This window comes from Hippopotamus amphibius, chromosome 17, assembly GCF_030028045.1.
Source record: "Hippopotamus amphibius kiboko isolate mHipAmp2 chromosome 17, mHipAmp2.hap2, whole genome shotgun sequence".
Taxonomy (NCBI): domain Eukaryota; kingdom Metazoa; phylum Chordata; class Mammalia; order Artiodactyla; family Hippopotamidae; genus Hippopotamus; species Hippopotamus amphibius.
In genome coordinates, this window is record NC_080202.1 from 40,239,702 (window position 1) to 40,383,880 (window position 144,179).

General features: G+C 39.6%; 11 protein-coding genes across 14 annotated transcripts; 1 reads left to right on the forward strand and 10 right to left on the reverse strand.

The window, feature by feature from the left end:
* Window positions 1–2,338: 2,338 nt before the first annotated feature.
* On the reverse strand, window positions 2,339–3,106 carry LOC130840222 (keratin-associated protein 2-3-like). The gene has a single exon (XM_057715523.1). It carries the CDS (start codon window positions 3,058–3,060, stop codon window positions 2,671–2,673), a length of 390 nt encoding a protein of 129 aa, XP_057571506.1. The 5' UTR covers window positions 3,061–3,106; the 3' UTR covers window positions 2,339–2,670.
* Window positions 3,107–8,230: 5,124 nt separating this feature from the next.
* Window positions 8,231–8,620, reverse strand: LOC130840223 (keratin-associated protein 2-3-like). The gene has a single exon (XM_057715524.1). The coding sequence runs from the start codon at window positions 8,618–8,620 to the stop codon at window positions 8,231–8,233; it is 390 nt and encodes a 129-aa protein (XP_057571507.1).
* A 9,459-nt stretch (window positions 8,621–18,079) lies between these two features.
* On the reverse strand, window positions 18,080–26,217 carry LOC130839577 (keratin-associated protein 4-12-like). The gene is made up of 3 exons (XM_057713819.1): window positions 26,001–26,217; window positions 25,833–25,907; window positions 18,080–18,531 (listed from the first exon to the last, which is right to left on the reverse strand). Exons 1-3 carry the CDS (start codon window positions 26,215–26,217, stop codon window positions 18,080–18,082), a joined length of 744 nt encoding a protein of 247 aa, XP_057569802.1.
* A 5,649-nt stretch (window positions 26,218–31,866) lies between these two features.
* On the reverse strand, window positions 31,867–32,349 carry LOC130840342 (keratin-associated protein 4-7-like). Its single transcript, XM_057715767.1, has one exon. The coding sequence runs from the start codon at window positions 32,347–32,349 to the stop codon at window positions 31,867–31,869; it is 483 nt and encodes a 160-aa protein (XP_057571750.1).
* An 11,651-nt stretch (window positions 32,350–44,000) lies between these two features.
* LOC130840341 (keratin-associated protein 4-7-like) lies at window positions 44,001–44,483 on the reverse strand. The gene has a single exon (XM_057715765.1). The coding sequence runs from the start codon at window positions 44,481–44,483 to the stop codon at window positions 44,001–44,003; it is 483 nt and encodes a 160-aa protein (XP_057571748.1).
* A 5,526-nt stretch (window positions 44,484–50,009) lies between these two features.
* On the reverse strand, window positions 50,010–50,492 carry LOC130840114 (keratin-associated protein 4-7-like). Its single transcript, XM_057715231.1, has one exon. It carries the CDS (start codon window positions 50,490–50,492, stop codon window positions 50,010–50,012), a length of 483 nt encoding a protein of 160 aa, XP_057571214.1.
* Window positions 50,493–56,018: 5,526 nt separating this feature from the next.
* LOC130840113 (keratin-associated protein 4-7-like) lies at window positions 56,019–62,360 on the reverse strand. Of its 2 annotated transcripts, XM_057715228.1 has the most exons (2): window positions 62,153–62,360; window positions 56,019–56,449 (listed from the first exon to the last, which is right to left on the reverse strand). In XM_057715228.1, exons 1-2 carry the CDS (start codon window positions 62,358–62,360, stop codon window positions 56,019–56,021), a joined length of 639 nt encoding a protein of 212 aa, XP_057571211.1. The 2 variants fall into 2 exon arrangements, with proteins under 2 accessions (XP_057571211.1, XP_057571212.1); XM_057715229.1 differs by lacking the exon at window positions 62,153–62,360 and having other exon boundaries at window positions 56,019–56,501.
* Window positions 62,361–72,736: 10,376 nt separating this feature from the next.
* Window positions 72,737–82,998, reverse strand: LOC130839578 (keratin-associated protein 4-8-like). Its single transcript, XM_057713820.1, has 2 exons — window positions 82,857–82,998; window positions 72,737–73,353 (listed from the first exon to the last, which is right to left on the reverse strand). The coding sequence occupies exons 1-2, from the start codon at window positions 82,996–82,998 to the stop codon at window positions 72,737–72,739; spliced, it is 759 nt and encodes a 252-aa protein (XP_057569803.1).
* Window positions 82,999–85,542: 2,544 nt separating this feature from the next.
* On the reverse strand, window positions 85,543–86,457 carry LOC130840527 (keratin-associated protein 9-7-like). Of its 2 annotated transcripts, XM_057716132.1 has the most exons (3): window positions 86,411–86,457; window positions 86,183–86,353; window positions 85,543–85,807 (listed from the first exon to the last, which is right to left on the reverse strand). In XM_057716132.1, the coding sequence occupies exons 1-3, from the start codon at window positions 86,455–86,457 to the stop codon at window positions 85,543–85,545; spliced, it is 483 nt and encodes a 160-aa protein (XP_057572115.1). The 2 variants fall into 2 exon arrangements, with proteins under 2 accessions (XP_057572115.1, XP_057572114.1); XM_057716131.1 differs by having other exon boundaries at window positions 85,543–86,457.
* A 3,616-nt stretch (window positions 86,458–90,073) lies between these two features.
* Window positions 90,074–90,988, forward strand: LOC130840519 (keratin-associated protein 9-7-like). 2 transcript variants are annotated; one of them, XM_057716120.1, is made up of 3 exons: window positions 90,074–90,120; window positions 90,178–90,348; window positions 90,724–90,988. In XM_057716120.1, the coding sequence occupies exons 1-3, from the start codon at window positions 90,074–90,076 to the stop codon at window positions 90,986–90,988; spliced, it is 483 nt and encodes a 160-aa protein (XP_057572103.1). The 2 variants fall into 2 exon arrangements, with proteins under 2 accessions (XP_057572103.1, XP_057572102.1); XM_057716119.1 differs by having other exon boundaries at window positions 90,074–90,988.
* Window positions 90,989–137,193: 46,205 nt separating this feature from the next.
* On the reverse strand, window positions 137,194–137,574 carry LOC130839580 (keratin-associated protein 9-8-like). The gene has a single exon (XM_057713821.1). It carries the CDS (start codon window positions 137,572–137,574, stop codon window positions 137,194–137,196), a length of 381 nt encoding a protein of 126 aa, XP_057569804.1.
* Window positions 137,575–144,179: the final 6,605 nt, after the last annotated feature.

Below are 144,179 nucleotides of genomic sequence, written 5' to 3' on the forward strand. Positions count from 1 at the left end.
ATACCAAAAAAGCAAATAACCCCATCCACAAATGGGCAGAAGACCTAAATAGACATTTCTGCAAACAAGACATGCAGATGGCTAACAAACACATGAAAAGATGCTCAACAATACTAATCATTAGAGAAATGCAAGTCAAAGTCACAATGAGGTATCACCTCACACTGGTCAGAATGGCCATCATCAAAACATCTAAAACCAAGAAATGCTGGAGAGGGTGTGGAGAAAAGGGAACCCTCTTGCACTGTTGGTGGGAATGTAAGCTGATACAGTCACTCTTGAAAACAGTTTGGAGGTTCCTTACAAAACTAAAAATAGAACTACCGTATGACCCAGCAATCCCACTTCTTGGCATATACCCTGAGAAAACCATAATCCAAAAAGAAACATGTACCACAATGTTCATCGCAGAGCCATTTGCAGTGGCTGGGACATGGAAGCAGCCTAGATGCCCATTGACAGATGAATGGATAGAGAAGATGTGGCACATACATACAATGGAATATTACTCAGCTACTAAAAGGAATGAAATTGAGTTGTTTGTAGTGAGGTGGATGGACCTAGAGTCTGTCATACAGAACGAAGTAAGCCAGAAAGAGAAAAACAAATACCGTATGCTAACTCATATATATGGAATCTAAAAAAATGGTACTGATGAACCCAGTGACAGGACAAGAATAAAGATGCAGATGTAGAGAATGCACTTGAGGACATAGGGTAGGGGATGAAGGGGAAACTGGGACGAAGTGAGAGAATAACATTGACATATATACACTACCAAATGTAAAATAGGTAGCTAGTGGGAAGCTGCTGCATAGCACAGGGAGATCAACTTGATAATGGGTGATGACTTAGAGGGGTGGAATAGGGAGGGTGGGAGGGAGCTGCAGGAGGGAGGGGATATGGGGATATATGTATAAATACAGCTGATTCACTTTGGTGTACTGCAAAAGCTGGTACAAAAGTGTGAAGCAATTATATTCCAATAAAGAGCTTAAAAAAAAAGAAAAAAAAAAGAAAATGAGCACACATTCATCTAGTATCTAGATTCAATAGTCAACATATTGCAATATATTTTCATTGATTTATGTTACTATTTTTATTTTTTATTGTGTTAAAATACACATAACATAAAATTTACCAACTTAAAGTTCACAATTTAGTAGTGTTAAGCTGAAGAACTTTGTTGTCTTGCAAATCTGAAACTCTATTCTCTAAAAACAAGAACTCTCTTCTTCTGCCTCTCCCCAGCTCCTGGTAACCACTATTCTATTTTATGTCTCTATGAATTTCAGTACTTGAGATAAGTCATTGGAACGAAATTTGTCTTTTTGTGACAGGCTTTTTTCACTTAGCCTAATGTTCTCAAGTTTCATCCATGTTGTAGAATGTGGCAGGATTTCCTTCCTTTCTAAGACTGTATAATATTCCATTGTTTGTATATAACATACTCTGATTATCCATTCATCCACTTGGGTTGCTCCCACCTCCTGGTTATTATAAGTTGTGCTACTACGAATAAAGATGTAGAAATAAAAAATAAAAAAATAAAAAATAATAAATAAAAATAAAAGCAATTCCCTTCTAATTTATTTTGATTCAATAAATGGAAATCAACTACCAACTATATTCTAAACATTGAGCTTAGTACTGGGAACCAGACAAATAAGCTGTGGCCCCTTCGTTGGAGGCAGAGAAATAGATAATCTCAATATAATGCTTTATGGGAAGGAATTAAGTATAGGATGCTATTTGCACATGTTAGGGGCACCTAACCTAGACTGTGTGTGTATGCGTGTGTGTGTGCGCATGCGCTCATATGCATGTGTGGTCACGCATGTGCATGTGTGTTTGTGTGGTAGAGAGCTTAGGACATGACGATTGGAAAGGACTGAGCTGAATCTTGGAAATGATGCAGAGTTAGGTAGGTGGAGAGTGTGGAGGGAAGGGGTAAATGAAAGGATATTCCATATTAAATGAATAACTTGACAAAAGCAAAAACATGTAACTTTGTGGCTTCTGCCAGTTACTGTGAGAAGTTCAGCGTTGCTTAAAGTGAAACTTAGTGAGGGGGTGTTGAGACATGAACCCGGAGATGTGGGCAAAGGACAGGCCACGGAGGACCTGGTGTGCTCAGATTTCCTACCCACATGAGCAGTCTGAGGACTAGCTTCACCGTCCTGTACCACCTTCCAAGACTCATACCAGGATTCCTAGCACCTCTATCTTTTCCTCTCCTGTCTCCCTCTTCCTCTCCATCTCTCTTCCTTTTCATTGTCTGCTCATCTGTGTACACTAATAAACACACACTCACGAATGAATCAGGTAGCAGGGGAGCTTACAGGAAAAATTAGTTTATTGAAAAACAAGTGGGCAGCACATTCCGAAAGATGTGGGGAGGATTTGAGCAGCCTCTGGAATTCAGGATGGGTTTGCAACAACCACTCTTTTAAAGATGGGTTTACCATCCATGGTGACTTCTGCTGATGGAGACACCTGGAAATTTGACTGAGAATGGTGATGGACATCTGCTTATGTATCCAAATGGAAAGATGTAAAAATGACAATTGTCACCTTATGTAAAATGTCTATATTTCTTTCAGCTTGATTAAAATGCAGAGTAGTAGGCTCCAGTGTGTTGCTTTGCGGGAATGGCGGAGGGGGGAGGTCTCAGCAGCAAGAGGAGGTCCTGCAGGTGCTGCGGCAGGGGGCGGGCTGGCAGCAGCGGGGGCGGCAGCATGGGGACGGCACAGAGATGGGCTGGCAGCAGGTGGTGGCCCAGCAGCGGGGGCGGCGGACCACGGCCTGGCAGGACGTGGGGCAGCAGGTGATGGGGCGGCAGCAGCCGTCCTGCAGGCTGCACGGGTCGCAGCAGACTGGGCGGCGGCAGGGCTCACAGATGGAGCGCGTGCAGCGGGGCACACAGGTCACAGGGCGGCACACGGTGGTCTGGCAGGACACTGGGCGGCAGCCGCAGGGGTCGCGGTAGCAGCAGGGCTGGTAGCAGCCTCCGCCACAGCCCAGGGAGGAGGAGACGGAGCCACAGCAGGAGCCGGTCATGGTGGTGTCTGGGGCTGAGTGGGGTTGAGCTGGTGAGAGGAGTTGAGTGTTCTCAGGTGTGAATGTCTTCCTCCTGCTCTGGGCCCTTTATATACCCTGGCCAGGAGCTGATGAATCCCACCACATGCAGTCATTTCCTTGGTTTTGTTTATTCTTTGTGAAATGGCCCTGGCAAGTTAGTAAGTTCTCTAGACATTTTTTCAGATGATCAGGTACTAAGAAAAGACTGTTTTCCTTATTTAATGAAGACATTATATTTTGCTATTTATGGCTCAGATATGAACATAATGACCCTAACTTCAAAGTTTCCAATTATCTTTATAATTCAGTGATGCTCTTGCCAGTTGATGTTTTGATAACACAAAGTAGTTGTCATGTTCTTAGGGTTACTTACTAATAGTGGAAGTGAATTCCTGAGTTGTGAGTGTTCTTTTCCACTGCCAAGCTTCCTGGGCAAAACAAGTTCAGAAAAATACTATAGAGATATTTTAAAAGTCATGGTTGGTCAGTAAAAGAAGAATTTTCCATTTACTTTTTGGAGCTATAGGAATGCGTCTTAGTAGAACTCTTTCACAGTAGGTTTTATTTTTCCAATTTTTTTCGTGCTAAAATACACATAGCATAAAATTTACTCTTAACCATTTTTGTGTGTACAGTTTAGTGGTATTAAGTACATTCATATTGTTGTGTAACCATCAGCACCATGCATCTCCAGAATTCTTCACATTGCATAACTGAAATTCTGTATCCATTAGACAATAACTCCCCATGACCCCCTCTCCCCAGCCCCTGGAAACCACCATTGTAACTTAACCCCTTTTTCCTCACATCCCAAATATTGGCTCCAACTCAACAAGGTGTAGGACCTTAGGCAAATCAATTATCTGGTATCTTATGTAAAATGTGGAGTATAAACCCAGCCTCTGCTAAGCACCATTCTATTCTCTGTTATTATGAGGTTGGCTTTTTTATTTTTTATTTTGTCTTAGATGCATGCTCATTAATTTCTGTAGTTGTATCTCTCCAAACCATGGTGAATTTTATTATTTTTTTACTGTTTATAATCTTTGTGGTAGTCAGAATCATTGAGTTCTAACCACATTCTAAGCATTATGCTAAAAGAAATAAATGTATTAATTTATTCTTCATAAAAATCCTATGAGACTAGAAAACCAACTTATGGTTACCAAAGGGGATAGCGGAGGAGGGGGACAAATTAGGAGTTTGGGATTACACACTACTGTACATAAAATAGGTAAACAACAAGGACCTACTGTATAGCACAGGGAACTATACTCAATATCTTGTAATAACCTATAAGGGAAAAGAATCTGAAAAAAATATATATGCGTGTATAACTGATCACTTTGCTGTACACTTGAAACTAACACAACACTGCAAATTAACTATACGTCAATAAAAAGAAATCCTAAGAGGTAGGTATTTTTATATCCCTCATTTTACACATAAGACCAGATAATTGACTTGCTTAAGGTCACTGCCAGTGTTGGAGCCAATACTTATTCCAAAAACATCTTTGGGAACATTGTAAGCCCAAGGAGTTGAAGAATGAAATTGTGGAATCACATTCCTTGTCAATAAGGAATGTCTGTTTTATTTAGGAATTTTAATGATAATTTTTTAAGCTCTTTATTGGAGTATAGTTGCTTTACATTGTTGTGCCAGTTTTTGCTGTACAGCAAAGTGAATCAGCTGCATTTACACATGTATCCCCATATCCCCTCCCTCCCGTGACTCCTTCCCCTCCTCCCTATCCCACCCCACTAAGTCATCACCAATCATCAAGGTGATCTCCCTGTGCTATGTAGCAGCTATTTTACATTTGGTAGTGTGTATATGTCAATGCTACTCTCTTACTTCATCCCAGCTTCCCCTTCATCCCCCACCCCATCAACTGATGAATGGATAAAGAAGATGTGGCACATATATACAATGGAATATTACTCAGCCATAAAAAGGAATGAAATTGTAGTGAGGTGGTTGGAACTAGAGTCTGTCATACAGAGTGAAGTAAGCCAGAAAGAGAAAAACAAATAACGTATGCTAATTCATATATATGGGATCTACAAAAATGGTACTGATAAACCCAGTGACAGGGCAAGAATAAAGATGCAGATGTAGAATTATTTTTAAAAATAGTTGTTGTGTATGAAATGGCTAATTTTTAGAGTCATCTGAAAGGACTCTCTGTCTTAACTGGTATCCTCAGGAATCTGAGGAATTATTTCCTGCAGAGCCTTCTCAAAATTCCAAAACACACCCTAAGGAAAAACTATCAAAGTTGGACATAACTGAGTGGTCCCGAGGTACCATGAACAGAACCACCACCTAGATGAAGGTTGCAGTCTGCCAGCACAATGAACCCCCCAGGTAGTGGTCCCAGCTAAAGGTGGTCTCAAGCCTGCCTTGCCTTTACCCCACTATCTCTTGTTCCAGTGTCTCCCCATGTGCTAGGCTTACGCCCACTTACAGAACCAATTGTGATTTTCAATTGTTTTAAATTGTGTGGGTCTGCAGAAAAATTATGTCACTTGGCCATTTTGTATCCGCTGCCTCTGGATTTGCTTGCTTCTGCCCTTTGCTTTACAATCACGTCTGTTCTAGATCTCTGGTTGAAGGCTGCAGTTTAAGCCTTCTTATTGAGTGTTCTACTCACGCAGTCCCTTGCAGGCTTATCCAGACCTGCACCAGCCACTGTGACTGACCAGGGAGTGGAGCTACTGTGCAACAAACACGATCCAATAATAATAATGAGCTTAGGATCAAACAAAACATTCTGCATCTGAGAAAACACTATAAGATGAGCAAGTCTCTAGAAGGCTAACGAGGAAAATTCTGAGAGAAGGAAACAAATGTAAAGAGAGAATTTTAAAAAATAATTTAAAATTCCTTAAAATTAAAAAAAAAAACAGTGATCGAGAATATGTAGAAAGAAGTTGGACTTGTGAACTATCCGTCAGTAAACTGTCAAACCCTTAATTAAGAGAAAATTCCATTGTGCACATACTGACAATGTAAAAGTTTTAAAAATAATGAGCTAGTTGTTGAGAAAACTTTACCGTATTTCAAGAAAAATACATTTCTTCATGAGGTGCCTTACTGTTTTCCTCTAGGAAGGCACATGTCCAGCGTGAGGAGAGAACTGGGGTAGAATGAAGTCTTCCTCTCTTCCAACCCCTTAGAACATATTCAATCATTTAATAAGTAATTTCTGATTATATACTATGTGCCAGAATATAGAGCAGGTCAATGGGAACTCAGTACTGAACAAAGTCAGTCAAGACCTGGGTCTTCACAAAGCTTTCCTTGCCTGATTCCTGAAGCTGGGCAGGTAGATGAGACCAGGAACATAAGCAGCACATTCCAAGACTCTTCGAGATCAGATGTTGGGAAGTCAATACATATTTCTCAGGATAACAGTAGTGGTTAGTTTCCTGACTAGCCTAAAAGTATTTAACAGCAACAAAAACATATCCAATGTGGATTAATGTTTATCACTATTTCAACTACATTGGCATGATTTTGATGGTAAAATTGTTTGGAGTTCTAAATTGAAATGGTTCCAGCCAAGCTACATGTCTTCCTCCTTGGCCGGAGAGAGTCTGGAAAAGATGGGATAGTGGTTTTCCCAGCACAGGAATTTCAGTAGTTAGGGATTGCAGGTACCAATTGACATTAATCATTGCACAATTTTCTAAGTCAGGAAACAAATGGGGTTCTAATTTAGGGTGCCTTCCCCTTATCATGGGTGTGAGGATGTTTTCATTAGTTAAGTTCATGATCAGAGAGACCTGCTATCATCTCTCCATTTCCTTAGCACCACCACAAAAAAAAAATCTGGCTTGAAATATGAAAGTGCTTCACATAAGAGATTCTGAATTATTTGAATTGCTATTGAAATTAGAGACCTTGTGACCGAATTGCTCCTAAAGCTACCATATGATCCAGTAATCCCACTCCTGGGCATATACCCAAAGAAAACCATAATCCCAAAAGAAACATGTACCATAATGTTTATTGCAGCACTCTTTACAATAGCCAGGACATGGAAGCAACCGAAATGCCCATCAGCAAATGAATGGATAAAGAAGATGTGGCATATATATACAATGGAATATTACTCAGCTATAAAAAGGGATGAGATGGAGCTATACGTCATGAGGTGGATAGACCTAGAGTCTGTCATACAGAGTGAAGTAAGCCAGAAAGAGAAAGACAAATATTGTATGCTAACTCACATATACGGAATCTAAAAATGGTACTGATGAACTCAGTGACAAGAACAAGGATGCAGGTGCAGAGAAGGGACTGGAGAACTCGAGGTTTGGGAGGGGGCGGGGGGGGTGAAGGGGAAGCTGAGAGGAAGTGAGAGAGTAGCACAGACATATATATACTACCAACTGTAAAATAGATAGCTTGTGGGAAGTTGTTGTATAACAAAGGCAGTTCAACTCGAGGATGGAAGATGCCTTAGAGGACTGGGACGGGGAGGGTGGGGGGGACTAGAGGGAGGGTGGGGGGGACTCGAGGGAGGGAGGGAATACAGGGATATGTGTATAAAAACAGATGATTGAACTTGGTGTACCCCCCCAAAATAATAAATAAATAAATAAAATTTAAAAAAAAATAAAAAAATAATAAAAAATAAAAAATAGGCCTTTGGAAAATTCTTCTTCCTTTGGTTATTCTGATTCTGCGTATCATAACTTAGGCTAAAAGTAAGCTTTTGAAGATTAATAAACAATAGACACATTTGCTTATGAGAAATAAAAATTTATTATTTTACCATGAAAAACCCCAGCATTAATGTAATATTATCTTGGGAAAATATCTCTTCTTGAAAGAGTAGGAAAGTGATGATGAGTCAGTGGGACAGAGCGCCATTCAAGAGAGATTTTGATCTTTGTTTACTCATTTTTTTTTTCAAGCCAGGAATTCAAATGATGAAAGCTGGTATTTTTCTAAAGATTGTCAAAGAGAGCCAGGATTAGCTGCATAATCACGTGGGGAAAGGCATAAACCATTACTGCTGAGTTAATTGTTGAAGGCAGGTAGGTTGCAAACGTGTTGTCTCTCATCCGATCCATGAGGGGTGGGACGAGCTTACACATGTTTCTGGACACCTGGGAAGATTTCCTTCATGGGCTGCTCAGCAGCACGGGTAGGTCCTGCAGGTGGTGCGGCAGGGGGCGGGCTGGCAGCAGCGGGGGCGGCAGCATGGGGACGGCACAGAGATGGGCTGGCAGCAGGTGGTGGCCCAGCAGCGGGGGCGGCGGACCACGGCCCGGCAGGACGTGGGGCAGCAGGTGATGGGGCGGCAGCAGCCGTCCTGCAGGCTGCACGGGTCGCAGCAGACTGGGCGGCGGCAGGGCTCCCAGATGGAGCGCGTGCAGCGGGGCACACAGGTCACAGGGCGGCACACGGTGGTCTGGCAGGACACGGGGCGGCAGCCGCAGGGGTCGCGGTAGCAGCAGGGCTGGTAGCAGCCTCCGCCACAGCCCAGGGAGGAGGAGATGGAGCCACAGCAGGAGCCGGTCATGGTGGAGTCTGGGGCTGAGTGGGGTTGAGCTGGTGAGAGGAGTTGAGTGTTCTCAGGTGTGAATGTCTTCCTCCTGCTCTGGGCCCTTTATATACCCTGGCCAGGTGCTGATGACCCCCAAGACACAGGGTCATCCCTAAATACCTGGCCAACTAAGTGAGGGTTTAGCGTTGACTAATAGTGGCTTTGGTGACTCTCCACCACAGGTATATCCATGCATACACACCACAAATATTTTCCGTTTTCTGGTATTGTTTATTTTCACCAAATCTAGACATAGGATTAAAGTCTAGTGAATTTTTCTTTGCAATATTCCTAACTCATTAAAAATGAATGTGTTTTCTAAATTATACTGGTATCTAATCACGCTGCCCTTTGGCGCTGAAGTTAGCATTTTATGTCTGGACTTCAAAGACTCGAAAAATTGCGACCCAAACCGTGACTGGGTACTTACAGCTGTGCCCATGAAGGTGACAGGCTAATCACAGCACTCCAATGCAGCCCAGCAGTGCTTCCCAGGTGTCTCATTCCATGACTCACTGAAAGGCAGGTTTGTGGTGTTCCGTATAAGGAGGGACCACGTGGCACCCGGGATCACTGTCATCTGGTTTAGTCACTGTTCCCCAGGAGGGTCTGGGTGGTCCTGTCCTGGTTGTTGGTGTCTCCCCATTCACTTGGAATGCCCTCCTCATCTTCCAAGCTAAATGCAGTTCTACCTTCATTGTAAAACCCTCACCAAGGATCCACTGCAATTTTTATCTTTGTAATTTATTTGGGATTAGTCGTTGCCTGTGTAGATTCTGGGAAGAGATGGCGGAGAATATATAGACCTATCTCCTCATTTTACAGGAAGGGTCACGTGGGTTCACCATGGTCACCCAGTGGGGTCCAGATCTCCTCATTCCTCAGTAAGCAATTTCTAGTATGAGTTTTCTGTTTATGATATTCACATTGGAGAGAGAATGTCTCAAGTATCTTTTCATTCCCCAGGTTTATTGAGATATAATTGACTATCTCAAGTAACATCACTAAAAGTGATACTGGGAGGGAATTAGGAGATGTCTTGCCCCAATGACAAATAACCTGAAAGGGCCTCTGGGCTTGCATGCTGGGTCAGATCTGTGTGCCAGCATAGAGGATCAATAGAGGTCGACCTATTGGAGTTGGGGTTGGGGCACTGCTTTTTCTCAGGTGTTGGTCTTAAAAGTACAGTCTGGTTTCCCTTGGTAACACATTGTGGCTCTGTGAGATATGCACCTGTCTAATTCCTTTTATTGCTTTTTATTTGAACCTTCACCCTACACCTTACCCTTTATGAGTTCCATAAATTTACTTCTTATGTATGAAGTAGCTCTACACTTTCTCCCTGAATTTGGGGAAAAAAAAATAAAAGAATCCTGTCCAGTCAGCCACGAAAAAAGAAAGGCTGAGACCTTGAAAACCACTCATTAAATGCTTTTAAAACAACATCTGTCCTAAAATAACCCCCTTGAGCTGTGAGGAGGAGGATTTTTGTTGTTGTCACGGGGGGTATTTGTTTTATTTTTGCTTCGATGTTACCATGGACAATATCATGAATATGAATTATATCAAGTTCATTCTCTATGTTCCTCACGCCAAGATTCCCTCTTGGCTCCTCTTATAATATTAGTTGATTTTTACTATAGAGACTAAAAAATTCTCTGAGATAATGTGGCTAGAATTACAATGCAATATTCTAGGCAAAGTCACTTTATAATTTGATATAAGGGTAATATTTTCTGCTTCATTTACAAATAGCCATTTGTTTATGACTAACATTCTGTGGACATATTTGGCCTCAACAGTCCCTTGAACTAATGTATCATAGTTTTACAAGAAATCATTTTCTTTTTTCTTAACTAGGCCCTTACTGGAATCTTATACCCATTTTCTTCTAAGAGTTTCTAATAGTTCCCTTTGGATATATTGGGGGGTTTTTTGGTTGTTGTTGTTTGTTTGTTTTGATGATGCTGTCAGCTCCCATTTTTCTTCTCAATATGTAAGAACTTTAAGTTACCATTTATTGAGTACTAGGTACAGTTCAGGGATAGTAATACCTGACTTATAAGATGGGTAACATAACATAACCTCATAACAATCAACTGAGTTAGGTATTATTATCTCTACTCTATAGATGAAGAAACGAAACTTAGAGAGTTTAATTAATTTGCCCAAAGTTACACAGCTGTTAAGTAACTGGAATAACACAGCTTTTAAGTGTCTGAATTCATCCCAAGCATGTCTGACTTTTAATCCTGTGTTTCAACAAATATGTTTACAAAACCCAGTGGGATTTTTCTTCACTTTAAGATGAATAAATTCACTTTTTGCTATCCATAAGAACTTAAAAAAAGATTTTCATGTATTTTTTAAATAAACTTTTGAGATAATTTTGCATGACCTTCAGTTTCAGCTTCATGCACAAAGTGGTCTGTGATGATCCAGCTCCTGGAGGCACTGTGTCTAGCAGGGACTAGTGGGGGTGAGCATGGACTGCTAAGAAGCATGTCTTAAAGTTTCAAAATAAAATTAGGGGTAGGGAATTAGGAGACACAAACTATTACATATAAAATAGATAAGCGACAAGGATTTATTGTACAGCACAGGGAACCATAACCACCACCCTGCAACAATCTGTGATGGAGTTGAATCCGTGGAAATACTGAACCACTACGCTGATTGCCCGAAACCAATACAATACTGCAAATCAACTATACTTCAATAAAAAACAAACAAAATAAAATTTCAAAATAGAGACTGCATCTCATATATCATAAATGTCTTAAAGCTTATTTTGCAGGGTTTTTTTTTTTCATGGATTAGACATCCACCCCATTAGAAAGTCAAGGTCCTCCTCAACTGTAAGGCTTGGTGTTGTTTATTTTCTTCAGAAAGAGGCACAGTCCAAACCTGTGCTCCTGAAAATGGCCTGGGGTCGAGGATGCTCTGTGGATTGTGTTTAGACTCTCCACAGTTAGGTGAGGAAAACGGGTCCTCACTAGTGGATGCTGAGGGAAATGAATGTCTGGTTTTGCTTCCACATTGAAATGTGCTTTTCCCACAACACACACTGCGTGTTTTCTACAATGTAAGACTGGGTTCTATGGTGCCAAGGATTAACTTAAGCTGGGGCTACTCATCCTTGCTACCTGTGCTGGGGTCATGGTTTATCTCCAGGGGGCCATCCTGCCCCTCTGTGTCTGTCCAGTCAGCATGACCCTCCTCACAGTCCACATTGGGGCTGTCGTACTGGGACTTCATGAGCAGGGACTTTCTCTTGTTGACCAGGTCCCCCAAAGCCTGATCCCCAGCTCTTCTCTTCTTGGCCATGGAGCAATTGTGTGCAGCACTGCTGGTCTTGAAAGGTCTCCTGGGGAAGTGAGGTATAGCTGTGACTCTCCCTGGGGATATGGACACTGGCAGTAAGGATCTCAGGGAGTGTTCAGACACATGAACTCTCCAAGAGGCAGACATCCCGCCTGGGCGACCAGCAACAAGCCATAAGAGCTTAATTATATGTATAAACCTAAAGATTATTATTAACCTAGTCCTCCAGAAAGTCTGTTGAAATAAAATCAACCCCAACACAAATACTTGAGCACTCCCCTATTTTTATTTCCTTTATGGAAAACTATCTGTTTAATCTTTTCATACCGATTGGTGTATTAAGCTACTTTCTTATTGCTGCCACAGTTGAATTAGTCAGCTATTGCTGTGTAGCAAGTAACCACAAACTCTTATATAACAACAAGTACTTATTTCTTGGCCACTTGGGTTTGGCTTTTTAAGGCTGGCCTTGGCTTCTGGCTAAAGGTTAGTTTTGGACTTTCTTCTGAATTAGACTTTGCAGATTTAGCAGATAAAAATACACATCCCTCAGTTAAATTTGAATTTCAAATAAACAACAAATAATATTTTAGTGTTAGTATATCTAAGTTTGCATGGGATATACTTACATAAAAATTGCTTGTTGCTTATCTGAAATTCCAATTTAATGAGGCATCCTACATTTTAGCTTGCAGCCCTACTTCTAACAGCATAAGCACAAGGGAGCAATTCCAGTCATGCAAACACATTCTAAGTCTTGGATTGGGTCATGTCCTCTAACATCCCATTGGCCAAAGAAAGTCACATGGTGAAGTCCAAATCATGGGGTGGGAAAGGGGGAGAGGAGACTTCTCCCAGAGGGGTAAGAGAGGCAGAGAGTAATTATTAGTGAAGAATGATCTAATCTACCAGAGTGGCAAATCAGTTATTTTAATAATCTTTGTTGTGAATCTTGGACAAAGACTTTTAGAAAGTCCAATTAGGTTATGTCCACTGGATTTTCCTTTATGTGAGTAACTTTTACTTTACTTCATTTTTTCTTCCTGATAAATCAAGAAATGTCATTGATTAAACAGGGACTGCCAGTTTTCCGTATAAAAAAAATCATGTTATCCATTTCCTATTAGTGTATATTTGATTAGGTGTTCAAAAGACAAAATATCTGGGAATTGCACTAATTTTATGAAAGTGGCTATTGATTTAATCAAATATTTCATTAGAAATTATATTTTTACTGTGTACTATAAGTACCAATTATTCCAATGACTAGCAGGTAAAATTTTCTCTTGGGAAATTAATTAAAGGACTTGAGCAACACAGACACTAAACTAATATGGAATCCCCCTCTGACTATATGTATATATATAATTCTGGATATAATTTTTAAAGTAATAAATTTCTGAGCTTAAAAGAAAGAAAGTAAAAACTCCCAGGTGCCAGAATGAAGCAGGAACTCAAGACCAAAATTTTCAATCTGTGAACTTGTGCTAAAGCTTCTTCAGGACCAATGACTTGGGGCTGGGATTTTAATCCCTTTACTGGGGCCAAAAGACATTACAAAAAAAGTCTGGAGGGATCTCTCATCTGAGAAAGCCAGAACTAGAAATTCTTAGTAAGAGAAGCCCAGAGAATCTTGTTCTTTGGGCACAGGCAGCAGCTGGGGCGGCAGCAACTAGAAATGCAGCATCTGGTGCGGCAGCAGGTGGGCTGGCAGTGTTGGGGCGGCAGCTGGTGGTCCTGCAACAGGTGGTCTGGCAGCCGCTGGGGTGGCAGCAGGTGGGCTGGCAGAGGTCTTGGCCACAGCTCTGGTCAGAGCAGTTGGAGCCACAACAGGAGCTGACCATGGTGTCAGAGGGTAGAGGTTCTGGGTGAGTTTCCAGGACAGTGAGGTTCTTGAGTTTGGAAGTCTACTTGGCCCATAGCCCGCTTTATACCCTGCTAAAGAGCTGCTATCATTATGTCATTGTTTCTTTGTTATTATTTATCCTCCTAGAAAAACTAATAATTTAATGGCATAATTGTGTGTTTCTAGTTAAGTACTCCAAAATATCACATTTCCTTTTCCTGCTGTGCTCCTGTGTTTCCAGTTGAAAGCCTTGTCACATTTCTTCCTTAGTGGGTGTCACCTTTGTTCTTGGTGGGTGCAATGTCTTACAAAGCAGTTGTCACATGACTTTGACATTTTGCTTTTGAATGTGACATTCTCTCCTATCACTGCCCCCTGAACATTACAGAGAATGGTTCTTACAATGCTCATGTATCTTTTGTTGTCAAGGGTGAGGGGAACATGTGCTGGTCAGGTGACCACTGGAAAGGAATTAGAAAGAAAGACCCATGTAGGGGGAGGGTGTCCCACCTGTAATGAGGGTGACTGTGATCCTGTGTGGGCATCTTGGATAGTCAGAGAAATAGTTGGACCGTAAGGCAGTTTCAAACTCTGTGTCCGATCTTATTCCACCACCTCAAGCTGAGGCACTTAGCAATACTCACTGCTTTTAAATAGTAAAAACACATTTTTTCTCTACATCTTCCAGGATAGGCATTAGGAGTGGGAAGTTTTGATTTATCTTTTAGTTGTCAAACTTGTACAATGGATATTTCATTACAGAACATTTGTTATATATAAACAATATTGGGACTTATTAAGCCTTCAATAATATGTATCCAAGACATTCTGTTGGGTACTAAGAGAATATAACAGATAACTCTTTTTTTTCCTATAGATACTTGAATAAGACACATGCATACGAAACAGTTTGGCAACAGTTAAAAGAATGACTGTTACGTTTAATTGAAGAACAAAAATCAAAATATATAGTATGTGGATAAGTTCCATACACCTTTAGTAAAAGGTGAGGAAATAATAACACATCATTTGTAAAGTATTCACTACAAATGATTCACTATGTACCAGGCATTATGCTGAATATCTTATATTTATTTTTAATCTTTAATGCAACATATAGTGTGTATTCTTATTACTCTTTTAAGCAATAGGCAAAAGAATCAGACAGAAAGTTAAGAGGAAAAAAAAAACAAACCTTGTGCAAGATTACACAGAAGGTAAGCTTGTCTTAATCTCAGGACAGCTGAGAAAGGGGTGAAGAATAAAACTTGCAAGCCTTTGCTGAAGCTGTTTCATCTTCCTGGAATGTTTCTTCTTTCTTGTCAGCTCTGCAAACTCCTTTTCTTCTATCAAAACCCAGCTTTCCCCTCAATACTTCCCCCTCAGTGATAAACTACCCCATTCATATATAATTCTTCCCTGCATTGTGCACCTAATTTAGCACACTCTGCTGTAGCACAGTTATTTTCTGTTATTCCCCCAGTTGCAATGGAGATACCCTGAAGGTATGAACTATGAAACTTAATTTTCTTAACAAGGTGTTCAGCATAAGGCTGGGACAGAACACAGTAGTGATAAATATTTGTTGAGTGAATGAAGGCTTTTTGATGACATAGAATCATGTAATGGTCCTTTAAAAATATATATCTTTTTTTTTAATTAATTTTTATTGGAGTATAGTTACTTTACAATGTTGTATTAATTTCTGCTGTATAGCAAAGTGAATCATGGTGACCTAAATGGGAAGGAAATCTAAAAACATGTATCTTTTGACTGATGGAGAAAAGAGGGAGAAACATTCCAAACAAATGGATAATGGTTACATTTGAGGAAAACCATATTTATTTATGTGGCAAGCAACATGTCACCTGATACAACACATTTGTGGAAGTTAAGATTTGATCTAGAGAATGAGACTTGTTTACAGGTAACCATGGATACAGATGCCATAGGAAGGAGATAAACAACAAATGGAAACACTGGTGCTGCTTCACCTCCAGACTTCCCAGTTTTGCTTTTGTTGCTGGGAGTAACCGCCATTACTGGTTTAATGTCAGTCAGCTAAAAATATTTGCTGAACATCTATTGTCTTTGAATTTCACCCAAAGCAGACTCCAAGACAAAGATGAGAGTGCAAATAGTTTACTTGGGAGGTGATCTCAGGAAGCACAAGTGAGGAAATGGGAAAATAAGTCAGGAGAGAAAGAAAACCCCCAAAGTTTGTGTTAATGATGGGGCCACCACTGTGGGTAACTGGGGAATGAACCTGGGGACATACCTGTGGCTGGGGGCAATTAACCGCCTGATTGTATGCCTAGAAAGCCCCACAGAATCAACTGAATATTAGTGTTAACAGTGCAGTTGGACATTAATGCAAACAGAAAATCAATAGATTTCTTACATACTTAGCGATATTCCTCCATAAAATGTAATGGGAAAAATATACTCACAATTCTCAACAATAAATATAAAAATATATAAATAAATCTGTCAAGCATACTTGCCCTGTATTGCAGGAACATATTAACATTTCCTGAAGGACAAAGACTAATATTTGAATAAATGTCAGAACAAAAAATGTGCAACTAAGGCCGGGTTTGTGAATATATATATAAGATGATATAAATGATTCAATAAGGATATATCCCCATTTGTAAACATAAGTCTTGAATGAGATTGGCAAAAGCTAATGAAGGGAAGCTCGCTTTTGATCACATTCTTTCGTGTTATCTAAATTTTTAAAAAGCATGTTTGTGTATAAGTGATATGAATATCCTTGGAAAAGAATAAATGTAATTTATATAAAATTCACAGTTCTCTCTACAGATTCAGTTACATATGTTTTCTGCTATTATGTTTATACTCCTATTTATCATGCACTGAAAGACTAAAACTACGTTTCAGTCAGTCCTTCCAGATCTCAAATTAACTATTGTGAATTGCAAATTGCTTTTGGGGACTGTTTGAGTTCCCCAGGAAGCAGACACAGAGATGGAGGTTAGCAAGCAGGAGGTTTATTGAGGAGTACTCTTGGGACTAACACTTGGGAAGGGAAGGGAAGGGAAGGGAAGGGAAGGGAAGGGAAGGGAAGGGAAGGGAAGGGAAGGGAAGGGAAGGGAAGGGAAGGGAAGGGAAGGGAAGGGAAGGGAAAGGAAGGGAAGGGAAGGGAAGGGAAGGGAAGGGAAGGGAAGGGAAGGGAAGGGAAGGGAGCAGGATTAGACAGTGGAAAGAATCAAGCTGCGATGGCGTCTCAGTGGAAGTCTTAGCATGGCACCAGAAAGGGGGCATGGCCTGGAGCAAAAAAAGTCACAGTCTCTAGCAATACCTAGGAACTCTCACTGGGTCTGTTTCACTCAGTTATATCACCTGCCTGGCCCTGAAGGAAGCCCATCTGTAAGGCAGAATAAAACCTCTACTGAAGCTCTGATCCTCAGAATAAAGCAGAAATACTCTCTATGTGGACAAAGGATTCACTGCATGTGACTCTAAGCAGAACATACGTGGGCTTTGCTAAACTGTCTATTGCTGCTTTTATAGGTGGAAAAAAACCCTGAAAGCTGGTGTTTTTAAAAATCGTGAATTGTGTTTCCAAAACTTCCCCCTGTTATTATATTCACAGATGCTCTATGACTCCAGTTTCACCCTTCCCCCTCTAAAGACTAGAAAATTAGCTACTTTGCCTACTTTCTAGACAAACCTAGGTATCAAAGTAATTGATAAAAACTAGCAATCAGTGTAATTTGACCTCTATTGAAAGTTGATTAATCTGTGCTGCTTAAAAGGTGTAGGCAAAATACAATTAGTTTGGATCCAAATATAAAAGCTTTTTAAAAAGAGAAAGAGTTGTAATCACATTCACTTTTCAGTGCCAGTAGAAAGAAGTTTATTTTGGTACATGGAAATAACAAGAAATAAGAAAATCTTTGCAAAAGAGTACACTGAAAGACTTCATTGGGCTTTCATGTCAGAGAGGTTAAAATCTGTTGCCCCACGAATGATGGAGACAAATTCCTTAAGCATGAAGAATGGGTGTCCTGAAGACAAAGGAAGGAATGTTGGGGGAATTTAATATACTGGGAGATTCTGAATGAATTCACTTAGAAGGGAGTGAGTTTGGACAGAAGTTAGAATGTCGGTCCAGTACGTCTGGGTTTGCTTATAAGATTCAAGAGATCAGTTCTCTTGAGCACTCCACATTTTTAAAAGGAAGGTCTGCATCTGCGGGGAGGGAGGCAATGAGGAAGCAGTGTGTCCAAAGCAGAGATTCAGCAGCAGGAGGAGGCAGAGCACACGGGGCAGGGGCAGGTGGAAATGACACAGGTGGGGCGATAGCAAGTGGTGTGGCAGGAGACCCGGCCACAGACTGGGCGCAGGCAGCAGCAGGGGTGGCAACAGCTGGGTCTACAGCAAGAGGAGTGACAGCAGCGGGGGCGGTACCAACTAGAAATGCAGCCTGTGGGCTGGGAGCACACAGACTGGCAGCACCGGGGACTGCAGCAGCTGGGGCGGCAGCAGGTGGTCCTCCAGCAGGTGGTCTGGCAGCAGCTGGGGTGGCAGCAGGTGGGCTGGCAGAAGTCTTGGCCACAGCTCTGGTCAGAGCAGACGGAGCCACAACAGGAGCTGACCATGGTGTCAGAGGGTACAGATTCCGGATGAGTTTCCAGGAGAGTGAGGTTCTTGGGTATGATCTCCCCTTGCCCTCTGTCACTTTTATACCCTGCTGAGGGCTACGTTGACCATGTGTAGGACTCTTTTAGGACTCTTCTTGTTGTTGTTTTTTATCTTAATAAGAAAATCACTTGGTTTGGGTAAATTAGATAATTGTGTTTACTTGGTAAATATTCCTATATATAGAAAAGCCACATTTCCTTTTCCTGTTGTATTATGAGTTATCTAATTTGGTTAAGGCCAAGTGAGTCACCTCCCATATTTCTTCCCTTATCTGATGTAACTTCTAAAGCAGACCCATTACAGGACACTGTTTCACTGTGTTTCACAAGTGTTCATTTATTTATGTATATAACTCCAGGATAATATATAAGTTAAGAGTGGATTTTATGAGGACTAAACCTCCTCTGCTGTCAAAAATGTTAAGAGTAAATCATATGAACTGCTGGTAGGAAAATAGGGTGAAAGACACATCTTAGAGCCAGGGTTGGGCTGGGGGAGGCAATCACTTGTGTACAATGAAGAATACTCTGATTCCTTTGGATTTCCTGGTTGGTCACTGAGGTGTAAAGGATCCCAAAGGAAGTTCCTATCTGTTTTCCTTATTGGATCTATTCAATTTGAAAGAGCTATAATGCAGTGATTCACTGCTTCTAAACAGTAAAAACATATTGGCATGATGGGTCTTTTTAAAAATTATTAAATTATTATCGACATGTTCTTAAGAGATAACATATTATAAGTATTTTTAATCTATATTTTGGTAGGTCAACATACCCAATGAAATGTATAATTGAAGTGTTATTGAAATATATTTTCTTATATTCTGAGGTACTGTCTCTCGGCAAGATATGTTTGTGATTTTTCCCTGAGATAAATGAGAGATTAAGGGGTTAAGGCTTAATTTCTGTCCATAAGCACTTGAATAAGACAAACAAGACACACACATAAGAGTTTGGCAACTATTCAGACCATTGTGTGATTATTAAACAAAATACCAATTATATATTTATATCCATACACTTATGAAATATAACTCTAATGGTTACTCTTTTTGAGTGCCTACTGTGTATTAGGAATTTTCTGAGTCTTCTCTAATTGTTATCTTGTTTATACTTCACAAGGACTCTATGAGGTAGACACAATTTTCTTAATTCTTTAGACATGAAGTAATTAAGGCTCAGATAGATTGAAGTCGCACAGTCAGCAGGGAAGGTGGTTCTCCTGTAGAATGTTCAAAGAAGGTATAGAGATTAATAATCCTATGTCATTTCTCATGCTGTTTCATTTGCGTAAATATGCTTTCTCCCTTGTCAACTTAGCAAACTCTTGCTTGTACTTAAATGTCCAGTCCAGACACCAAATCATCTCTAACATCTTTCTTGACATCTACCACATTCAGAATGAATCCTTCCCTCCCTTTTGTTTCAAAATATGCCTGTAATCTAAGGTATCACACTTGATCATAACTGGTTTGTATATCTATTTCCACTCCTTCTGTTTACCTCCATTAGGCCAGGCACTGTCATTTATCTTTGTGTGTGTGTGTGTTTCCTTTTTTTCTTTTTATTAATTTTTATTGAAGTATGTTTGCTTTACAATGTTGTTAGCCTCCACTGTACAACAAAGTGAATTAGCCATACTGACGAATGACACAATAACTGAAATGAAAAATACACAAGAAGGAATCTTATTCACCTTTATAGATATGGTGCCTAGCAATTGCCCTGAGTGAATGTTAGTTGAGTGAATGTGGGATTTATTGAAAACACAGGGCATTTACTTACCCCTTAACATACTGTAGATAATCTAGATGGATGGAGAAGAGAAGAAAGAGTATTCAGACAGTGGGGACGTGATTGAATAGGGATATAGTTTGGCTTTTGATGGAGCAAATGACTTGTCTGGATGGTAAGTATAGGAGAGTAGAGAAAAATAACACTTCACTGATAGAATGAAGAGAATTTAAGGATACTCTTGAATTTATACAAAGAAAGTGGATATAATATCATCATATAGTAGGGAGAAAGGTATGAATCAATATCTCAGCTTTGTAAATATTACTTGGCTGGGGGTGGGTGGAGTGACAGAAGTGGGAAGACAGATGGTGGTTGCAGTCTAGGGGTGAGAGGTGAATGCTTTCTAGGTTGATGACAGTGAGTGTGGTAAGGAAGATATTGATGCAATAGACGTTTCTAAGAGAGTTAATCAGGACCACTTACAAGATGGGCAATAGAGGTAATAGGAGGCCTCATCATTAGAGAGGACTCATAATTTAATATTTTTTTAATTGTATACACATATTTGGCAATTAAGTTATAATAGTGAAAAGATCATTTGTAATGAAAATAGTACATAAAAATCTCACCATAAACAAAGTAAAAAGACAAATGATTAAATGAAGATAAAACCACTTGCAATGTATAACAAAGGCAAAGGGTTAATGGCCTTAATATATAAAGCACTTTTAAAATTAGCTTCAGTTAGATAAAAGGCAAAAAGTGTGATGGAAAAGTAAAATGTAAATCTTCCTTCCACATATAAAGATGCCCAATCTCATGCATAATAATAGAAATGAAATTATATGGGATGTTATTTTTCATCTATGAGAATGTAAAAAAATTCAAAAATTGACAACATTCTCTGATAGTGAGACTATGTGGAAATAAGTTGCTCATAGTTTTCTTGTGAGGATTTGACAATAACTAGCAGAATTATTCTTTGACTCAGCTATCTTGAGTCTATAAATTATCCAAAGGTAGTTAGAAAAGAATATGAAAATATGCAAGATTATTAATAGCAGTGTTATTTATAAAAAGAAAACAAAGCAACAACAAACACGGATGTCCTTCAATACAGTACTGGTGAATAAACTATGCTGCATTCCCATAATGGAGTACTATTCAGCTGTAAAAAGTAATAAGGAGCACCTCTATATGCTGCTATGAAGTAATCTCTAGCATATATTGTTAAAAGATGATAAAGCAGATGGAGAAAAGGGTCTGTAGTGTTCTACAACAGTTCTAAAAAAAACAAGGAAACAAATGTAGAAAATATATTTGCTTACATTACATTACTTTTGAAAATAATGGAAAAATAGAGAAAGATGAGATGAGAAAACAAGAAAGAGGGACTTACACTTCCAGCCAAGATGGAGTAACAGGGACTGGATTTATACCCTTGCCTGAAACAATAAAAACAACAGAAAAAAAAGAAGCAATGTTTCTTAGGCCTTGGCTGTCAGGCAGGGTAGAACACTGGTGCCTTAGAGAGGGTAATACATGAGGTGATACCCTAGGATCGCCCCAGTTTTTTTCTTGAAGAGAGTTTCTGGGGTGCAGCTCTGGGAGGGAGAGTCAGGTAGAACCTGGTAATTAGTCTGACTTGAAGAGATGGAACTGGGATGAAGGAGGCCAAAACAGCTAGAATTTGCAGGACAGAGTACCAGAAAGGAGAGAGTTGCACAGAGAACCCTGGAGATCTTCAGAAAGTCCACCTGGAGTGTTTAGCTAACTACTGATCAGAGCCTGTGTGTGAAGAAACTACCCAAGGGCAGAGAACCGCCCCTCCCCCCCAAATAAAAGGCAGAGAGAACGATCCTTGGAGCTGACACAGGGCCAGAAATAGTCCATGTTTTCATGAGCCAGAGTGAAGAGCCTTATTATTCATGGTTAGAAAACTCTGAAGGGTATTGCCTCAGGAGTGGGACAAATTTTTCCCTGGAGTAAAGCTGCTCTGGTTCAACTTCACACAGCTTACAAGCAAGTCTTGAAAGGATCAAACTGTTAAGTAACTTAATTATATCTCAGAACAATCAATTAATTGGACTCCATCAAAATGAAAAAAAAAATTATTTCTTCAAAAGATACTGTTTAAGCAGTAAAAAGCCACACCTTTGGAGGAAATATGGAACATAATCTAGCAAATAATTTGTGTATAGAATATATAAAGAACTCAAACTCTTACCACTCAATAATAAGAACATGAACAATCCCCCCCTCCCAAATGGGCAAAAGATTTGAACGGTCACCAAAGAAAATATACAGATGGGAAATAAACCCATGAAAATATGTTCAACAGCATTAACCATTAGGAAAATGAAAATTAAAACTATAATGAGATAACATTGTACACCCTCTGGAATGTTTAATTAACAAGACTGAACTTACCAGGCGCTGGTAAGTGAAGCCATTAAATTTCTCATATAAGGAAGGAACATAATGGCACAATCACTTTGTAAAACAGTTTGACAGTTTCTTAAAGAGTTAAAGATACACCTACCATATGACCTAGCTTTTCCATTCCAAAGTACCCAAGAGAAATGAAAGCATATGTCCATACAAAGACTTGTTCACAAACATTCATGGTGACTTTATTTGTGATAGAAAAAAAATCTGAAAACAAGCCAGGTGTCCATCAAATGAGTGGACAAACAAATGTTGTGTGTCCATACAATGAAATACTTCTCAACAATAAAAAGAAATGAACTAGTGTTACACACGACAATATGAATCTCCATATAATTGCGATGAGTGAAAATCCAGGCAAGATAAAGTACATAGTGCAGAAATCCATTTATATTAAATTCTAGAAAATGCAAAGTCATGGTAACAGCAGAGCAGTAGTGGCCTGGGGGCAGGGGGAGGGAGGGAATTACAAAAGGGGGTGATGCATGTGCATTATCTTGATGGTGGTGTTGGTTTCGTGAGTATACACATATAAAACATCAAATTCTACATTTTAAGTATATGTAGTTTTTGAATGTCAATTGTATGTTAACAAAGCTGAAAAAATATAATGACAGTATTAGCCATAATTTTTTTAAAAACTTCACCATAGTGGGTGGAGGGAATAGGGTGGAGAAGACACAGATAGAAGCTAAATTTCTTTGAATATACCTTTTCCTGTAGCCTTGACTTTGAACCTATGTAAATATTGTACATAATCAGAAAAAATTAAAATTTTAAAAATTTCTCAAAAACATTAAAACAACAACAAAGGAAACTAGCTGTATATCTAGGCATAACTTCAGACACAGAAACAATGCCAATATTTTTTTTGAAAATTAAAAAACAATCAAGTTTGTTTCCAATAACCATATTGTTGTTAGTATTGGTGATATTATTCCAAGCTGGTGGGCAAACATTATGGAATAAGAAAATGAGTAATTAAATTGGTGTCACTGAGAACAGGTATTTTGGGCATTGGGAGAAATGGAATTTTTAAGTAAGATATATGAAGTTAAGTAAAACCCTGTAATTCTCAATAGAAACTCATGACATGTTTTATCCTTTATATTTATGTCTCCTAGTCGTAAACACTGAAAAATTGAAAGAAAATGATTTAGTAGTAATGAGCATTCTCACATTCCGGTTTGTGGTTTCAAATACTGTTTCCCTCTGAAAGAAATGAGGGGTCCTTGAAGAAATGATTGATTGGAAGTCTGGGGAAGGAAATACACAAATGAGTCTGCAATACTTTGTTATATCGAAAAGGAAGGACGTTTTCAAAGACCACCATATTCATTCACAAAAACCCAGAGACCTACTTGAAGTTGTTTGTGTGAGCATTACTAGGAATGTGAACTGGAATGGATTGATATACCATCAGGTATATTGAAATCCATGAGTTCGTACTGATGGGAATTAAAAAAAAAAAAAAAAACCTCTTTGGTCACTTTTGAAGGATGCACACTGATAAATAAAGAGAAAGAATCAAGCATTTATTTTGCCTTTCCGGCACATACTATTCCTTAGGATAACCAAACTTTGATGAGGGGAATTTTCTCCTTATGGAATTATTCTAGGTAATAAATGGCAGAGGAATAATAGAATTGCAATATGACATTTTTGCTGTGGCCAATGAAATAAGGCAATGACCATCCACAGCTGCTACCATCACAAAAAGAGAAACAACTGGATAATATGTGCTTCTTGATGGAAAAGAGCACTGCAATCTATGAAGCAGTCTGAGTCCTGCAGATCTTTGTGGGGTATAGTCTCTTATTAGCAGTTTCAGCCATCCTCTGGGTGAGTTGTGTTGTAACTTAACTCTAGTCATTGGTCTGCGACAAAGAGAGGTGGAAGAATATAGTGAGGGAGCTTGTGCTGTCTTTCAAGGCTGAAGCTTCTGTATCATCTTCAAGAATGGAGGTGATGAAATGTCAGCAGAAAAACGATCACCTCTGCAACCTCAGAGGTTTCAGGGAAATTTTGGGGACTCTGGATCTTCAAGTGCATCAATCCAGATGCCCCTATCCCATATCTCAGGGCTCCATTCTCCACCAGTTAGGGTCCTGATATTGGCATGGCAGAACTGCCAAGGCTGAGAAAAAGAACAGTCACCTCTGGGGCTCCGCTACTCTTAGGACTGAGTCCTAGCCTTGGTCCTCAGCTTGATCTACCATCTAGCTACAGGAGATGAGAGTTAGTTTCTATGTTGCCAATGAAACTTCTGGCTTTTACATCTGTCCTTTCTTTAATTTCTGACCTGTCAGCCGTAGCCTTTCATTACATTTAGTTACCAATTGTTTCCAGCTACAGACATCCAATTCCATTGTTCTTAAAATTACTATTAACTGCTTTCACAGGTAGACAATATGGAAAAGATGTCCCATAGAGCAGTAATAGTTTCCAGATTTTGCAAAAGGTGTTTCTCTGATTTTTATCCATGAGTTCCTGAGAATATCTATTTTGTCTAAGAACTAAGGAGAATAACAGTGAAACCTAAGCTGTGACTAGGTGGTTTAACATCTATTGTAAAATTGACAAACCCGTGTTATCTGTCCTACAAGTGTATGTAAAATACAATTATCCAGAATGCATAGAAAATCTTAAAAAAAAAAAAAAAGAGTACCATCACACTGAATTTTCCATATAGGAAAGCGGTAATTTATTTTGGCATAGAGTTACAATATAGGAAAATTGGGGAATAAAAATTATAACAGAGAATTTTCATTGGAACAATTGAGAGAGGAACTATAAAAATCCATAAGGTAGATATACTGAAATAAAACTTCAGCTGCTTGAACTTCATGACCTGATGTCCAAAAGGTAAGAAGGAGAATTGGTCAACACAAGAGTTGGTATGGTGCAAGCAAATGCACATTTGGATGAGGAGGAGAGGTCCAGACAGAGTAGAATTTGGATTGAGACCATAATGTGCTCACAGAGGTAGTGGGCCTATGATGGGCTCATTAAAATAATGAGACCCAACTCAGTTCAGCAACATCAACCCAAGCCCAGGTGCCATAATGGTCAGCACAGAAGGAGGGTCTACATACGTAAGGACAGAGTTAGATGAAGATGGTGGTCACAGGGCAGAGGGCTCAGAAGCAAGAGGAGGGACAACGCATGGGGCGGGGGCAGGTGGAGATGACACAGGTGGGGCGATAGCAAGTGGTGTGGCAGGAGACCCGGCCACAGACTGGGCGCAGGCAGCAGCTGGAGCCACAGGAGCGGGAGCCATAGCAAGAGGGGTGGCAGCAGCTGGAGCTGTTCCAGGAAGGGTGGTGGCAACTGGAGATGCAGCATCTGGGGTGGCAGCAAGTGGGCTGGCAGCACACAGACTGGCAGCCCTGAGGCCTGCAGCAGCTAGAGATGCAGCATCTGGAGCGGCAGCAGGTGGTCCTGCAGCAGGAGGTCTGGCAGCTGCTAGGGTGGCAGCCGGTCTCCTGGCAGAGGTCTTGGCCACAGCTCTGGTCAGAGCAGACAGAGCCACAACAGGAGCTGACCATGGTGCCAATGGAAGGAGTGGGATTCCACAGGTGAGTTTCCAAGAGGGAGGGTTCTTGAGTTTGGCTGTCTCCTTACTCCTGTGTGGCCTTTTATACTCTGCTGTGAGCTGATGTTACCGTGAGCAACACTCTTTCCTTGTTGTTTTTCCTACTGGAAAGTCAATTAATATTGCTAGGTTAATAATTGTGTTTGTCATGTTAATTATGCCAATATCTAAGAAAAGCATCATTTCCTTTTTCTATTGTGATGATTCAATGAATCTTGTCAAACCATGTGCAACCACTTTGGTGTTTCTTCCTCTGCCTAATGTGTTCTAAATGGGAATATCACGTGATATTCTATTACTGAGTTTTTTTTTTTTTTTTTTTTTTTTATTATTTTATTTTATTTTTTTGGGGGGTACACCAGGTTCAATCAACTGTTTTTATACATATATCCCCATATTCCCTCCCTTCCTATTACTGAGTTTTTATGTGTCACTTTTCTTCCTTTTTTGTGTATAACTGCATGCCAATACTTTGAGGATGGCCATCACCATGTCAAGTCTCTTTTTATATCAACGTGGAAAAAATGCATGCTACTGATATGTGGGAGGCTGATAGGGAAATAGGAGGAAGGACTCATCATTGGCATTTTGTATACAATGCAGGGAGACTGTGGTCTGGTGGGGGTGCTTTTTGACGTGCTTTTGTACAATGAGGGGAGACTAGGATGTGTTTCCTGGAGGACTGGAGAGTCAGGGGGTTACAAATGACTTCCAATCTCATTGTAATGACTACCCTAAGAGTTAGCTTTGCAATTCCCTTTTCAATGGTAAGAACCATCGAAAAAAAAGAGGAGCTTTTCCCCCCAAGGATTCTTCTCCACATGTAGTATGCTGAAGGCGAGTGGGTTTCATCTGCCTTGATAAGCCAACATATGCACTGGATTCTGCATTATATAGAAGGTTTCACTAAAAGCATGTTTGTCTTGTACTCTTTTAATACTTTGAATTCAAGTCATTCTGCTTAAAGAGGCTATGAATGGGCAAGCCTTGCTCTTTGTCCTAAGGGCAATGAAATACGGTATATCAAAAGGCAAGATTTTGGTGAATAGTCCAAGCACCAAAGGATTAGTTTTCTTTTCTTTTTTTTTAAAGAACTTTTATTGAGATACAGTTAACTAGCATACAATAAACTGCATATATTTAGAGTGTATAATTTGGTATTTTTTTTCTTATTAGTAATGTATATGAGCCAATCCCAATGTCCCAATTCACTCCCCCCCAACCCTCCCCACTTTCCCCACTTGGTGTCCATATGTTTGTTCTCTACATCTGTGTAAGGATTAGTTTTCAAAACAAGCATTATGTTTTTGAAAGAAGAATAAGTTGGCAGATTGGGATTGACCTATACACACTACTGTATATAGAATGGATAACTGATAAGAACCTACTGAACAGCACAGGGAATTCTACTCAATGCTCTGTGATGATCTATATGGGAATAGAATCTGAAAATGAGTGGATATATGTGTATGTATAACTGACTCATTTTTTTCAATGCAATCCCTATCAAATTACCAATGGCACTTTTCACAGAACTAGAACAGAAAATTTTACCACTTGTATGGAAATTCAAAAGACCCTGAATAGGCAAAGCAATCTTGACAAGGAAAGGCAGAGTTGGTGGAATCAAGCTCCCTGACTTCAAATTATACTACAAGGCTACAGTGACCAAGACAGTATGGTACTGGCACAGAAAACAGAAATATAGATCAATGGAACAGAATAGAGAGCCCATAGATAAACCCAAGCATATATGGCACCTTATCTTTGACAAAGGAGGCAAGACTATACAACGGGAAAAACACAGCCTCTTCAATAATATTTCTTTTTGACAATAGTCATGGATCCTTGGCCTTGACTTAAGCAGTTCAATGATTACTCTTAACTTGAATCTCAAAGTGTTATTCTTGCTTTAAAATTTTATATATCATATATGCTATTTCTCTGTTTCATAATAGTATATCATCTATTAAAAGGTCAGAATAGTGCCAAAAAAATAAATGAAGAAAGCATTACGTACTTTCAATTAAAAATGAAATAATATAGATGGCTACTGTTTGTGAATGCTTGCCATGCACCCAACATTCTGCTGAATGCTTTGAAATTATTATCTTATTTTTCTTCTCAAAGAACCCATGAGGTACTTACTATTGTCTAAGAGTTCCCATAGAAGTGAATTAAGGTTGTAAATCCTGTAAGTCTGTGAAATGTAAACAAAACTAATGCCACCACCTTTGTGCTGTTATATCTCCTTAGAACGTTCCTTCTCCCACATCAACTCAGCACTTTCTTATTTTCCCTTTAAGTTCTGGCTCAGAAGCCTCCTCTCCTCTTATGGTTTTCCTTGACATAATTTAAAAATGTAACTCATGTGTTCATCCATTATGCATGATATTACATTTGGACCACTCAAATCTCTCATATTCAACTTACCTAAATGTCCATCTTCAGCTGTGTGGTAAACACCTGAGGTAAACACTTGGACCATACATCATTATCAACATGCATGGAATGGAGCCCACCATCAGCGTTTTCTTTGTATTTCTGGGAATCACTTTTTAAACTTAAATTTTGTTGTGTAATTATGCACAGTATTTAGAGTTCCAAAATAAATTCTACTGTCAAGCTTATCTAAGGAAGTCATGCTTCTATTCCTAGTCCTTCAATGCATTCCCTTACTTCTCCAATAGATAGTCATTTATATAACTTTAAGTTTTCTTTCTCATTGCTATTTTAAATACATATTTTTTGCATATTTATATCACCTTTGTTTCTTAAATAAATGGTGTGTATAATATACACACATGGCTCTGACTTGCTTTTTTTAACTTAAAAATTTATCCCATAGATTACTTCCCAGTAGAACATTCAGATATTCAACATTATATTTTTAGCCACAAAGTAATCCATTCTGTGGACATAATGTAACTTATTTAGCCCATGTATTGGTATCATCAATTGATCAATTTTTTGGCCTTAGTTATGTAGTTTTTATTGTATATATTATATATTGTGATACATATATATCTATAATATAATGTATAGTTAGATATAAAATATAATGAATAGTGATATATAATATATGATGAATTCTATATTATATATAATGTATATATTAATACCTAGTTCTTTATTTCTATATCTTTATGTGTAATCTTTAACTATTTGTTTTATTTTCTCCCTCTCTTTCTTAGTATGTCTTTTGATATTTAGGACGTTTTTATTTTCTACTGTTTTGCTTTTATATAAATTTCTTTATATAGTACTCTATGAGCCCAATTTATAGGCAACTGTCAGTTGATGCTCTACCTCCAAAAATCTGTTCTTTTGGGGACTGCATCCCCATTTGTAGCACAGATACCTGCATCTAAGGAAGGGTTCCAAAGCTAATCTTTGTATAAATAAAAGCACAGAGAAAAATATTGTGTATAAGCCTGAGTGCACAAAAGTATCGAAAAATATTTATTAATTTATTTATTTTAAATAAATTTATTTATTTACTGGCTGTGTTGGGTCTTTTTTGCTATGTGCAAGCTTTCTCTAGTTGGAAAGAGTGGGGACTACTCTTCACTGTGGTGTGCAGGCTTCTCATTGTGATGGTTTCTCATGTTGCGGAGCACGGGCTCTAGGCATGTGGGCTTCAGTAGTTGTTGTCTGAGGGCTCAGTAGTTGTGGCTTGTCAGCTCCAGGATACAGGCTCAGTAGTTGTGGCACATGGGCTTAGTTGCTCCAAGGCATGTGGGATCTTCCCGGACCAGGGATCGAACCCGTGTCCACGCATTGGCAGGCAGATTCTTAACCACTGTGCCACCAAGGAAATCCCAGAAAAATATTTAAAAAGAAAACACATCAAAGAGCAGTCAGAAATTACCTGATTACATCTCCATTCCCCACTCCTCAAGCATCAGATGTGAATTCCTAGTCAGTACCCACAGGCAACTGGCAAATTTTTTCTATGTTAGGTATTCTCTCTCCTTTCCCTCCATTTTTGATGTTTTACTACATCTACATGTAAGTGGAATTGCTCTTGTTTAAATTTAATTATGTAAGTGTTTGTTGCTACTACATAAAATACAATTAATTTATGTACACTGAGCTTATGTCTCATGTCCTTGCTAGTGTTCATTTCTTAGTTTCAGGAAGGTTTTGTACTGTGGGAACCCCACTTCCTGTTTAGTCCTCCCCCCAGGTAAGTAACTGCTGATTTACCTCCATTCCCTTCCTCATCAGTGAGCCTGCCCTCTAGCTATGTCTCCAAACGAGGCAGATTTAGTGGGCTCTCGGGTTGAAGGGTACATCATTAGTAAAATTGTCCTTTTGGCAATTCTGTTCCCATTTGTACCAGATACCTGCATCGAAAGAAGGGCTCCAAAGTGAATTTTTTTCACAGAAAACAGCACAGAGAAAAATATTGTGTACAAGCCTCTGTGGACAAAAGTATAGAAAATACATAAAAGTAAACACAACAAACAGTGAATTTTTTGAGAAACTCCACAGAACATCAGTTCCATTTGTGCAGAGTTTTTTTGTGTGTTGGTTTCCCCAGCTACCCCAGTGTCTTTAAACAGAGTCTCCCATGTAATAAATGCGCAACAGATACTTTATACATGAATGGGTGAAAAGAATGACATCTAAAGGACCAATGAAAGCAGACTCCCTTTCAGTGAAAACATTGGCTCCCATATCCACATAGAAACAATTGACAGGGCCTCAACACTACTCTCCGATGTGGTCGTGCAGTCTGCCATTTGCCAGTTTCCACCAAAACGCATTGTCTTATCAAGGACCTGAGTCACTCGTCTAGGTCCCCTGTTTGTCCTTAGGAGTGCATGTGGATTTGAAACTTTCCTATCAAAAGAAAGAAGGGAGGCATGACTGTGGTCCTATGGTAAATAGGGGCAGAATCAGGGCACACTTGGTTTGCTGCATGGGTGACACCTATATCGTCCAGTGCAGGTCTGAATACAAACTTGCAGACTGTGTTAAACAGCACCTTGTGCAGCTATTTAGCTGAGGTGATGCGTGAACCATATACTGTGTTCTTTCGGCTTTTATATACACGAAGTTCTCCAAAACTCTACTTTTCACTTATTTGTTCTTTTCCTTCATCAGATGCTTAGTGTCAGATGATTTGCCCATGAAATTAGGAGGCACCTAGGGAAGAATCAGGCAGTGAATAATGGAACTGAGAAGTGACAAGAGCATGCTGTGTGTCCTGCAGGTGTTGGTCAAATACACTCATCTAGGACCTGAACACAAAATCTCAAAGGAGCAAACATCACACTGAATTTTGAGTGCAGGAAGTGTAACTTTATTTTGGTACAGAAATAGATTAGGTTATAGAAAAGTCCTAGGAAAAGGAAAGTAGGGGAATGATTTCAGCAGTTGTCAAGTGGAAGGGTAAAATCTGCTACCATAGAAGTGCTCCAGGCCATAGGCATCTTCCTCAATAACATGGCCTGGTTCCTCATTGGAATCATGAAGCCCAATTCAGTTGAGCAACATCAGCCCCAATCCATGTGTCCTAGGGGTCAGCACAAAAGGAGGGTCTACCTCTGCGGGCACAGAGGTGAATGGAGATGGCAGTCAGAGGGCAGAGAGCTCAGCAGCAGGAAGAAGGGCAGCACACAGGGCGGGGGCAGGTGGAGATGACACAGGTGGGGCGATAGCAAGTGGTGTGGCAGGAGACCCGGCCACAGACTGGGCGCAGGCAGCAGCTGGAGCCACAGGAGCGGGAGCCATAGCAAGAGGGGTGGCAGCAGCTGGAGCTGTTCCAGGAAGGGTGGTGGCAACTGGAGATGCAGCATCTGGGGTGGCAGCAAGTGGGCTGGCAGCACACAGACTGGCAGCCCTGGGGCCTGCAGCAGCTAGAGATGCAGCATCTGGGGCGGCAGCAGGTGGGCTGACAGCACACAGACTGGCAGCCCTGGGGCCTGCAGCAGCTAGAGATGCAGCATCTGGGGCGGCAGCAGGTGGTCCTGCAGCAGGAGGTCTGGCAGCTGCTGGGGTGGCAGCCGGTCTCCTGGCAGAGGTCTTGGCCACAGCTCTGGTCAGAGCAGACAGAGCCACAACAGGAGCTGACCATGGTGCCAATGGAAGGAGTGGGATTCCACAGGTGAGTTTCCAAGAGGGAGGGTTCTTGAGTTTGGCTGTCTCCTTACTCCTGTGTGGCCTTTTATACTCTGCTGTGAGCTGATGTTACCGTGAGCAACACTCTTTCCTTGTTGTTTTTCCTACTGGAAAGTCAATTAATATTGCTAGGTTAATAATTGTGTTTGTCATGTTAATTATGCCAATATCTAAGAAAAGCATCATTTCCTTTTTCTATTGTGATGATTCAATGAATCTTGTCAAACCATGTGCAACCACTTTGGTGTTTCTTCCTCTGCCTAATGTGTTCTAAATCGGAATATCACATGATATTCTATTACTGAGTTTTTATGTGTCACTTTTCTTCCTTTTTTGTGTATAACTGCATGCCAATACTTTGAGGATGGCCATCACCATGTCAAGTCTCTTTTTATATCAACGTGGAAAAAATGCATGCTACTGATATGTGGGAGGCTGATAGGGAAATAGGAGGAAGGACTCATCATTGGCATTTTGTATACAATGCAGGGAGACTGTGGTCTGGCGGGGGTGCTTTTTGACGTGCTTTTGTACAATGAGGGGAGACTAGGATGTGTTTCCTGGAGGACTGGAGAGTCAGGGGGTTACAAATGACTTCCAATCTCATTGTAATGACTACCCTAAGAGTTAGCTTTGCAATTCCCTTTTCAATGGTAAGAACCATCGAAAAAAAGAGGAGCTTTTCCCCCCAAGGATTCTTCTCCACATGTAGTATGCTGAAGGCGAGTGGGTTTCATCTGCCTTGATAAGCCAACATATGCACTGGATTCTGCATTATATAGAAGGTTTCACTAAAAGCATGTTTGTCTTGTACTCTTTTAATACTTTGAATTCAAGTCATTCTGCTTAAAGAGGCTATGAATGGGCAAGCCTTGCTCTTTGTCCTAAGGGCAATGAAATACGGTATATCAAAAGGCAAGATTTTGGTGAATAGTCCAAGCACCAAAGGATTAGTTTTCTTTTCTTTTTTTTTAAAGAACTTTTATTGAGATACAGTTAACTAACATACAGTAAACTGCATATATTTAGAGTGTATAATTTGGTATTTTTTTTCTTATTAGTAATGTATATGAGCCAATCCCAATGTCCCAATTCACTCCCCCCCAACCCTCCCCACTTTCCCCACTTGGTGTCCATATGTTTGTTCTCTACATCTGTGTAAGGATTAGTTTTCAAAACAAGCATTATGTTTTTGAAAGAAGAATAAGTTGGCAGATTGGGATTGACCTATACACACTACTGTATATAGAATGGATAACTGATAAGAACCTACTGAACAGCACAGGGAATTCTACTCAATGCTCTGTGATGACCTATATGGGAATAGAATCTGAAAATGAGTGGATATATGTGTATGTATAACTGACTCATTTTTTTCAATGCAATCCCTATCAAATTACCAATGGCACTTTTCACAGAACTAGAACAGAAAATTTTACCACTTGTATGGAAATTCAAAAGACCCTGAATAGGCAAAGCAATCTTGACAAGGAAAGACAGAGTTGGTGGAATCAGGCTCCCTGACTTCAAATTATACTACAAGGCTACAGTGACCAAGACAGTATGGTACTGGCACAAAAAACAGAAATAAGATCAATGGAACAGAATAGAGAGCCCATAGATAAACCCAAGCATATATGGCACCTTATCTTTGACAAAGGAGGCAAGACTATACAACGGGAAAAACACAGCCTCTTCAATAATATTTCTTTTTGACAATAGTCATGGATCCTTGGCCTTGACTTAAGCAGTTCAATGATTACTCTTTTATTTTTTTTTGATTTCACTTAATTTAATTCATAACTCTTCTTGTTCATTAATTAATTAATTAATTAATTTATTTATTTATTTATTTATTTTTTTGGGGGGTACACCAGGTTCAATCATCCGTTTTTATACACATATCCCCATCTTCCCTCCCTTCCTTGACCCCCCCCAACCCCCCCCCACCCTCCCCGCCCCAGTCCTCAAAGGCATCTTCCATCCTCGAGTTGGACTCCCTTTGTTATACAATAACTTCCCACTGACTATTTTACAGTTGGTAGTATATATATGTCTGTGTTACTCTCTCGCTTCATCTCAGTTTCCCCTTCACCCCCCGCCCCCTCCCATACCTCGAGTTCTCCAGTCCATTCTCTGTATCTGCATCCTTGTTCTGGTCACTGAGTCCAACAGTACCATTTTTAGATTCCGTATATGTGAGTTAGCATACAATATTTGTCCTTCTCTTTCTGACTTACTTCACTCTGTATGACAGACTGTAGTTCTATCCACCTCATTACATATAGCTCCATCTCATCCCTTTTTAGAGCTGAGTAATATTCCATTGTATATATATGCCACATCTTCTGTATCCATTCATTTGTTGATGGGCATTTAGGTTGCTTCCATATCCTGGCTATTGTAAAGAGTGCTGCAATAAACATTATGGTACACGTTTCTTTTGGGATTATGGTTTTCTTTGGGTATATGCCCAGGAGTGGGATTACTGGATCATATGGTAGTTCTATTTGTAGTGTTTGAAGGAACCTCCAAATTGTTTTCCATAGTGGCTGTACCAATTTACAGTCCCACCAACAGTGCAGGAGAGTTCCTTTTTCTCCACACCCTCTCCAACATTTGTTGTTTCCAGACTTTGTGATGATGGCCATTCTGACTGGTGTGAGGTGATACCTCATTGTGGCTTTGACTTGCATTTCTCTGATGATTAATGATGTGGAGCATCTTTTCATGTGTTTGTTGGCCATCTGTATGTCTTCTTTGGAGAAATGACTATTTAGGTCTTCTGCCCATTTGTGGATTGGGTTATTTGCTTTTTTGGTATTAAGCTTCATGAGCTGTTTGTATATTTTGGAGGTTAATCCTTTGTCCGTTGTTTCATAGGCAATTATTTTTTCCCACTCTGAGGGTTGCCTTTTAGTCTTGTTTATGGTTTCTTTTGCTGTGCAAAAGCTTTTAAGTTTCATGAGGTCCCATTCATTTATTCTTGATTTTATTTCCATGATTCTAGGAGGTGGGTCAAAAAGGATGGCGCTTTGATGGATGTCATATAGTGTTCTGCCTATGTTTTCCTCTAGGAGTTTGATAGTGTCTGGCCTTACATGTAGGTCTTTAATCCATTTGGAGTTTACTTTTGTGTATGGTGTTAGGAAGTGTTCTAATTTCATTCTTTTGCATGTTGCTGCCCAGTTCTCCCAGCACCACTTATGGAAGAGGCTGTCTTTTTTCCATTGTATATTCTTGCCTCCTTTGTCAAAGATAAGGTGCCCATATGTGTTTGGGCTTACTTCTGAGTTCTCTATTCTATTCCATTGATCTTCCTTTCTATTTTTGTGCCAGTACCATAGTGTCTTGATCACTATGGCCTTGTAGTATAGTTTGAAGTCAGGAAGCCTGATTCCACCAACTCCATTTTTCCTTCTCAAGATTGCTTTGGCTATTCGGGGTCTTTTGTGTTTCCATACAAATCGTAAGATTTCTTGCTCTAGTTCTGTGAAAAATGCCGTTGGTAATTTGATCGGGATTGCATTGAATCTGTAAATTGCTTTGGGTAGTACAGACATTTTCACGATGTTGATTCTTCCAATCCAGGAACATGGTATGTCCCTCCATCTGTTTGTGTCGTCTTTGATTTCTTTCATCAATGTCTTAAAGTTTTCTGCATACAGATCTTTTGCCTCCTTAGGCAGGTTTATTCCTAGGTATTTTATTCTTTTGGTTGCAATGGTGAATGGGAGAGTTTCCTTAATTTCTCTTTCTGCTCTTCCGTTGTTAATGTATAGGAATGCAAGAGATTTCTGTGCATTAATTTTGTATCCTGCTACTTTACTAAACTCATCAATTAGTGCTAGCAGTCTTCTGGTAGAGTCTTTAGGGTTTTCTATATATAATATCATGTCATCTGCAAAGAGTGACAATTTTACTTCTTCTTTTCCAATTTGGATTCCTTTTATTTCTTTTTCTTCTCTGATTGCTGTGGCTAAAACTTCCAAAACTATGTTGAATAATAGTGGTGAGAGTGGACACCCTTGTCTTGTTCCTGTTTTAAGGGGGAATTCTTCCAGTTTTTCTCCATTGAGAACAATGTTGGCTTTTGGTTTTGCATATATGGCTTTTATGATGTTGAGGTAATTTCCTTCTATGCCTATTTTCTGGAGAGCTTCTATCATAAATGGATGTTGAACTTTGTCAAAAGCTTTTTCTGCATCTATTGAAATGATCATATGGTTTTTATCCTTCAATTTGTTGATATGATGTATCACATTGATTGATTTGCGTATATTGAAGAATCCTTGCATCCCAGGGATAAACCCCACTTGATCATGGTGTATGATTTTTTTAATGCGCTGTTGCAGTGTGTTAGCTAGTATTTTGTTGAGGATTTTTGCATCTATATTCATCAGTGATATTGGTCTATAGTTTTCTTTTTTTGTGACATCTTTGCCTGGTTTTGGTATAAGGGTGATGGTAGCCTCGTAGAATGAGTTTGGGAGTGCTCCGCCTTCTGCAATATTTTGGAAGAGTTTGAGAAGGATAGGTGTTAACTCTTCTCGAAATGTTTGATAGAATTTGCCCATGAACCCATCTGGTCCTGGGCTTTTGTGTGTTGGGAGATTTTTAATCACTGCCTCAATTTCCGTACTTGTGATTGGTCTGTTCATATTTTCTATTTCTTCCTGGTTCAGTCTTGGAAGATTGTATTTTTCTAAGAATGTATCCATTTCTTCCAGGTTATCCAATTGATTGGCATATAGTTGCTTGTAGTAGTCTCTCATGATGTTTTGTATTTCTGAGGTGTCCGTTGTGACTTCTCCTTTTTCATTTCTAATTCTGTTGATTTGCATCTTCTCCCTTTTTTTCTTGATGAGTCTGGCTAATGGTTTATCAATTTTGTTAATCTTCTCAAAGAACCAGCTTTTAGTTTTATTTATTTTTCTTATGGTTTCTTTCCTTTCTTTTTCATTTATTTCTGCTCTGATCTTTATGATTTCTTTTCTTCTGCTCACTTTAGGGTTTCTTTGTTCTTCTTTCTCTAGTTGTTTTAGGTGTAAGGTTAGGTTGTTTATTCGATCATTTTCTTGTTTCTTAAGGTAGGACTGTATTGCTATAAACTTCCCTCTTAGAACTGCTTTTGCTGCGTCCCATAGGTTTTGGGTTGTTGTGTTTTCATTGTCATTTGTTTCTAGATATTTTTTGATTTCCTCTTTGATTTCTTTAGTGATTCCTTGGTTGTTTAAGAGTGAATTGTTTAGCCTCCATGTGTTTGTCTTTTTTGCAGTTTTTTTCCTGTAATTGATATCTAGTCTCATGGCGTTGTGGTCTGAGAAGATGCTTGATATGATTTCAATTTTCTTGAATTTGCTGAGGTTTGATTTGTGACCCAAGATGTGATCTATCCTGGAAAATGTTCCGTGTGCACTTGAGAAGAACGTGTATTCTGTCGTTTTTGGATGGAATGTCCTATAAATATCAATTAAGTCGAGATGGTCTAATGTGTCATTTAAAGCTTGTGTGTCTTTATTTATTTTCTGTTTGGATGATCTGTCCATTGATGTAAGTGGGGTGTTCAAGTCTCCCACTATTATTGTGTTCCTGTCGATGTCCCCTTTTATAGCTGTTAGCATTTGCCTTATGTATTGAGGTGCTCCTATATTGGGGGCATAGATATTTACCATTGTGATATGTTCTTCTTGGATGGATCCCTTGATCATTATGTAGTGTCCTTCCTTGTCTCTTTTAATAGTCTTTACTTTCAAGTCTAATTTGTCTGATATGAGTATTGCTACTCCAGCTTTCTTTTGACTTCCATTTGCATGGAATATCTTTTTCCATCCCTTTACTTTCAGTCTATATGTATCCCTTGGTCTGAAGTGGGTTTCTTGTAGGCAGCATATAGAAGGGTCTTGTTTTTGTATCCATTCAGCCAGTCTGTGTCTTTTGGTTGGAGCATTTAATCCATTTACGTTTAAGGTGATTATTGACATGTGTGTTCCAATTACCATTTTCTTAATTGTTTTGAGTTTGTATTTGTAGGTGTTTTCCTTTTCTTGTGTTTACTACTTAGCGAAGCTCTTTTAGCACTTGTTGTAAGGCTGGTTTGGTGGTGCTGAATTCTCTTAACTTTTGCTTGTCTGGAAAGCTTTTGATTTCTCCCTCAAATCTGAATGAGATTCTTGCTGGGTAGAGTATTCTTGGCTGTAGGTTTCTCTCTTTCAGGACTTTCAGGATATCCTGCCATTCCCTTCTGGCCTGCAGAGTTTCTGTGGAAAGGTCAGCTGTTATCCTGATGGGTTTTCCCTTATATGTTGTTTGTTGCTTTTCTCTTGCTGCTTTTAATATTTTTTCTTTGTGTTTAGTTGTCGTTAGTTTGATTAATATGTGCCTTGGTGTATTTCTCCTTGGGTTTATTCTGTATGGGACTCTCTGTGCTTCTTGGACTTGGTTAATTATTTCCTTTCCCATGTTGGGGAAGTTTTCCACTATAACCTCTTCAAATATTTTCTCAGACCCTTTCTTGTTTTCTTCTTCTTCTGGGATGCCTATAATTCGAATGTTGGTATGCTTAATGTTATCAGTGAGGTCTCTGAGACTGTCTTCTAATCTTTTTATTATTTTTTCTTTTTCCTGCTCTGTGGCAGTTATTTCCCCCATTCTATCTTCCAACTCACTTATTCGTTCTTCTGCCTCAGTCATTCTGCTGGTTATAGCATCTAGAGTATTTTTAATTTCAGTTATTTTGTTATCCATTGCTGTTTGTTTTTCTGAGTTCTTATGAACTGTTTCTTGTACTTTCTCTATTTTGTTATCGAGATTTTGTATCATTTTTACTATCATTACTCTAAATTCCTTTTCAGGCATTTTTCCTATTTCCTCCTCATTTATTTGGTCTTGTGGGTTTTTTTCTTGCTCCTTTGCCTGTGTGGTGTTTCTTTGTTTCCTCATGGTTGTCCAAACTTTTGGGGTTGCTTGTCCTTGGGTTTTTTTGCGTTATTCTGTGACCAGCAGAGGTTCCTTTATTGTTCGTCTGTAAGCGTCGGTGTGTGGGGAGGGAGAGGGTACAACAGTGGCTCCTTCTCCTGGGAGGGAGTGAGCAGTGGCGCACTGATGTCTCAGTCAGGCTTGGAGGTGCCTGTTGCAGAGGTCGCCGGTGGCTCAGGCGTACACAGAAAGTCTTAGAGTTGGGCCTCTCTCGGGGGTTTTTTTCTTTTCTTTTCTTTTCTTTTTTTCTCTCGGCAGCCTCCCTGCTGCTGGCGTTGCAAGGGGTTTTAATCTAGCCCCACCCGAGTGCCTGAGGGTACTTGTTATCCCTGAGCGCCTTAGGTGGCCCGCAGGGCGTCTCTCCACTGCCTGTTGCAGAGGCGTGGAAAGAGAGAGAGAGGCTATGCGCGTGGCTCCTCCCAGCCGCCAGTGAGCCTGCAGCCTCCAGCCGCCATCATGGCCGGGCAGCTCTCAGGAACGGGCACTCCTCTCCGCGGGCCTCCTCCCTCCTGTCCTCTCGGTCCGTCACCCTACCGGCAACAATGTTTCCCACACTGAACCAGCTCTCCTGTTCCCACACTCCCGCTCCTGGACCCTCCGTTCAGCCGCGGATCGATGTCTTGGTCCGGGAACGCTGAGCTGCGCTGTGGACCCTCCAAATGTTTCTCACTCCCTCCCGTCTGCCACAGCTCCGCCGCTTCACCCTCTTTGAGCCGTCATAGATGCCTCCCTACTGGCTATGTCGGGCTCCCCGCAGTCCCATCCGGTGTCAGAGGCCGTCTGCTGGTGTTCAGCTGGTTCTCTGTGAGAATTACTGCGTCCTTCCGTGCATTCCCAATGCGTCTGTGGGGAGGGATGCACTCCACGTCTCTCTACTTCGCCGCCATCTTTTCCTCCCAATGATTACTCTTAACTTGAATCTCAAAGTGTTATTCTTGCTTTAAAATTTTATATATCATATATGCTATTTCTCTGTTTCATAATAGTATATCATCTATTAAAAGGTCAGAGTAGTGCCAAAAAAAATAAATGAAGAAAGCATTACCTACTTTCAATGAAAAATGAAATAATATAGATGGCTACTGTTTGTGAATGCTTGCCATGCGCCCAACATTCTGCTGAATGCTTTGAAATTATTATCTTATTTTTCTTCTCAAAGAACCCATGAGGTACTTACTATTGTCTAAGAGTTCCCATAGAAGTGAATTAAGGTTGTAAATCCTGTAAGTCTGTGAAATGTAAACAAAACTAATGCCACCACCTTTGTGCTGTTATATCTCCTTAGAACGTTCCTTCTCCCACATCAACTCAGCACTTTCTTATTTTCCCTTTAAGTTCTGGCTCAGAAGCCTCCTCTCCTCTTATGGTTTTCCTTGACATAATTTAAAAATGTAACTCATGTGTTCATCCATTATGCATGATATTACATTTGGACCACTCAAATCTCTCATATTCAACTTACCTAAATGTCCATCTTCAGCTGTGTGGTAAACACCTGAGGTAAACACTTGGACCATACATCATCATCAACATGCATGGAATGGAGCCCACCATCAGCGTTTTCTTTGTATTTCTGGGAATCACTTTTTAAACTTAAATTTTGTTGTGTAATTATGCACAGTATTTAGAGTTCCAAAATAAATTCTACTGTCAAGCTTATCTAAGGAAGTCATGCTTCTATTCCTAGTCCTTCAATGCATTCCCTTACTTCTCCAATAGATAGTCATTTATATAACTTTAAGTTTTCTTTCTCATTGCTATTTTAAATACATATTTTTTGCATATTTATATCGCCTTTGTTTCTTAAATAGATGGTGTGTATAATATACACACATGGCTCTGACTTGCTTTTTTTAACTTAAAAATTTATCCCATAGATTACTTCCCAGTAGAACATTCAGATATTCAACATTATATTTTTAGCCACAAAGTAATCCATTCTGTGGACATAATGTAACTTATTTAGCCCATGTATTGGTATCATCAATTGATCAATTTTTTGGCCTTAGTTATGTAGTTTTTATTGTATATATTATATATTGTGATACATATATATATAATATAATGTATAGTTAGATACAAAATATAATGAATAGTGATATATAATATATGATGAATTCTATATTATATATAATGTATATATTAATACCTAGTTCTTTATTTCTATATCTTTATGTGTAATCTTTAACTATTTGTTTTATTTTCTCCCTCTCTTTCTTAGTATGTCTTTTGATATTTAGGACGTTTTTATTTTCTACTGTTTTGCTTTTATATAAATTTCTTTATATAGTACTCTACGAGCCCAATTTACAGGCAACTGTCAGTTGATGCTCTACCTCCAAAAATCTGTTCTGTTGGGGACTGCATCCCCATTTGTAGCACAGATACCTGCATCTAAGGAAGGGTTCCAAAGCTAATCTTTGTATAAATAAAAGCACAGAGAAAAATATTGTGTATAAGCCTGAGTGCACAAAAGTATCGAAAAATATTTATTAATTTATTTATTTTAAATAAATTTATTTATTTACTGGCTGTGTTGGGTCTTTTTTGCTATGTGCAAGCTTTCTCTAGTTGGAAAGAGTGGGGACTACTCTTCATTGTGGTGTGCAGGCTTCTCATTGTGATGGTTTCTCATGTTGCGGAGCACGGGCTCTAGGCGTGTGGGCTTCAGTAGTTGTTGTCTGAGGGCTCACTAGCTGTGGCTTGTCAGCTCCAGAATACAGGCTCAGTAGTTGTGGCACACGGGCTTAGTTGCTCCAAGGCATGTGGGATCTTCCCGGACCAGGGATCGAACCCGTGTCCACGCATTGGCAGGCAGATTCTTAACCACTGTGCCACCAAGGAAATCCCAGAAAAATATTTAAAAAGAAAACACATCAAAGAGCAGTCAGAAATTACCTGATTACATCTCCATTCCCCACTCCTCAAGCATCAGATGTGAATTCCTAGTCAGTACCCACAGGCAACTGGCAAATTTTTTCTATGTTAGGTATTCTCTCTCCTTTCCCTCCATTTTTGATGTTTTACTACATCTACATGTAAGTGGAATTGCTCTTGTTTAAATTTAATTATGTAAGTGTTTGTTGCTACTACATAAAATACAATTAATTTATGTACACTGACCTAACGTCTCATGTCCTTGCTAGTGTTCATTTCTTAGTTTCAGGAAGGTTTTGTACTGTGGGAACCCCACTTCCTGTTTAGTCCTCCCCCCAGGTAAGTAACTGCTGATTTACCTCCATTCCCTTCCTCATCAGTGAGCCTGCCCTCTAGCTATGTCTCCAAACGAGGCAGATTTAGTGGGCTCTCGGGTTGAAGGGTACATCATTAGTAAAATTGTCCTTTTGGCAATTCTGTTCCCATTTGTACCAGATACCTGCATCGAAAGAAGGGCTCCAAAGTGAATTTTTTTCACAGAAAACAGCACAGAGAAAAATATTGTGTACAAGCCTCTGTGGACAAAAGTATAGAAAATACATAAAAGTAAACACAACAAACAGTGAATTTTTTGAGAAACTCCACAGAACATCAGTTCCATTTGTGCAGAGTTTTTTTGTGTGTTGGTTTCCCCAGCTACCCCAGTGTCTTTAAACAGAGTCTCCCATGTAATAAATGCTCAACAGATACTTTATACATGAATGGGTGAAAAGAATGACATCTAAAGGACCAATGAAAGCAGACTCCCTTTCAGTGAAAACATTGGCTCCCATATCCACATAGAAACAATTGACAGGGCCTCAACACTACTCTCCGATGTGGTCGTGCAGTCTGCCATTTGCCAGTTTCCACCAAAACGCATTGTCTTATCAAGGACCTGAGTCACTCGTCTAGGTCCCCTGTTTGTCCTTAGGAGTGCATGTGGATTTGAAACTTTCCTATCAAAAGAAAGAAGGGAGGCATGACTGTGGTCCTATGGTAAATAGGGGCAGAATCAGGGCACACTTGGTTTGCTGCATGGGTGACACCTATATCGTCCAGTGCAGGTCTGAATACAAACTTGCAGACTGTGTTAAACAGCACCTTGTGCAGCTATTTAGCTGAGGTGATGCGTGAACCATATACTGTGTTCTTTCGGCTTTTATATACACGAAGTTCTCCAAAACTCTACTTTTCACTTATTTGTTCTTTTCTTTCATCAGATGCTTAGTGTCAGATGATTTGCCCATGAAATTAGGAGGCACCTAGGGAAGAATCAGGCAGTGAATAATGGAACTGAGAAGTGACAAGAGCATGCTGTGTGTCCTGCAGGTGTTGGTCAAATACACTCGTCTAGGATCTGAACACAAAATCTCAAAGGAGCAAACATCACACTGAATTTTGAGTGCAGGAAGTGTAACTTTATTTTGGTACAGAAATAGATTAGGTTATAGAAAAGTCCTAGGAAAAGGAAAGTAGGGGAATGATTTCAGCAGTTGTCAAGTGGAAGGGTAAAATCTGCTACCATAGAAGTGCTCCAGGCCATAGGCATCTTCCTCAATAACATGGCCTGGTTCCTCATTGGAATCATGAAGCCCAATTCAGTTGAGCAACATCAGCCCCAATCCATGTGTCCTAGGGGTCAGCACAAAAGGAGGGTCTACCTCTGCGGGCACAGAGGTGAATGGAGATGGCAGTCAGAGGGCAGAGAGCTCAGCAGCAGGAAGAAGGGCAGCACACGGGGCGGGGGCAGGTGGAGATGACACAGGTGGGGCGATAGCAAGTGGTGTGGCAGGAGACCCGGCCACAGACTGGGCGCAGGCAGCAGCTGGAGCCACAGGAGCGGGAGCCATAGCAAGAGGGGTGGCAGCAGCTGGAGCTGTTCCAGGAAGGGTGGTGGCAACTGGAGATGCAGCATCTGGGGTGGCAGCAAGTGGGCTGGCAGCACACAGACTGGCAGCCCTGGGGCCTGCAGCAGCTAGAGATGCAGCATCTGGGGCGGCAGCAGGTGGGCTGACAGCACACAGACTGGCAGCCCTGGGGCCTGCAGCAGCTAGAGATGCAGCATCTGGGGCGGCAGCAGGTGGTCCTGCAGCAGGAGGTCTGGCAGCTGCTGGGGTGGCAGCCGGTCTCCTGGCAGAGGTCTTGGCCACAGCTCTGGTCAGAGCAGACAGAGCCACAACAGGAGCTGACCATGGTGCCAATGGAAGGAGTGGGATTCCACAGGTGAGTTTCCAAGAGGGAGGGTTCTTGAGTTTGGCTGTCTCCTTACTCCTGTGGCCTTTTATACTCTGCTGTGAGCTGATGTTACCGTGAGCAACACTCTTTCCTTGTTGTTTTTCCTACTGGAAAGTCAATTAATATTGCTAGGTTAATAATTGTGTTTGTCATGTTAATTATGCCAATATCTAAGAAAAGCATCATTTCCTTTTTCTATTGTGATGATTCAATGAATCTTGTCAAACCATGTGCAACCACTTTGGTGTTTCTTCCTCTGCCTAATGTGTTCTAAATCGGAATATCACATGATATTCTATTACTGAGTTTTTATGTGTCACTTTTCTTCCTTTTTTGTGTATAACTGCATGCCAATACTTTGAGGATGGCCATCACCATGTCAAGTCTCTTTTTATATCAACGTGGAAAAAATGCATGCTACTGATATGTGGGAGGCTGATAGGGAAATAGGAGGAAGGACTCATCATTGGCATTTTGTATACAATGCAGGGAGACTGTGGTCTGGTGGGGGTGCTTTTTGACGTGCTTTTGTACAATGAGGGGAGACTAGGATGTGTTTCCTGGAGGACTGGAGAGTCAGGGGGTTACAAATGACTTCCAATCTCATTGTAATGACTACCCTAAGAGTTAGCTTTGCAATTCCCTTTTCAATGGTAAGAACCATCGAAAAAAAGAGGAGCTTTTCCCCCCAAGGATTCTTCTCCACATGTAGTATGCTGAAGGCGAGTGGGTTTCATCTGCCTTGATAAGCCAACATATGCACTGGATTCTGCATTATATAGAAGGTTTCACTAAAAGCATGTTTGTCTTGTACTCTTTTAATACTTTGAATTCAAGTCATTCTGCTTAAAGAGGCTATGAATGGGCAAGCCTTGCTCTTTGTCCTAAGGGCAATGAAATACGGTATATCAAAAGGCAAGATTTTGGTGAATAGTCCAAGCACCAAAGGATTAGTTTTCTTTTCTTTTTTTTTAAAGAACTTTTATTGAGATACAGTTAACTAGCATACAATAAACTGCATATATTTAGAGTGTATAATTTGGTATTTTTTTTCTTATTAGTAATGTATATGAGCCAATCCCAATGTCCCAATTCACTCCCCCCCAACCCTCCCCACTTTCCCCACTTGGTGTCCATATGTTTGTTCTCTACATCTGTGTAAGGATTAGTTTTCAAAACAAGCATTATGTTTTTGAAAGAAGAATAAGTTGGCAGATTGGGATTGACCTATACACGCTACTGTATATAGAATGGATAACTGATAAGAACCTACTGAACAGCACAGGGAATTCTACTCAATGCTCTGTGATGACCTATATGGGAATAGAATCTGAAAATGAGTGGATATATGTGTATGTATAACTGACTCATTTTTTTCAATGCAATCCCTATCAAATTACCAATGGCACTTTTCACAGAACTAGAACAGAAAATTTTACCACTTGTATGGAAATTCAAAAGACCCTGAATAGGCAAAGCAATCTTGACAAGGAAAGACAGAGTTGGTGGAATCAGGCTCCCTGACTTCAAATTATACTACAAGGCTACAGTGACCAAGACAGTATGGTACTGGCACAAAAAACAGAAATAAGATCAATGGAACAGAATAGAGAGCCCATAGATAAACCCAAGCATATATGGCACCTTATCTTTGACAAAGGAGGCAAGACTATACAACGGGAAAAACACAGCCTCTTCAATAATATTTCTTTTTGACAATAGTCATGGATCCTTGGCCTTGACTTAAGCAGTTCAATGATTACTCTTAACTTGAATCTCAAAGTGTTATTCTTGCTTTAAAATTTTATATATCATATATGCTATTTCTCTGTTTCATAATAGTATATCATCTATTAAAAGGTCAGAATAGTGCCAAAAAAATAAATGAAGAAAGCATTACCTACTTTCAATGAAAAATGAAATAATATAGATGGCTACTGTTTGTGAATGCTTGCCATGCGCCCAACATTCTGCTGAATGCTTTGAAATTATTATCTTATTTTTCTTCTCAAAGAACCCATGAGGTACTTACTATTGTCTAAGAGTTCCCATAGAAGTGAATTAAGGTTGTAAATCCTGTAAGTCTGTGAAATGTAAACAAAACTAATGCCACCACCTTTGTGCTGTTATATCTCCTTAGAACGTTCCTTCTCCCACATCAACTCAGCACTTTCTTATTTTCCCTTTAAGTTCTGGCTCAGAAGCCTCCTCTCCTCTTATGGTTTTCCTTGACATAATTTAAAAATGTAACTCATGTGTTCATCCATTATGCATGATATTACATTTGGACCACTCAAATCTCTCATATTCAACTTACCTAAATGTCCATCTTCAGCTGTGTGGTAAACACCTGAGGTAAACACTTGGACCATACATCATCATCAACATGCATGGAATGGAGCCCACCATCAGCGTTTTCTTTGTATTTCTGGGAATCACTTTTTAAACTTAAATTTTGTTGTGTAATTATGCACAGTATTTAGAGTTCCAAAATAAATTCTACTGTCAAGCTTATCTAAGGAAGTCATGCTTCTATTCCTAGTCCTTCAATGCATTCCCTTACTTCTCCAATAGATAGTCATTTATATAACTTTAAGTTTTCTTTCTCATTGCTATTTTAAATACATATTTTTTGCATATTTATATCGCCTTTGTTTCTTAAATAGATGGTGTGTATAATATACACACATGGCTCTGACTTGCTTTTTTTAACTTAAAAATTTATCCCATAGATTACTTCCCAGTAGAACATTCAGATATTCAACATTATATTTTTAGCCACAAAGTAATCCATTCTGTGGACATAATGTAACTTATTTAGCCCATGTATTGGTATCATCAATTGATCAATTTTTTGGCCTTAGTTATGTAGTTTTTATTGTATATATTATATATTGTGATACATATATATATAATATAATGTATAGTTAGATACAAAATATAATGAATAGTGATATATAATATATGATGAATTCTATATTATATATAATGTATATATTAATACCTAGTTCTTTATTTCTATATCTTTATGTGTAATCTTTAACTATTTGTTTTATTTTCTCCCTCTCTTTCTTAGTATGTCTTTTGATATTTAGGACGTTTTTATTTTCTACTGTTTTGCTTTTATATAAATTTCTTTATATAGTACTCTACGAGCCCAATTTACAGGCAACTGTCAGTTGATGCTCTACCTCCAAAAATCTGTTCTGTTGGGGACTGCATCCCCATTTGTAGCACAGATACCTGCATCTAAGGAAGGGTTCCAAAGCTAATCTTTGTATAAATAAAAGCACAGAGAAAAATATTGTGTATAAGCCTGAGTGCACAAAAGTATCGAAAAATATTTATTAATTTATTTATTTTAAATAAATTTATTTATTTACTGGCTGTGTTGGGTCTTTTTTGCTATGTGCAAGCTTTCTCTAGTTGGAAAGAGTGGGGACTACTCTTCATTGTGGTGTGCAGGCTTCTCATTGTGATGGTTTCTCATGTTGCGGAGCACGGGCTCTAGGCGTGTGGGCTTCAGTAGTTGTTGTCTGAGGGCTCACTAGCTGTGGCTTGTCAGCTCCAGAATACAGGCTCAGTAGTTGTGGCACACGGGCTTAGTTGCTCCAAGGCATGTGGGATCTTCCCGGACCAGGGATCGAACCCGTGTCCACGCATTGGCAGGCAGATTCTTAACCACTGTGCCACCAAGGAAATCCCAGAAAAATATTTAAAAAGAAAACACATCAAAGAGCAGTCAGAAATTACCTGATTACATCTCCATTCCCCACTCCTCAAGCATCAGATGTGAATTCCTAGTCAGTACCCACAGGCAACTGGCAAATTTTTTCTATGTTAGGTATTCTCTCTCCTTTCCCTCCATTTTTGATGTTTTACTACATCTACATGTAAGTGGAATTGCTCTTGTTTAAATTTAATTATGTAAGTGTTTGTTGCTACTACATAAAATACAATTAATTTATGTACACTGACCTAACGTCTCATGTCCTTGCTAGTGTTCATTTCTTAGTTTCAGGAAGGTTTTGTACTGTGGGAACCCCACTTCCTGTTTAGTCCTCCCCCCAGGTAAGTAACTGCTGATTTACCTCCATTCCCTTCCTCATCAGTGAGCCTGCCCTCTAGCTATGTCTCCAAACGAGGCAGATTTAGTGGGCTCTCGGGTTGAAGGGTACATCATTAGTAAAATTGTCCTTTTGGCAATTCTGTTCCCATTTGTACCAGATACCTGCATCGAAAGAAGGGCTCCAAAGTGAATTTTTTTCACAGAAAACAGCACAGAGAAAAATATTGTGTACAAGCCTCTGTGGACAAAAGTATAGAAAATACATAAAAGTAAACACAACAAACAGTGAATTTTTTGAGAAACTCCACAGAACATCAGTTCCATTTGTGCAGAGTTTTTTTGTGTGTTGGTTTCCCCAGCTACCCCAGTGTCTTTAAACAGAGTCTCCCATGTAATAAATGCGCAACAGATACTTTATACATGAATGGGTGAAAAGAATGACATCTAAAGGACCAATGAAAGCAGACTCCCTTTCAGTGAAAACATTGGCTCCCATATCCACATAGAAACAATTGACAGGGCCTCAACACTACTCTCCGATGTGGTCGTGCAGTCTGCCATTTGCCAGTTTCCACCAAAACGCATTGTCTTATCAAGGACCTGAGTCACTCGTCTAGGTCCCCTGTTTGTCCTTAGGAGTGCATGTGGATTTGAAACTTTCCTATCAAAAGAAAGAAGGGAGGCATGACTGTGGTCCTATGGTAAATAGGGGCAGAATCAGGGCACACTTGGTTTGCTGCATGGGTGACACCTATATCGTCCAGTGCAGGTCTGAATACAAACTTGCAGACTGTGTTAAACAGCACCTTGTGCAGCTATTTAGCTGAGGTGATGCGTGAACCATATACTGTGTTCTTTCGGCTTTTATATACACGAAGTTCTCCAAAACTCTACTTTTCACTTATTTGTTCTTTTCTTTCATCAGATGCTTAGTGTCAGATGATTTGCCCATGAAATTAGGAGGCACCTAGGGAAGAATCAGGCAGTGAATAATGGAACTGAGAAGTGACAAGAGCATGCTGTGTGTCCTGCAGGTGTTGGTCAAATACACTCGTCTAGGATCTGAACACAAAATCTCAAAGGAGCAAACATCACACTGAATTTTGAGTGCAGGAAGTGTAACTTTATTTTGGTACAGAAATAGATTAGGTTATAGAAAAGTCCTAGGAAAAGGAAAGTAGGGGAATGATTTCAGCAGTTGTCAAGTGGAAGGGTAAAATCTGCTACCATAGAAGTGCTCCAGGCCATAGGCATCTTCCTCAATAACATGGCCTGGTTCCTCATTGGAATCATGAAGCCCAATTCAGTTGAGCAACATCAGCCCCAATCCATGTGTCCTAGGGGTCAGCACAAAAGGAGGGTCTACCTCTGCGGGCACAGAGGTGAATGGAGATGGCAGTCAGAGGGCAGAGAGCTCAGCAGCAGGAAGAAGGGCAGCACACGGGGCGGGGGCAGGTGGAGATGACACAGGTGGGGCGATAGCAAGTGGTGTGGCAGGAGACCCGGCCACAGACTGGGCGCAGGCAGCAGCTGGAGCCACAGGAGCGGGAGCCATAGCAAGAGGGGTGGCAGCAGCTGGAGCTGTTCCAGGAAGGGTGGTGGCAACTGGAGATGCAGCATCTGGGGTGGCAGCAAGTGGGCTGGCAGCACACAGACTGGCAGCCCTGGGGCCTGCAGCAGCTAGAGATGCAGCATCTGGGGCGGCAGCAGGTGGGCTGACAGCACACAGACTGGCAGCCCTGGGGCCTGCAGCAGCTAGAGATGCAGCATCTGGGGCGGCAGCAGGTGGTCCTGCAGCAGGAGGTCTGGCAGCTGCTGGGGTGGCAGCAGGTCTCCTGGCAGAGGTCTTGGCCACAGCTCTGGTCAGAGCAGACAGAGCCACAACAGGAGCTGACCATGGTGCCAATGGAAGGAGTGGGATTCCACAGGTGAGTTTCCAAGAGGGAGGGTTCTTGAGTTTGGCTGTCTCCTTACTCCTGTGGCCTTTTATACTCTGCTGTGAGCTGATGTTACCGTGAGCAACACTCTTTCCTTGTTGTTTTTCCTACTGGAAAGTCAATTAATATTGCTAGGTTAATAATTGTGTTTGTCATGTTAATTATGCCAATATCTAAGAAAAGCATCATTTCCTTTTTCTATTGTGATGATTCAATGAATCTTGTCAAACCATGTGCAACCACTTTGGTGTTTCTTCCTCTGCCTAATGTGTTCTAAATCGGAATATCACATGATATTCTATTACTGAGTTTTTATGTGTCACTTTTCTTCCTTTTTTGTGTATAACTGCATGCCAATACTTTGAGGATGGCCATCACCATGTCAAGTCTCTTTTTATATCAACGTGGAAAAAATGCATGCTACTGATATGTGGGAGGCTGATAGGGAAATAGGAGGAAGGACTCATCATTGGCATTTTGTATACAATGCAGGGAGACTGTGGTCTGGTGGGGGTGCTTTTTGACGTGCTTTTGTACAATGAGGGGAGACTAGGATGTGTTTCCTGGAGGACTGGAGAGTCAGGGGGTTACAAATGACTTCCAATCTCATTGTAATGACTACCCTAAGAGTTAGCTTTGCAATTCCCTTTTCAATGGTAAGAACCATCGAAAAAAAGAGGAGCTTTTCCCCCCAAGGATTCTTCTCCACATGTAGTATGCTGAAGGCGAGTGGGTTTCATCTGCCTTGATAAGCCAACATATGCACTGGATTCTGCATTATATAGAAGGTTTCACTAAAAGCATGTTTGTCTTGTACTCTTTTAATACTTTGAATTCAAGTCATTCTGCTTAAAGAGGCTATGAATGGGCAAGCCTTGCTCTTTGTCCTAAGGGCAATGAAATACGGTATATCAAAAGGCAAGATTTTGGTGAATAGTCCAAGCACCAAAGGATTAGTTTTCTTTTCTTTTTTTTTAAAGAACTTTTATTGAGATACAGTTAACTAGCATACAATAAACTGCATATATTTAGAGTGTATAATTTGGTATTTTTTTTCTTATTAGTAATGTATATGAGCCAATCCCAATGTCCCAATTCACTCCCCCCCAACCCTCCCCACTTTCCCCACTTGGTGTCCATATGTTTGTTCTCTACATCTGTGTAAGGATTAGTTTTCAAAACAAGCATTATGTTTTTGAAAGAAGAATAAGTTGGCAGATTGGGATTGACCTATACACGCTACTGTATATAGAATGGATAACTGATAAGAACCTACTGAACAGCACAGGGAATTCTACTCAATGCTCTGTGATGACCTATATGGGAATAGAATCTGAAAATGAGTGGATATATGTGTATGTATAACTGACTCATTTTTTTCAATGCAATCCCTATCAAATTACCAATGGCACTTTTCACAGAACTAGAACAGAAAATTTTACCACTTGTATGGAAATTCAAAAGACCCTGAATAGGCAAAGCAATCTTGACAAGGAAAGACAGAGTTGGTGGAATCAGGCTCCCTGACTTCAAATTATACTACAAGGCTACAGTGACCAAGACAGTATGGTACTGGCACAAAAAACAGAAATAAGATCAATGGAACAGAATAGAGAGCCCATAGATAAACCCAAGCATATATGGCACCTTATCTTTGACAAAGGAGGCAAGACTATACAACGGGAAAAACACAGCCTCTTCAATAATATTTCTTTTTGACAATAGTCATGGATCCTTGGCCTTGACTTAAGCAGTTCAATGATTACTCTTAACTTGAATCTCAAAGTGTTATTCTTGCTTTAAAATTTTATATATCATATATGCTATTTCTCTGTTTCATAATAGTATATCATCTATTAAAAGGTCAGAATAGTGCCAAAAAAATAAATGAAGAAAGCATTACGTACTTTCAATTAAAAATGAAATAATATAGATGGCTACTGTTTGTGAATGCTTGCCATGCGCCCAACATTCTGCTGAATGCTTTGAAATTATTATCTTATTTTTCTTCTCAAAGAACCCATGAGGTACTTACTATTGTCTAAGAGTTCCCATAGAAGTGAATTAAGGTTGTAAATCCTGTAAGTCTGTGAAATGTAAACAAAACTAATGCCACCACCTTTGTGCTGTTATATCTCCTTAGAACGTTCCTTCTCCCACATCAACTCAGCACTTTCTTATTTTCCCTTTAAGTTCTGGCTCAGAAGCCTCCTCTCCTCTTATGGTTTTCCTTGACATAATTTAAAAATGTAACTCATGTGTTCATCCATTATGCATGATATTACATTTGGACCACTCAAATCTCTCATATTCAACTTACCTAAATGTCCATCTTCAGCTGTGTGGTAAACACCTGAGGTAAACACTTGGACCATACATCATCATCAACATGCATGGAATGGAGCCCACCATCAGCGTTTTCTTTGTATTTCTGGGAATCACTTTTTAAACTTAAATTTTGTTGTGTAATTATGCACAGTATTTAGAGTTCCAAAATAAATTCTACTGTCAAGCTTATCTAAGGAAGTCATGCTTCTATTCCTAGTCCTTCAATGCATTCCCTTACTTCTCCAATAGATAGTCATTTATATAACTTTAAGTTTTCTTTCTCATTGCTATTTTAAATACATATTTTTTGCATATTTATATCGCCTTTGTTTCTTAAATAGATGGTGTGTATAATATACACACATGGCTCTGACTTGCTTTTTTTAACTTAAAAATTTATCCCATAGATTACTTCCCAGTAGAACATTCAGATATTCAACATTATATTTTTAGCCACAAAGTAATCCATTCTGTGGACATAATGTAACTTATTTAGCCCATGTATTGGTATCATCAATTGATCAATTTTTTGGCCTTAGTTATGTAGTTTTTATTGTATATATTATATATTGTGATACATATATATATAATATAATGTATAGTTAGATACAAAATATAATGAATAGTGATATATAATATATGATGAATTCTATATTATATATAATGTATATATTAATACCTAGTTCTTTATTTCTATATCTTTATGTGTAATCTTTAACTATTTGTTTTATTTTCTCCCTCTCTTTCTTAGTATGTCTTTTGATATTTAGGACGTTTTTATTTTCTACTGTTTTGCTTTTATATAAATTTCTTTATATAGTACTCTACGAGCCCAATTTACAGGCAACTGTCAGTTGATGCTCTACCTCCAAAAATCTGTTCTGTTGGGGACTGCATCCCCATTTGTAGCACAGATACCTGCATCTAAGGAAGGGTTCCAAAGCTAATCTTTGTATAAATAAAAGCACAGAGAAAAATATTGTGTATAAGCCTGAGTGCACAAAAGTATCGAAAAATATTTATTAATTTATTTATTTTAAATAAATTTATTTATTTACTGGCTGTGTTGGGTCTTTTTTGCTATGTGCAAGCTTTCTCTAGTTGGAAAGAGTGGGGACTACTCTTCATTGTGGTGTGCAGGCTTCTCATTGTGATGGTTTCTCATGTTGCGGAGCACGGGCTCTAGGCGTGTGGGCTTCAGTAGTTGTTGTCTGAGGGCTCACTAGCTGTGGCTTGTCAGCTCCAGAATACAGGCTCAGTAGTTGTGGCACACGGGCTTAGTTGCTCCAAGGCATGTGGGATCTTCCCGGACCAGGGATCGAACCCGTGTCCACGCATTGGCAGGCAGATTCTTAACCACTGTGCCACCAAGGAAATCCCAGAAAAATATTTAAAAAGAAAACACATCAAAGAGCAGTCAGAAATTACCTGATTACATCTCCATTCCCCACTCCTCAAGCATCAGATGTGAATTCCTAGTCAGTACCCACAGGCAACTGGCAAATTTTTTCTATGTTAGGTATTCTCTCTCCTTTCCCTCCATTTTTGATGTTTTACTACATCTACATGTAAGTGGAATTGCTCTTGTTTAAATTTAATTATGTAAGTGTTTGTTGCTACTACATAAAATACAATTAATTTATGTACACTGACCTAACGTCTCATGTCCTTGCTAGTGTTCATTTCTTAGTTTCAGGAAGGTTTTGTACTGTGGGAACCCCACTTCCTGTTTAGTCCTCCCCCCAGGTAAGTAACTGCTGATTTACCTCCATTCCCTTCCTCATCAGTGAGCCTGCCCTCTAGCTATGTCTCCAAACGAGGCAGATTTAGTGGGCTCTCGGGTTGAAGGGTACATCATTAGTAAAATTGTCCTTTTGGCAATTCTGTTCCCATTTGTACCAGATACCTGCATCGAAAGAAGGGCTCCAAAGTGAATTTTTTTCACAGAAAACAGCACAGAGAAAAATATTGTGTACAAGCCTCTGTGGACAAAAGTATAGAAAATACATAAAAGTAAACACAACAAACAGTGAATTTTTTGAGAAACTCCACAGAACATCAGTTCCATTTGTGCAGAGTTTTTTTGTGTGTTGGTTTCCCCAGCTACCCCAGTGTCTTTAAACAGAGTCTCCCATGTAATAAATGCTCAACAGATACTTTATACATGAATGGGTGAAAAGAATGACATCTAAAGGACCAATGAAAGCAGACTCCCTTTCAGTGAAAACATTGGCTCCCATATCCACATAGAAACAATTGACAGGGCCTCAACACTACTCTCCGATGTGGTCGTGCAGTCTGCCATTTGCCAGTTTCCACCAAAACGCATTGTCTTATCAAGGACCTGAGTCACTCGTCTAGGTCCCCTGTTTGTCCTTAGGAGTGCATGTGGATTTGAAACTTTCCTATCAAAAGAAAGAAGGGAGGCATGACTGTGGTCCTATGGTAAATAGGGGCAGAATCAGGGCACACTTGGTTTGCTGCATGGGTGACACCTATATCGTCCAGTGCAGGTCTGAATACAAACTTGCAGACTGTGTTAAACAGCACCTTGTGCAGCTATTTAGCTGAGGTGATGCGTGAACCATATACTGTGTTCTTTCGGCTTTTATATACACGAAGTTCTCCAAAACTCTACTTTTCACTTATTTGTTCTTTTCTTTCATCAGATGCTTAGTGTCAGATGATTTGCCCATGAAATTAGGAGGCACCTAGGGAAGAATCAGGCAGTGAATAATGGAACTGAGAAGTGACAAGAGCATGCTGTGTGTCCTGCAGGTGTTGGTCAAATACACTCGTCTAGGATCTGAACACAAAATCTCAAAGGAGCAAACATCACACTGAATTTTGAGTGCAGGAAGTGTAACTTTATTTTGGTACAGAAATAGATTAGGTTATAGAAAAGTCCTAGGAAAAGGAAAGTAGGGGAATGATTTCAGCAGTTGTCAAGTGGAAGGGTAAAATCTGCTACCATAGAAGTGCTCCAGGCCATAGGCATCTTCCTCAATAACATGGCCTGGTTCCTCATTGGAATCATGAAGCCCAATTCAGTTGAGCAACATCAGCCCCAATCCATGTGTCCTAGGGGTCAGCACAAAAGGAGGGTCTACCTCTGCGGGCACAGAGGTGAATGGAGATGGCAGTCATAGGGCAGAGAGCTCAGCAGCAGGAAGAAGGGCAGCACACGGGGCGGGGGCAGGTGGAGATGACACAGGTGGGGCGATAGCAAGTGGTGTGGCAGGAGACCCGGCCACAGACTGGGCGCAGGCAGCAGCTGGAGCCACAGGAGCGGGAGCCATAGCAAGAGGGGTGGCAGCAGCTGGAGCTGTTCCAGGAAGGGTGGTGGCAACTGGAGATGCAGCATCTGGGGTGGCAGCAAGTGGGCTGGCAGCACACAGACTGGCAGCCCTGGGGCCTGCAGCAGCTAGAGATGCAGCATCTGGGGCGGCAGCAGGTGGGCTGACAGCACACAGACTGGCAGCCCTGGGGCCTGCAGCAGCTAGAGATGCAGCATCTGGGGCGGCAGCAGGTGGTCCTGCAGCAGGAGGTCTGGCAGCTGCTGGGGTGGCAGCAGGTCTCCTGGCAGAGGTCTTGGCCACAGCTCTGGTCAGAGCAGACAGAGCCACAACAGGAGCTGACCATGGTGCCAATGGAAGGAGTGGGATTCCACAGGTGAGTTTCCAAGAGGGAGGGTTCTTGAGTTTGGCTGTCTCCTTACTCCTGTGGCCTTTTATACTCTGCTGTGAGCTGATGTTACCGTGAGCAACACTCTTTCCTTGTTGTTTTTCCTACTGGAAAGTCAATTAATATTGCTAGGTTAATAATTGTGTTTGTCATGTTAATTATGCCAATATCTAAGAAAAGCATCATTTCCTTTTTCTATTGTGATGATTCAATGAATCTTGTCAAACCATGTGCAACCACTTTGGTGTTTCTTCCTCTGCCTAATGTGTTCTAAATCGGAATATCACATGATATTCTATTACTGAGTTTTTATGTGTCACTTTTCTTCCTTTTTTGTGTATAACTGCATGCCAATACTTTGAGGATGGCCATCACCATGTCAAGTCTCTTTTTATATCAACGTGGAAAAAATGCATGCTACTGATATGTGGGAGGCTGATAGGGAAATAGGAGGAAGGACTCATCATTGGCATTTTGTATACAATGCAGGGAGACTGTGGTCTGGTGGGGGTGCTTTTTGACGTGCTTTTGTACAATGAGGGGAGACTAGGATGTGTTTCCTGGAGGACTGGAGAGTCAGGGGGTTACAAATGACTTCCAATCTCATTGTAATGACTACCCTAAGAGTTAGCTTTGCAATTCCCTTTTCAATGGTAAGAACCATCGAAAAAAAGAGGAGCTTTTCCCCCCAAGGATTCTTCTCCACATGTAGTATGCTGAAGGCGAGTGGGTTTCATCTGCCTTGATAAGCCAACATATGCACTGGATTCTGCATTATATAGAAGGTTTCACTAAAAGCATGTTTGTCTTGTACTCTTTTAATACTTTGAATTCAAGTCATTCTGCTTAAAGAGGCTATGAATGGGCAAGCCTTGCTCTTTGTCCTAAGGGCAATGAAATACGGTATATCAAAAGGCAAGATTTTGGTGAATAGTCCAAGCACCAAAGGATTAGTTTTCTTTTCTTTTTTTTTAAAGAACTTTTATTGAGATACAGTTAACTAGCATACAATAAACTGCATATATTTAGAGTGTATAATTTGGTATTTTTTTTCTTATTAGTAATGTATATGAGCCAATCCCAATGTCCCAATTCACTCCCCCCCAACCCTCCCCACTTTCCCCACTTGGTGTCCATATGTTTGTTCTCTACATCTGTGTAAGGATTAGTTTTCAAAACAAGCATTATGTTTTTGAAAGAAGAATAAGTTGGCAGATTGGGATTGACCTATACACGCTACTGTATATAGAATGGATAACTGATAAGAACCTACTGAACAGCACAGGGAATTCTACTCAATGCTCTGTGATGACCTATATGGGAATAGAATCTGAAAATGAGTGGATATATGTGTATGTATAACTGACTCATTTTTTTCAATGCAATCCCTATCAAATTACCAATGGCACTTTTCACAGAACTAGAACAGAAAATTTTACCACTTGTATGGAAATTCAAAAGACCCTGAATAGGCAAAGCAATCTTGACAAGGAAAGACAGAGTTGGTGGAATCAGGCTCCCTGACTTCAAATTATACTACAAGGCTACAGTGACCAAGACAGTATGGTACTGGCACAAAAAACAGAAATAAGATCAATGGAACAGAATAGAGAGCCCATAGATAAACCCAAGCATATATGGCACCTTATCTTTGACAAAGGAGGCAAGACTATACAACGGGAAAAACACAGCCTCTTCAATAATATTTCTTTTTGACAATAGTCATGGATCCTTGGCCTTGACTTAAGCAGTTCAATGATTACTCTTAACTTGAATCTCAAAGTGTTATTCTTGCTTTAAAATTTTATATATCATATATGCTATTTCTCTGTTTCATAATAGTATATCATCTATTAAAAGGTCAGAATAGTGCCAAAAAAATAAATGAAGAAAGCATTACCTACTTTCAATGAAAAATGAAATAATATAGATGGCTACTGTTTGTGAATGCTTGCCATGCGCCCAACATTCTGCTGAATGCTTTGAAATTATTATCTTATTTTTCTTCTCAAAGAACCCATGAGGTACTTACTATTGTCTAAGAGTTCCCATAGAAGTGAATTAAGGTTGTAAATCCTGTAAGTCTGTGAAATGTAAACAAAACTAATGCCACCACCTTTGTGCTGTTATATCTCCTTAGAACGTTCCTTCTCCCACATCAACTCAGCACTTTCTTATTTTCCCTTTAAGTTCTGGCTCAGAAGCCTCCTCTCCTCTTATGGTTTTCCTTGACATAATTTAAAAATGTAACTCATGTGTTCATCCATTATGCATGATATTACATTTGGACCACTCAAATCTCTCATATTCAACTTACCTAAATGTCCATCTTCAGCTGTGTGGTAAACACCTGAGGTAAACACTTGGACCATACATCATCATCAACATGCATGGAATGGAGCCCACCATCAGCGTTTTCTTTGTATTTCTGGGAATCACTTTTTAAACTTAAATTTTGTTGTGTAATTATGCACAGTATTTAGAGTTCCAAAATAAATTCTACTGTCAAGCTTATCTAAGGAAGTCATGCTTCTATTCCTAGTCCTTCAATGCATTCCCTTACTTCTCCAATAGATAGTCATTTATATAACTTTAAGTTTTCTTTCTCATTGCTATTTTAAATACATATTTTTTGCATATTTATATCGCCTTTGTTTCTTAAATAGATGGTGTGTATAATATACACACATGGCTCTGACTTGCTTTTTTTAACTTAAAAATTTATCCCATAGATTACTTCCCAGTAGAACATTCAGATATTCAACATTATATTTTTAGCCACAAAGTAATCCATTCTGTGGACATAATGTAACTTATTTAGCCCATGTATTGGTATCATCAATTGATCAATTTTTTGGCCTTAGTTATGTAGTTTTTATTGTATATATTATATATTGTGATACATATATATATAATATAATGTATAGTTAGATATAAAATATAATGAATAGTGATATATAATATATGATGAATTCTATATTATATATAATGTATATATTAATACCTAGTTCTTTATTTCTATATCTTTATGTGTAATCTTTAACTATTTGTTTTATTTTCTCCCTCTCTTTCTTAGTATGTCTTTTGGTATTTAGGGAGGTTTTATTTTCTACTGTTTTGCTTTTATATAAATTTCTTTATATAGTACTCTATGAGCCCAATTTATAGGCAACTGTCAGTTGATGCTCTACCTCCAAAAATCTGTTCTTTTGGGGACTGCATCCCCATTTGTAGCACAGATACCTGCATCTAAGGAAGGGTTCCAAAGCTAATCTTTGTATAAATAAAAGCACAGAGAAAAATATTGTGTATAAGCCTGAGTGCACAAAAGTATTGAAAAATATTTATTAATTTATTTATTTTAAATAAATTTATTTATTTACTGGCTGCGTTGGGTCTTTTTTGCTATGTGCAAGCTTTCTCTAGTTGGAAAGAGTGGGGACTACTCTTCATTGTGGTGTGCAGGCTTCTCATTGTGATGGTTTCTCATGTTACGGAGCACGGGCTCTAGGCATGTGGGCTTCAGTAGTTGTTGTCTGAGGGCTCAGTAGTTGTGGCTTGTCAGCTCCAGAATACAGGCTCAGTAGTTGTGGCACACGGGCTTAGTTGCTCCAAGGCATGTGGGATCTTCCCGGACCAGGGATCGAACCCGTGTCCACGCATTGGCAGGCAGATTCTTAACCACTGTGCCACCAAGGAAATCCCAGAAAAATATTTAAAAAGAAAACACATCAAAGAGCAGTCAGAAATTACCTGATTACATCTCCATTCCCCACTCCTCAAGCATCAGATGTGAATTCCTAGTCAGTACCCACAGGCAACTGGCAAATTTTTTCTATGTTAGGTATTCTCTCTCCTTTCCCTCCATTTTTGATGTTTTACTACATCTACATGTAAGTGGAATTGCTCTTGTTTAAATTTAATTATGTAAGTGTTTGTTGCTACTACATAAAATACAATTAATTTATGTACACTGAGCTTATGTCTCATGTCCTTGCTAGTGTTCATTTCTTAGTTTCAGGAAGGTTTTGTACTGTGGGAACCCCACTTCCTGTTTAGTCCTCCCCCCAGGTAAGTAACTGCTGATTTACCTCCATTCCCTTCCTCATCAGTGAGCCTGCCCTCTAGCTATGTCTCCAAACGAGGCAGATTTAGTGGGCTCTCGGGTTGAAGGGTACATCATTAGTAAAATTGTCCTTTTGGCAATTGTGTTCCCATTTGTACCAGATACCTGCATCGAAAGAAGGGCTCCAAAGTGAATTTTTTTCACAGAAATAACAGCACAGAGAAAAATATTGTGTACAAGCCTCTGTGGACAAAAGTATAGAAAATACATAAAAGTAAACACAACAAACAGTGAATTTTTTGAGAAACTCCACAGAACGCCAGTTCCATTTGTGCAGAGTTTTTTGTGTGTTGGTTTCCCCAGCTACCCCAGTGTCTTTAAACAGAGTCTCCCATGTAATAAATGCTCAACAGATACTTTATACATGAATGGGTGAAAAGAATGACATCTAAAGGACCAATGAAAGCAGACTCCCTTTCAGTGAAAACATTGGCTCCCATATCCACATAGAAACAATTGACAGGACCTCAACACTACTCTCCGATGTGGTCGTGCAGTCTGCCATTTGCCAGTTTCCACCAAACGCATTGTCTTATCAAGGACCTGAGTCGCTCGTCTGGGTCCCCTGTTTGTCCTTAGGAGTGCATGTGGATTTGAAACTTTCCTATCAAAAGAAAGAAGGGAGGCATGACTGTGGTCCTATGGTAAATAGGGGCAGAATCAGGGCACACTTGGTTTGCTGCATGGGTGACACGTATATCGTCCAGTGCAGGTCTGAATACAAACTTGCAGACTGTGTTAAACAGCACCTTCTGCAGCTATTTAGCTGAGGTGATGCGTGAACCATATACTGTGTTCTTTCGGCTTTTATATACACGAAGTTCTCCAAAACTCTACTTTTCACTTATTTGTTCTTTTCCTTCATCAGATGCTTAGTGTCAGATGATTTGCCCATGAAATTAGGAGGCACCTAGGGAAGAATCAGGCAGTGAATAATGGAACTGAGAAGTGACAAGAGCATGCTGTGTGTCCTGCAGGTGTTGGTCAAATACACTCGTCTAGGACCTGAACACAAAATCTCAAAGGAGCAAACATCACACTGAATTTTGAGTGCAGGAAGTGTAACTTTATTTTGGTACAGAAATAGATTAGGTTATAGAAAAGTCCTAGGAAAAGGAAAGTAGGGGAATGATTTCAGCAGTTGTCAAGTGGAAGGGTAAAATCTGCTACCATAGAAGTGCTCCAGGCCATAGGCATCTTCCTCAATAACATGGCCTGGTTCCTCATTGGAATCATGAAGCCCAATTCAGTTGAGCAACATCAGCCCCACTCCATGTGTCCTAGGGGTCAGCACAAAAGGAGGGTCTACCTCTGCGGGCACAGAGGTGAATGGAGATGGCAGTCAGAGGGCAGAGAGCTCAGCAGCAGGAAGAAGGGCAGCACACAGGGCGGGGGCAGGTGGAGATGACACAGGTGGGGCGATAGCAAGTGGTGTGGCAGGAGACCCGGCCACAGACTGGGCGCAGGCAGCAGCTGGAGCCACAGGAGCGGGAGCCATAGCAAGAGGGGTGGCAGCAGCTGGAGCTGTTCCAGGAAGGGTGGTGGCAACTGGAGATGCAGCATCTGGGGCAGCAGCAGGTGGTCCTGCAGCAGGAGGTCTGGCAGCTGCTGGGGTGGCAGCAGGTCTCCTGGCAGAAGTCTTGGCCACAGCTCTGGTCAGAGCAAAGTGATCCACAACAGGAGTTGACCATGTTGTTAGAAGATGGAGTTTCTGATATTAGTAAAAGAGTGAATTTACTGAATTTAAAACTTGATGCTTGTCCTGTTTTACTTTGCTGAGATTGCTGTGTCCATATCCTGGACTGTTTCCTAGTTTATTTTCTTGAAGAGATATTAGTCATTATAGTAGATCATTGTGTTTTTCTGGTTAAATATTTTAAGATAAGGAAAAATAAGATTTCCTTTTCCCAGTGTGTTAAGATTTTCCAATGTAATCTTTTTCACAGAATTGCCTTTCCTCTTTTCCTGTTTGTCATGAACTCCATCACTGTGATTCGTGTTTGACTCCATGATGCTGTTTGAATGAATTGTCCGCATGATGCCAAGATCTCTTTTGATGCCAAAAGAGAAGCAGAATTTTAGTAGGCAAATAGAAAGAAAAATGGTCATCTTTGTGAGTTACCTGTATGCCATGAGGAAGACAGATCCTATCTATGAGTCATGAATGCTCATTCCATAGTGGACTCTGGTGCTTCAAAGTATGTGCTAAGGACTACTTCCTGTATCCAATTTGAAACTGTTACCAATAACTCATTGTTTTTAACTATTAAAAATCATTTGGAGCCACCTTGAAGAGACTCTCACTGGCCCAATACGGAGCAACTTGAACAACAAAATGAATAATGGTGATAAAGGATTTTAACCCACTAAATAAAATAAAAATCCATGAGTCCATACTGAGACTAATTATGTAAAGAAATAAAAAAGGAAGAAGATGCGATGGTAAATGGGATGGTTTCCTTAATTTCTCTTTCTGCCCTTTCATTGTTAGTGTATAGGAATGCAAGAGATTTCTGTGTGTTAATTTTGTATCCTGCAACTTTACCAAATTTATTGATGAGCTCTAGCAATTTTCTGGCAACATATTTAGGATTTTCTATGTATAGAATTCTGTCATCTGCAAACAGTGATAGTTTTACATCTTCTTTTCCAATTTGGATTCCATTTATTTATTTTTCTTCTCCAATTGCCATGGCTAGGACTTCCAAAACTATGTTGAATAAAAGTGGCAGGAGTGGACTTGTTGAGATACGTTGGTTCCCTCTATGCCCACTTTCTGGAGAGTTTTTACCATGAATGAGTGTTGAATTTTGTCAAAAGCTTTTGGTGCATCTATTGAGATGATCATATGTCATTTCTATTTTTCCAGATCTTTATTGGAGCATAATTGTTTTAAACTGTTGTGCTAGTTTCCACTGTACAACAAAGTGAATCAACTGCATAACACAGGGAGATCAACTCGATGATTGGTGATGACCTTGAGATGATCATATGGTGTTTATTCTTCAGTTTGTTAGTGTGGTGTGTTACAATGATTGATTAGCATATATTGAAGAATCCTTGCATCCCTGGGATAAATCCCACTTGATCATGGTGTATAACAATTTTAATGTGTTGCTGGATTTGGTTTGCTAGTATTTTGTTCAGGATTTTTGTCTATATGTTCATCAGTGATATTGGCTTGTATTTTTCCCTTTTTTTGTGATATCTTTGTCTGGTTTTGGTATCAAGGTGGTGGTGGCCTCGTAGAATGAGCTTGGGGGGTGTTCCTTCCTCTGCAAATTTTTGGAAGCACTTCAGAAGGATAGGTGTTAACTCTTCTTTAAATGTTTCATAGAATTTGCCTGTGAAGCCATCTAGTCCTTGACTTTTGTTTGTTGGAAGTTTATAAATCACAGTTTCAATTTCAGTGTTTGTGATTGGTCTGTTCATATTTTTAATTTCTTCCTGGTTCAGCCTTGGAAGGTTGTACCTTTCTAAGAATTTGTCCATTTCTTCTAGGTTGTGCATTTTATTCGCATAGAGTTTCTTGTAGTAGTCTTTTATGATCTTTTAAAAAAATTTTTTATTTACTGGCTGCATTTTGTTGCTGCTTGCAGGCTTTCTGTAGTTGCAGCGAGTGGGGGATACTCTTCATTGCAGTGTGCTGGCTTCTTATTGCGGTGGCTTCTCTTGTTGCAGAGCATGGGTTCTAGGTGTGCAGGCTTCAATAGTTGTGGCACATGGGCTCAATAGCTGTGGCATGCGGGCTCTAGAGCACAGGCTCAGTAGTTGTGGCACACGGGCTTAGTTGCTCCGCGGCATGTGGGATCTTCCCAGACCAGGGCTCGAACCTGTGTCCCCTGCATTGTCAGGTGGATTCTTAACCACTGCACCACCAGGGAAGCCATCTTATGATCTTTTGTATTTCCGTGGTGTCCATTGTAACTGCTCCTTTTTAATTTCTAATGTTACTGATTTGAGTATTCTCCCTTTTTTACCTTGATGAGTCTGGCTAAAGTTTTATCAATTTTGTTTATCTTCTCAAAGAATTAGCTTTTAGTTTCATTGATCTTTGCTATTGTTTTCTTCATCTCTATTTCAATGGTACAAATGAACTTATTTGCAAAACAGAAATAGAGTCACAGATGTAGAAAACATACTTATGGTTACCAGGGAGAAAAAGGGGGGAAGAGTGGATAAATTGGGACACTGGGTTTGACCTATACACACTACTATATATAAAACAGATAACTAATAAGGACCTACTTTATAGCACAAGAAACTTAACAATACTCTGTAATGACCTATATGGGAAAATAATCTTAAAAAGAGTGGATATATGTATGTGTATAACTGATTCACTTTGTTGTACAGGAGAAACCAACACAACTTTTTAAATCAACTATACTCCAGTAAAATTTTTTTTTAAAAAGGAAGAGGAGAAAGTTGTCCATGGCAGTAGAATGTCAACTAATAAATGTAGAAGGAAAAATGAAATTAAAAATCACCATATACAATCCTCATAATGAAACTTGATTCACGTAAATATAATCCATGGATGCTATAACTAGTGTATGAAAGTTTGATGGGAAATAGGATATTTGTACACTTTCACAATATCTTCCCATCAGTTGTTTATTAATTTCAAAGGAAAGCACCCTAGCTTTATGTGGAGAAATTTTAGGATACAACCTTAACCATGGAATCAAAGTTAGCATCATTAATAATGGGACAAGCTGACATGTGCCTCCTTAAGTCACACACTGAGAGACACATCACTTAACGTAGTTTTCCTGTCAAAATGCATCATCTGAATCTAATTATGAGGAAATGTCAGACAAACACAGACTAAGGAATAGTCCACATTGACTGGCCTGTTCTCTCAGAAAATGTCAGACTCATACGAAGAAAGACCATGGAAATGTTTCAGATTTAAAAAGACTAAAGAGACACATCTAAATGAAGTGCATGGATGTGGATAAAGATTTTGTTATAGGACATTATTGGTACAACTGACAACATTTAGATATTAAATGTATATTAGATAATAGTAATGTATCAACATTTAATTTAATTGATATCTGTATTGGGATTTTGTAAGAAAATGACTTTAGCCTTCAGATCTAAGTCTATCTTTATCTAAACCATATCATTATCTATCTTTCCTATATATCATCTATCTATCTGTATCTGTCTATCATCTATCATCTATCTATCTAACTATCTATCTATCTATTTATCTATCTATCTATCTATCTATCTATTATCTACCTATCATCGGCCCACCTACCTACCTATATCCATCTATTCGAGAAAAAAAAATGTGGTGAAATTTTGAATATAGGTACAAGATATATGGTATAAAGGAGTTCTCTCTATTACTCTTGGAACTGTTTGGTAAATCTGAAATATTTCTTAAAATAAAAAGTAAAAAAAAATCAAAAGTGATTGACATTTTAAAAATCTTTTTCTGCAGTGTTAGTATATTAAGAGTAAATAGTTTATGTCTTTTGGGAGAAATATTAAAGTATACAATAAATTTTACTTTATAGGAGCATCTACTGATTTCTAACTAATGCCATAATTATTCATCTTTTTTTTCTTAGTTTTTGTTTTTTAATTTTTAAAAAATTTTTGACCACACCATGCGGCATGTGGGATCTTAGTTCCCAGACCAGAAATGGAACCTGTGCCTCCTGCAGTGGAAGTGAGGAGTCTTAACCACTGGACCACCAGGAAGTCCCTCTTTCATCTTCTTGGGCCCCTGAAAATATAGGACTTTTAGAAACATAGCTGACTGAGTTGATATAAACAGACCTACCTTCTAGTTCATGCGAATAGAAATGTTTGAGAAATATTTTTTAAATATTTCCATTACATGGCTGAACTTGAAAAAAAGGCAATAAGATTTCTCATTTCCCAAAAACAAAAAGGGAACTCTAACTGCAAGCAATAGCTGGTGTCCTGGGGCCTATAAAGGTTTGGTATCAAGTTGTAGGCTTTCAGAGTGGGAGGCTGGTAGTTGAAACCCAAGCAGGTGCAAGAAATGAGACTTTAAGCTGTCACAAGGCAGAGTCCAGAAAGGGGAAGTTCTGTCTAAAGTTTGCATTCTTAAAATGAGACCTCATAAGATGGGGACAAGAAAATATTAATCTCCCCACAAGGGATTATAAGTGGTTATCAAAGTGCCCATGGACATCTAAACCACAGCAAGATCGCCAAAATTTCTAATTCATGCTAAACTCACAGGGAAGGAATCTCAAGGTGAGAAACTCTTACAAAATAGTGAATACCCTTGGAAGCGTGAGACACAAAAGCAAAAAACGTAGCACACAGAAATAATTCCCTTAAAAGTAAAACTCAAAATAAAATAACATTAAGCACGGGGAGAAATAAACCTGTAAGAAACTACACATAGACTTCATGAGTTGTCCGCAGGGGAGAATGTTATAAAATATATATTAAAAAAACAGAGTCCCTCCCATCAGGAAGCATGCACAAGCCTCCTAGATAGTTTCCTCAACAAGAGGGCAGACGGCAGTATCAAGCGCTATCAGCAGTATTTCGTCTTGTGGAACTGAAAACCACAGCCACAGAAAGAGAAAATGAAAAAGCAGAGGACTTTGTACCAGGTGAAGGGACAGGATAAAACCCAAGAAAAACAACTAAATGAAGAGGAGATAGGCACCCTTCCAGAAAAAGAATTCAGAATAATGATGGTGAAGGTGATCCAGGACTTTGGAAAAAAGACTGGATGCAAAGATGGAAAAGTTTACCAAAGACCTAGAAGAATTAAAGAGCAAACAAACAGAGATATGCAACACAATAACTGAAATGAAAAATACACTAGAAGGAATCAATAGCAGATTAACTGAGGCAGAAGGATGAATAAGTGACCTGGAAGACAGAATGGTGAAAATCACTGATGCGGAAAAGAATAAGGAAAAAAAAATGAAAAGCACTGAAGACAGCCTAAGAGACCTCTGGAACAATGTTAAATGCACCAACATGCGCATTATAGGGGTCCCAGAAGGAGAAGAGAGAGAGAAAGGACCTGAGAAAATATTGGAAGAGATTACAGTTGAAAACTTCCCTAACATGGGAAAGGAAATAGCTACCCAAGTCCAGGAAGTTCAGAGAGTCCCAGGCAGGATAAACCCAAGGAGAAACATGCCAAGACATATAGTAGTCAAATTGACAAAAATTAAAGACAGAAAAAAGTTATTAAAAGCAACAAGGGAAAAATGACAAATAACATACAAGGGAACTCCTATCAGGTTAACAGCTGATTTCTCAGCAGAAACTCTGCAAGCCAGAAGGGAGTGGCATGATATATTTAAAGTGACAACAGGGAAGAACCTACAACCAAGAATACTCTACCCAGCAAGGATCTCATTCAGATTTGACAGAGAAATCAAAAGCTTTACAGACAAGCAACAGCTAAGAGAATTCAGCACCACCAAACCAGCCCTATAACAAATGCTAAAGGAACTTCTCTAAGCAGGAAACATAGGAGAAGAAAAGGACCTACAAAAACAACAACAAAACAATTAAGAAAATGGTAATAGGAACATACATCTCCATAATTACCTTGAATGTAAATGGACTAAATGCATCAACCAAAAGACACACATTGGCTGAATGGATAAAAAAACAAGACCCATATATATGCTGTCTACAAGAGACCCACTTCAGACCTAGGGACACATACAGATGGAAAGTGAGGGGATGGAAAAAGATATTCCATGCAAACGAAAATCAAAAGAAAGCTGGAGTAGCAATAGTCATATCAGATAAAATAGATTTTAAAATAAAAAATGTTACAAGAGACAAGAAAGGACACTACATAAAGATCAAGGGATCCATCCAAGAAGAGGAGATGACAATTATAAATATATATGCACCCAATATAGGAGCACCTCAATACATAAGGCAAATGCTAACAACTATGAAAGAGGAAATGCAAAGCAGAAATAGAGACACGGATATAGAGAACAAACACATGGACACCAAGTGGGGAAAGTGGGGAGGGTTGGAGGGGGATGAAACGGGAGATAAAAAAAATAAAAAAATAAAAATAAATAAAATAAAATATATATTAAAAAAACCCAATATTTATGGCATGGTAGGTATGAAATGGAGCAGGACCCTATGGTCCTTGCCCCTCCATGTCCTCAACCTGCCTTTTGCCTGTGGAAAAACTTTAGCCAAAGGATAAGTTTAATCAGAGAAGTGAGAAAATGAAGAAACAAAGGAAAACAGTTGAAGGAGACCAAATAATAATAGTTTAGTCAGTAAGCATAGTCAAGGACGCTTAGTTCCTTCTCAAGGGCTATCGATAATATTCTGAGCCATATCATGTGAGCTGTCTTGTAGATACTGAAACCCCCACCATGTGGAAAAATTTAACTACATGGTGACCAGGCTGTAGCCATGACATGAGCTGCCACAGTTCTGAGAACTGGCCTCAAAGAAATGGAAACAAAGCAAACATGGAACTGAAGATTAACTGTACCTGAAACAATCAAGATGACTCTGGTCAGACCACCGATGTCCAATTTCAAGATGACTGTCAGAGCTGACTGTATTGTTTCTGCATGTAGCCCCCTCCCTCTGTCTAAAAAAGCTCTTGCCCCCTGATTGTCAGTGGTGGGGAGTCGGCCTTTGGACAGGCATCCCCCCTCCCCTCCCCCGGTTTGCCGGCATCCAAAATAAAGCAAACTTCCCTTTCCACCCGCCTGGCTTCTTTATTGGCTTTTGAGTGGCAAGTAGCCAGACCCCACTTGCGGTTATGGGTGTAGGAAAAGGGAATACAACCCCTAAGAACTGAGATAATTGAAGATTCTGAAGGAGACAATAAATTAATTGGGGCTCAAAGAAGTTCTTGAATCTGTGGTTGAAGTTTTTCATCAGTTTTGTCAAATTGCCTGTCACTATCTCTTCATTTATAGTGTCAGCCCTGTTCTTTCTTCACTTTTTCTGGAACTCCGGTTTAGGTGTAAATTAGCCCATCTCACTGTGCTCCATATGCGTCCTACACTCTTGCCTATATTTTTAACCTTTTTTCCTCTCTGTACATCAATGTAGATATTTTCTATTTCCAATTTCCTCTTCCTCTCTTCTATTCTGTCTGTTAAACCTATTTATTGAATTCAGAATTTCAGTTTTTGAGTTTTTCAGTTCCAGGATTTTCACTGGACTTTGTTTGTTTGTTTACAGGTTCCAGTTTTCTGACAAAATTGACCATTTTTCATCTATTATTTCAAATATATTAATCATAGTTATTCTAAAGTTAGTTTTAACACCCACATATGGATCATCTTTGAATCTATTTCTATTGTCTGTTCCTTGTTTTTAATAATTTCGTCCTTTTATTCTGGCATACCTGGTAATTTTTTTTTAATTGAATGTCAGACATTATGTATGAAAAGCTGTAGAGGCTTGAGGTGACTTTTATCTTCCACATGAAAGGATTTAATTTTCTTCTTAGGCCATGGGTTCTCAATCCTACCTGCATAGGTCAACTCCCAATGCTTACAAACATCTGTTTTCTTAACTTTATCCAGTTCTCACAGTTATCCTCATTGAGAGATTTGGTCTGACATCATCTGCTTTGTCATAGCTAGAAGTGAAATTCTGCCCTTTAATTTTTCCAGAAGCCACTCTCTTTTGGACCTTGTACTCTACTAGTAGTCTTTTTACTTCGCCGGTTATTCCTTTCTAGTCCCTTGTGGTTGCTATTGCTCCTCCTTCAACTTACAAATGATGGCGTTTCCCATGGCTCAGGCCATAGATATCTTCTCTTTAAACACCTAACTCCCTATGACTCAGGAAAACATCTAAAGACCCATGGCATTAAAAACTATTTTGGATTGGTAAGCAGCTCACTCACATACTTTGGTAGGTGGACACTAAGATGACCCTCAGTGATCCCTGCCTCCTGGTACTCATGCGCTTGTGTAACCCCTCCCCCTTGAGTGTGAGCTCAACATAGTGATTCACTTCGAATGAATGGAACACAGCAATGGTGAAGATATATTGTTTTCAAGATTAGGTTATTATAAGAAGACTGTGGCACCCCCCTTGGATTTTCTCTCTATTTCTCTGTCTTTCGGATCACTCACTCTGGGGGAAGCCAGCTGCCACGTTGTGTGAGCAGCCCACACAACTGAGCGAACACTGAACTCAGGTGAAGAACTGAGTTCTCTTGCCAACAGCCATGTGAGTGAGCTTGGAAGTGGATTTTCTTCTTCATAATAAGGCAGCCCTAGCCAACCACTTGCTTGCAACCTTGTGAGAGACACTGACATGCCACTTCTGGATTTCTAACCCTCAGAAAGTGTGTGAGATAAAAAAATACTCATTGTTTTAAGCTGCTAAATTTGGGGATAACTAGTTAAGCAACATTAGGTAACTAACACACACATCAGTTCCATGTATGTGAGATCCTCCTGCATTTTCCATGAAGATAATCATATTATCTGCAAATAATGACAGATTTTTTGGTTTGTTTTCTTTCCAATTCTTCACATATTCTTTTTCTTTAAATCTTTCTTTATTGTGGAAAAAAAAAAGTACTGATAGAGCTCCCTGCCCCAGAAAAAACCAAAACAAAAGAAAATTTTTTATGCTGAGACCTTCTGAATGTTTAATCATTTCTCATCTACTGTCTCAGATCCATTAGGAATTCTGTGATTTGAGTGAGGGTAAGGAATAATGCTCCTACACAAGTTAAATTATTTTCTCATTATTATTTATGTGTAGAATTTACAGACATCAAACACATTCATGATTCAATACCACTGAATTACTTATTAACCCTATTACACATAGAACACAAAACTTTCATATATTTCTCCTACTTTCACTAGCATAAATTCATCAGGAATTTGTTTTTGTCTTTTTTTCCCTAGGATAGAGTTTGTAGGAATTTGGAAGTGTTCTGGGTTTACCTAACAACCAAACTGATCCATTAATTGATTCCTTGTTAGTTCCCACATACCACATAGGATTTGTTGACAAGGTGCCCTAGACCATGTTGTCAAATACGCATCCCAAAAAAGTCATTAAAATAGGAAAATATTAAAATTTTAATATTTTCCCTCTTCTGCTAGCCCCCAACTTCTCAGGAAGGTTGATTTTCCCAAAAGATAGTTATTTTTTGTCAGTAAATGGAGCTGAAATTAGAAAAGCTGAGAGTGTAATAAATTGGGTTACATGTGGGATGGATAAACCCAAGGGTAGACCTTCTGGTTTTCCAAGGAAAAGAGACAAGGGCAGAACAATGAATTTGGAGAGAGGGAGGGAAAAAGAAAAAGGGAAGGAAAGTGGATGTGGCAACTAAGAGAGGAGTGTAATTGCAGGGAAATATATGCTTTTAAAATATTTAAGAAAGGTTTGCTGTGGGATATAACCCTTCTCCTCCATAACCTTAAAATTTTTAAATAAAAACATTTATTATTCTTCAACACTCTTGGAGACATCTATGTATTATGTTATTTCTGGGTTGGTTTGTTTGCTTGCTTGCTTTTAATATCACTGCATGTTGGGCTTGTCCTAAAGGTGAGAGCAGAAATTGGAAAGACTGATTCAATTGAATCTTGAATATCATTTCCCAGGAAGTGAGGACAATCATTACAAAGCAGCAAACTCAAGAACATTGTATTTCTAGGCCAGGAAAGTGGAGCTTTACTCAGAAGCAGCTACAATAAGATACAGAAACATCTCATAAAAGGAAATACAGGATGGAGCCTTCAGACTTTCAGATCTGAGGCTATGACATCAGGGCCCCTATAGCCCAGGCAGATATTTCCATATTTGGGAAAGGAAGAGCTGGTACCCCAAAATCAAAAGGTCAGGTGTAAAACTGGGGCAATTCTATTAATTTCTTTTTATAAATACCACCTAGTTTCATGCAGTGGGTCCACATATGGAAAAGGCCAACAAAGGAGAGAGTTTGGCCTGAGTCTAGGAGGTGGACACACATCTGGTGGGAATGGCCTTTCCTCAAGTGGCTATGTAATGCACTGGCTCTGCTTCTGTGATGAGAGGGATGAAGAGGAGAAGGTGGGTTCAAGGAGAGGGCTCAGCAGCAGTCAGAAGGGCAGCACATGGGGCGGGGGCAGGTGGAGATGACACAGGTGGGGCTATAGCAAGCAGTGTGGCAGGAGACCCGGCCACAGACTGGGCGCAGGCAGCAGCTGAAGCCACAGGAGCGGGAGCCATAGGAAGAGGGGTGGCAGCAGCTGGAGCTGTGGCAGGAAGGGCGGCAGCAACTAGAAATGCAGCATCTGGGGCGGCAGCAGGTGGGTTGGCAGCACAGAGACTGGCAGCATTGGGGCCTGCAGCAGCTTGAGATGCAGCATCTGGGGCGGCAGCAGCTGGAGCCAGAGAAAGAGGGGCAACAGCAGCTGGGGTGGCAACAACTAGAAATGTGGCAGGAAGGACAGCAGCAGCTGGAGATACAGCATCTGCGGTGACAGCAGGTGGGTTGGCAGCACACAGACTGGCAGCACTGGGGCCTGCAGCAGCTGGAGCCACCACAGCTAGGGCGGCTGCAAGTGGTCCTGCAGCAGGTGGTCTGGCAACAGGTGGGGTGGCAGCAGGTCTCCTGGCAGAGGTCTTGTCCACAGCTCTGGTCAGAGCAGACTGAGCCACAACAGGAGCTGACCTTGGTGTCAGAAACTGGAGGTTCTGGGTGAGCTTCCAGGAGAGTGAGGATCTTGGATCTGGGAGCTTCTCTGCCACATGTCCCCTTTTATACCCAGCTGAGGAACTGCTGTGATTATGAAGAGACTATTTCCTTCTTTTTGTTTATATGATTACAAATGCAATTAGTAAATCGTATCATGTATTTTTCCAATATATAGAAAATAGTCATTTCCCTTTTCTCAAGCTCCTCAGTGTTCCCGCATGAATCACCTCTTGTGTTTCTTCTTTTGTTTCTAATATCACAAGACTTCAATCCCTGGGTGTCATGTGATATTGGCAAGCCACCATTTCTTGTCTATTTCTCACCTTGATATGATTTGGGGAGAGTTTCTGATGGGGTTAGGCTCTCTAGTGGAAAATTTGTGTTTCAATCAGATGGAATGCTTGTAGGGAAAAAGGAAGTTATCTCCTCTTTTTGAGTGTCAGAAAACTGGTGATTCATTGTGTGTATCCTGGGTGGTCATTGAGCTAATGAAATTCCTCGGACATTCCAAAGTATGTTATTTCTCAACACCCTGATGCACTTTGAATCTGTTAGCAGTGACTCAGTGTTTTTAAGTAGCAAAGAGTCATCTGAGATTGATCAGTAACAATCTTCAGAAATGTCTTCTAGGCTGGGGAAGAGTAATTGAGACAGTAGTTTTGAAATATCAAAAGACGTCATGGTTATGCCTTATGGACATTTTATTAAAATATTTTTCAAATATTCTGAAGCAAAATGCCTAGCAGTTTTTGTAGTGTCACTTATGCTTAAGATTTTATTAGAAGCATTAAGGGGAATATAAATCACATTCATTATCTTACATGTACTTACATAGAAATTGCATCTGTAAAGAGTATTTATAACTGAAATCAGATATGAGTATGCTTCTAAATTAGAGTTCTCTTTAGTGCCACAGGCATTCAGAGAGAAATAATATTCAAGGAAAGAGCAAATTACCTTCATGATATTCCCTCTTCCTGCAAAATCTCGTGAGCTCAGCATTTTTCTAGTGATCTTTTACCAGTGAATTCAACTGCCATCTTCCTCCAAAATCTTCCTTTATGCCACAAAAAGTAAAGTCCTTCCTCCACTGCACTTCTATTGTGCTTTGTGTATTCATGGGCTCTACCATATTATTCTTTACCAGAGATGCACTTATATATCTGGCTCCCTCTAGGAAATAAACTCCATTAGTGCAGGGACTATGCTTTACTCATCTTCATATTCCCAGGGCCTGAAATAAAATGAGTTTTTGATAAAAGGGATGTCTGTGTAATAAGTGAAGATTTTGTCTAGGCCATCAAAGAAAACACACTGACCTTGAGAACACATGTAATTTACATAGGTGCATAGAATAGAGATTCAAAAGGAGCTACATTTGAGATTGGGCACAACCCTGGCTTGTGATGGTGAAAGGGACATGTCTGGAAAGTCTATTTTAAGAAGTAATGAGAGCAAAAAGATGGCAGTGAAGTAGAGGGACGTGGAATGCCTCCCTCTCCACAGATGCATTGGGAATGCACCAAAAGATGCAATAATTCCCACAGAGAACCAACTGAACACCAGCAGATGACCACGGACACCAGAAAGGACTGCAAGGATCCTGACATAACCAGTAGGGAGGCATCTACAATGGCTCAAAGAGGGTGAAGCAGCTGAGCTGTGGCAGACGAGAGGGAGTGAGAAACACACAGAGGGTCCACACCATGGCTCGGTATTCCCGGACTGAGATGTTGATTCACAGCTGAACAGAGGGTCTGGGAGCAGCTACGTGGGAACTGGAGAACTCGTTCAGGGTGAGAAACATTGTTGCCAGCAAGGAGACTGACAGAGAGGACAGGAGGGAAGAGGTCCGCAGCAAGGAGTGCCTGCCCCTGAGAGCTGCCAAGCCATGATGGCAGCTGGATACTCCTGGCTCATGGGTGGGGGCAGGAGCCGAGGTCATAGCCTCCCTCTCTCTCTTTTAGCACGTGAAACTGGCAGAGGAAGGACCCCTGTGGGCCAAGCTAAGGCACTCAGGGATAACAAGGGCCCTCAGGCCCTCGGGCGGGGCTGGTTTAGAGCACTGGCAGCCTTAGAGAGCTGGCAGCCGAGACCAAAAAAGCCTGGAGAGAGGCCCATCTCTGAAACATTCTGTTTACACCTGAGCCACTGGTATCCCTCTGCAACAGGCACCTCCAAGCCTGACTGAAATGACAGTGCACCACTGCTCACTCACTCCCAGGGGAAGGAGCCACTAATGTACCCTCTCCCTCCCCACACACCAGCACTTACAGATGAACAATAAAGGAAGCTCTGCTGGTCACGGAATAATACAAAAAACCCAAGGCGGGTAGAAGGACACTTACAGCTGAGACTCTAAGGAAACAGAAATATTATTATCAATTCTATTGAACTGGTCCATTCTGGGGTCACTTCTAGTTTTTTTTTTTTCTTTATTAATTATGATGTTAGTCCTAAGGGATCTACAAGTTTTATAACATATTCTTTATTCTATTTTTTATTCTATTTTTATTTTTAGCCTTTTTATATACTTCTACTTCTAGCTAAGTTTTTTGTAGTGCAGACAATATATCTCTCCTATCTTCTTTTCATCTCTATCTTTTATACATTTCAATTTCTTTTTTTCATTTTCATATTTCCAGTCACACTATGCTCTTCTGTTTCCCTGTCTTCTATCCTTTTTTAGTTTATTTTATCTTAACATACTTACAAGCAACACTATTGATCTGCTCAGACTCCTTGCTGTACTCTCCAGATGACACACTGCCTTGGCATTTAATATTAGGTTTTTGTCTTTATCTTAGTTCTTAGTATCATTGTCTAATTTCATTCTGAGAATCTCCATTCGGTCTGGTGGTACTCTAGCTCTTTTTATATTTGATCCTAGCTTTCAATATCGCCCTGGATTTGTGTTTGTGTGTGTATGCTGTTATTTGTTTGTTTATTTGATTGTTTTTGCTTTTATTTCTGTTTTGTTCTGTTCTGGTTTTGAATTTCTGTTGGTTTCTTCTTTGAATGTCTCATAGCATACTGGGATTCTTCTGTCAGGTTTTTCTAGTGCCTTATGTTCTATTGGATTCAGTAATTGTGTGTCTTATACATGTATGTGTTTCCTAGACTTAGTATTTGTTTGACCCAACACTCTGCCATTAGTCTGGGACTTGGACAGTCTTTTATAAACCCCTCTATTGCTGGGACAAGCAACCCCTGAAGTTTGGACTACCATGAAGAAACAAAGCAACACCATGCAGGCAAAGGAGCAGAAAAAAACCCACAAGACCAAATAAATGAAGAGGAAATAGGAAAAATGCCTGAAAAAGAATTCAGAGTAATGATAGTAAAAATGATCCAAAATCTCAATAACAAAATACAGAAAATACAAGAAACAGTTCATAAGGATTCAGAAGAACTAAAGAACAAACAAACAATGGACAACAAAATAACTGAAATTAAAAATACTCTAGATGCTATAACCAGCAGAATGACTGAAGCAGAAGAATGAATAAGTGAGTTGGAAGATAGAATGGGGGAAATAACTGCCACAGAGGAGGAAAAAGAAAAAAGAATAAAAAGAAGAGAGACAGTCTCAGAGACCTCAGTGATAACATTAAGCATACCAACATTTGCATCATAGGCATCCCAGAAGAAGAAGAAAAAAAGAAAGTGTCTGAGAAAATATTTGAAGAGGTTATAGTGGAAAACTTCCCCAACATGGGAAAGGAAATAATTAACCAAGTCCAAGAAGCACAGAGAGTCCCATACAGAATAAACCCAAAGAGAAATACACCAAGGCACATATTAACCAAACTAACGACAATTAAACACAAAGAAAAAATACTAAAAGCAGCAAGAGAAAAGCAACAAATAACACATAAGGGAAAACCCATAATGATAAGAGCTGAATTCTCTACAGAAACTTTGCAGGCCAGAAGGAAATGGCAGAATATACTGAAAGTCCTGAGAGAGAAAAACTTACAGCCAAGAATACTCTAACCAGCAAGAATCACATTCAGATGCGATGGAGAAATTAAAAGCTTTCCAGACAAGCAAAAGTTAAGAGAATTCAGCACCACCAAACCAGCCTTACAATTGCTAAAGGAACTTCTCTAAGTAGGAAACACAAGAAAAGGAAAACACCTACAAAAACAAACTCCAAAAATTCAGAAAATGGTAATTGAAACACACATGTCAATATTCACCTTAAATGTAAATGGATTAAATGCTCCAACCAAAACACACAGGCTGGCTGAATGGATACAAAAACAAGACCCTTACATATGCTGTCTACAAGAAACACACTTCAGACCAAGGGATACATATAGACTGAAAGTAAAGGGATGGGAAAGGATATTCCATGCAAATGGAAGCCAAAGGAAAGCTGGAGTAGCAATACTCATATCAGACACATTAGACTTGAAAGTAAACACTATTACAAGGGACAAGGAAGGACACTACATAATGATCAAGGGATCCATCCAAGAAGAACATATCACAGTGGTAAATATCTATGCCCCCAACATAGGAGCACCTCAATACATAAGGCAAATGCTAACAGCCATAAGAGGGGAAATCGACAGTAACACAATAATAGTGGGAGACATGAACACCCCATTTACATCAATGGACAGATCATCCAAACAGAAAATGAATAAGGACACACAAGCTTTAAATGACACATTAGACCATCTCGACTTAATTGATATTTATAGGACATTCCATCCAAACACGACAGAATACACTTTCTTCTCAAGTGCACATGGAACATTCTCCAGGATCGATCACATCTTGGGTCACAAATCAAACCTCGGCAAATTCAAGAAAATTGAAATCATATCAAGTATCTTCTCAGACCACAGCGCCATGAGACTACGTATCAATTACAGGAAAAAAACAGCAAAAAATACAAACACAGGGCGCTTAACAATACACTATTAAACAACCAAGAAATGATTAAAGAAATCAAAGAGGAAATTAAAAAATATCTAGAAACAAATGACAATGAAAGCAAAACAACCAAAAACCTATCAGATGCAGCAAAAGCAGTTCTAAGAGGGACGTTTATAGCAATTCAGTCCTACCTTAAGAAACAAGAAAAATATCCAATAAACAGCCTAACCTTACACCTAAAACAATTAGAAAAAGAAGAACAAAGAAACCCCAAAGTGTGAAGAAGGAAAGAAATCATAAAGACCAGATCAGAAATAAATGAAAAAGAAAGGAAGGAAACAATAGCAAAAATGAATGAAACTAAAAGTGGGTTCTTTGAGAAGATAAACAAAATTGATAAACCATTAGCCAGACTCATCAGGAAAAAAAGGGAGAAGAGGCAAATCAACAGAATTAGACATGAAAAAGGAGACGTAACAACGGACACCACAGAAATACAAAAGATCATGAGAGACTACTACAAGCAACTATATGCCAATCAATTGGATAACCTGGAAGAAATGCATAAATTCTTAGAAAACTACAATCCTCCAAGACTGAACCAGGAAGAAATAGAAACTATGAACAGACCAATCACAAGCACAGAAATTGAGGCTGTGATTAAAAATCTCCCAACAAACAGAAGCCCAGGGCCAGATGGCTTCACAGGTGAATTCTATCAAACATTTCGAGAAGAGCTAACACCTATCCTTCTCAAACTCTTCCAAAATATAGCAGAAGGAGGAACACTCCCAAACTCATTCTATGAGGCCACCATCACCCTGATACCAAAACCAGGCAAAGATGTCACAATAAAAGAACATTACAGACCAATATCACTGATGAATATAGATGCAAAAATCCTCAACAAAATACTAGCTAACAGAATCCAACAGCACCTTAAAAAGTTCATACACCACAATCAAGTGGGGCTTATCCCTGGGATGCAAGGATTCTTCAATATAGACAAATCAATCAATGTGATACAGCATATTAACAAATTGAAGGATAAACAGCATATGATCATCTCAATAGATGCAGAGAAAGCTGTTGACCAAATTCAACATCCATTTATGATAAAAACTCTCCAGAAAATGGGCATTGAAGGAAATTAGCTCAAAATAATAAAAGCCATATATGAGAAACCAACAGCCAACATCGGTCTAAATGGTGAAAAACTGAAAGAATTCGCTCTTAGAACAGGAACAAGACAAGGGTATCCACTCTCACCATTATTATTCAACATAGTTTTGGAAGGTTTAGCCACAGCAATCAGAGAAGGAAATGAAATAAAAGGAATCCAAATTGGAAAAGAAGAAAGAAAATTGTCACTCTTTGCAGATGACAGGATATTATACATAGAAAACCCTAAAGACTCTACCAGTAAACTGCTAGCACTAATTGATGAATTCAGAAAAGTAGCAGGATACAAAATTAATGCACAGAAATCTCTTGCATTCCTATACACTAACAACAGAAGATCAGAAAGAGAAATTAAGGAAACTCTCCCATTTACCATTGCAACAAAAAGAATAGAATACCTAGGAATAAAACTGCCTAAGGAGGGAAAAGATCTGTATGCAGAAAACTTTAAGACACTGAGGAAAGAAATCAAAAACAACACAAACAGATGGAGGGACATGCCATGTTCCTGGATTGGAAGAATCAACATTGTGAAAATGACTGTGCTACCCAAAGCAATTTACAGATTCAACGCAATCCCTATCAAATTACCAATGGCATTTTTCACAGAACTAGAACAAGAAATCTTACCATTTGTGTTGAAACACAAAAGACCCCAAATAGCCAAAGCAATCTTGAGAAGGAAAGATGGAATTGGTGGAATTAGCCTTCCTCGCTTCAAACTATACTACAAGGCCATAGTGATCAAGCCAGTACGGTACTGGCACAAAAATAGAAAGGAAGATCAATGGAATAGAATAGAGAGGTCAGAGGTAAGCTCAAGCACATATGGGCACCTTATCTTTGACAAAGGAGGCAAGAATATACAATGGAAAAAAGACAGCCTCTACAATGAGTGATACTGGGAAAATTGGACAGCAACATGTAAAAGAATTAAATTAGAACACTTCCTAACATCATACACAGAAATAAACTCCAAATGGATTCAAGACCTAAATGTAAGGCCAGACACTATAAAACTCCTAGAAAAAAACATAGGCAAAACACTCTATGACATCCATCAAAGCAAGATCCTTTTTGACCCACCTCCTAGAATCATGGAAATAAAATCAAGAATAAACAAATGGGACCTAATGAAACTTAAAAGCTTTTGCACAGTGAAAGAAACCATAAACAAGACCAGAAGGCAACCCTCAGAATGGGAAAAATTTCTTGGCAATGAAACAATGGACAAAGGATTAACACATGAAAAGATGCTCAACATCAGTAATCATTAGAGAAATGCAAGTGAAAACCACAGTGAGGTATCACCTCACACCGGTCAGAATGGCCATCATCACAAAATCTGGAAACAGCAAAGGCTGGAGAGGGTGTGGAGAAAAGGGAACTCTCCTGCACTATTGGTGGGAATGTAAGTTGGTACAGCCACTATGGAAAACAGTTTGGAGGTTCCTTACAAAACTAAAAATAGAACTACCATATGATCCAGTAATCCCATTACTGGGCATATACCCAGAGAAAACCATAATCCCAAAAGAAACATATACCATAATGCTTATTGCAGCACTATTTACTATAGTCAGGACATGGACACATCCTAAATGCCCATCAAAAAATGAATAGATAAAGAAGATGTGGCATATGTATACAATGGAGTGTTATTCAGCTATAAAAAGGAATGAGATGGAGCTATATGTAATGAGGTGGATAGACCTAGAGTCTGTCATACAGAGTGAAGTAAGCCAGAAAGAGAAAAACAAATATTATATGCTAACTCATATATATGGAATCTAAAAAAAAAAAAAAAAAAAAAGGTACTGATGAACCCAGTAACAAGACAAGAACAAGAATGCAGATACAGAGAATGGACTGGAGGACACGAGGTTTGGGGGGCGGGGGTGAAGGGGAAGCTGGGACAAAGTGAGACAGTAGCATAGACATATATATACTACCAACTATAAAACAGATAGCCAGTGGGAAGTGTCTGTATAACAAAGGGAGATCAACTCGATGATGGATGATGCCTTAGAGGGCCATGACGGGGAGACTGGGGGGGAGTCGAGGGAGGGAGGGAATATGGGGATATGTGTATAAATACAACTGATTCACTTTGGTGTACCTCAAAAACTGATACAAGAGTGTAAAGCAATTATATTCCAGTAAAAAAACTGCAGTCCAATATAAAATAAAAATTAAAAAAAGAAATGAGGTCATTAAATAAGTAAAAATATGAGAGAAAGACATTAAAAAAGAAAAAAAAATTCTTTTAGAAATGATTGTCCATCTTGCAAAACACTCACAGAACAAAGTACTCACATCCAAAGTTTTACTGTATATGGATCTTGCTTTTGTATCCACTCAGCCAGTGTGTGTCTCTTGGTTGGAGCATTTCATCTATTCACATGTAAGGTAATTATCATTATGTATGCTCCTATTACCATTTTCTTAATTGTTTTGGGTTTGTTTTTGTAAGTCTTTTCCTTCTCTTGCATTTCCTGCCTACAGAAGTTCCTTTAGCACTTGTTGTAAAGGTGGTCTGGAGGTGCTGAATTCTCTTATTTTTTGCTTGTCATTAAAGTTTTTAATTTTCCTTCAAATCTGAATGAGATCCTTGCTGGGTAGAGTAATCTTGGTTGTAGGTTCTTCCTTTTCACCACTTTAAATGTATCCTGCCACTTCCTTATGGCCTGCAGAGTTTCTTCTGAAAGATCAGTTGTTAACATTATGGGGATTCCATTGTAGGTTATTTGTTGCTTTCCCCTTGCTGCTTTTAATATTTTCCTTTGAATTTAATTTTTGATAGTTTGATTAATATGTCTCAGTGTGTTTCTCCTTGGGTTTATCCTATATGGGACTCTCTGCATTCCCAGAACTTGATTGACTATTTCTTTCCCATGTTAGGGAAGTTTTCCACTATAATCTCTACAAAAATTTTCTCAGACCATTTCTTTTCTCTTCTTCTTCTGGGACCCCTATAATTCGAATACCACTGTGTTTAATGCTGTCCCAGAGGTCCCTGAGACTGTCCTCAATTCTTTTCATTCTTTTTTCTTTTTTCTGCTCCATTTCCAGCATTCTATCTTCCAGGTCACTTATCTGTTCTTCTGTGTCACTTATTCTGCTCTTCATTCCTTTTAAAGTATTTTCAATTTCATTTATTGTGTTGTGCATCACTGTTTGCTGTTTAGTTCTTCTAGCTCCTTTTAAACATTTCTTTCATTTACTCCATCTGTGCCTCCATAGTATTTGTGAGATCTTGGATCATCTTTACTATCATTATTCTGAATTCTTTTACATGTAGATTTTATCTACCTCTCTTCTTCATTTGTTTGGTATTGTTTGTTTTTACCTTGTTCTTCCTCTGCTGCATCTTTCTATATTTTCTCATTTTGTTTAACTTACTGTGTTTGGGTCTTCTTTCCTCAGGCAGCAGGCTCACAGTTCTTCTTCATTCGGTTGTCTGTTCTTGTGGGGAGGTTGTTCCGGTGGCTTGCGTAGGCCTCCTGTTGGGGATGGACGACTGGTGTCTGTGTTCTTGTGTGTGGAGCTGGATCTTGTTCTTCTGATGTGCAGAGCCACATCTGGTGGTGTGTTTTGGAGTGTCTGTGAGCTTAGTATGACTATAGGCAGTCTGTCTGCTAATGGGTGGGGTTTTGTTCCTGTCTTGCTAGTTGTTTTGCTTTAGACATCCAACACTGGAGCTTGCTGGCCTTTGGGTGGAGTTGGATCTTAGTGTTGAGAATGAGACCTCTTGGAGAGCTCTTGCTCATTAATATGCCACGGGGTCAGGAGCTCTCTGCTGGCCCAACGTCCTGAACACAGCTTTCCTGCCTCAGAGGTCCAGGTCCGACCCCAGGCCAGGGCACCAAGACCCTGGAAGCTGCACAGCACAGAAGAAAAGAAAGATGAAGAAGATGAAAAGGAAGAAAGAAAAGGAACACACAAAACCCCAAGACAGGTGGTGAAAGCAAAACTAAGCAGTCAAAATCACACAAAGAGATGTGCACACTTGCACTTGCAAAAAGAGAAGAGAAGATAAAAAGAGGAAAAAGAGAAAAGAAAAAGAGAGAAGACAAGGAAGGGAGCAACCAAACCAAAAAACACACCCACATGTGAAAATAGACACTAAAGATTAAACTAAAAGTGCATAAAGGCAGGAACAAGTCAAACAAAGCAGGAAGTCCTCCAGTACTTCTAGTAGGTCTCTGCACCTGCTGTGGGCACTGTGGAGTCAGCTCAGACACTGATCTGGCCTTACTCCTACATATATTTACCCCCAAAGTCCACAGTTGCCCCCTAACTGTACAGACTCAGTTGTAGAAACACCTGTCTATTCAGGTAATCCACAGATCCAGGGACTATCAAGCCGATTGTGAGTATTAGATCTGCTCCTCCTGTGGCTGTTTCCCTTTCTCTTCTTTGGTCCCAAAGTTCCCAGGGATCAGTTTTGGTTTTGGTCCCAAAACCAAATGTGGGCTGTTCTCAGATGTGGATTCCCCTTGCTGGCAAGAGGGGGTGAAAGTGGGTGACTGGGGCTCACTTGCTCATTCAGGCCAGGAGGAGGGAGGGATATGGCAGTCTAATTGAAATTTGTGGGAGTGCTTGCAGCAGCAGAGGTCAGCGTGAGCCTGAGGTGCGCCATGTGTTCTCGCAGGGAAGGTGGTCCTGAACGCGAGACCCTTGGTGGTGGCAGGCTGCACCGGCTCCTGGGAGGGTGTGGCCAATGACCTGCCTTGCCCACAGGACCATTGGTGGGCCCGGTGGCAGATGCTGTGTTCCACTATATCAGCCGTGGCTTGTGGTGGCACTTGTGCAGTCGCTGCCCTGCAGCCTGTGAGCATGCATGGAGCAGAAAGCTCTTACGGCTCTTTTCGAGCATTCCAAAAGAAATATCTCCTGCTTCTCCATCAGGCCCAGGCTTTTCCCCAAACTGCCTCCCAGTTAGCTGTGGTGCACTAGCTCCCCTAGGCTGTTTGCAAGCAGCCAACCCCAGTTCTCTCCCAGGGTCTGTCCTCCAAGGCCCAAGCCTTGGCACCCAGCCCCCACCAGCTGCTGCGGGCAAGCAGACAAGTGTCTCAGGCTGGGAAGTGCTGCTTGCCACGGATCCTACATGTGGGAATCTTTCCACGCTGCCTTCCATGCACCTGTTGTTGCTCTCTCCTCCAGGGTCTCTGAAGCTCTACCCATCTGTTCCTCCCTCCAGCGACAGCCCAGTGAGGGTGATTCCTACTGTGTGGATACTTTTCCTGCTTCACAGCTCCCTCGCAGAGGGGCATGTCTCCTCAAGATTCCTTTGTTTCTTTTTCCCCCTTCTTTCTTTTGCTCTACTCAGTTATGTGGGAATTTTCTTGCCTTTTTAATAGTCTGAGGTCCCCTGCCAGTGATCGGAAGGTGTTCTGTAGGAGCTGTTCCACATGTAGATGTATTTTTGATGTATTTGTGGGGAGAAAGGTGATCTCCATGTCTTACTCCTCCACCATCTTCCTGTCTCCCCCTGAAGTGTTTTTTAAAATGAGATAATAATTGGGTGGGGGGAGCTAATATGATGCTCATAATGCATAATGCATACAGTATGTAATATGTACTTAAATCCCCATATCAGGGATGCCATGCAATAAATCAAACACAATACGGGAAAAGTTATGGTATAGAATTTATTGAGAAACACATGTAAGGCTCCTGCATCTAGGACGACAACCCAAAGTAATCATAAAAGAAGAAAGCAGGACACAAGGACCCATGAGTATATTTATAGAGGAAATATGATATATAGAATATTATCACCTTTAGAAACCTAGGAAAAGGTTATGAGGATGTGTTTTCATAAGTTACTTGGAGGTACTCGGTGGTCAGCCCAAACTTAAGAGCCAAAATCAAGACATAACTCCATATCAAAGATGCAGGAAGCTTGCCCACAAACTTCCTACACCAGGACAAGAGGACTGGGGGAAGTCCTCGGCAAGCCATCAAACTGATTCACAAGCTTTTAACTAGGCAGATGAGTAACCGAAATTTTAGTAGAGGATGGCAGTTGTCAGCAAACTCTAAGACGTGATTTATGTTCATGAAATAACGTCAGTTAACAGAAGGAGATATGTGGGGACAGGGGTTCCTTAGCGAGGTGATCAGCAGCAGGGAGGCTGGCAGCAGCTGGACACACAGCTGGGGTGGCAGCAGGTGGTCCGACAGCAGGCAGGGTGGCAGCAAGGCTTGAGGCAGCTGGATCCACAGCTCTGGGGGTGGCCCCCAGGCAGGCAGTAGCACGTGGGGTGGTAGCAGGTTCTGTGGCAGTACACACGTGCACAGCAGGCTGGCTGGCAGCAGCTAGACCCACTGCAGCTTTGTCCATATCTGCTGGACCCACAGCAGGTGGGCTGGCAGCAGGGTTTGCTGCGGCAGGTGGTCACACCAGTAGGTTTGTAGCAGATGGTCCTGCAGCAGGTGTTTCGACAGTAAGTTGGGGGGCAGCAGGGCTGGCAGCAGCTAGACTCACAGCAGGTGGGCTGGCAGCAGGGTTTGCTGCGGCAGGTGGTCACACCGGTAGGTTTGCAGCAGGTGGTCCTGTAGCAGGTGGTTTGACAGCAAGTTGGGGGGCAGCAGGGCTGGCAGCAGCTGGACCCACAGCTCTGGGCTTGGCCCCCAGGCAGGCAGTAGCACGTGGGGTGGTAGCAGGTTCTGTGGCAGTACACGCGTGCACAGCAAGCTGGCGGGCAGCAAGGCTGGCAGCAGCTGGACCCACTGCAGCCTTGTGCATAGCTGCTAGACCCACAGCAGGTGGGCTGACAGCAGGTGGTCACACAAGTAGGCTTGCAGCAGGTGGTCCTGCAGCAGGTGGTTTGACAGCAAGTTGGGGGGCAGCAGGGCTGGTAGCAACTGGACTGAGAGCAGGTGGGCTGGCAGCTGGTGGTCACACAAGTAGGTTTGTAGCAGGCAGTCCTGCAGCGAGTGTTTTGACAGCAAGTTGGGGGGCAGCAGGGCTGGCAGCAGCTGGACTCACAGCAGGTGGGCTGGCAGCATGGGGAGAAGCACGAGTGGGTCATTGTGGCAGTGGTGGAAGGTGCACTCCTGTGCAGAGGTGACGTTCTCAGAATATGATGACCCCTTCTGATATGGGGTTTTTATACACGGAGCCCCCAATGTTGGGACCAATAAGGAGGGCTTTCCTTGTTGTGTATGTTGCTTTTTTAGTCAGTGGGAAATTATCAAGGAGGAAATCATTCCTTGAGTGTTTCGAGGCCTCTGTAAATTAGTGTTTGATCTTTTTCTTAACTGGCACTACTACTTCAGAACATATTCCAGAAGTGAGTAATTAGGGAATCATCACCAGCAGCGTTTCTGGTCATGTGACTTCACTTGGTCATGGGATACTTCTTCCTGCCTTGGCCAAGATCGGAACGGTCATCCCTTCTCAGGTGTGTTCCTTTGGCTGCACTTAGATGGGACCTGCCCTGAGAGGGTCAGGATGCTGATGCATTCTGTGATGAATGAAGCCTGCTTGAGTCCAAGTCTGATCTTCCACAAAGTCTGCGTCAAGACTACCACATGTATCTATATTTGTGGCAATGGCCTTGAAATGTTTCCCAGTTTTATCAGGCACGTTCAGGTAGAGGATGGTTGGCACATTGGTCTTCACTAGCAACTCAGCATCAATGCTGGAATGGAGGCAGAAGCTGTACCCTGTTTTCAGACAGCATCCATTCATTCATATTCCATTGCTATTTTCCAGCCAGGTTAGTGATCTCTGGTGACACATCCCAACTTGCACACCCTTTCTTTTATGATATGTGACAAACAGGTTAGATAGGATGACCAGTCTGTAGAATTATGTATTTCAATACATGTGGAACGTGTCAGCCATGATTTCTTAAATTTTTTCTGCCCCATTTTCTCTCTCTTTTCCATATACATGTAAGAGTGCATTTGCCATGTCATAGGGAAAGCATATAGTCAATAGCAGTAGAAAGATGAAAACGTTATTGTAATTCTAACAGCAGAAATAAGAAAAAATCCTAAAATTTGTATGGGACGACAAGATACCCTGATAGCCCAAGCAGTACTGAAAAAGAAGAACAAAGCTGGAGGCAGCCTGCTCCCTGATTTCAAACAGTATTACAAAGCGATAGTATACAAATCACTACACTTTGGGAAAAGCACAGACACCTAGATCAATTGAATAGAATAGAGAGCCCAGAAATAAACTCGCACATTATATGGCAAATCAGTTTACTACAAAGAAGCCAAGAATACCCAATGAGGAAATGACAATCTTTTTAATAAATTGTGTTGGGAGAATTGGGCAGCCACATGCAAAAGAATGAAACTGGACCCCTATCTTATACCATACACAAAAATTAACTCAAAATAAATTAAGGACTTGAACATCAGACCTTAAAGTATAAAACTCCTGGAATAAAAACTAGGCAGTAAGCTCCTTCACATTGGTCTTCGTGTTGGTTTTTTGGATTTGACACCAAAAGTAAAGGCAACAAAATTTAAAAGTGAGACTACTTAAAAATAAATAGCTTCTGCAAAGCAAGGGAAACCATCAATTAAATGAAAAGGAAACCTACTGAATTGGCAGAAAATATTTGCGAATCATATCTCATAAGGGGTTGGTATCCAAAATATGTAAATAACTCATATGACTCAATAGCAAAAGCAAAGTAATCTCATTAAAAAATGGTCAGAGGTCCTAAACAGATATTTTCCTAAAGAAGACATACAAATGGACAACAGGTACATAAAAAGGTGTTTAATATCAGTAATGAACAGGGCTGCATATCAAAATCAAACTGCTTTAGCATTGCTATCGTAAAATAGATGACATAACAAGCGTTAGTGAGTATATGGAGAAAAGGGAACCCTTGTGCATTGGTGGTTGAAATGTGAATTGGTGAAGACACCATGAAAAACACTATAGAGATTCCTTGAAAATTAAAAATAGGACTTTCATATGATCCAAAAATTCCACTTCTTGGTATTTGTCTGAAGAAAACAAAAACAGCACTAACTTGAAAAGATTTATGCAGCCACATGTTCATTACAGCTTGTTTATACTAGCCAAGATATGGAAACAACCAAAGTGTCTGTCAATGAATAAAGAAAATGTGGTATATATTATACAATAGAATACCATTGAGTGATAAGTATAGGGATATCTTCCCATTTGTAACAATGTGAATGGACCTTGAGAACATTAAGCTAAATGAAATAAGTTAGACAAAGAAAGACAAATATCATGTGATCTCACTTATATATGAAATCTAAAAAAAATTATTAACTGAGCTCATAGATACATGAAACAGATAATGGTAGCCAGAGGTGGGACATGGGGTGGGTGAAATGGGTAAATGAGATCACAAGGTACAAGCTTCCAGTTATAAAAAGAATGTCATGGGGAATGTAACGTACAGCGTGGTGACTATAGTTCATAATATTGTATCACATATTTGAAGCTTGCTAGGAGAATAGATCTTAAAAGTTTTCACCACAAGAAAGATTTTGTAACTATGGATTGTGACACATGTTAACTAGACTTATTGTGGTGATTGTTTTGCAGTGTCAATGAGTATCAAATTATCATGTTGAACACCTGTAAATAATATAATGCTATGTAAACTATAGCACAATTAAAGAAAAAAAAAAGGCTAGATACATACCAGTAGAATTCAGAAGTCTCACAATATCGAGGATGGCAGGTGACAATGCTGTAGTGAAATGTCCAAACACCGTTTATTTTTTCTTATATTGAGTATATGCTTTCCCTATGACGTGGCAAATGCACTCTTACAATACGTAAAAGAGAGAGAAAATGGGGCAGAATAAAGTTTAAGAAATCATGACTGACACCTTCCACATGTATTGAAATATATAAATCTACAGATTGGTCATCCTATCTAACCTGTTTATCACATATCATAAAAGAAAGCATGTGTAAGTTGGGAAGTTTCAACAGAGATCATTAACCTGGCTAGAAAAGAGCAATGGAGTACGAATGAACGAATGCTGTCTGAAAACAGGGTACAGCTTCTGCCTCCATTCCAGCATTGATGCTGAGTTGCTAGTGAAGACCAATGTGCCAACCATCCTCTACCTGAACGTGCCTGATAAAACTGGGAAACATTTCAAGGCCATTGCCACAAATATAGATACATGTGGTAGTCTTGACGCAGACTTTGTGGAAGATCAGACTTGGACTCAAGCAGGCTTCATTCATCACAGAATGCATCAGCATCCTGACCCTCTCAGGGCAGGTCCCATCTAAGTGCAGCCAAAGGAACACACCTGAGAAGGGATGACCGTTCCGATCTTGGCCAAGGCAGGAAGAAGTATCCCATGACCAAGTGAAGTCACATGACCAGAAACGCTGCTGGTGATGATTCCCTAATTACTCACTTCTGGAATATGTTCTGAAGTAGTAGTGCCAGTTAAGAAAAAGATCAAACACTAATTTACAGAGGCCTCGAAACACTCAAGGAATGATTTCCTCCTTGATAATTTCCCACTGACTAAAAAAGCAACATACACAACAAGGAAAGCCCTCCTTATTGGTCCCAACATTGGGGGCTCCGTGTATAAAAACCCCATATCAGAAGGGGTCATCATATTCTGAGAACGTCACCTCTGCACAGGAGTGCACCTTCCACCACTGCCACAATGACCCACTCGTGCTTCTCCCCATGCTGCCAGCCCACCTGCTGTGAGTCCAGCTGCTGCCAGCCCTGCTGCCCCCCAACTTGCTGTCAAAACACTCGCTGCAGGACTGCCTGCTACAAACCTACTTGTGTGACCACCAGCTGCCAGCCCACCTGCTCTCAGTCCAGTTGCTACCAGCCCTGCTGCCCCCCAACTTGCTGTCAAACCACCTGCTGCAGGACCACCTGCTGCAAGCCTACTTGTGTGACCACCTGCTGTCAGCCCACCTGCTGTGGGTCTAGCAGCTATGCACAAGGCTGCAGTGGGTCCAGCTGCTGCCAGCCTTGCTGCCCGCCAGCTTGCTGTGCACGCGTGTACTGCCACAGAACCTGCTACCACCCCACGTGCTACTGCCTGCCTGGGGGCCAAGCCCAGAGCTGTGGGTCCAGCTGCTGCCAGCCCTGCTGCCCCCCAACTTGCTGTCAAACCACCTGCTACAGGACCACCTGCTGCAAACCTACCGGTGTGACCACCTGCCGCAGCAAACCCTGCTGCCAGCCCACCTGCTGTGAGTCTAGCTGCTGCCAGCCCTGCTGCCCCCCAACTTACTGTCGAAACACCTGCTGCAGGACCATCTGCTACAAACCTACTGGTGTGACCACCTGCCGCAGCAAACCCTGCTGCCAGCCCACCTGCTGTGGGTCCAGCAGATATGGACAAAGCTGCAGTGGGTCTAGCTGCTGCCAGCCAGCCTGCTGTGCACGTGTGTACTGCCACAGAACCTGCTACCACCCCACGTGCTACTGCCTGCCTGGGGGCCACCCCCAGAGCTGTGGATCCAGCTGCCTCAAGCCTTGCTGCCACCCTGCCTGCTGTCGGACCACCTGCTGCCACCCCAGCTGTGTGTCCAGCTGCTGCCAGCCTCCCTGCTGCTGATCACCTCGCTAAGGAACCCCTGTCCCCACATATCTCCTTCTGTTAACTGACGTTATTTCATGAACATAAATCACGTCTTAGAGTTTGCTGACAACTGCCATCCTCTACTAAAATTTCGGTTACTCATCTGCCTAGTTAAAAGCTTGTGAATCAGTTTGATGGCTTGCCGAGGACTTCCCCCAGTCCTCTTGTCCTGGTGTAGGAAGTTTGTGGGCAAGCTTCCTGCATCTTTGATATGGAGTTATGTCTTGATTTTGGCTCTTAAGTTTGGGCTGACCACCGAGTACCTCCAAGTAACTTATGAAAACACATCCTCATAACCTTTTCCTAGGTTTCTAAAGGTGATAATATTCTATATATCATATTTCCTCTATAAATATACTCATGGGTCCTTGTGTCCTGCTTTCTTCTTTTATGATTACTTTGGGTTGTCGTCCTAGATGCAGGAGCCTTACATGTGTTTCTCAATAAATTCTATACCATAACTTTTCCCGTATTGTGTTTGATTTATTGCATGGCATCCCTGATATGGGGATTTAAGTACATATTACATACTGTATGCATTATGCATTATGAGCATCATATTAGCTCCCCCCACCCAATTATTATCTCATTTTAAAAAACACTTCAGGGGGAGACAGGAAGATGGTGGAGGAGTAAGACATGGAGATCACCTTTCTCCCCACAAATACATCAAAAATACATCTACATGTGGAACAGCTCCTACAGAACACCTTCCGATCACTGGCAGGGGACCTCAGACTATTAAAAAGGCAAGAAAATTCCCACATAACTGAGTAGAGCAAAAGAAAGAAGGGGGAAAAAGAAACAAAGGAATCTTGAGGAGACATGCCCCTCTGCGAGGGAGCTGTGAAGCAGGAAAAGTATCCACACAGTAGGAATCACCCTCACTGGGCTGTCGCTGGAGGGAGGAACAGATGGGTAGAGCTTCAGAGACCCTGGAGGAGAGAGCAACAACAGGTGCATGGAAGGCAGCGTGGAAAGATTCCCACATGTAGGATCCGTGGCAAGCAGCACTTCCCAGCCTGAGACACTTGTCTGCTTGCCCGCAGCAGCTGGTGGGGGCTGGGTGCCAAGGCTTGGGCCTTGGAGGACAGACCCTGGGAGAGAACTGGGGTTGGCTGCTTGCAAACAGCCTAGGGGAGCTAGTGCACCACAGCTAACTGGGAGGCAGTTTGGGGAAAAGCCTGGGCCTGATGGAGAAGCAGGAGATATTTCTTTTGGAATGCTCGAAAAGAGCCGTAAGAGCTTTCTGCTCCATGCATGCTCACAGGCTGCAGGGCAGCGACTGCACAAGTGCCACCACAAGCCACGGCTGATATAGTGGAACACAGCATCTGCCACCGGGCCCACCAATGGTCCTGTGGGCAAGGCAGGTCATTGGCCACACCCTCCCAGGAGCCGGTGCAGCCTGCCACCACCAAGGGTCTCGCGTTCAGGACCACCTTCCCTGCGAGAACACATGGCGCACCTCAGGCTCACGCTGACCTCTGCTGCTGCAAGCACTCCCACAAATTTCAATTAGACTGCCATATCCCTCCCTCCTCCTGGCCTGAATGAGCAAGTGAGCCCCAGTCACCCACTTTCACCCCCTCTTGCCAGCAAGGGGAATCCACATCTGAGAACAGCCCACATTTGGTTTTGGGACCAAAACCAAAACTGATCCCTGGGAACTTTGGGACCAAAGAAGAGAAAGGGAAACAGCCACAGGAGGAGCAGATCTAATACTCACAATCGGCTTGATAGTCCCTGGATCTGTGGATTACCTGAATAGACAGGTGTTTCTACAACTGAGTCTGTACAGTTAGGGGGCAACTGTGGACTTTGGGGGTAAATATATGTAGGAGTAAGGCCAGATCAGTGTCTGAGCTGACTCCACAGTGCCCACAGCAGGTGCAGAGACCTACTAGAAGTACTGGAGGACTTCCTGCTTTGTTTGACTTGTTCCTGCCTTTATGCACTTTTAGTTTAATCTTTAGTGTCTATTTTCACATGTGGGTGTGTTTTTTGGTTTGGTTGCTCCCTTCCTTGTCTTCTCTCTTTTTCTTTTCTCTTTTTCCTCTTTTTATCTTCTCTTCTCTTTTTGCAAGTGCAAGTGTGCACATCTCTTTGTGTGATTTTGACTGCTTAGTTTTGCTTTCACCACCTGTCTTGGGGTTTTGTGTGTTCCTTTTCTTTCTTCCTTTTCATCTTCTTCATCTTTCTTTTCTTCTGTGCTGTGCAGCTTCCAGGGTCTTGGTGCCCTGGCCTGGGGTCGGACCTGGACCTCTGAGGCAGGAAAGCTGTGTTCAGGACGTTGGGCCAGCAGAGAGCTCCTGACCCCGTGGCATATTAATGAGCAAGAGCTCTCCAAGAGGTCTCATTCTCAACACTAAGATCCAACTCCACCCAAAGGCCAGCAAGCTCCAGTGTTGGATGTCTAAAGCAGAACAACTAGCAAGACAGGAACAAAACCCCACCCATTAGCAGACAGACTGCCTATAGTCATACTAAGCTCACAGACACTCCAAAACACACCACCAGACGTGGCCCTGCACATCAGAAGAACAAGATCCAGCTCCACACACAAGAACACAGACACCAGTCATCCATCCCCAACAGGAGGCCTACGCAAGCCACTGGAACAACCTCCCCACAAGAACAGACAACCGAATGAAGAAGAACTGTGAGCCTGCAGCCTGAGGAAAGAAGACCCAAACACAGTAAGTTAAACAAAATGAGAAAATAGAGAAAGATGCAGCAGAGGAAGAACAAGGTAAAAGCAAACAAGACCAAACGAATGAAGAAGAGAGGTAGATAAAATCTACATGTAAAAGAATTCAGACTAATGATAGTAAAGATGATCCAAGATCTCACAAATACTACGGAGGCACAGATGGAGTAAATGAAAGAAATGTTTAAAAGGAGCTAGAAGAACTAAACAGCAAACAGTGATGCACAACACAATAAATGAAATTGAAAATACTTTAAAAGGAATGAAGAGCAGAATAAGTGACACAGAAGAACAGATAAGTGACCTGGAAGATAGAATGCTGGAAATGGAGCAGAAAAAAGAAAAAAGAATGAAAAGAATTGAGGACAGTCTCAGGGACCTCTGGGACAGCATTAAACACACTGGTATTCGAATTTTAGGGGTCACAGAAGAAGAAGAGAAAAGAAAGGGTCTGAGAAAATTTTTGAAGAGATTATAGTGGAAAACTTCCCTAACATGGGAAAGAAATAGTCAATCAAGTTCTGGGAGTGCAGAGAGTCCCATATAGGATAAACCCAAGGAGAAACACACTGAGACATATTAATCAAACTATCGAAAATTAAATACAAAGGAAAATATTAAAAGCAGCAAGGGGAAAGCAACAAATAACCTACAATGGAATCCCCATAATGTTAACAACTTATCTTTCAGAGGAAACTCTGCAGGCCATGAGGAAGTGGCAGGATACATTTAAAGTGGTGAAAAGGAAGAACCTACAACCAAGATTACTCTACCCAGCAAGGATCTCATTCAGATTTGAAGGAAAATTAAAAACTTTAATGACAAGCAAAAAATAAGAGAATTCAGCACCTCCAGACCACCTTTACAACAAGTGCTAAAGGAACTTCTGTAGGCAGGAAACACAAGAGAAGGAAAAGACTTACAAAAACAAACCCAAAACAATTAAGAAAATGGTAATGGGGCATACATAATGATAATTACCTTACATGTGAATAGATGAAATGCTCCAACCAAGAGACACACACTGGCTGAGTGGATACAAAAGCAAGATCCATATACAGTAAAACTTTGGATGTGAGTACTTTGTTCTGTGAGTGTTCTGCAAGACGGACAAACATTTCTAAAAGAATTTTTTTTCTTTTTTAATGTCTTTCTCTCATATTTTTGCTTATTTAATGAGCTCATTTCTTTTTTTAATTTTTATTTTATATTGGACTGCAGTTTTTTTATTGGAATATAATTGCTTTACACTCTTATATCAGTTTTTGAAGTACACCAAAGTGAATCAGTTGTATTTATACACATATCCCCATATTCCCTCCCTCCCTCGACTCCCCCCAGTCTCCCCGACATGGCCCTCTAAGGCATCATCCATCATCGAGTTGATCTCCCTTTGTTATACAGACACTTCCCACTGGCTATCTGTTTTATAGTTGGTAGTATATATATGTCTATGCTACTGTCTCACTTTGTCCCAGCTTCCCCTTCACCCCCTGCCCCCCTAAACCTCATGTCCTCCAGTCCATTCTCTGTATCTGCATTCTTGTTCTTGTCTTGTTACTGGGTTCATCAGTACCTTTTTTTTTTTTTTTTTTTTTTTTTAGATTCCATATATATGAGTTAGCATATAATATTTGTTTTTCTCTTTCTGGCTTACTTCACTCTGTATGACAGACTCTAGGTCTATCCGCCTCATTACATATAGCTCCATCTCATTCCTTTTTATAGCTGAATAACACTCCATTGTATACATATGCCACATCTTCTTTATCTATTCATTTGTTGATGGGCATTTAGGATGCGTCCATGTCCTGACTATAGTAAATAGTGCTGCAATAAGCATTATGGTACATGTTTCTTTTGGCATTATGGTTTTCTCAGGGTATATGTCCAGTGGTGGGATTACTGGATCATATGGTAGTTCTATTTTTAGTTTTGTAAGGAACCTCCAAACTGTTTTCCATAGTGGCTGTACCAACATACATTCCCACCAACAGTGCAGGAGAGTTCCCTTTTCTCCACACCCCCTCCAACATTTGCTGTTTCCAGATTTTTTGATGATGGCCATTCTGACCAGTGTGAGGTGATACCTCACTGTGGTTTTGACTTGCATTTCTCTAATGATTACTGATGTTGAGCATCTTTTCATGTGTTTGTTGGCCATCTGTATGTCTTCCTTGGAGAAATGTGTATTTAGGTCTTCTGTCCATTTGTGGATTGGGTTATTTAATTTTTTGGTATTAAGCTGCATGATCAGGTTTTATATTTTGCAGATTAATCTTTTGTCCATTGTTTCATTGCCAAGAACTTTTTCCCATTCTGAGGGTTGCCTTCTGGTCTTGTTTATGGTTTCTTTCACTGTGCAAAAGCTTTTAAGTTTCATTAGGTCCCATTTGTTTATTCTTGATTTTATTTCCATGATTCTAGGAGGTGGGTCAAAAAGGATCTTGCTTTGATGGATGTCATAGAGTGTTTTGCCTATGTTTTTTTCTAGGAGTTTTATAGTGTCTGGCCTTACATTTAGGTCTTGAATCCATTTGGAGTTTATTTCTGTGTATGATGTTAGGAAGTGTTCTAATTTAATTCTTTTACATGTTGCTGTCCAATTTTCCCAGTATCACTCATTGTAGAGGCTGTCTTTTTTCCATTGTATATTCTTGCCTCCTTTGTCAAAGATAAGGTGCCCATATGTGCTTGAGCTTACCTCTGACCTCTCTATTCTATTCCATTGATCTTCCTTTCTATTTTTGTGCCAGTACCATACTGTCTTGATCACTATGGCCTTGTAGTATAGTTTGAAGTCAGGAAGCCTGATTCCACCAACTCCATGTTTCCTTCTCAAGATTGCTTTGGCTATTCGGGGTCTTTTGCATTTCCATACAAATCGTAAGATTTCTTGCTTTAGTTCTGTGAAAAAATGCCATTGGTAATTTGATCCGGATTGCATTGAATTTGTAAATTGCTTTGGGTAGTACAGTTATTTTCATGATGTTGATTCTTCCAATCCAGGAACATGGTATGTCCCTCCATCTATTTGTGTCGTTTTTGATTTCTTTCATCAATGTCTTAAAGTTTTCTGCATACAGGTCTTTTGCCTCCTTAGGCAGGTTTATTCCTAGGTATTTTATTCTTTTTGTTGCAATGGTGAATGGGAGAGTTTCCTTAATTTCTCTTTCTGCTCTTCCGTTGTTAGTGTATAGGAATGCAAGAGATTTCTGTGCATTAATTTTGTATCCTGCTACTTTACTAAACTCATCAATGAGTGCTAGCATTTTTCTGGTAGAGTCTTTAGCGTTTTCTATATATAATATCATGTCATCTGCAAAGAGTGACAATTTTACTTCTTCTTTTCCAATTTGGATTCCTTTAATTTCTTTTTCTTCTCTGATTGCTGTGGCTAACACTTCCAAAACTATGTTGAATAATAGTGGTGAGAGTGGACACCCTTGTCTTGTCCCTGTTCTTAGAGGGAATTCTTCTAGTTTTTCTCCATTGAGAACGATGTTGGCTTTTGGTTTTTCATATATGGCTTTTATTATGTTGAGGTAATTTCCTTCTATGCCCATTTTCTGGAGAGCTTTTATCATAAATGGATGTTGAACTTTGTCAAAAGCTTTTTCTGCATCTATTGAAATGATCATATGGTTTTTATCCTTCAATTTGTTGATATGATGTATCACGTTGATTGATTTGCGTATATTGAAGAATCCTTGCATCCCAGGGATAAACCCCACTTGATCGTGGTGTATGATTTTTTTAATGTGTTGTTGCAGCCTGTTAGCTAGTATTTTGTTGAGGATTTTTGCATCTATATTCATCAGTGATATTGGTCTGTAGTTTTCTTTTTTTGTGACATCTTTGCCTGGTTTTGGTATAAGGGTGATGGTGACCTCATAGAATGAGTTTGGGAGTGCTCTGCCTTCTGCAATATTTTGGAAGAGTTTGAGAAGGATAGGTGTTAACTCTTCTCGAAATGTTTGATAGAATTCGCCCGTGAACCCATCTGGTCCTGGGCTTTTGTGTGTTGGGAGATTTTTAATCACAGCCTCAATTTCTGTACTTGTGATTGGTCTGTTCATGGTTTCTATTTCTTCCTGGTTCAGTCTTGGAAGATTGTATTTTTCTAAGAATGTATCCATTTCTTCCAGGTTATCCAATTGATTGGCATATAGTTGCTTGTAGTAGTCTCTCATGATGTTTTGTATTTCTGAGGTGTCCGTTGTTACTTCTCCTTTTTCATTTCTAATTCTGTTGATTTGCATTTTCTCCCCTTTTTTCTTGATGAGTCTGGCTAATGGTTTATCAATTTTGTTAATCTTCTCAAAGAACCAGCTTTTAGTTTTATTTATTTTTCTTATGGTTTCCTTCCTTTCTTTTTCATTTATTTCTACTCTGATCTTTATGATTTCTTTCCTTCTGCTCACTTTGGGGTTTCTTTGTTCTTCCTTCTCTAGTTGTTTTAGGTGTAAGGTTAGGTTGTTTATTCAATCATTTTGTTGTTTCTTAAGGTAGGACTGTATTGCTATAAACGTCCCTCTTAGAACTGCTTTTGTTGCATCCCTTAGGTTTTGGGTTGTTGTGTTTTCATTGTCATTTGTTTCTAGATATTTTTTGATTTCCTCTTTGATTTCTTTAGTGATTTCTTGGTTGTTTAATAGTGAATTGTTTAGCCTCCATGTGGTTGTATTTTTTGCAGGTTTCTTTCCTGTAATTGATATCTAGTCTCATGGCGTTGTGGTCTGAGAAGATGCTTGATATGATTTCAATTTTCTTGAATTTGCTGAGGTTTGATTTGTGACCCAAGATGTGATCTATCCTGGAAAATGTTCCATGTGCACTTGAGAAGAAAGTGTAGTCTGTCGTTTTTGGATGGAATGTCCTATAAATATCAATAAAGTCAAGATGGTCTAATGTGTCATTTAAAGCTTGTGTGTCTTTTTTTATTTTCTGTGTGGATGATCTGTCCATTGATGTAAGTGGGGTGTTCAAGCCTCCCACTATTATTGTGTTACTGTCGATGTCCCCTTTTATAGCTGTGAGCATTTGCCTTATGTATTGAGGTGCTCCTATATTGGATATTTACCATTGTGATATGTTCTTTTTGAATGGATCCCTTGTTCATTAGGTAGTGTCCTTCCTTGTCTCTTTTAATAGTCTTTACTTTCAAGTCTAATTTGTCTGATATGAGTATTGCTACTCCAGCTTTCTTTTGACTTCCATTTGCATGGAATATCTTTTTCCATCCCTTCACTTTCAGTCTATATGTATCCCTTGGTCTGAAGTGGGTTTCTTGTAGGCAGCATATAGAAGGGTCTTGTTTTTGTATCCATTCAGCCAGTCTGTGTCTTTTGGTTGGAGCATTTAATCCATTTACATTTAAGGTGATTATTGACATGTGTGTTCCAATGACCATTTTCTTAATTGTTTTGGGTTTGTATTTGTAGGTGTTTTCCTTTTCTTGTGTTTCCTACTTAGAGAAGTTCCTTTAGCACTTGTTGTAAGGCTGGTTTGGTGGTGCTGAATTCTCTTAACTTTTGCTTGTCTGGAAAGCTTTTGATTTCTCCCTCAAATCTGAATGAGATTCTTGCTGGGTAGAGTATTCTTGGCTGTAGGTTTCTCTCTTTCAGGACTTTCAGTATATCCTGCCATTCCCTTCTGGCCTGCAGAGTTTCTGTAGAAAGGTCAGCTGTTATCCTGATGGGTTTTCCCTTATATGTTATTTGTTGCTTTTCTCTTGCTGCTTTTAATATTTTTTCTTTGTGTTGAATAGTCATTAGTTTGATTAATATGTGTCTTGGTGTATTTCTCCTTGGGTTTATTCTGTATGGGACTCTCTGTGCTTCTTGGACTTGGTGAATTATTTCTTTTCCCATGTTGGGGAAGTTTTCCACTATAACCTCTTCAAATATTTTCTGTGACCCTTTCTTGTTTTCTTCTTCTTCTGGGATGCCTATAATTCGAATGTTGGTATGTTTAAGGTTATCACTGAGGTCTCTGAGACTGTCTTCTAATCTTTTTTTTCTTTTTTCTTTTTCCTGCTCTGTGGCAGTTATTTCCCCCATTCTATCTTCCAACTCACTTATTCGTTCTTCTGCCTCAGTCATTCTGCTGGTTATAGCATCTAGAGTATTTTTAATTTCAGTTATTTTGTTATCCATTGCTGTTTGTTTTTCTGAGTTCTTATGAACTGTTTCTTGTACTTTCTCTATTTTGTTATCGAGATTTTGTATCATTTTTACTATCATGACTCTAAATTCTTTTTCAGGCATTTTTCCTATTTCCTCCTCATTTATTTGGTCTTGTGGGTTTTTTTCCTGCTCCTTTGCCTGCATGGTGTTTCTTTGTTTCCTCATGGTTGTCCAAGCTTTTGGGGTTGCTTGTCCTGGTGATAGAGGTGTTTATAGAAGACTGTCCAAGCCTCAGACTAATGTCCAAGTATTGGATTAAACGAATATTCAGTCTAGGAAACACATACATGTATAAGACACACAATTATTGAATCCGTTAGGACATAAGGCTCTGGAAAGACCTGACAGAACCCCAGTGTGCTATCAGATATTCAAAGAGAAACCCAGCAGAAATTGACAACTGAAACAGAACAAATCAGAGACAAAAGCAAAAGCAAACAAACAACAAATAACACCCTACACATACAAACATCAATCCAGGGAGATTTTGTAAGCTAGGATCAAATATAGAAAAGAGCTGGAGTACCACCAGAGAGAATGGAGATTCTCAGAATGTAATTAGACAACTGTACTAAGAACTAAGATTAAGACAAAAGCCTAGTATTAAATACCAAGGCAGTGCGTCATCTGGAGAATAGAACAAGGAGTCTGAGCAGACCGATAGTGTTGCTTATAAGTATGTTAAGATAAAATAAACTTAAAAAGGCTGGAAGAAAGGGGAACAGAAGAGTGTAATGTGGTTGGAAATATGCAAATAAAAAGAAAGGAATAGAAATGTATAAAAGATAGGGATGAAAGGAAAGTATGAGAGATATATTGTCCGTACTACCAAAAACTTAGCTAGATATAGAAGCATATAAAAAGGCAAAAAAAAAAAAAAGAATAAAAAATATCCTTAAAAAATTATGGTATAAAACTTGTAGATCCCTTAGGGCTAAGATCGTATTTAATAAATCAAAAAAAAAAAAAAAAAAGAGAGAGAGAGAGAGAGAAAAAATCCAGAACTGATCCCAGAATGGACCATTTCAATAGGTATTGATACTACTATTTCTGTTTCCTTAGCGTCTCAGTTGTAAGTGTCCTTCTCCTTGCCTTGGGTTTTTTTTTGCGTTATTCTGTGACCAGCAAATGTTCCTTTATTGTTCGTCTGTAAGCGTCAGTGTGTGGAGAGGGAGAGGGTACAATAGTGGCTCCTTCTCCTGGGAGTGAGTGAGCAGTGGTGCACTGTTGTTTCAGTCAGGCTTGGAAGTGCCTGTTGCAGAGGGCACTGGTGGCTCAGGCGTAAACAGAAAGTCTTAGAGTTGGGCCTCTCTCGGGGTTTTTTTCTTTTTGATGCTGTTGTTTTTTTGTTTTTTTGTTTTTTTCTCTCGGCAGCCTCTCTGCTGCTGGCATTGCAAGGGGTTTTAATCTAGCCCCCCCCCACAAGCGCCTGAGGGTGCTTGTTATCCCTGAGCACCTTAGGTGGCCCGCAGGGCATCTCTCCACTGCCTGTTGCAGAGGCGCCGAAAGAGAGAGGAAGGCTATGCGTGCAGCTCCTCCCCCCTGCCCGTGAGCCTGCAGCCTCCAGCCGCCATCATGGCCGGGCAGCTCTCAGGGACGGACACTCCTCTCCGCGGACCTCCTCCCTCCTGTCCTCTCGGTCCGTCACCCCACCGGCAACAATGTTTCTCACCCTGAACCAGCTCTCCATTCCCACGCTCCCACTCCTGGACCCTCCGTTCAGCCGCGGATCGATGTCTCGGTCCGGGAACACTGAGCTGCGCTGCAGACCCTCTGTATGTTTCTCACTCCCTCCCGTCTGCCACAGCTCCACCGCTTCACCCTCTTTGAGCCCTTGTAGATGCCTCCCTACCGGCTATGTCGGGCTCCCCACAGCCCTTTCTAGTGTCCGAGGCCGTCTGCTGGTGTTCAGCTGGTTCTCTGTAGGAATGACTGCGTCCTTCCGTGCATTCCCAATGCATCTGTGGAGAGGGATGCACTCCACGTTTCTCTACTTCGCTGCCATCTTTTCTCTCTGAAAATACTTTAAAAGGAATGAAGAGCAGAATAAGTGACACAGAAGAACAGATAAGTGACCTGGAAGATAGAATGCTGGAAATGGAGCAGAAAAAAGAAAAAAGAATGAAAAGAATTGAGGACAGTCTCAGGGACCTCTGGGACAGCATTAAACACACTGGTATTCGAATTTTAGGGGTCACAGAAGAAGAAGAGAAAAGAAAGGGTCTGAGAAAATTTTTGAAGAGATTATAGTGGAAAACTTCCCTAACATGGGAAAGAAATAGTCAATCAAGTTCTGGGAGTGCAGAGAGTCCCATATAGGATAAACCCAAGGAGAAACACACTGAGACATATTAATCAAACTATCGAAAATTAAATACAAAGGAAAATATTAAAAGCAGCAAGGGGAAAGCAACAAATAACCTACAATGGAATCCCCATAATGTTAACAACTTATCTTTCAGAGGAAACTCTGCAGGCCATGAGGAAGTGGCAGGATACATTTAAAGTGGTGAAAAGGAAGAACCTACAACCAAGATTACTCTACCCAGCAAGGATCTCATTCAGATTTGAAGGAAAATTAAAAACTTTAATGACAAGCAAAAAATAAGAGAATTCAGCACCTCCAGACCACCTTTACAACAAGTGCTAAAGGAACTTCTGTAGGCAGGAAACACAAGAGAAGGAAAAGACTTACAAAAACAAACCCAAAACAATTAAGAAAATGGTAATAGGGGCATACATAATGATAATTACCTTACATGTGAATAGATGAAATGCTCCAACCAAGAGACACACACTGGCTGAGTGGATACGAAAGCAAGATCCATGTACAGTAAAATCTTGGATAGTAATTTGTTTAGTGAGTGTTCTGCAAGATGAGAAAACATTTCTAATAAATTTTAACTTGATGAACGAGTGATGTCTTGCAATATGAGTAGTACATGATGCCAAATGTCAGTTGATCACAACTGAGCCAATAGAGTTGACCACCAACAAATTGATGGATCTGCATCGTGAGCAACAGCAAGAGGTTATGGACTAGGTGTTATCTGCAGAGGAGCAGGAGGAAAAGGTGGAGGAATCCCTCACTTCGAAGGAGATTAGGGAGATGTGTAAAATGGGGAAACAGTGCAAAATTTTGTAGAAAAGCACCACCCAAATATGTCTGTAGAACTGTGAGCAGACAATCTGTTTAACAACAAGGCAATGTCATGTTTCTGCAAAAACCTCAAAAGGAGGCAAAAACAAGTGTCATTGGATAGGTTCCTTTTTAAATTTGCATGAAAAGAAAAAGATTCCATTGAGTCAACAGGTAGCAGTGATTCCATTAGTTATAGTGAAAGTCATCCTAGAAATGATCCTCCTATCTCTTGTCTCCCTCACACCAGCCACAAAGGTTTTAAAAGGTAAGTGCAAGTTAATGTTTATTTTTCTTGATATTTTGCATTTTCATTATTATTTTGTATTATATTACTGTACTGTAATCATTTTATATGAATATTTTGGAGTTGTGTAACGAATTATCTGATTTTCAATTATGTCTTATGGGGAAATTCGCTTTGATATACAAGTGCTTCGGATTACAAGCATGTTTCTGGAATTGATTATGCATGGAAACCAAGGTTATACTGTATATGCTGTCTACAAGAGACACACTTCAGAACTAAGAACACATACATTGTGAGAGTGAGGGGATCGAAAAAGATTTGTCATTCAAAGGGAAATCAAAAGAAAGCTGGAGTAGCAAAACTCATATCATACAAAATAGACTTTAAAATAAAGACTATAACAAGAGACAAAGAGGACACTACATAATGATAAAGGGCTTAATCCAAGAAGAAGATATAACAATTGTGAATATTTAGGCACCCAATATAGGAACATCTCAATACACAAGACAAATGCTAACAGTCATAAAAGGGGAAAGCAATAGTAACACAATAATAGTAGGGGACTTCAACACCCCACTTACACCAATGGACAGATCATCCAAACAGAAATTAAATAAAGAAACACAACCTCTAAATGACACATTAGACCAGATGGACTTAATTGATATCTATAGGGCATTACATCCAAAAACTACAGAATGCGCTTTCTTCTCAAGTGCACAGGGAAAATTCTTAAGGTTAGATAACACCTTGGGTCACAAATCAAGTCTCAATAAATTTAAGAAAACTTAAATTTTATCAAGCATCTTTTCTGACAACACTATGAGACTAAATATCAATTACAGGGAAAAAAACTGTAAAAAATACAGACACAGAGGCTAAACAACTCATTAGTAAGTAATCAAAAGATCACTGAAGAAATCAAAGAGGAAATCAAAAAATACCTAGAAACAAATGACAATGAAAACACAATGACCCAAAACTTATGGGTTGTAGCAAAAGCAGTTCTAAGAGGGAAGTTCATTGCAAGAGAATCCAACCTCAAGAAACAAGAAAAATCTCTCATAAACAACCTAATACTAAATCTAAAGCATTTAGAGAAAAAAAAAATCCCAAAGTTAGCAGAAGGAAAGAAATAATAAAGATCAGATGAGAAATAAATGAAAAAAAAAGAAGTAAGCAAAGCAAAGAACAATAAAACTGAAAGCTGGTTCTTTGAGAAGATAAACAAAATTGGTAAACCATTAGCCAGATTCATCAGGAAAAAAAGGGAGAAGACTCAAATTAGAAGAATCAGAAATGAAAAAGGAGAAGTAACAACTGACACTGCAGAAATACAAAGGATCAGGAGAGACTACTACAAACAACTATATGCCAATAAAATGGACAACCTGGAAGAAATGGACAAAATCTTAAAAAAGCACAACATTCCAAGACTGAACCAGGAAGAAATCAAAAATAGGAACAGATCAATCACAAGTACTGAAATTGAAACTGTGATTAAAAATCTTCCTACAAACAAAAGCCCTGGGCTGGATGGATTCACAGGTGAATTCTATCAAACATTTAGAGAAGAGCTAACACTTATCTTTCTCAAACTCTTCCAAGATATAGCAGGGGGAAGAACACTCCCAAACTCATTCCAAGAGGCCACCATCACCCTGATACCAAAACCAGGCAAAGATGTCACAAGAAAAGAAAATTACAGGCCAATATCACTGATGAACATAGACACAAAAATCCTCAACAAAATACTAGCAAACAGAATCCAACAGCACACTAAAAGGGTCATACACCATGCTCAAGTGGGGATTATCCCACGAATGCAAGGATTTTTCAATATAAGCAAGCCAATCAATGTGATACACCATATTAACAAGTTGAAGGATAAACACCATATGATCCATCTCAATAGATGCAGAAAAAGCTGTTGACCAAATTCAACATCCATTTATGATAAAAAAAAAAAAACTCTCCAGAAAATGGGCATTGAAGGAAATTAGTTCAACATAATAAAAGCCATATATGAGAAACCAACAGCCAATATCAGTCTAAATGGTGAAAAACTGAAAGAATTCTCTCTTAGAACAGGAACAAGACAAGGGTGTCCACTCTCACCATTATTATTCAACATAGTTTTGGAAGTTTTAGCCACAGCAATCAGAGAAGAAAAATAAAAGGAATCCAAATTCAAAAAGAAGAAGTAAAATTGTCACTGTTTGCAGATGACATCATACTACATACAGAAAACCCTAAAGATTCTATGAGAAAACTACTGGAGTTATTCAAAGAATTTGGTAAAGTAGCAGGATACAAAATTAATGCACAGAAATCTCTTGCATTCCTATACATCAACAATGAAAAATCAGAAAGAGAAATTAAGGAAACCATTTACCATTGTAACAAAAAGAATAAAATACCTAGGAATAAACCTACCTAAGGAAGCAAAAGACCTGTATGCAGAAAAGTATAAGATGCTGATGAAAGAAATCAAAGATGACACAACAGATGGAGAAGTATACCATGTTCTTGGATTGGAAGAATCAACATTGTGAAAATGACTATATTACCCCCAAACAACCTACAGATTCAATGCGATCCCTATAAAATTCAATGGCATTTTTCGCAGAATGAGAACAAAAAATTATACAATTTATATGGACACATAAAAGACCCCAAATACCCATAGCAATCTTGAGAAGAAAAATGGAGCTGGAGAAATCAGGCTCCATGACTTCACACTATACTACAAGGCTACAGTGATCAAGATGGCATGGTACTGGCACAAAAAAGGAAATATAGATCAATGGAGCAGGATAGAAAGCCAGAGGTTAATCCACATACATATGGTCAGTTTAGCTTTGACAAAGGAGGCAAGAATATACAACGGAGAAAAGATAGCCTCTTCAATAATTGGTGCTGGGAAAACTGGACAGCTACTTGTAAAAGAATGAATTTAGAACATTCCTTAACACCATACACAGAAATAAACACAAAATGGATCAACACCTAAATGTAAGGCCTAACACTATAAAACTCTTAGAGGAAAACATAGGTGAACATTCTATGACATAAATGGCAGCAGGATCCTTTTTGACCCACCTCCTAGAGGAATGAAAATAAAAACAAAAATAAACAAATGAGACCTAATGAAAGTTAAAAGTTCTTGCACAGCAATGGAAACTATAAACAAGACAAAAGACAGCCCTCAGAATGGGAGAAAATATTTGCCAATGAAGCAACTGACAAATGATTAATCTCCAAAATATACAAGTAGCTCATGCAGTTCAATATCAAAAAAACAACCCCATCCAAAAATGGGCAGGAGACCTACATAGACATTTCTCCAAAGAAGACATACAGATGGCCAAGAAACACATGAAAATATGCTCAACATCACTAATCATTAGAGAAATGCAAGTCAAAACCACAATGAGGTATCACCTCACACCAGTCAGAAAGGCCATCACCAAAATATCGAGGAACAATAAATGCTGGAGAGGCTGTGGAGAAAAGGGAACCCTCCTGCACTGTTGGTGGGAATGTAAATTGATACAGCCACTATGGAAAACAGTAAGGTGATTCCTTAAAAAACTAAAACTAGAGCTACCATATGAGCCAGCAATCCCAATCCTGGGCATATACTCTAAGAAAACCATAATTCAAAAACATACATGCATCCCAATGTTCATTGTAGCACTATTTACAACAGCCAGGACATGAAAGAAACCTAAATGTCCATCAACAGATGAATGGATAAAGAAGATATGGCACATATATACAATGAAACATTACTCAGGCAGAAAAAGGAATAAAATTGAGTTACTTGTAGTCAGGTGCATGGACCTAGAGTCTGTCATACAGAGTGAAGTAAGTCAGAAAGAGAAAAACAAATGCCATATACTAACTCATATGTATGGAATCTAAAAATATGGTACTGATGAACTCAGTGGCAGAGGAAGAATAATGACGCAGATGTAGAGAACAGACTTGAAGACATGGGGAGGGTGGAATGAGAAACTGGGACAAAGTGAGAGGGTAGCACTGACATTTATACACTACCAAATGTAAAATAGATGGCTAGTGGGAAGCAGCTGCATAACACAAGGAGATCAACTCAATGATTGGTGATGACCTAGAGGCGTGGGATACAGAGGGTGGGAGGGAGGTTCAAAAGGGAGGGGATATGGGGATATATGTATAAATACAGCTGATTCACTTTGTTGTACAGCGGAAACTAGCACAACAGTGTAAAGCAATTATACTCCAATAAAAATCAGGAAAAAATTTTTAAAGAAATAAATTAAAAAAAAATAAAAAGCATTTCATACTGTAATGTGATTTAGCTAATAGTGAACAGACTCATCCAGGTTGGGGTCTTCTGTTCCTGCTCAAGGGCACTTACATTTACATCCCAAGGTAGCAGATGTCTGAGCCTCAGTGACTACACCCTTGGCAAGCTGTGGTTGCTCTCATTGTTCATGTGGCTATCACTTGGCATGGACACCAGAGATATTCCAGGGAAATTGTGATCAGATTATTGCTCCCTGCTCTCTACCTCTCCATGATAATTATTCCTCAGCAAATAGTGACTGCTCTCTCTGCCCACTTGGTCTACCTACATAAGGTCCAAAATGACCAGGTGACAGTTTAAAATAGACAATATCTCCTGACAGAAACATGACTTTCAGTGCATTAAAACCTTCAATCCCGGAGAGTCTAAATCCATGGGGTTTAGATTCCCAAGTATGTCAGCTCGAGTTAAAGTGAGAGGGTTCACTGCTACATCACTTTCTGAAACCATGTATGCTATTCTCATGGATATATATGGTACTACCTGTATGTAAACCATATAATGGCCTTTGGGTCAAGGTATACACCACATCCAGAAGACAATGTATCAGTCCCACAATTTGTTACCCCTGAGTTGGTTCTTTGCTGCACATCTACAAAACCTTTCCAGTTTTCTACGGGGTCAGCCATCTCTGTCATGTGGTGTATGGTAGAACAAGTAGATCCCATGTTCATGTGCCTGCTGTTGATCTTATTCACCAAAAAGTGGGTTCCTTGGATTCTGAATAGCATCCAAAGGGATGCTATGACAATAAGAGCATAAGTTGGTGGATAGTACTGCTGACAGGGAAGGCAAATCCATATTTAGAACATGCAATCCTAGTAAAGAAGAACTTCTCCCTTTTCCGTGTGCAAGTAGTCCTAGAGGAAAACTTGCCTTCATGTGGGATGGTTTGGTCGCATGAGTGATGTTACCATTTAGGGCTCTGTAACATTCTCTGGTTCTAACAAACAGTACATACAGCAGAGGCAGCCATGGTGGGAGGGTGCCTGTGCTGTTGGGTCCACACAAATCTTCTATCCCTGCCACCATGGATACTTTTTTCCTGCTCTCTTGTGCAAGTACTGATGTGCTTGACGACAGAGATGAGATGAGTCATCTCAAACTTGTAGTTGTACAGTACCTCCTAGGTGGCGAACACTCTCTGGTGGTCATTGATGTGGGACACAAGAAGGAAACACTTTCTGTTCACACACCTGTCTCCATCTAAATAACTTTTCTCCAAATCTCCTTACGTTCCAATCTTCTCCTCCCATGGCTCAATCCAATCAGTCAGGCCTTTCACCACATGCCAATAAGCAATGAACATCATTTCCTCAGGCCACTTTTTCCTCTATATATGTGTATATATGTGTGATATATACACATATATATCATGTGTACTGCTCACTGTTCATTGGGGGTATTTTCTCTTTCCACTGCCTTTGGAGAGCACAAGTGTTATCTGTCTTAGTCAAAATTCTCCACCTGGCTAAAAGCTTCTGCTCAAGTTATTGATTGATGAAATTTAAGGTGTTGCATGTTCATATATTATGATCAATTAGATTTTGCATGAGTCAAATGCAATTGGGCTAGTAATTATTATCCATGTATTCTTTAATCACTGAGGGCAGCACTAAATTCTGCTTCTCTCCATGGATCTGCAATAGTTTCTCATTAATATCACAAACTGGAAGTCAAATAATTAGTAAGTATAAATTTAGTTTGTATTAAGTCAGGCATACAGATGTAAACAAAAGAGATAAAATCTTAGATTATCATGGAACAAGTAAGGGGGAAAAATGATTCTTGGGGATTCCCTGGTGGTACAGTGTTTAAGAATCCACCTGCAAATTCAGGGAACGTGGGTTTGAGCCCTGGTCGGGGTAATCCCACATGTCGCACCACAATGAAGCCCATGCACCACAATTACTGAGCCTGTGCTCTAGAGCCCGTGAGCCACAACTATTGAGCCCACATGCCACAACTACTGAAACCCTCACACCTAGAGCCCGTGCTCCGCAACAAGAGAAGCCATGGCACCGAGAAGCCTGCGCACCACAGCAAAAGTAGCCCCCACTCTCTGCAACTAGAGAAATCCTGCTCGCAGCAAGGAAGACTCAATGCAGCCAATAAATAAATTAACTAATTACTTTAAAAAATTATTCCCTACTAATATGGGTGATGAATAGATTTGTTTCTGTGAAATCACTGAAAATATAGGAAGTGTGGTCTTTTCAAAACATATCTGCTTGCAGCCTTGCCGACACAGTAAAAGGGTGGGACACAGAAAAGAGAAAAAAAAAATTCTAATCCATGGGTGGACAAAATATGTAGAAAGAAAGTAGTGGGGAAATAGATATTTAAAAGGCAATAACACACACACACACACACACACACACACACACAAGAAACAATTCTTGAGGTGACTTAAGAATATTCCCCCAATCAAGGGCTCCTGAATGGCAGAACAGGACTTTGAGTACTCTTCCATATTATTTTAATTCCTATGACTAAGATCTATTGTCTTTTTCCACTATAGAGAATTTATGGTTTAAGATGTGATGAATGGAAGCACATCTACGAGAGAGCTCAGCACAGAAAGTGGCTAATGTAAACTAGAAGCATCTTATAAAGTCACATACACAAGGAATAAGAATGATGACCTATGTCCATACATTTCACACCTTTTCTATAAAATGCCTTTGCATAAATTGGTTCTAGTCCTGTTGTTGTCTTGTAAGTTAGACCTTAGAAGGGCAATCCTATCAACAGTAATTGGGACGACTATACATGCAAAATTTCAACAACAGCAAAAAAAAACCATCTGTTACAAATAATATGGGAGTTTGGTTACAATATCAACGTACATAAATTTATTGTTTTTATATGTGTCAAAAACATTGAGAAATTACAATTTTACGTTGTATCTTATAATAGCATAAAATGTAAAATACCTAGGAATAAATTGAATAACAATGGGAAAGACCTCTACAGAGAACAGTATAAACACTTTGACCAAGCAATTCTACCTCTAGGTATTTACCCAACAGAAATGTTCATACATGTGTACCAAAGGACCTGTTGTAAAACATTCATAGCAGCACTACTTTTATTAGCCCCAAACTGCAAACAATCCACATGTATATCAACAGTAAACAAATAAATTCATTTGTGTCGTATTCATTCAGTGGAAGGTCATACAGCAAGGAGAATGAATGAACTACAGATAATCACATGGATGAGTCTCACAATCATAATATGAAGAGAAAGTGGCCAATACTGTAGTCTATATAGAATTTATATAAGGTTTAAGAAACAGCGTGGACTTGCCTACCTTTGGGAATGAGTGAGAGGTATAACTGGAAGGTGATAGCAAATTCTATTTCTTAACCTGGTAATAGTGACATGGGTGTGTTCACTTTGAGAGAATATATCAAGTTGGAAATTTTCTCATGTGAGAAATGGAAATAATAATTGTGAGGGGACTGTATGAGCTCAGAATGAATAAAGCATATCATATGCACATGTGTATAAATCTTTACATCATTAATGCTCTGAAATAACACAAATCACAAAATGGGATGAAGAGTGGCGCAAGATTTATATAGAAATCTAGGTAAGATTCCCTGTTTCTAGGGAGACAACTCAAAGTAATTATGAAAAGAAGCAAACAGGATACAAGAATCATGAGTACATTGGAAAATAAACACGATAAGTTCATTTGTACCCTTTCTTAAGATTACACGTATAAGAGATATCATATGATATTTGTCTTTCTCTGCCTAACTTACTCAGTATGACAATCTCTAGGTCCATCCATGTTGCTGAAGAAGTAGAGTTACAGATGTAGACAACAAATTTATGGTTACCAGCGGATTAGGGTGAGGGAAGGATAAATTGGGAGATTGGGACTGACATATACACACTACTGTATATATAATAGATAACCACAAAGGACCTATGTATAGCATGGGGAACTCTACTCAATACTCTGTAATGGCCTCTATGGGAAAGAATCTAAAAAAGAGTGAATGAATGTATATGTATAACTGATTCACTTTGCTGTACATTTGAAACTAAAACAACATTGTAAATCAACTATACTCCAATAAAAATTTGTAAAAAGAAACATGAGTATGAAGATTATTATGATGATAAGTAGCAGAAATTGAAGAAAAAGTCATGACCATGTGTTTTCCTTAGTTACATGTAGAGAAGGTGAAGATCCTGATTTCAAAGTCAAAGCAAAGACCAACACTCCATACTGAGGATGCAGAAAACTGGCACATGACCCACACACATACGAAGAAGAGAATCAGGGTGAAGTCCTCCACACTCCATCAAGTTGATTCACAAGTTTTTAAACAGGGAGATGAATAACAAAACTTTGGTGATAGAAGGTTGGCTTCCAGCAACATTTGAAAGTAAAATTTGTTCTAGAGTGCCAAAGCAGGTGATAAGAAGGTTGGTCTCTGTCACACAATTCCATGGGCAGGGAGGATCAACAGGAAGGCTGGCAGCAGCTGGACTCACAGCAGGTGGGCTGGCAGCAGGGTTTGCTGCAACAAGTGGGCTGGCAGTAGGGGGTCACAAAAGTAGGTTTCCAGCAGGTGGTCCTGCAGCATGTGATTTGACAGCATGTTGGGCAGCAACAAAGCCGGCAGCTGTTGGACCCACAACAACTGGATCCACTACAGGTGGGCTGGAAGCATGTGGTCCTACAGCAGGTGGTCCTGCAGCAGGTAGGCTGGCAGCAAGGGGAGGCAAGAGTGGGTCATGGTGTCAGGGTTGTGTATGGGTTCTTGCTTGGAGGTGAGTTCCTCAGATTCTGGTGACTTCTTCAATACTTGTACTTTCATAACTGGGCTCCAGTGTGTGAACCAATAAGCAGGATTTTCCTTATTGTTGTTTACAATGTTTTCCATAGTCACCAAAGGAATTTCAAATGTGGAAGTTGTTCCCTAAGTGTTATGAATCTTTTGAAAGTAAGTGTTTAGTCTGTTTTCTAATTGAGAATAATTCATAGAAACTTTTTTCAGATAAAAGAAAGGTGATAGCATCATCAGTATCATTCCTGCTTTAATTTTAATATGATCATGTGATATAGTTCTCACTGGCCTGGGAAGGGTCAGGGCCATTGTCCCTCCCCAGGTTTGGTCCTTTCGCTGTATATAAATTGGGAAATACCCCTGTGGTGAAGGGCAGGATGCTGATATCTTCACAGTGACAAACTGAATCCATGAGAGAGTCCAAATCTGTTTCCCCACAAAAGCCTGATTAAAGACCACTACATGTATCTCTTATAGCAACCTACCCCCCACCCCACTGCCGTGTATCCCAGTTCAATCAAAGACACTTGGTTAGAGGGTGTTTGGCATAATCTCTTTCATGTGGTAAAGCAGAACCAAAGCAGGTGGGTAGAAGCAGAAGCAGTATACTGGGACTGAGGAAACTTCAGTCAATATACTTCTGGCTGACCAATTGTCCTGATTTGGCCAGGACCCAGGAGTTACCCCAGACATGACCCACTAAATAACTGGGGCAATTCCAGGCAAACCAGAAAGAGCTGGTGACTCTAGTCGTACCCTTGTTTATCAGCTATGTCAGTAACCTCATCTTACTGATAACACATTTATCATTGCAATCTTTCTTTTTCTCATTCTCTCTTCTCTTTCTTCTCTCTTTTCTTTTTCTTTTTTCTTTCTCTCTCTTTCTCTTTCTTACTTTTTCTCCCTTTCTTTCTTTCATTCTTTCTTCTCTTTCTTTCTTTCTTCTCTCTCTCTTTCTTTCTTTCTTTCTTTCTCTTTCTTTCTTTCTTTCTTTCTTTTCTTTCTTTCTTTCTTTCTTCTTTCTTTCCTTAACTCTTTATCCTTTATCCTTTGTCCTCTCTCTCTCTTTCTCTCTCTCGTTCTTCCTTTTAATGATGGAATTGAATTAGTTAATACCTAATTTATCTTCAGGGTCTAACACATTTAAACTTTTTTTAGGTATACCATTCATTTGAAAAGTAAATGGTAAAATGAAAATTATTAATTTCCAACTTTATAATTTATTACAAAAATGAACAAACCCATGTCAATACCACCAGATCCACCAGATTAAGAAATAGAAATTAACCCTGCTCCCTCCAAATTATACCCCCTCACTCATTCCCAAAGGTTGCTAAATGCTCTATTGACTTACAACCCTGTAAGTCAGTTTCAGCTTTTTTCTTTTTACATTTATACAAATGAAAGAGTATAGAAGTGGCTTCCCTTTACATTATGATTGTGAAATTGAACAACATAATTATTTGTGGTTTATCTATTGTCATTGTTGTATAATCTTCCACTGTACATGAATATGACAAACTTTATTTGTTGACTGTCCTCCTGATAAACATGTAGGTTTTTTTAAAATTTGGGACTATTAAAGAGAGTGCTTCTATAAATGCTTTTGTACAGACTTTTTGGTAAATATATAGAAACATGTCTTTGGATATAAACCTAGAAGTAGGTGGCTCATAGAATTGCTTGGTTAAATGTTTATTCTGTTCTCTGCAGAGGTCTTACCCATCTTTCATAGACTTATACCTAGATACATTCATTTCTATGCGATTATATATGTTATAGTTTAATTTTTTCAACTGCTTCTGACATATAAAAATGTATTTATGTATGTTGATCTTGTAACCAAGCCCCCTTACTATTTGTTTAGCAATAGATTTTTAGAAATTTTACATGCACAATCGTATCATCTACAGATGATGATAGCTTTATTCATTTCATAGCAGCCTTTTTCATTGAAGTATAGTTGACTTACAATATTGTGTTAGTTTCAGGTGTACAGTGAAGGGATTCAGTTATATATTTGTGTATGTATTTTTTCAGATTATTTTCCATTATAGGTTATTACAAGATGTTTACTATCACTCCATGTGTTAAGCAGTAAATCCTTGTTCCTTATCTATTTTATATATACTAGTGCATATCTGTTAATCCCATACTTCTAATTTATCCCTCCACCTCTCTCTTTCCCCTTTGGTAACCATAAGTTTGTTTTCTATGTCTGTGAGTCTCTGTTTTGTATATAGATTCATTTGTATTAATTTTTTAGACTCCACATATGTGATATCATATGATATTTGTCTTTGTCTGACTTACTTTACTTAGTATGACATTCTCTAGGTTCATTCACATTGCTGCAAATAGCAATATTTCATTCTCTTTTTATGACTGAGTAATATTCCGTTGTATATATACACCACATCTTTTTTATCCATCCATCTCTTGATGGACACCTGAGTTGCTTCCATCTCTTGGCTACTGTAAATAGTGTCATAGCAGCCTTTTCATCTTGCAAATATTTTTCCTTTTCTAGTCCACTCGTAGGCCCTGTGGTACAATTTTGAACAGAATGGTGAGGTGGATATTTTTGTGTAGTTTCTGTAGGCAGGACAATTCTCAGTATTTCACAATTCAATGAGAAGCTTTCTGTCTTTTTTGTAGATTCTTTCCAACATGGTAATTAGCCTTATTCTATTCCTTATTTGCTAAGGTATTCTATATTGGAAATGTGCTGAAATTTCTAAAATGCTTTTTCTTTACCCATTGAGATACTTTTATGCATATTCTCCTATTTTTTTCAATAAATATGTTTTTAAAATATTGATTAATGTTCAGATGTTAAACCAACCTTGTATTTCTGAAAACAATTCAATGTGGTTATGATATGTATATGGCCCTGGATTTGATTTGCTTATATTGTGTTTAGAATACCTGCTGTGATTGTACCCCACAAATTTATCCTCCTGTTTTTACTTTATTTCCTCCATCTTCTTTAAATCAGTCAGTCCTGAGTATGGCAATATTTCCTCCACATATTGTGACCCAATTTGAACCTCATGTGACACCCCCTATTGGTATTTCTGAAGGTACTTTCATGCCCCATAAGATTAACTTATGCAGACTAGGGCTTGGGGAACAACAACTCTCTTTTAAATATCCCACAGGTTACTTTCAGGCATACACACCATGGGGGGATTTCCAAGGAGAAACTTAATATAACCAAGTTGCTGAGCTTTGTTATCTGCTTTGAACAGAGGCATCAAATTCCTATTTTATGAAATTAATAATTGGTCATTTCTACAGCAAATATTGTATTCTTCTGGGGAACCTAAGTGAGGAATTGTCAAACCCTCAACTAGAATTTTAGGACAAGGAAATTTCTGTAGAATATGTAAGCATCAGCACATTTCATTGAAGAGAATCTGGGATGGGAGGAGAAGTGTAAAGGATGGATCAGAAATAAGAAGCTGGTTATATCAGATTCTCATCTGATCAATAATCATGCAAGATGTGAAAGTACGTACAATTTTCTAAGACAAACATACTCCACTGAGTTTTACATCTGTGTTTTGAAAGAGATTGGATATTGTATTCTCTAAAAATATATTTAGACTTATATGGCATGTAATATAACTGGATCTTAAATATTATGGCAGAAATGAACCAAAGGGAAGTTTACATTACATGTCAGAAATATTATAATTTGGGGGCTACAAATTGCAAAGTAGGTATAAAACCTTGCAAAGAAAAGTGTGAAAGAGAAAGCATTAGACAAGGGGCTGTAAGACTGCCGTGCAGATCTGACAAAACATTGGTCAACCCAATGGAGATATTCAGAGCAATTAGCAAATGCCATATTGGGAAGAAAAGTTCAAGCCCAGTTTCCCCCATCATATGCAAATATTAGCTAGGGGTTTACAGGAAGAACATGGCCTTAACTCTAGATGTGATGCAGACCTTAAACTTGCTAACAGTTGGAGCCTATCAGCTACCTGCAATCCTGGCAGCAGAACAGCATCTCCAGATATGTAAAGTGAGAGCCAGGATAGAAACAAAGTCCAAATGTGATCCCCTAAAATTTCCTCTCCTCCAGACCAAAGTATTAACCAGAAACACATCCATGGAGAAGAGCAGAGTTTAGAGCTCCCTCAAAGATTTGAAAAATGCAGGAGATAAGTTACCAGTACAACTTCTTTTGGTTGCCAGTCTGGCCTCTTTAAAAACTTAGTGGAGACACACTCAAGATGGCGGCGAAGTAGAGAGATGTGGAGTGCATCCCTCTCCACAGTTGCATTGGGAATGCACGGAAGGACGCAGTCATTCCCACAGAGAACCAGCCAAACACCAGCAGACGGCCTCGGACACCAGAAAGGGCAGCGGGGAGCCTGACATAGCCGGTAGGGAGGCATCTACGAGGGCTCAAAGAGGGTGAAGCGGCGGAGCTGTGGCAGACGGGAGGGAGTGAGAAACATACGGAGGGTCCGCAGCGCAGCTCAGCGTTCCCGGACCGAGACATCAATCCGCGGCTGAACGGAGGGTCCAGGAGCGGGAGCATGGGAACCGGAGAGCTGGTTCAGGGGGAGAAACATTGTTGCTGGTAGGGGGACGGACCGAGAGCACAGGAGGTAAGAGGTCCGCGGAGAGCAGTGCCCGTCCCTGAGAGCTGCCCGGCCATGATGGCGGCTGGAGGCTGCAGGCTCCCGGGCTTGGGGGAGGAGCCGCGCGCATAGCCTCTCCCTCTCTTTCGGCGCCTCTGCAACAGGCAGTGGAGAGACGCCCTGCGGGCCACCTAAGGCACTCAGGGATAACAAGCACCCTCAGGCACTCGGGCGGGGCTAGATTAAACTCCTTGCAACGCCAGCAGCAGGGAGGCTGCCGAGAGAAAAAAAAAAAAAAAACAGCATCAAAAAGAAAAAACCCCGAGAGAGGCCCAACTCTAAGACTTTCTGTGTACGCCTGAGCCACCAGCGCCCTCTGCAACAGGCACCTCCAAGCCTGACTGAAACAACAGTGCGCCACTGCTCACTCCCTCCCAGGAGAAGGAGCCACTATTGTACCCTCTCCCTCCCCACACACCGAGGCTTACAGACGAACAATAAAGGAACCTCTGCTGGTCACAGAATAACGCAAAAAAAAAAACCCAAGGCAAGGAGAAGGACACTTACTGCTGAGACGCTAAGGAAACAGAAATAGTAGTATCAATACCTATCGAAATGGTCCATTCTGGGATCAGTTCTGGATTTTTTTTTTTTCTTTCTCTCTCTCTCTTTTTTTTTTTTTTTTTTTTGATTTATTAAATACGATCTTAGCCCTAAGGGATCTACAAGTTTTATACCATAATTTTTTAAGGATATTTTTTATTCTTTTTTTTTTTTTTTGCCTTTTTATATACTTCTATATCTAGCTAAGTTTTTGGTAGTACGGACAAAATATCTTTCATACTTTCCTTTCATCCCTTTCTTTTATACACTTCTATTCCTTTCTTTTTCTTTGCATATTTCCAACCACATTACGCTCTTCTGTTCCCCTTTCTTCCAGCCATTTTAAGTGTATTTTATCTTAACATACTGATAAGCAACACTATCGGTCTGCTCAGACTCCTTGCTCTATTCTCCAGATGATGCACTGCCTTGGTATTAATATTAGGCTTTTGTCTTTATCTTAGTTCTTAGTACAGTTGTCTAATTACATTCTGAGAATCTCCATTCTCTCTGGTGGTACTCCAGCTCATTTCTATATTTGATCCTAGCTTACAAAATCTCCCTGGATTGATGTTTGTATGTGTAGGGTGTTATTTGTTGTTTGTTTGCTTTTGCTTTTGTCTCTGATTTGTTCTGTTTCAGTTGTCAATTTCTGCTGGGTTTCTCTTTGAATATCTGATAGCACACTGGGGTTCTGTCAGGTCTTTCCAGAGCCTTATGTCCTAACGGATTCAATAATTGTGTGTCTTATACATGTATGTGTTTCCTAGACTGAATATTCGTCTAATCCAATACTTGGACATTAGTCTGAGGCTTGGACAGTCTTCTATAAACACCTCTATCACCAGGACAAGCAACCCCAAAAGCTTGGACAACCATGAGGAAACAAAGAAACACCATGCAGGCAAAGGAGCAGGAAAAAAACCCACAAGACCAAATAAATGAGGAGGAAATAGGAAAAATGCCTGAAAAAGAATTTAGAGTCATGATAGTAAAAATGATACAAAATCTCGATAACAAAATAGAGAAAGTACAAGAAACAGTTCATAAGAACTCAGAAAAACAAACAGCAATGGATAACAAAATAACTGAAATTAAAAATACTCTAGATGCTATAACCAGCAGAATGACTGAGGCAGAAGAACGAATAAGTGAGTTGGAAGATAGAATGGGAGAAATAAACGCCACAGAGCAGGAAAAAGAAAAAAAAATAAAAAGACTAGAAGACAGCCTCAGAGACCTCAGTGATAACCTTAAACGTACCAACATTCGAATTATAGGCATCCCAGAAGAAGAAGAAAACAAGAAAGGGTCACAGAAAATATTTGAAGAGGTTATAGTGGAAAACTTCCCCAACATGGGAAAAGAAATAATTCACCAAGTCCAAGAAGCACAGAGAGTCCCATACAGAATAAACCCAAGGAGAAATACACCAAGACACATATTAATCAAACTAACGACAATTAAACACAAAGAAAAAATATTAAAAGCAGCAAGAGAAAAGCAACAAACAACATATAAGGGAAAACCCATCAGGATAACAGCTGACCTTTCTACAGAAACTCTGCAGGCCAGAAGGGAATGGCAGGATATACTGAAAGTCCTGAAAGAGAGAAACCTACAGCCAAGAATACTCTACCCAGCAAGAATCTCATTCAGATTTGAGGGAGAAATCAAAAGCTTTCCAGACAAGCAAAAGTTAAGAGAATTCAGCACCACCAAACCAGCCTTACAACAAGTGCTAAAGGAACTTCTCTAAGTAGGAAACACAAGAAAAGGAAAACACCTACAAATACAAACCCAAAACAATTAAGAAAATGGTCATTGGAACACACATGTCAATAATCACCTTAAATGTAAATGGATTAAATGCTCCAACCAAAAGACACAGACTGGCTGAATGGATACAAAAACAAGACCCTTCTATATGCTGCCTACAAGAAACCCACTTCAGACCAAGGGATACATATAGACTGAAAGTGAAGGGATGGAAAAAGATATTCCATGCAAATGGAAGTCAAAAGAAAGCTGGAGTAGCAATACTCATATCAGACAAATTAGACTTGAAAGTAAAGACTATTAAAAGAGACAAGGAAGGGCACTACATAATGATCAAGGGATCCATCCAAGAAGAACATATCACAATGGTAAATATCTATGCCCCCAATATAGGAGCACCTCAATACATAAGGCAAATGCTAACAGCTATAAAAGGGGACATCGACAGGAACACAATAATAGTGGGAGACTTGAACACCCCACTTACATCAATGGACAGATCATCCACACAGAAAATAAAAAAAGACACACAAGCTTTAAATGACACATTAGACCATCTCGACTTAACTGATATTTATAGGACATTCCATCCAAAAATGACAGACTACACTTTCTTCTCAAGTGCACACAGAACATTCTCCAGGATAGATCACATCTTGGGTCACAAATCAAACCTCAGCAAATTCAAGAAAATTGAAATCATATCAAGCATCTTCTCAGACCACAATGCCATGAGACTAGATATCAATTACAGGAAAAAAACTGCAAAAAATACAAACACATGGAGGCTAAACAATTCACTCTTAAACAACCAAGGAATCACTACAGAAATCAAAGAGGAAATCAAAAAATATCTAGAAACAAATGACAACGAAAACACAACAACCCAAAACCTATGGGACGCAGCAAAAGCAGTTCTAAGAGGGAAGTTTATAGCAATACAGTCCTACCTTAAGAAACAAGAAAATGATCGAATAAACAACCTAACCTTACACCTAAAACAACTAGAGAAAGAAGAACAAAGAAACCCCAAAGTGAGCAGAAGGAAAGAAATCATAAAGATCAGAGCAGAAATAAATGAAAAAGAAAGGAAAGAAACCATAAGAAAAATAAATAAAACTAAAAGCTGGTTCTTTGAGAAGATTAACAAAATTGATAAACCATTAGCCAGACTCATCAAGAAAAAAAGGGAGAAGAGGCAAATCAACAGAATTAGAAATGAAAAAGGAGAAGTCACAACGGACACCTCAGAAATACAAAACATCATGAGAGACTACTACAAGCAACTATATGCCAATCAATTGGATAACCTGGAAGAAATGGATACATTCTTAGAAAAATACAATCTTCCAAGACTGAACCAGGAAGAAATAGAAAATATGAACAGACCAATCACAAGTACAGAAATTGAGGCAGTGATTAAAAATCTCCCAACACACAAAAGCCCAGGACCAGATGGGTTCACAGGCGAATTCTATCAAACATTTCGAGAAGAGTTAACACCTATCCTTCTCAAACTCTTCCAAAATATTGCAGAAGGCGGAACACTCCCAAACTCATTCTACGAGGCTACCATCACCCTGATACCAAAACCAGGCAAAGATGTCACAAAAAAAGAAAACTACAGACCAATATCACTGATGAATATAGATGCAAAAATCCTCAACAAAATACTAGCTAACAGACTGCAACAGCACATTAAAAAAATCATACACCACGATCAAGTGGGGTTTATCCCTGGGATGCAAGGATTCTTCAATATACGCAAATCAATCAACGTGATACATCATATCAACAAATTGAAGGATAAAAACCATATGATCATTTCAATAGATGCAGAAAAAGCTTTTGACAAAGTTCAACATCCATTTATGATAAAAGCTCTCCAGAAAATGGGCATAGAAGGAAATTACCTCCACATCATAAAAGCCATATATGAAAAACCAAAAGCCAACATTGTTCTCAATGGAGAAAAACTGGAAGAATTCCCTCTAAGAACAGGAACAAGACAAGGGTGTCCACTCTCACCACTGTTATTCAACATAGTTTTGGAAGTGTTAGCCACAGCAATCAGAGAAGAAAAAGAAATTAAAGGAATCCAAATTGGAAAAGAAGAAGTAAAATTGTCACTCTTTGCAGATGACATGATATTATATATAGAAAACCCTAAAGACTCTACCAGAAAACTGCTAGCACTCATTGATGAGTTTAGTAAAGTAGCAGGATACAAAATTAATGCACAGAAATCTCTTGCATTCCTATACACTAACAACGGAAGAGCAGAAAGAGAAATTAAGGAAACTCTCCCATTCACCATTGCAACAAAAAGAATAAAATACCTAGGAATAAACCTGCCTAAGGAGGCAAAAGATCTGTATGCAGAAAACTTTAAGACATTGATGAAAGAAATCAAAGACGACACAAACAGATGGAGGGACATACCATGTTCCTGGATTGGAAGAATCAACATCGTGAAAATGACTGTACTACCCAAAGCAATTTACAGATTTAATGCAATCCCGATCAAATTACCAATGGCATTTTTCACAGAACTAGAGCAAGAAATCTTACGATTTGTATGGAAACGCAAAAGACCCCGAATAGCCAAAGCAGTCTTGAGAAGGAAAAATGGAGTAGGTGGAATCAGGCTTCCTGACTTCAAACTATACTTCAAGGCTACAATGATCAAGACAGTATGGTACTGGCACAAAAATAGAAAGGAAGATCAATGGAATAGAATAGAGAACTCAGAAGTAAGCCCAAACACATATGGGCACCTTATCTTTGACAAAGGAGGCACGAGTATACAATGGAAAAAAGACAGCCTCTTCAATAAGTGGTGCTGGGAAAATTGGACAGCAACATGTAAAAGAATGAAATTAGAACACTTCCTAACACCATACACAAAAATAAACTCCAAATGGATTAAAGACCTACATGTAAGGCCAGACACTATAAAACTCCTAGAGGAAAACATAGGCAGAACACTCTTTGACATACATCAAAGCAACATCCTTTTTGACCCACCTCCTAGAATCATGGAAATAAAATCAAGAATAAACGAATGGGACCTCATGAAACTTAAAAGCTTTTGCACAGCAAAAGAAACCATAAACAAGACTAAAAGGCAACCCTCAGAATGGGAAAAAATATTTGCCTATGAAACAACGGACAAAGGATTAACCTCCAAAATATACAAGCAGCTCATGCAGCTTCATACCAAAAAAGCAAATAACCCAATCCACAAATGGGCAGAAGACCTAAATAGACATTTCTCCAAAGAAGACATACAGATGGCCAACAAACACATGAAAAGATGCTCAACATCACTCATCATCAGAGAAATGCAAGTCAAAGCCACAATGAGGTATCACCTCACACCAATCAGAATGGCCATCATCACAAAGTCTGGAAACAACAAATGTTGTTTGGGTGTGGAGAAAAGGGAACTCTCCTGCACTGTTGGTGGGACTGTAAGTTGGTACAGCCACTATGGAAAACAATTTGGAGGTTCCTTAAAAAACTACAAATAGAACTACCATATGATCCAGTAATCCCACTCCTGAGCATATACCCAAAGAAAACCATAATCCCAAAAGAAACTTGTACCATCATGTTTATTGCAGCACTCTTTACAATAGCCAGGACATGGAAGCAACCTAAATGCCCATCAACAAATGAATGGATACAGAAGATGTGGCATATATATACAATGGAATATTACTCAGCTATAAAAAGGGATGAGATGGAGCTATATGTAATGAGGTGGATAGAACTACAATCTGTCATACAGAGTGAAGTAAGTCAGAAAGAGAAGGACAAATATTGTATGCTAACTCACATATACAGAATCTAAAAATGGTACTGATGAACTCAGTGACAAGAACAAGGAAGCAGATACAGAGAATGGACTGGAGAACTCGAGGTATGGGAGGGGGCGGGGGGTGAAGGGGAAACTGAGAAGAAGCGAGAGAGTAGCACAGACATATATATCCTACCAACTGTAAAATAGTCAGTGGGAAGTTGTTGTATAACAAAGGGAGTCCAACTCGAGGATGGAAGATGCCTTAGAGGACTGGGGCAGGGAGGGTGGGGGGGACTCAAGGGGGGGGCGTCAAGGAAGAGAGGGAATATGGGGATATGTGTATAAAAACAGTTCATTGAACCTGGTGTACCCCCAAAAAAAATAAAATTAAAAAAAAAAAAACATTAAAAACTTAGTGGATCATAGCTTATAATTATGCAATAACTTAAACTAAATCAATTGACAGCCCCATTAACAGCTATTTTGCCAGAAGTGAAACTTTTACTGCAATAGGTCAACACCTTTTGACGTTAAAGACAGTGGGAAAGGAAATACTTCCAAGAAAAAGACTATGAGCGGTATAATTTCCTTTTGTGGAAAAAGTGGCCTCAGGAAATGATGTTCATTGACTATTTGCAGGTGGCAAAGGCTTGGTTGATTGGTTTGAGGCTTAGAAGGAGAAAGATTTGGAGAAGAGCCATGCAGATGGAACTAGGTGTGGGCAGAAAGTGTTCCCTCTTTGTTTCCACATCAATGCCCACCAGAGAGTATCCACCACTTAGCAGACACTCCTAAGTGTAACTCATAGCATCTCCCTCCTCAGATACTCCAATACTTGTACAATAGCCCTTTAAAAAAATTGGCTGTGGTGACAAGAATAGAGGCTTTGTGTGGACCCAACAGCAAGGATTCCCTCTCACCATGGCTGCCTCCACTGAATGTGCCATCAGTTAGCAGCAGAAGTTGATATTGAGGCCTTAATACAGGAACATCCTTCATGGAAACTAGCCAAACCACAGGAGGTAAGTTTTCTGTATACGACATCTTCCATATTGGAAACAGTGCCTTGCTACATTTGATGCCTCTTTTGCATATAGATTTGTCTTCTCTGTGAACAGTTCTATCCAGCTGCTTACAGTATTACTGCCATAGCATCCTGTATAGCACAACTGTGGACCTTAGGACCCACTTTATGGTAAACAAGGTGAACATTAGGCACATGGCCATGGGATCCCCTTGTCCTACCACACATCACCTGCTCCAGAAATTGCTGGCATGATACAACATTGGAATGATCTCTTAGATGTTCAGCTAAGGCACCAACTTAGAGATAAAAATCTGCGGGATTGGTATATTGTTTCCCAGGTATGGTATATACCTTGAACCAATGCCCGTTATGGTCCACATATTGTTAGTACCATACATATCCATAAAAGTTAGTATATGTGGGTTAGAAAATGATGGGTGGAAGTGAGATTGACCTGTCTTACCTTAATTCCAGTGACATACTTGGGAATTTGTGCTTCCCATCTCCATGGCTTTAGGCTTCCTGGGTTGAAGGTTTAAATTCCATGTAAGGGAAATTCCACCCAGGTGACATAATCTAATGTTACAGCTGTCACCTGGTCATTTTGGACTCCTCACATCAGCTGACTAGCAGGCAGAGAAAGCAGTTACCATTTGGTGATGAATAATTGTCATGGAGAGGTAGAGTGCAGGGAGAAATGCATCTGGAACTCAGGAGATTTCCCTGGTGTTTCTACATGGTCTGTCCATACCCATATCCCCAGACCCATTAGGCAGGATTATCTGGGTTTCTCCATTGGGATATAATCTAGAACCATAGAAACATCACCAAAGGAAATATAGGACTGGTGACAAAGGGTGGAGATTATGAATGCTAATTGCACAATACCAGGGCAGCAGTAACTGGGGCTAGTTCCATTAGACTTCCTGTTATACATTACATTCTTTAACCTTCCTCCCTTCCCCTCCTTCCTTAATCCCCCTCATCTTTCTTTCTTTCCTTCCTTCCCATCTTCCTTCTGTCCTCCTTTCCTTCTTCCTTCCGCTCTTTCTTTCCTTTTTCTTTTCTTTCTTTAATTTTTCTTTTCTGTTCTGTTCTTTTTTCTTTCCTTCTTTCTTCCCTTTTTTCTATTATTCTTTCTTCCTCTCTTTAGTTCTCTTCTTCTTTTTCTCCTTCTTCTTTCTCTTTTTCTCCTTTTTTCTTTCTCATAGTAGAAACAGTGAACATCCACCACTTTGAAGAAGTAGAGATTGGTCTGAGAGAAACAAAGTGTAGATTATAGGTGATGCTTTCAATTCTTCACTGCTATGAACTGAATATTTTGTGTCCTCCCAAAATTCATATGTTGAAGCCCTAATCCCCAGTGTGATGGCATTTGCAGGTGGCATCTTTGAGAGGTAATTAGATTTGCATATGGTTATGAGGACAAGGCCTTCATGATGGGATTAGTGCTCTTATAATAAAACAAAGAGACCAGGGCCCTCTTACTCTCTCCCTCTCTCTGCCATTGGAGAATACAGCAATAAAACAGCCATCTGCAAGCCAGGAGGAGGGTCCAACCAGACACCTAATTTGCCAGCACCTTGATCTTGGATTTCCCAGCCTTTAGACCATGAGGAATAAATGTAGTTTGCTATAGCACCTCAAACTGACAGAGACATCCATTCACATATCTTGGGTCTCAGTGTGCTCAGACCAATTTCCATGTGACAGATGTGCATCTCTGTGTCTAAAGGTTCTCTTCAAGCAATAGTAGAAAACCAAGGTCTGTGCATGCCACACTGGCAAAAACACTCAACCAATTCTGGAGAATTGTTTTTAAAGATCCCAGCTCCTTTGTTCATCAAATAGGATAATTCTAAAGTGTATGTTTTACCTCATTTCTGATATTTTTCTCTGAGGCTTAAGCTTCAGTTGCAAACTGTGATATCAGCTTCACATACACCCTTCCCTGCATCATTAACTCAATTTTCTGAAAGTGTGATCTGCATATCCTAAATAGACTATGTTCGTTAGAATATTTTTCTCAGGATATTTTTTCAGAGAAAACAAACTATGGCTTTAATTTACCTCTCTCAGTATTAATTTTTTCTTCTCTAAGATGGGAACATATATACCAACCTTGAAAGCTTCTTCAAGAATTAAAGCTTTCTGAATCCTATAGAGGATGGAGTAAGAGGACATGTGCTCACTCCCTCTTGCAAGAGCATTGGAGTTACAACCAGCTGCTGAACAGTCATCGACAGAAAGACACTGGAATTCACCAAAAAAGACACCCCACATCCAGAGACAAAGGAGAAGCCACAATGAGATGGTAGGAGTGGTGTAATTGTGTTAAAATTAAACCCCATAAATGCTGGATGGGTGACTCACAAGCTGGAGAACAGTTATACCACAGAAGTCCACCCACTAAAGTGAGGGTTCTGAGCCCCATGTCAGTCTTCCCAACCTGGGGGTCCAGTAACAGGAGGAGGAATCCCCAGAGAATAGGCTTTGAAAGCCAGTGGGATTTGATTGCAGGACCTCCACAAGACTGGGGGAAACAGAGATTCCACTCTTGGAGGGCACACATGAAAGTGTGCTCACCAGGACCCAGGGGGAAGGAGCAGTGACCCCATAGGAGAGCGAACGAGACCTACCTGGTGGTGTTGGAGGGTTGCCTGCAGAGGTGGGGGGCAGCTGTGGCTCACTGAGGAGACAGGGACACTGGCAGCAGGGGTTCTGGGAAGTGCTCATTGGCATGAGCCCTCCCAGAGTCCACCATTAGCCCCACCAAAGAGCCTGTAAGCTCCAGTGCTGGGTAGCCTCAGGCCAAACAACCAACAAGGTGTGAACACAGCCCCACCCATTGGCAGACAAGCAGATTAAAGTGTCACTGAGTTCCACCCACCAAATCAGATTAAAGTTTTACTGAGCTCCACTCACCCAGCCCAACCCACCATCAGTCCCTCCCATCAGGAAGCATGCATGAACCTCCTAGATAGCTCCCTCCACAAGAGGGCACACAGCAGTATCAAGCAGTATCAGAAGTATTTCATCTTGTGAAACTGAAAACCACAGCCACAGAAAGATAGAGAAAATGAAAAGGCAGAAGACTTTGTACCAGATGAAGGGACAAGATAAAACCCAAGAAAAACATCTAAATGAAGAGCAGATAGGCACCCTTCCAGAAAAAGAATTCAGAATAATGATGGTGAAGATGATCCAGGACTTTGAAAAAAGACTGGATGCAAAGATTGAAAAGTTACAAGAAAAGCTTACCAAAGACCTAGAAGAATTAAAGAGCAAACAAACAGAGATATGCAACACAATAACTGAAATGAACAATACACTAGAAGGAACCAACAGCAGATTAACTGAGGCAGAAGGGCAAATAAGTGACCTGGAAGATAGAATGGTGATAATCACTGATGCAGAAAAGAATAAGGAAAAAAGAATGAAAAGAACTGAAGACAGCCTAAGAGACCTCTGGGACAATGTTAAATGCACCAACATTCACATTATAGGGGTCCCAGAAGGAGAAGAGAGAGAGAAAGGACCTGAGAAAATATTGGAAGAGATTACAGTTGAAAACTTCCCTAACATGGGAAAGGAAATAGCTACCCAAGTCCAAGAAGCACATAGAGTCCCAGGCAGGATAAACCCAAGGAGAAACACACAAAGACACATAGTAGTCAAACTGACAAAAATCAAAGACAGAGAAATGTTGTTAAAAGCAACAAGGGAAAAATGACAAATAACATACAAGGGAACTCCCATAAGGTTAACAGCTGATTTCTCAGCAGAAACTCTGCAAGCCAGAAGGGAGTGGCATGATATATTTAAAGTGACAACAGGGAAGAACCTACAACCAAGAATACTCTACCCAGCAAGGATCTCATTCAGATTCAACAGAGAAATCAAAAGCTTTACAGACAAGCAACAGCTAAGAGAATTCAGCACCACCAAACCAGCCCTACAACAAATGCTAAAGGAACTTCTCTAAGTGGGAAACATAAGAGAAGAAAAGGACCTACAAAAATAGAAACAAAACAATTAAGAAAATGGTAATAGGAACATACATATCGATAATTACCTTGAATGTAAATGGACTAAATGCACCAAGCAAAAGAACACACTGGCTGAATGGATATGAAAACAGGACCCTTACGTATGCTGTCTACAAGAAACCCACTTAAGACCAAGGGATACATAAAGACTGAAAGTAAAGGGATAGAAAAAGATCTCCCATGCAAATGGAAATCAAAAGAAAGCTGGAGTAGCAATACTCATATCAGATAAAATAGACTTTAAAATAAAAAATGTTACAAGAGACAAGAAAGGACACTACATAAAGGTCGAGGGATCAATCCAAGAAGAGGAGATAACAATTATAAATATATATGCACCCAATATAGGAGTACCTCAATACATAAGGCAAATGCTAACAACTATGAAAAAGGAAATCGAGAGTAACACAATCACAGTGGGGGATTTTAACATCCCACTTACACCAATGGACAGAGCATCCACCCAGAAAATTAATAAGGAAACACAAGCTTTAAATGACACAATAAGTCAGCTTGATTTAATAGATATCTATAGGACATTACATCCAAAAGCAGATTACACATTCTTCTCAAGTGCACATGGAACATTCTCCAGGATAGATCACATTCTGGGTCATAAATCAAGCCTTGGTAAATTCAAGAAAATTGAAATCATATCAAGCATCTTTTCTGACCACAACGCTATGAGATTAGAAATCAATTATAGGAAAAAAAACGTAAAAAACACGAACACATGGAGGCTAAACAATATGCTACTCATTAACCGAGAGATCACTGAAGAAATCAAAGAGGCAATCAAAAAATAGCTAGAAACAAATGACAATGAAAACACAACAATACAAAACCTATGGGATGCAGCAAAAGCAGTTCTAAGAGGGAAGTTTATAGCAATACAATCCTACCTCAAGAAACAAAGAAAAATCCCAAATAAACAATCTAACCTTACACCTAAAGAAACTAGAGAAAAAAGAAAGAAATCAAAGACGACACAAACAGATAGAGGGACACACTATGTTCTCGGATTGGAAGAATCAACATTGTTAAAATGACTGTATTACCCAAAGCAATTTACAGATTCAATGCAATCCCTATCAAATTACTGATGGCATTTTTCTCAGAACTAGAGCAAGAAATCTTATGATTTGTATGGAAATGCAAAAGACCCTGAATAGCCAAAGCAATCTTGAGAAGGAAAGATGGAGTTTGTGGAATCAGGCGTCCTGACTTCAAACTATACTTCAAGGCTACAATGATCAAGACAGTATGGTACTGGCACAAAAATAGAAAGGAAGATCAATGGAACAGAAGAGAGAACTCAGAGGTAAGCCCAAGCATGTATGGGCACCTTATCTTTGACAAAGGAGGCAAGAATATACAATGGAAAGAAGACAGCCACTTCAATAAATGGTGCTGGGAAAATTGGACAGCTACATGTAAAAGAAAGAAATTAGAAGACTTCCTAACACCATACACAAAAATAAACTCCAAATGGATTAAAGACCTACATGTAAGGCCAGACAGTATAAAACTCCTAGAGGAAAACATAGGCAGAACACTCTATGACATACATCAAAGCAAGTTCCTTTTTGACTCACCTCCTAGAATCATGGAAATAAAATCAAGAATAAACAAATAGGACCCAATGAAACTTAAAAGCTTTTGCACAGTGAAAGAAACCACAAACAAGACAAGAAGACAACCCTCAGAATGGGAAAAAAATAGTTGCCAATGAAGCAATGGACAAAGGATTAATCTCCAAAATAGACAAGCAGCTCTTGCAGCTTAATACCAAAAAAGCAAATAACCCAATCCACAAATAGGTGGAAGACCTAAATTGACTTTTCTCCAAAGAAGACATACAGATGGCCAACAAACACATGAAAAGATGCTCAACATCACTAATCATTAGAGGAATGCAAATCAAAGCCACAATGAGGTATCACCTCACACCAGTCAGAATGGCCATCATCAAAACATCTAGAAACAGCAAATGTTGGAGAGGGTGTGGAGAAAGGGGAACTCTCCTGCACTGTTGGTGGAAATGTTAAGTTGGTACAACCACTATGGAAAACAGTTTGGAGGTTCCTTACAAAACTAAAAATAGAACTACCTATTTATGATCCAGTAATCCCACCACTGGACATATACTCAGAGAAAACCATAATCCAAAAAGAAGCATGCACCATAATGTTTATTGCAGCACTATTTACAATAGCCAGGACATGGAAGCAACCTAAATGTCCATCAACAAATAAATGGATAAAGAAGATGTGGCATATATATACAATGGAATATTACTCAGCTATGAAAAGGAATGAGATGGAGCTATATGTAATGAGGTGGATAGACCTAGAGTCTGTCATACAGAGTGAAGTAAGCCAGAAAGAGAAAAACAAATATTGTATGCTAACTCATATATATGGAATTTAAAAAAAAAAAAAAAAGGTACTGATGAACCCAGTGACAATACAAGAATAAGGATGCAGATGCAGAGAATGGACTGGAGGACATGAGGTTTGGAGCACAGGGGGTAAAGGGGAAGCTGAGACAAAGTGAGAGAGTAGCATAGACATATATATACTACCAACTTTAAAATAGATAGCTAGTGGGAAGTTGCTGTATAACAAAGGGAGATCAACTCTATGATGGGTGATGCCTTGGAGGGCCAGGACAGGGAGGGTGGGGGGGAGCCTCAGGAGGGAGGGGATATGGGGATATATGTATAAATTCAGCTGATTTACTTTGGTGTACCTCATAAGCTGTTAGAAGAGTGTAAAGCAATTATATTCCAGTAAAGAGCTTTAAAAAAAAAAAGCTTTTGACAAAACTCAACATCCATTTATGATATAAACTCTCCAGAATGTGAGCATAGAGGGAACCCACCTCAACATAATAAAGACCATATACAAGAAACCCACAGCAAACATCCTTCTCAATGGTGAAAAACTGAATGCATTCCCTCTAAGATCCGGAACAAGACAAGGATATCCACTCTCTCCATTACTATTCAACATACTTTTGGAAGTCCTTGCCACAGCAATCAGAGAAGAAAAAGAAATAAAAGGAATCCAAATTGGAAAAGAAGAAGTAAAACTGCCCACTGTTCGTTGATGACATGATACTATACATAGAAAATCCTAAAGATGCCACCAGAAAAATACTTCAGCTAATCAATGAATTTGGTAAAGTTGCAGGATACAAAATTAACACACAGAAATCTCTTGCATTTCTATACACTAACAATGAAAGATCAGAAAGAGAAATTAAGGAAACAATCCCATTCACCATTGTAACAAAAAGAATAAAATACCTAGGAATAAACCTAACCAAGGAGGTAAAAGACCTGTACACAGAAAACTATAAGACACTAATGAAGGAAATCAAAGACGACACAAACAGATGGAGGCACATACCATGTTCTTGGATTGGAAGAATCAACATTATGAAAATGACTATACTACCCAAAGCAATTTACAGATTCAATGCAATCCCTATCAAATTACCAATGGCATTTTTCACAGAACTAGAAGAAGAAATTAATGATTTGTATGGAAACGCAAAAGCCCCAAATAGCCAAAGCAATCTTGAGAAGGAAAGACAGAGTTGGTGGAATCAGGCTTCCTGACTTCAAACTATACTACAAGGCTACAATGATCAAGACAGTATGGCACAAAAACAGAAATATAGATCAATGGAACAGGATAGAAAGCCCAGAGATAAACTATGGTCAGCTAATCTATGACGAAGGAGACAAGGATATACAATGGAGAAAAGGCAGCCTCTTCAATAAGTGGTGTTGGGAAAACTGGACAGCTACATGTAAAAGAATGAAATTAGAACACTCCTTAACACCATACACAAAAATAAACTCCAAATGGATTAAAGACCTAAATGTAAGGCCAGACACTATCAAATTCCTAGAGGAAAACATAGGAAGAACACTCTTCGATGTAAATAACAGCAAAATCTTTTTTGATCTACCCCCTAGAGTAATGGAAATAAAAACAAAAATAAATAAGTGGGACATAATGAAACTTCAAAGCTTCTGCACAGCAAAGGAAACTATAAGCAAGATGTAAAGACAACCCTCTGAATGGGAGAAAATATTTGCAAACCAATACAACAGACAAAGGATTAATCTCCAAAATATATAAACAATTCATCCAGCTCAAAATCAAAAAAACAAATAACCCAATCAAAAAATGGGCAGAAGACCTAAATCGGCATTTCTCCAAAGAAGACATATGGATGGCCAAGAGGCACATGAAAAGCTGCTCAACATCACTAATTATTAGAGAAATGCAAATCAAAACTACAATGAGGTATCACCTCACACTGGTTAGAATGGGCATCATCAGAAAATCTACAAACAGTAAAAGCTGGAGAGAGTGTGGCGAACAGGGAACACTCTTACACTGTTGGTGGGAATGTAAATTGATACAACCACTATGGAGAACAATATGGATTTTCCTTGCAAAACTAAAACTAGAGTTACCATATGACCCAGCAATCCCACTACTGGGCATATCCCCAGAGAACACCATAATTCAAAAAGACACATGCACTGCAATGTTCATTGTAGCACTATTTATAATAGCCAGGACATGGAAGCAACCTAAATACCCATCAACAGATGAATGGATAAAGAAGATGTGGTACATATATACAATGGAATATTACTCAGCTGTAAAATGCAATGAAACTGGGACACTTGTAGAGACATGGATGGACCTAGAGACTGTCATACAGAGTGAAGTGAGTCAGGAAGAGAAAAACAAATATCATATATTAACACATATATGTGGAATATAGAAAAATGGTACAAATCAACTGGTTTGCAAGGCAGAAATAGAGACACAGATGTAGAGAACAAACATATGGACACCAAGTGGGGAAAACAGGGAGGGTTTGGGGGGAATGAATTGGGAGATTGGGATACCAAATTGTACACTCTAAATATTTGCAGTTTATTGTATGTTAACTGTACTTCAATAAAAGTTCTTAAAATATATATATATACTTCATGGATCCCTACTGCCAATAAGAGCATGCTTTATGAGGTGTATTTACTTTATATATCAGCGACCTGTCTAGATAGATAGACATACTTTTTTTAGCCAAAAAAAAAAAAAAAGAATTAAAGCTTTCTGTAAGATCCCACCAGGGATTGAAACTGTGCTCCCTCCATTGGAAACATGGACTACCAGGGAAGTCCAGAAGATGTTTTAAAGGATGAAAGATAATGCAACATTGGTATGCTAAAGAAATAAAAGTTATGGAGAAGAACAGAATCTTCTGGAAGAGAGATACCTTTGCAGCTACCATCTATCTCTAGCTGCAAAAGACAATCATTATTGGGACTTTCCTGGTGGTGCAGTGTTTAAGAATCTGCCTGCAAATGCAGGGGATGTGGGTTTGATCCCTGGTCTGGGAAAATCACACATGCCACAGAGAAACTAAGCCTGTGTGCCACAACAATTGAGCCTGCATTCTAGAGCCCACGAGCTACAACTACTGAGCCTGTGTGCTGCAACTACAGAAGCCCTCGTGCCTAGAGCCCACGCTCCACAACAAGAGAAGACATCGCAATGAGAAGCCCACACACTGCAAGGAACAATAGCCACCACTCTCTGCAACTATGGAAAGCTCACACACAGCAAAGAAGATCCAACACAGCCAAATTAATTAATTAATTAAATTTTCAAAAAATCATTATTTTACATTGATGGTTTTACAAAGTGAAGATTTTCAAGAAGACTCATAAAAAGAACTTTTTAAACAAATATAAATTACTGATAGCTTAAGATAATACTACTGAACTGGGTAACAAATGACAAAACTCTAGTGGAAAACCTGATCACTTCATCCAGATCAACAGGAATTAATTACATGAGACTGAATGAACTGATGAATATGATTTATAACTTTATGACTTTTTGGAAATACACTAGCTAAAGCTTTGTTTTCCAGAAAAACATTTTCTCTTATGCTATGACCTACAACAAGTTGATAAAGTATACCTTAGGAAACAAAGATGAAATATTTATCTTTTTCCCTCCTCCTGATCCTTCCAGAATTTGGCTTCTCCTGCTGGCTCTCCCATGGATTTGATGGTTTATTGCAACTGGATTACAACTAGTTTTACTAATGATTATTTTAACTTGTTCTTTGTTTCCAAATTGTTTATGACTTGTGTCTTCCTGCTGCAATATGACTTTTTAATGTTACTACCTACATTACTAATATCCTGTCTATTTTATAAGATTGTTGTCTTTTATAGTACTCAATGTGGTCTCCAACAAAACTGATGATGGCTAAACATCTTGAGGAAAGAGATCACATTTATGACTCTTATAGAATAATTGTAATAGTGTGATTCTAGATATGGGAAGAAGCAATAAGAGAAAATGTTTCCTGGATCATCGTAGACTAGAAAGACAGAGGATCCAGGGAATCTTTAATTATCAACAGGGCATAATCTGGAAATTAGCACCTGAAGTGGCATATAAACAGGAATTTTCACCTGATCTGGGATAAGCCTCCCAGGGCCATGGGACAAAATTTGGTCATAAAGTGTCTCCCAAATATTGGTCAAATTCCTGACCAAGAGGAGGATCTGAGCAATGGAATAGTTCCTGGCATATCAGTCACAGTCATCAGCTATTGTAGCCCTCCAATGTGAGTCTGTGAGCCCTGAGGAAACTCAGGAAGGAAAGAATACCTGCCATCAGCAGCCATCAGACTGCAGCCACTCCCTACAGTGAGCCCAGAGGAAACTCAGGGTGTGAAAACACAGGATACAGGCCCCAGAAAGCTGAGGTGCATATCAAAGGAATGATTTCAGTGAACCCAGACTCTTGCATCTTCCCATACATAGAAAAGCACTAAATTCCTTAACTTGGGATATCTGGTTTTCTTTAATTAACAATAACCTTTTGATGTTCAGACTACCTGCCCTTAGTTGCAAAACTTCTATGTAATCTGGTTCCCCTCCCCCTTGCTCCTCAGAGCAATTCTTTCAGGGTTACTTGAGATGCTGCCTCCCAGGCTTGAAGTCCTAAAAATTCCCACCAAATAAAACATAACTCTCAAAAAAAAAAAAAAAAAAAAGAATTAAAGATGGCACCCTAAGCATTTAGTCTATATCTGGCAAATAGTAGGCAACCCAGAACACCCAGAACATGTTAGTTCTTTATCTGATTCACCTAAACACCCAGCAAGAAACAGCACTCAGCAAGGTTGGGCTTGGCAGGCTGTTTAGATTATCCCAAATACATAGTCTCAGAGGTTGGCATGTGTGCTGGACTCCAGCCTTGTTAGCTCATCACAGACACCTTTGATGAGGGCACCAAGGTCCCAAACTCTTCTATTCCTCTCAAAGCCAGAATCAGGCCTTTTCTTACTGAATGTTTAGTGAGAAAATGTTTAGTGTTCAACATCATTAGTTCAAGGCCAAACACACCAACCTTCTATCTGTCATGACTCCCATGAATACACAGGTTCTTCTGCTTTTCTTCTTTCTGACATTCTTCTGATTCTCATAGAATTACTTATTTTCATTTCCCTCACATGTTTCATATTTGCCTTTCAGAACACAGGAGGATGGTTCAGATGTTATGAATACTCAAAGTCATAAATGCCCATTGCATTGTTTCTCAATCCCCAACTTTATCATTATTTAGCTGTCTTAAAAACATTTTGATCAGGAGGACAAATTGCCCACCAAGTTGGGGGATACAGTACATGGTCCACATTTTTGCAGAGAAGTATTTAATTATTTAATTCCTTGCTCTGTCAATAGATGTTTAGGAGAAGGAGGCAATTCAGAATTTGATTTCTGTGATATCAAGAATCACATCCTCTCTATTGTGATGATACAAAAGATATTAAAAAAATATTTGTTGCAGTTGAATTGCATGAGTGGCTGAACAGCCCCTGAGGTGGGAAAGGCTCTGCGCATTTGCCAGTGCTCTAAGAGGCAGTCCCTGCTGCCCTAACATGTGGTTGCTGCTTACTGCTATGTGGGAAACTGATTCGGGAAGGACTTTGTAAACAGACAGTATTTATTATATACATGGAATTTATTATTCCTTCCATTGTTGAAATAGAAATTCAATTGTATAATTTACTAGTCCAAGGTACTTAGGATCATTGCTGCTTATAAGGACATGTAAATGTAAATGCCCTTGAACAGGAACAGAAATACTTGCCCTGGATCTGAGTTTATCCGTTCTTAGTTACATGATATTTCAAAGTGAAATTTCTCATCTAAAAATGTAGAAAATAATTCATTACGGGCTGTTTGCACTGCAGGTTCTATAACCCATACAATATGCAATATGAATATAAGTTCATATATCAGGAATGCTGCACAATAAATCAAACACAATGTGGAGTGAATTATGGTATAGACTTTATTAAGAAGCACACGTGGAAGACTCCTGCATCTAGGGAGACAATTCAGAGTGACCATAAGGAAGAAAGCAGGGTACAAGAATCCTGAGCACATTGATTAAGAAAATATGTTTATGAAGATTATGGCCCGTTGCAGAAACCTATGAAAATCTTATGAGGATTTGTTTTCATAAGTTACTTAGAAGGACTAGACAGGTGGTTCTGACATCAGAGTCAGTGCCCAGACAAACTCCATATCAAGGATGCATGAAGCTGGCACATAATCCACATACAGGGAAGGAAGAGAATTGGGGGAAGTCCTCTGCTCTCCAGGAAGCTGATTCACGAGCTTTTAAACAGTAGATGAGTAACAGAAATTTTGGTAGAACATGCCAGTTGTCAGCAAAGTCTAGGAAGTTGCAAGTCATTTAACAGAAGGTGTTGTGTGGGAACGGTGGTTCTTTGGTGAGGTGATCAGCAACAGGAAGGCTGGCAACAGCTGGACACACAGCTGGGGCGGCAACAGGTGGTCCTACAGCAGGTGGTCTGACAGCAGATGGGGTGGCAGCAAGGCTGGCAGCAGCTGGATCCACAGCTCTGGGCGTGGCCCCCAGGCAGGCAGTAGCATGTGGGGTGGTAGCAGGTTCTATGGCAGTACACGGGTGCACAGCAAGCTGGCTGGCAACTTCTGGACCCACAGCAGGTGAGCTGGCAGCAGGTGGTCCCACAAGTAGGCTTGCAGCAGGTGGTCCTGCAGCAGGTGGTTTGACAGCAAGTTGGGGGGCAGCAGGGCTGGCAGCAGGTGATCCTGCAGCAGATAGGCTGACAGCATGGGGAAGAGCAAGAGTGGGTCATAGTGTCAGTGGCGGAGGGTGGACTCCTGTTCAGAGGTGACTTTCTCAGAATCTGATGACCCCTTCTGTTCTGGTGATTTTATACACTGCACCCCCAATGTTGGGACAAATAAGGAGGGCTTTCCTTGTTGTATATGTTGTTTTCATAGCTGGTGGGAAATTATCAAGGAGGAAATCATTCCTTCACTGTTTCGAGGCCTCTGTAAATTAGTGTTTGAACTTTTTCTTAATTGGGGCTACTACTTAAGAAACTTTTCCAGAAGTGAGTAAGTCAGGAATCATCACCAGCAGCATTTCTGCCCATGTGACATCATCTGGTCATGGGATAATTCCTGCTGGCTCTGTGAAGTTCAGAATATTTCTCCCTTCTCATCACTGTTCCTTTGGCTCTACTTAGACTGGGGCATGCCTTGAAAGGCTTAGGATGCTGATGCATTCTGTGATGAATTAAGCCTGCTTGAGTCCAAGTCTGATCCCCTAGAAAGTCTGGTTCAGGACTTCCACATGTGTCTATATCTGTAGCAACTTACTCAAAATGTTTCCCCATTTTTTCAGAGACATTTAGGTAGAGGATGGTTTGCACAATGTTTTTCGTATGAAAATCAGCACACAAGCAGGAGACAAGAGGCAGAAGTAGTACACTGGGTTTCAGACAGCATCACCCTATTAATGTTCCATCCCTATTTTGTAACTGGGTCAGTGGGATCCGAGGTGAGACATCCTAACTTATACATACTTTTTTTTTTTTTTTTTTTTTTACAAATTGAGGCAAATAGGCTAGATAAGATGATAGTCAAGGTATATATGAATTTTTAAATTTATATTTTATCAAATATGAAATATGTCAAACAATTTCTTAAATTTTTTTCTGTCCCGTTCTCTCTCTCGTCTAGGTACAAATGTGGGTGTGTAATTGCCATGTCAGAGGGAAAGCATATAGTCAATAGTAGTAAAAAGAATAAAACAGTGTTTCTACATTTCACTATCAGCAGTGTTACCTGCTCTACTGATATTGTGAGCCTTCTGAATTCTACTGGTAGGTATCTTGCTTGTTTTTATAAATTGAGGAATAATTGACATATAACATTATATTAGTTTCAGGTGTACAACATGAGTCGATATTTGCAAAATTATCACCACAGTAATTCCAGTTAACCTCCATCATCATCCATAGTTATACATTTTTTGGTGTGATGAGACCTTTTAATATTTACTCTTTTAGTAACTTTCAAATACGCAATATAGTATCATTACGATAGTCACTATGCTGTACATTACGTACCCCATGACTCATTTGTTTCTAGCTGGAAGTTTGTACTTTTGACTCACTTTATCCATTTTGCCCACCCTCCACCACCCCACTCCAACTCTGGCTACCACCGATATGTTCTTTGTATATATATATGGGCTCAGTTTTTTGTTTTGGGTTTTTTATTTTTTTTACATTCCAAATGTAAGCAATGTAATACAGTATTTGTCTTTCTCCGTCTCATGGTTCATTCATAATTTCACAAATGGAAAGATAACCTTATATTTTATTGTTGAATTGTATTGCATTGTATAATATACCACATTTTCTTCATCTTTTGGTGGACACTTTGCTTGTTTCCATATCTCGCCTTTTGTAAATAATGCTGCAATTAGCATGTTGGTGCATGTATCTTTTCAAGTTAGTGTTTTGTTTTCTTCAGATAAATACCCAGAAATGGAATTGCTGGATCATATGGTAGTTCTGCTTTTAATTTTTGAGGAACATGTATAGTGTTTTTCATAGTGGCTGCACCAACTTACACTCCCACAAAGAGTGCACAAATGTTCCCTTTTCTCCACATCCTTACCAACACTTGTTATGGATCCTTTTTTTGATTACAGCCATGCAAAACCATGAGGTGATATCTTATCATGGTTTTGATTTGCATTTCCCTGGTGCTTAGTGATGTTTAGCCATCGCTAGTGATATTTAGTTTTCTAGTACCTGTTGGCCATCTGTATGTCTTCTAGGGAAAGAAACTCTATTCTGAAACTCTGCCCATTTTTTCCAATCAGATTGTTTGGTTGGTTGGTTGGTTGGTTGGTTTTGCTATTGGGTCAAATGAGTTCTTTTTATATTTTTATTTTTATATTGATTCTTATTATACATATATATAATTTGAAAATATTTTCTCCCAATCAGTAGGTTTCCTTTGCTTTTTTTTTTTCTTTTGGTCGGCACTGCACTGCTTGTGGGATCTCAATTCCCCAACCAGGAATGGAACCTGGGCCATCTGCAGTGAAAGCCCAGTCTTAATCTCTTGACTGCCAGGGAATTCCCACTTTTTGGTTTGATGTAGTCCCACTTATTTACTTGTTGCCTTTGCTTTTAGGGTCAAATTAAAAAAAAAAATACCACCAAGATCAATGTCAAGGAGCTTAACACCTATGTTTTCCTCCAGAATGTTTATGGTTTCAGGCTCATCTTTAATCCATTTTGAGTTAATTTTTGTGTGTGGTGTAAGATAGTGGTCCAGTCTCATTCTTTTGCACTTGGCTGCCAGTTTTCCCAACACCATGTATTGAAAAGATTGTCTTTTTCCCTGTTGTATATGCTTGGCTCCTTTGCTGTAAATTAATTGGCCATAGAATGTGTGGGTTTATTTCTGGGCTCTCTATTCTGTTCCATATTGTATGTGTCTGATTTTATGCCAAACCATACTGTGTTGTTTACTATAGTTTTGTAATACAGTTTGATATCAGAGAGCATGAGGCCTCCAGCTTTGTTCTTCTCTATCAAGATGGCTTTGGCTATCTGGGTCTTTTGCAGTTCCATAAAAATTTTAGAATTGTTTTTCTTATTTCTGTGAAAATGCCATTGGATTTTTAATAGCGATTGCATTGAAACTATAGATTGCTTTGGGTAGTATGGATATTTTAACAATATTAATTCCTCTAACCCTTGAGCAAAAAAATTATTTATATCTTCTTCAATTGCTTTCATCAATATCTTATAGTTGCAGTGTATACATTTTTCACCTTCTTGGTTAAATTTATTCCTGGGTATTTTATTCTTGTTGATGCGGTTGCAAATGAGATTGTTCTCTTAATTTCTCTTTCTAGTAACTTGTTATTACTATATAAAAAAAAAAACAGGACTTCCTAAGTGGTGCAGTTGTTAAGAATCTGCCTGCCAATGCAGGGGCACAGGTTTGAGCCCTGCTCTGGGAAGATTCCACATGCCATGGAGTGAGCCACAACTATTGAGCCCATGTGCCACAACTATTGAAGCCCACTCGCCTAGGGCCTGTGCTCCACAACAAGAGAAGTCACTACAATGAGGAGCCTGTGCACCACAATGAAGAGTAACCCCTGCTTGCAGCAACTAGAGAAAGCCTGTGTGCAGCAATGAAGACCCAATGCAGCCAATAAATAAATAAAATTAACTAATTAATTTTTTTAAAAAGCATTATGTTAAAAGAAACTCAAAGGTTTTTGCATATTGATTTTGTATTTGGCAACTTTACTGAATTCATTGATAAGTTCTAACAGTTTTCTGAAGGAGTCATTAGGGTTTTCTCTATATAAAATCATGTCATCCACAAATAGTCACATTTTATTCCTTCCTTTGCAATTTGGATAACTTTTATTTATTATTCTTGATAAATGCTCTGGCAAGGACTTTCAAAACTTTGTTTAGTAAAAGTAGCAAGAGTGGACATCCTTGTCCTGTTTCTGGTCTTAGGGAGAAAGTTTTCAGCTTTTTACCGTTGCATATGATGTTAGCAGCAGGCATGCCATATATGGCCTTTGTTATGTTGAGATACATTCTCTCTATACCCATTCTGTTGAGAGTTTTTATCATAAATTGATGTCAAATTTTGTCATTGCTTTACCTGCATCTATCGAGATGGTCATATAATTTTTATCCTTCATTTTGTTAATGTGGTGCATCACATTGATTTATAGTTATTGAACCATCCTTCATCTCTGGAATAAATCCCACTTGATCAGGGTTTATGATCTTTTTACTGTATGAAGGAATCCAGTCTGCTAATATTTTGTTAAGGATTTTTGTATCTATTTTTATCAGATATTCCTTTCTTGTAGCAACCTAGTCTGATGTATGTATCAGAGTGTTACTGGCCTCATAAAATATGTTTGGGAGGGTTCCTTCCTTTTCTATTTTTTGGAAGAGATTGAAAAATAGATAATAATTCTTCTTTAATGCTTGGTAGAATTCACCAGTGAAGATGTCCACTCCTGGACTTTTGTTTATTGGAAAGTTTGATTACTGATTCATTCTCCTTACTAGTAATTGGTCTGTTCAGAGTTTCTATTTCTTTCTGATTTAGTGTTGGTAGGTTGCATGTTTCTATGATGTATGCATTTCTTACAGGTTGTCCAATTTGTTAGTATATAATTGTTCATAGTGGTCTTTAATGAGCATTTATATTTCTGTGGTATCAGTTGTAATGTTTCCTCTTTCACTTCTGATTTTATTTTATTTGAGTCCTCTCTTATTGTTGGTGAATCTAGATAAAGGTTTTTCAATTTGCTTATCTTTTAAATAAACCAGTTTTTAGTTTTGTTGACCTTTTCTATAGTCTTTTTAGTCTCTGTTTCATTTATTTCCACTATGATCTTTGTTATTTCCTTGCTTCTAACTTTGGACTTCTTTTGTTCTTTTCCTAGTTGCTTGAGTGTAAACTTAGGTTATTTCAGATTTTTCTTGTTTCTTGGTGTAGGCCTTCATTGATATGAACTTATCTTTTAGAACTGTTTTTTCCACATCCCATTAGTTTTGATATGCTGTAATTCCATTATCATTTGTCTCAGGGTATTTTTAAATTTCTCTTTTGATTTCTTTGACTCATTGGTGGTTGAGTTGTGTGTTATTTAATCTCCACATGTTTGTGAATTTTCAAGTTTCCTTCTTGTTATTGGCTACTACTGTGGTCTCAAAGGATCCTTTATATAATTCCAATCTTCTTAAACTTATTAAGACTTTGTTTAGTTAGTCAACATATGATCTATCCTGGAGAATGTAAACTGTGTGTTTGAGAAGAACTCATATTCTTTTACTCGTGAAAGGAATGTTCTGTATATGTCTGTTAAGTTCATCTGATCTATGGTGTCATTTAAGGCCAATGTTCCCTTGTAGATTTTTTTTGTCTAAATGATCTATCCAGTGGTGACAGTGGGATATTAGTGTCCTTAACTATTACTGTATAGCTGTCCACTTCTTCATTTAGGTCTGTAAATATTTGCATTATACATAATTAATATTTAGGTTCTCCAATAGTATAAACATTTTACCAAGAAATTCCATGAGCAATTCTACAATTGGTGTTTTCCAACAAAAATGTAAATATATATAATATATTTATATATAATATTTATTTATATATTTATCAAAAGACATACAAAAACATTTATAAACTATTTTAATAGTCTCAAACTCTTCCAACAGTATGGTGAACAGATAAATTTTGTCATATGTATTCAGCAGAAGATTATATAGGAAGAAAAATAAATACTACCTGAATAGAACTCACAATCATAATGTAAAAAGAAGGTAGTCAATTCTATAAGATTTCATTTATATAAAGTGTAAAACATGCAAAATCAACTAACTGATGAAAACACAATGTTATGGTAAATAGAATGATTACCTGCTCTGGGGGTGATTGAGGGGTATAATATGAGGGGGATGAGGTTCTATTCTTTTTCTTATCCTGGTGATAGTGACATGGGCTGTTCACTTTGTAATAATCTATTAGGTTGAAAAGTAATAAATTTTAACAAATTGTAAATTTTAAATTTGAGCATTTTTTAAATTAATATTAACCACAAAAATGTTTTGAACATGTTAGGACTCACACATACCTTAGGTTTCATCTCATCTAGTCTAATTTATTCAAGAAAAAAATACTAAGTAACCAAAAAAAGTGCACTCAGTGATGAGAAATCATTGACTCTTCAGATAAAGACTTAAAACTAGAGTCACCATCTTGATTGGAACTGCCTCCAGTTATATGTGAAAATCTAACATCCTGAGAATCCCTCAACTGGCACAATTGGTCACCCCAGGACATAAATTGACTTATGATTTCTTAGTCTAAGCATATTGCTTCTGTTCTATACACCAGCTTTTTTCTCCTTTGCCATATGAAAGATTGTGCCAAACATTCTCTACCAGTGTCTTTGATAGAACTGGGATTCACAGGGAGGGTAGGTTGCTATAGAGAGATGACTAATACCATCCCCTTATGTTTATTATCTCCATTTTTTTATAAGAGAAATTTTCACAGTGTAATGTTATATAGCTGATTTAGACAGACTCAGACCTAAGACTGTCTTCTACCCCTGCTCAGGGCACTGACATTCATATCTCAAGGCAAGTTAGAAAAACCCTGGGGCAGAGCACTGGTGAGATGTTCATTTGATTTTCTTCTTTAACAATGGAAGTAAATTTCTTTTGTATATGCAGGTAACATCTGTTGACAAAGTTCTTCCTATCAGGGTTTCACAACTCAGCAAATAGCAGCTATATGTTGGGACAGCAGGGGCTGCATTTTAGAGCTCTCATGAGTGCAGGGAGCTTTTCTTTTTCTTTCTTTCTTTTTTTTTTTT

Bases quoted from the DNA above. Each gene is read 5' to 3' on its own strand.
- LOC130839580 (XM_057713821.1), bottom strand. From the start codon at position 137,574: ATGACCCACTCTTGCTCTTCCCCATGCTGTCAGCCTATCTGCTGCAGG.
- LOC130840341 (XM_057715765.1), bottom strand. From the start codon at position 44,483: ATGGTCAGCTCCTGTTGTGGCTCTGTCTGCTCTGACCAGAGCTGTGGC.
- LOC130840113 (XM_057715228.1), bottom strand. From the start codon at position 62,360: ATGGTCAACTCCTGTTGTGGATCACTTTGCTCTGACCAGAGCTGTGGC. The intron at 56,450-62,152 runs GTGGCTCCAGCT...GCTGTGGCCAAG, and splicing joins TTGCTATGGCTCCCGCTCCT to ACCTCTGCCAGGAGACCTGC.
- LOC130840222 (XM_057715523.1), bottom strand. From the start codon at position 3,060: ATGACCGGCTCCTGCTGTGGCTCCGTCTCCTCCTCCCTGGGCTGTGGC.
- LOC130840114 (XM_057715231.1), bottom strand. From the start codon at position 50,492: ATGGTCAGCTCCTGTTGTGGCTCTGTCTGCTCTGACCAGAGCTGTGGC.
- LOC130840342 (XM_057715767.1), bottom strand. From the start codon at position 32,349: ATGGTCAGCTCCTGTTGTGGCTCTGTCTGCTCTGACCAGAGCTGTGGC.
- LOC130839577 (XM_057713819.1), bottom strand. From the start codon at position 26,217: ATGGTCAGCTCCTGTTGTGGCTCTGTCTGCTCTGACCAGAGCTGTGGC. The intron at 25,908-26,000 runs GTTGCCACCACC...GCCTGCGCCCAG, and splicing joins CCCCAGATGCTGCATCTCCA to TCTGTGGCCGGGTCTCCTGC. The intron at 18,532-25,832 runs GTTGTCCCTCCT...AGCCCTCAGCAG, and splicing joins CACCTGCCCCCGCCCCATGC to GGTATAAAAGTGACAGAGGG.
- LOC130840527 (XM_057716131.1), bottom strand. From the start codon at position 86,457: ATGACCCACTCGTGCTTCTCCCCATGCTGCCAGCCCACCTGCTGTGAG.
- LOC130839578 (XM_057713820.1), bottom strand. From the start codon at position 82,998: ATGTGGCTCTGCACATCAGAAGAACAAGATCCAGCTCCACACACAAGA. The intron at 73,354-82,856 runs GTGAGCCTGCTG...CTCTCCTGGAAG, and splicing joins CAACCGAATGAAGAAGAACT to CTCACCCAGAACCTCCAGTT.
- LOC130840519 (XM_057716119.1), top strand. From the start codon at position 90,074: ATGACCCACTCGTGCTTCTCCCCATGCTGCCAGCCCACCTGCTGTGAG.
- LOC130840223 (XM_057715524.1), bottom strand. From the start codon at position 8,620: ATGACCGGCTCCTGCTGTGGCTCCATCTCCTCCTCCCTGGGCTGTGGC.